General features: G+C 37.3%; 4 protein-coding genes and 1 long non-coding RNA gene across 13 annotated transcripts in view; 3 read left to right on the top strand and 2 right to left on the bottom strand.

Annotated features, from left to right (window-relative positions):
* Positions 1-29,312: 29,312 nt before the first annotated feature.
* On the top strand, positions 29,313-30,691 carry LOC127169986 (uncharacterized). Of its 4 annotated transcripts, XR_007828298.1 has the most exons (4): positions 29,313-29,798; positions 29,928-29,997; positions 30,132-30,230; positions 30,322-30,691. It is a non-coding gene; the product is annotated as an uncharacterized LOC127169986 (long non-coding RNA). The 4 variants fall into 4 exon arrangements; XR_007828296.1 differs by having other exon boundaries at positions 30,132-30,691; XR_007828297.1 differs by having other exon boundaries at positions 29,928-30,230.
* A 1,339-nt stretch (positions 30,692-32,030) lies between these two features.
* tmem51a (transmembrane protein 51a) lies at positions 32,031-39,278 on the bottom strand. Of its 2 annotated transcripts, none has more exons than XM_051116311.1 (3): positions 39,075-39,278; positions 36,783-37,253; positions 32,031-33,759 (listed from the first exon to the last, which is right to left on the bottom strand). In XM_051116311.1, exons 2-3 carry the CDS (start codon positions 37,139-37,141, stop codon positions 33,357-33,359), a joined length of 762 nt encoding a protein of 253 aa, XP_050972268.1. In that variant the 5' UTR covers positions 37,142-37,253; positions 39,075-39,278; the 3' UTR covers positions 32,031-33,356. The 2 variants fall into 2 exon arrangements, with proteins under 2 accessions (XP_050972268.1, XP_050972269.1); XM_051116312.1 differs by lacking the exon at positions 39,075-39,278 and adding an exon at positions 38,865-39,006.
* Positions 39,279-40,466: 1,188 nt separating this feature from the next.
* On the bottom strand, positions 40,467-88,592 carry kazna (kazrin, periplakin interacting protein a). 4 transcript variants are annotated; one of them, XM_051117423.1, is made up of 16 exons: positions 88,098-88,592; positions 73,233-73,316; positions 59,030-59,221; positions 53,256-53,392; positions 52,961-53,131; positions 52,720-52,803; positions 50,144-50,318; positions 49,877-50,061; positions 48,023-48,146; positions 45,941-46,146; positions 45,649-45,767; positions 43,261-43,492; positions 42,967-43,068; positions 42,707-42,873; positions 42,448-42,568; positions 40,467-41,163 (listed from the first exon to the last, which is right to left on the bottom strand). In XM_051117423.1, exons 1-16 carry the CDS (start codon positions 88,279-88,281, stop codon positions 41,005-41,007), a joined length of 2,442 nt encoding a protein of 813 aa, XP_050973380.1. In that variant the 5' UTR covers positions 88,282-88,592; the 3' UTR covers positions 40,467-41,004. The 4 variants fall into 4 exon arrangements, with proteins under 4 accessions (XP_050973380.1, XP_050973383.1, XP_050973381.1 ...); XM_051117426.1 differs by lacking the exon at positions 88,098-88,592 and adding an exon at positions 73,391-73,485; XM_051117424.1 differs by lacking the exon at positions 52,720-52,803.
* A 17,791-nt stretch (positions 88,593-106,383) lies between these two features.
* Positions 106,384-119,028, top strand: si:ch211-156j16.1 (uncharacterized protein LOC564557 homolog). 2 transcript variants are annotated; one of them, XM_051117824.1, is made up of 4 exons: positions 106,384-106,646; positions 114,873-115,187; positions 115,553-115,658; positions 117,896-119,028. In XM_051117824.1, the coding sequence occupies exons 1-4, from the start codon at positions 106,580-106,582 to the stop codon at positions 117,900-117,902; spliced, it is 495 nt and encodes a 164-aa protein (XP_050973781.1). In that variant the 5' UTR covers positions 106,384-106,579; the 3' UTR covers positions 117,903-119,028. The 2 variants fall into 2 exon arrangements, with proteins under 2 accessions (XP_050973781.1, XP_050973780.1); XM_051117823.1 differs by having other exon boundaries at positions 114,873-115,238.
* Positions 119,029-130,507: 11,479 nt separating this feature from the next.
* prdm2a (PR domain containing 2, with ZNF domain a) overlaps positions 130,508-137,489 on the top strand; it is a 9,213-nt gene continuing 2,231 nt past the window's right edge. The window contains exons 1-3 of the mRNA XM_051117634.1: positions 130,508-130,584; positions 131,999-132,075; positions 132,513-137,489. The exon at positions 132,513-137,489 is cut by the window's right edge and continues 2,231 nt beyond it. Of these exons, the coding sequence (XP_050973591.1) occupies positions 132,057-132,075; positions 132,513-136,939 (4,446 nt within the window). The 5' untranslated portion in view covers positions 130,508-130,584; positions 131,999-132,056 and the 3' untranslated portion in view covers positions 136,940-137,489. The remainder of the gene's footprint in view (positions 130,585-131,998; positions 132,076-132,512) is intronic.

Here is a 137,489-nt window from a genome sequence, read left to right as displayed (position 1 = left end):
TTCTTCACCCGGTTTCGCTTCGAAATCAACTACCGCCCGGGTTCTCAAAATCAGAAGGCCGACGCCCTCTCACGCTTCACGAACCCGACCACGCCTCCCATCCTCCAGAAACCATCCTACCTGCCTCAGTTATCGTTGCACCCGTCACCTGGGATATTATGACCGAGATCACAGAGGCCCAGGTACAGGACCCTCCTCCCACTGAATGTCCCCAGAACCTCACCTATGTTCCAGTGATCCTCCGCCCACGAGTCCTCTCCGAGGTTCACTCCACCCCTAGCTCCGGTCACCCCGGGATTGAGGCCACCATTCACTTCCTCCGCAACCGTTTCTGGTGGCCCACTCTCCGCTCTGATACCACCGCCTATGTAAAGAACTGTGTCATCTGCAACACCTCCAAGACTCCCCGACAGCTGCCCGCCGGCCTACTCCAGCCACTACCTATTCCCAAGCGCCCCTGGTCGCACATAGCGGTGGACTTTGTCACGGACCTTCCCCCGTCCCAGGGCCACACTACCATCCTGACTGTGGTGGACAGGTTCTCCAAGGGCTGTCGCTTCATCCCCCTCCCGAAGCTTCCCTCCGCCATGGAAACAGCCGAAGCACTCTGTAGCTCTGTATTCAGGTTTTATGGTCTCCCGGAGGACATCGTATCAGACCGCGGCCCACAGTTTACCTCACGTTTGTGGTCCAGCTTCTTCCACCTTCTGGGCGTAAACATCAGCCTCACGTCAGGATACCACCCGGAGGCCAATGGACAAGTGGAAAGGTTGAACCAGGAGTTGACCCGCTTCCTGCGCTCTTATTGTCAAGAACATCAGAAGGACTGGAGCCGGTTCCTCCTCTGGGCTGAATACGCCCAAAACTCCATCCTTAAACCCTCTACTAACCTGACTCCCTTTCAGTGCATTCTAGGCTTCCAACCCCCGCTGTTCCCTTGGTCGGGGGAGCCTTCTGATCTACCGGCGGTCAACTCCTGGTTTCAGCAGAGCGAGGCAACCTGGAATCGGGCCCATGTGCATCTTCAGAGGGCGGTTCGCCGCACCCAGACCCAGGCCGATCGCCACCGCCGTCCCAATCCCCCCTACGAGCCCGGACAATGGGTTTGGCTCTCGACCCGGAATCTGCGCCTTCATCTGCCCTGCATGAAACTAAGCCCCAGGTACGTGGGTCCATTTAAGATAATTCGTCAGATTACTCCTGTATCATTCAGATTAGAGTTGCCTTCAGAATACCGTATCTCACCCACTTTCCATGTCTCCCTGTTGAAGCCCGCTGGTCGCCCAGGAGGGGCGGAGATCCTAGACGAGACCGTCGCACAGAGACCTGCCCCCCTGATCATCGATGGCGAGGAGGCCTACCGAGTCAATACCATCCTGGACTCCCGACGCCGGAACGGACGCCTACAATACCTGGTCGACTGGGAGGACTATGGCCCCGAGGAGCGGTCCTGGGTGCCCGCTGAGGACATCCTGGATCCTTCCCTCACCACAGAGTTCCACTCTACTCACCCAGATCGGCCAGCCCCCCGTGGAAGGGGAAGGCCCCGGCGTCGGTTGCCTCCTCGCGCCAGGAGACGCTCGCAGGGGGGGGGCTCTGTCACGAGCGCGGTCTCTGTGGCTCCCCCTGTCCCGCACCAGCGGGAACCTTCACCGGAGTTTTAACTCCATTACCCATAATCCCGTGCCTGGGGCTCGCCACTTCCGGTTCCGGGTCTCTCAGTTCACTTCCCTTCCGGCGGCCATTTTAGCGTGCCGCGCCGGCACGTCCGTTGCGAAGTTTTGTTCGGTTATGCCTGCAATCCTGAGCGTTTTCTTATCGGACTGCCTTTCTGTTATCGACTGGACTGTTAACGTTGTGTGTGAACCTCTGCTGCCTGCCTTTTGTCGACCCTCGCTATTCCCCCGGATTATTGTGTTTGCTCGCTGCCGGCCCTGACCTCTTGCACGGACTTTGACTACCCCTCTGCTCTTGCCTTCACCACAACTGTCTGCCGTTGATAATTTACGCCTGTTTACTCTGCTGGATTTAATAAAACTGTTGCAAATGGATCCAACGTCTCCCGATTCATCCGTAACCGCGTCACAATATCTCACAATTCTGAGAAAAATATAGAATCACGAGTTTGAATCACGTAATTCTGAGAAAAAAAGTCACAACTGCGAGAAAAAATTCTGTATTGCGAACTTTTATTGTGACTTTTGTCAGAATTGTGAGTTTTTATCTCAATTCTGAATTACGAGTTTGTATCACACAATTCTGAGAAACAAAAGTCAGAATTGAGAAATGTAAAGTCGCAATTGAATGAAAAAAAAGCCAGAATTGCAAGATACAAACTCGCAATTGCAAGAAATTGTGACTTTATTTCTAAGAATTAAGAATTATATATATATATATATATATATATATATATATATATTGTATATATATATATATAAGGAATTACATCTCACAATTCTGAGGAAAAAACTCAGAATTGCAAGTTTGTATCATGCAGTTCTGAGAAATTCAGAACTGCAAGATGTAAACCTTTTTTTAAAAAAGACCTTTTTAAATTTTTTATTCAGTGGAAACGGGCTTCCATAGGAAATTTTAGAAACTGTTCTTGCTCATAAACTCTAAAAATATATCCTGCATTATTAACCATAAAACATACAATGATCACACAACTTATAATTACTGTACTCAAATTTTTAAATATACAAAATAACACCAAAGATCAGTCAAGGGATTGTTCACCCAAAAAATTACAATTCTGGCATTATCTACTCCCCCTCTCATGGTTCCAAAAACATATCATTTTCTTCTGTGGAACACCAAGAAGATATTTTAGGGAATGTTTGTAACCAAACAGTTTTAGTGCCCACTGTATGGAAAAAAAGACCTAATACTTTCTTTTGTGTTCCACAGAAGGATGTCAGCCAAAAGGATTTTTAATAACCTGAGGTCGCTAAACATAGAACAGTCACTAAACATTTTTTGTTTTTTTACAATGCAGATATCAAAATGGCTTTATCCAGAAGTCACTTCGCACACCTGACCCCAGTTCCCATCTGTCCTTATAGAACATGCTGAGGAAAACCAGAACGAGCGTCAGCTTCCAGGAGAGAAGCAGCGCTCGCAGGGACGCAGGAGGATGGCTACGAGACGCGGCGTCTCGTTCCCTTCGGGGAACCAGGGTTACATACGTAACCTTAGACGTTCCCCTTCAGGAACTCGAGCCGCGTCGAAACGCTTTGGGAACGAGATGCCCACGCCGCCAGACCCCTAGTCCCTGCCTAGGATGTGCTAGGACAAAGGACAGAGGTACCAGGCGAGACCCGCAGGTCCAATTCATAAAACCTAACAAAGGTCAAAGGTGAGGACCATCCCGCAGCGTTGCAAATATCTTGCATGGGAACCCCAGCAAGAAAAGCTTTGGAGGCAGCCATGCTCCGGGTAGAATGGGCTCTGACCCCTAAAGGAGGAGGGAGGTCAGAAGCCTCATAAGCAGAAAGGATAGCGTCCACTACCCAGCGACTTAAAGTTTGCTTAGAAGCAGGGAGGCCCCTTTTTGGGGGGCCATAACAGACAAATAACTGGTCTGACTTTCTCCACCTGGCAGCCCTGTGGACGTATGCATCCAGCGCTCGCACTGGACACATACAATTAAGCTTCTGCTGGTCAGCATCCCGAAAGGGGGGAGGACAAAAGGCCTGGAGTACGACAGGCCGTGGTGTCGAGGTGGGGACCTTAGGGACATAACCCGCTTTTGGAAACAGGAAAGCTTTAGAAAGGCCTGGCGCGAAGTCCAGGAAAGAAGGGGCCACAGAGAGGGCCTGAAGATCCCCAATTCTCTTAAGGGAGGAAAGAGCTAAGAGAAGGACAGTTTTTAAAGTAAGGAATCTGTCCGAGATTTCCTCAACAGGCTCGAAGGGAGGCCTGCAGAGAGCCTCTAACACCACAGACAGGTCCCAAGAGGGGACACGAGGTCGTACAGGAGGCCTGAGCCTCAAAGCACCGCGGAGGAAACGTGTAACGAGAGGGTCCTTTCCCACGGAAAGACCACCAAGGGGCGTGGTAGGCCGCAATGGCCGCCACGTAGACCTTCAAGGTGGAGTGGGATAACCCTGCAGACAACCGGCTTTGCAGGAACTCCAGCACTGAGCCAACTGGGCAGTTAACTGGGTCTTGCTGGCGGTGTCCGCACCAAGAAGTGAAAAGTTTCCACTTCAAGGCGTACAGTTTCCTCGTGGAGGGAGCTCTAGATTGGAGGATGGTCTCAACAACCTCAGTTGAGAGACCGGAAGCTAAGAGGTGCGCCCCCTCAGAGGCCACACCCAAAGCTTCCACAGCTCCGGCCGGGGGTGAAGAATGGTACCCCCTGCCTGTGAGAGGAGATCTCCCCTGACGGGAATCTCCCAGGGAGAGCCGTCGAGGAGAGAAATCAGGTCCGAGAACCATACTCGGCCCGGCCAGTACGGGGCTACTAGAAGAAGGGACACCCCGTCCCGGCGCACTCTCTCTAGAACTCCCGGGAGCAGAGCGATCGGGGAAAGGCGTACAGACGTAGCCTCGGCCACGTCTGCACCATGGCATCCAGCCCCAGGGGAGCTGGATGAACTAGAGAGTACCAGAGGGGACATTGCGTGTTCTCCCTCGTGGCAAACAGGTCCACCTGGGCTGGACCAAACACTCTCCAGATCTGCTTCACCACCTCGGGGTGAAGCATCCATTCCCGGGCCTCGGCCCCTGTCTCGACAGGATGTCTGCTCCCAAGTTGAGATGCCCAGGAACATAAACTGCTCTCAGCGAGAGGAGTTTGTCCTGGGACCACACAAGGATCTGGTGCGCCAGCTTGTACAAGGGGCGCGAACGCAGACCTCCCTGGTGGTTGATGTAAGAGACCACCGAGGTGTTGTCGGTGCGGACCAACACATGGCGGTCTCTTAGGTCCGGGAGAAAGTGTTTCAGAGCCCGAAACACGGCCAGCATCTCCAGGCAATTTATGTGCCACGTGAGTTGCCGACCGCTCCACAGACCGCGGGCAGGGTGGCCACTCATGACCGCTCCCCCCAACCGGTGAGGGACGCGTCCGTCGCTAGCGTTACGCGGCGACAAGGAGCTCCCAACACCGGGCCCTGAGACAAGAACCAAGGCTTCCTCCACATGTCCAGGGCACGTAGGCAACGCCGCGTGACCCTGATCATGCGAAGTGGGTTTCCCCTCGGGGAAAACTCCTTGGTCTTGAGCCACCACTGTAGGGGTCTCATGTACAGCAGGCCAAAAGGTATCACGTTGGACGCTGCTGCCATCAGACCCAGCAGTTGCTGGAACTGCTTGACAGTGAGTGACAGGCCTTCCTTCACTCTCTTGACTGCAGTGAGGATCGACTCGATCCGAGCAGGAGACAGACGTGCCTGCATCGTGGTCGAATCCCACACCACGCCCAGATAAGTGGTCCTCTGTAATGGAGAAAGCACACTTTTCTTGGCGTTCAGTCTTAACCCCAGCGCTTTCATGTGAGCGAGAACGACATCTCGATGCCGAACTGCCTCCATCTCCGACTGAGCTAGGATCAGCCAGTCGTCGATGTAATTGAGTATGCGGATGCCCTGGAGTCGCAGAGGAGCCAGAGCTGCATCCACACACTTCGTAAAAGTGCGGGGGGAGAGTGCTAGGCCGAACGGAAGAACCCGATATTGGTAAGCTTCGCCCCTGAAAGCAAACCTCAGGAACTTCCTGTGATGAGGAAGGATGGAGACGTGAAAATATGCGTCTTTTAGATCTATCGTGACAAACCAGTCCTCGGACCTGATCTGAGACACGACTTGCTTGATGGTGAGCATCTTGAACTTCAGTCTCTTGACTGAGCGGTTCAGCAGACGCAGATCTAAAATGGGACGCAGGCCCCCATCCTTCTTCGGAACAATGAAGTACCGGCTGTAGAACCCGGACTCTCTTTCGTGAGGAGGGACCACCTCGATGGCCTCCTTCCTCAGGAGAGTGGCTACTTCCTGTTCCATTACCAGACCCTGCTCGGGGCCCACCAGAGTGGGAGAGACCCCGTTGAACGGCGGAGGTGGTGCGCCGAACTGAATGCGATAACCTCGCTCTACAGTATGCAGGACCCAAGCAGACACATTGGGCAGTAGTTTCCACGCTGCCAAATGATCTACTAAGGGAACCAGCCTCTCGAGGCTGGCCTCTGGTGTTAAGGGGGCCGCTGGAACGGTGTCCTGAAACGGTTGCCCGGCAGGAAGCACCTGAACCAGCGGTCCCAGAGACCCCGCGGGGGGTGGCGAGCTCCCCAGCCCCGCTACGTTGCCGGGCGGGAAAAACTGGGGTGGATGCTCGCTGGAGACCGCTGCGCCCTGAAACACTGGCAGGGTTGGCAGGGCGATCTCCCCCGGGGGCACGGGGGGGACCCGGACACCGAATACTGCGGTGCTACCCGTTTCCCCCCAGATGGGGCTGCCCCCGGCGGTCCCGACCCGTCAGGACCGCTTGGTCGAGGACCTCTTCGACTGAAGCACGACCCTCAGATCGGGCTTAGCCTGGGAGGTCCTCGACCTAGAGCGTTTGACCACTCGCTCTCGATGGGGAGGAGTGCGAGTGGCCACGCTCTGTTTCTGAGCTTCCCGGTACGAGGAGCTGGTAGACGGCTGGGGCTGCTCCGTCGCAGCAGCCCCGCGAGCCGGATGACGGCGAGGGAGGAACCGCTGGAACGCCGCCGCTTGCTTACGCGCCTCCTGGTATCTGTCGACGACGGAATTGACGGCGTCGCCGAACAGACCAGCAGGCGAAAGCGGGGCGTCCAGAAGGAAGACCCTGTCCTTCTCTTTCATGTCGGACAGGGTCAACCAGAGATGTCTCTCCGCGGCCACAAGGGCTGCCATAGACCGCCCAATGGCACGGGCGGTCTCCTTAGTGGCGCGGAGAGACAAATCAGCGGTCCTCCTGAGCTCAGAGATATCGCTATCTTTGATCTCCTCACCCTCATCCAGCTCTTTAAGCAGGTCAGCCTGGTACGCCTGTAACACCGACATGGTGTGCAGACACGCACCAGCCTGACCCGCAGCCGTGTACCCCTTGCCCACCAGCGCTGAGGTGACTCGCAGCGGCTTGGAGGGCAAGACCGGAGCCTTCAGAGACGATGCAGACTCGGGGGACAGATAGCTCGCGAGCGTCTGTTCCACCCGAGGCATCGCTCTGTACCCTCGCTCATCCAACCCCGCCACATAACCGTAATTATAGGAAGCGGGGATGAACAAGCGGGACGAGAAGGGTGCATTCCATGATCTCGACACCTCAGTGTGGAGATCAGGAAAGAAAGGAAGGCTCCGGCGTGCTGGAGGTGGTCGAGACCGCAGAAATCTCTCGTCCAACTTACTTTTCTGCGGTTCGACTAATGGCTCGGCGGGCCAATCGATGCTGAGCTTGGCCACCGCCCGAGTCACCACCTCCAGTAGCTCCTCGTACTGGGGAAACTGAGGTGCTGCAGCCTCATCCACACTCACCACATCAACCTCCTCGGAGGAAGATATGGCGAGCGTGGAGGCCGACCCCCGGGGGGAAGAAACCGCAGCGCGGGCTTCCGATCCCGAAGGCCGGGCAGCGGATCTGGTGGGTGAGGCAGAAGATAGGGGGTCACCCGTCTCCATACCCTCCACCAGATCCAGTTGCGAACCCCACGAGTGCAGCCGCCGCTCCGCCTCGGCGGAAGCGGGGACGGACCCGCGGGGAACGCTGATGAAGGACCCCTCCGCGGAGAAGAGGTCCTTCCGGGAGCGGAGCAGACGCATCGGCAATGCGTCGCAATGCGGGCAATCGGACCGCTCGAGGGCCGATGCCGCATGCTCCGCTCCCAAGCAAGCCACGCATAGAGCGTGTGTATCCCCGCTCGAGATGTAACGAGAGCAGGGAGGAACACACGCTCTAAAACCTGGCTTGCTAACGTTTTTGGTTTTCTGTGATTTTTTAGACATCTGTTCAAAAAATAAAAGTGGTGCAAACTAGCAACCAAAAAGGGAACAGCACAGACACAAACACAGAGCGCTGCTGAAAGACAGAAGCTGACGCTCGTTCTGGCGCACGTGCTTTTATGCTTCCTGGTCAGTGACGTCACCCGCCTGTGACGTTCATCTTCTGAACAAAAATTTATTTTCCATTGGTTTGATTGCACACGTGATTCAAGGTAGTAAGGACATCACGCTGACATCAGTGGTTCAACCTTAATTTCTGATCTATTTTTCTTGCCAAAAATCATTAGGATATTAAAATCCTGTTCCATGTTCCATGAAGATATTTTGTAAATTTCCTACCGTAAATATATCAAGACTTAATTTTTTTGATTAGTAAAATGCGTTGCTAAGAATTAGACATCTTTAAAGGCGATTTTCTCAATATTTATATTTTTGTGCATCCTCAGAAACCAGATTTTCAGTATAGTTGTATCTCGACCAAATAATGTCCTATCCTAACACACCATCAACGGATGATGTATACATCTCATTAAGGGATCACAACTGTAGATCGATTGATTTGTTCCGAAACAGGGATTGAAATTATTACAATGCTGCTTTTTATTCTTGGAGCGGTTTGCTTTCACGCACTGAAGTTTCTAATCGACCAAATGTGTTAATACAAGTCACGTGTGAGTAAACTGTCCTCTCATTGGTCAAACTTCCACGTTCCTAGTTTATTTTACAGGATTCCACTCAGCTGTCATCGATCAGGTTGGAACAACAACAGCTTTGTGGGCTTACTGTTGCATTTTTTGTAGCTGTTGTTATATTAATTTATAATTTTGAGCAGGAGTCCAGGATTCGTCAGGAAAATATTTTTAAAATACACCTACTACAAAGAGAGCAATTAACGGCATTATAAATTTAAAAGGCGCGCTTTAATTTTGAATGGCGAAGACGTGCCCACACACAGACATTCACAGGTTCATTTTAAGCAGTATTAGCAAAACAACGGAACTGTAATTACGCATTATACAATGTGATATAGCCTGGTTCTTGGATCGGATTGCCTTCTCACTACAGCTGAACCACTCCAGAGTTTGTTTTCTGTTGAGCCGAGACCACCTCGTTCAGGCGTTCTTAGACCGTTTGTTTTGGTGGGGATCCGAGCGCGATTGCTGTGTTCACATATGCCCAAACTAACCGAGCTAAGGGGGAAAACGCGCCAGGTTTTGAAACAAAGTGCCAGGTGTGAAAGCACCCTAAGACTGGTTTTGTGGTCCAGGGTCACATCTGTGTTCTGAAGATGAACAAAGGTCTTACGGGTTTGTAACGGCATAAGGGTGAGTAATAATGACAGAATTTTCATTTTTGGGTGAACTATCCCTTTAAGAATGTATATAGAACATTTTAATGGTTGTGAAAAAATTCTTCAAAGTAATTCAAAAGATGTACCTAAAGGTATCTGACTTTTGATACAACCAAAGTTTGTTTTGGCTAATATTTCTGTTATTTATGTGTATGCTTATTAGAACACTGAGCCATTAGCTTAGCAAAATGCTAACACCACACTCCAATGAAATCAGTTGTGAGTCTCATTTTTGTGATAAGTGAATTCACTTTTAAGGTTCCATGACATTTAAGATTTCTTAGAAATCAGCGACCTATGCAAGAAAAAAGCAGCTCACTAAGTTCTGGAAGAGAGTCAGAATGTTACATTAGAAGGTTACCCAAATAACTGAGGGAAAGGGGTGGCGTTAACATCAGCTGATCCAATAAGAGAAAGAGAGTGAGGTTTATATCACATAATGGGATAAGCGGCTTGTTTCGAGCAGTATTAGAGCATTAGGATGTATTAAATGTCTGGTGGTTTAGCCGTTGTTGGACAAATGTAACCGATTTTGCAGGCAAGTCTAGAGAGATTATCCTCAAGAATATTTTTGTGCATTTCACAACCATATTGTAGGTTAACATTCATTCACATTATATTTCTAATTACAATGTGCCTGAGCAAAATTCAGTTGCTGCTATGTGGTTGCTAAGGTGTTCCGAATAGTTGTTATGATGTTGCTAGGGTGTTAGATGTTTCCAAAAGTGTCCCCCAAGTTTCTAAGATATTTTGGTTCCTCTGTTTCCATCTCTCCTTCTCTCTATGTCACTTCTAAGGCAGAAGGACCCATTAAATCCATTTCTGAATTCACCCTGACATTATAATTTCCTCATAACTCGTGATTCACCCTTGGCATGTACCATGAGCACACGTATCCAAGTGTGCTCGTGGAGCGAGTGTGTGCTAAGCTGTGTTTGGTCTTGTCCCTCTCTCAGTGTTTGCGCTCACTCGGCCGATGACAAATGCAAAATGCCAAAGTGTGTGTGTAGATTTTGTTTATGTTGCATATTGATGTATTTATTTGTAAGTGTACTCATGTGTGGGTGCTCTTTGCAGGGTTCACACCTGCTGTGTGAACACCTGAAGGTTGTGCTCTTTGTCTGTATTATGTTCAGTACCTGTTGCATATCCTGCAAACAGTATTTACTCAGTGTGTGTGTGTGTGTTACTGTTTTTTCCTCTTGGGTGTCACAGAGAGGCCAAATCTAAAATTCCAAAATAATGAACAAAAAAAGAAAACGAAAGGGGGGAGCTTGTAAAACTGACCTTGAAACATTTTTTCCTGGAACAATTTTAAAAACAAAGTTTTTGTGCAAAGAGCTTGTGCACATCTGTTTGCTGCTTACAGTGATAATCCAACAACAAAAAAAAAAGAAGTATGTAATATCTGCATCATCAAAAATTCCAAAAATTCGGACCATTTACAAACATGTTTCCTGAAAGTCACCCTGTTCAAACAAACTTAGTCCTACTCCAAATTTGCATCAATGTTTCTGTCAGGGATAATCAAACAGATCACATATTTTGATACACGATTTTCCATAGAGGCAAAGTTCCTGACATTCCTGACATGAATGGCTAACTTACAGTTGTCTCTACAGGGGACATTGGATGCCCATTTTCCACCGGATGGTATGATTTTTTTAGGGTCTCAGTGTAATGTCTGCAGCATACTTTGGTTACAATTCCTCAATGGTCGTGTAAAACAACATTTACTTTGTCAAAAACAGCTCTGTTCACACACTGTTCAATAACTGTTTCTTCTTAGTTTTTTTCTTATCAGTTTTTTACATTAGGCTTTTATGTTATACCTAATATTATTAAATGAATGTTTATTGCATTATTTCTGCTTCATATGTGTTACCATGATGGTGTTTAGTGTTTGTGTGAATGACACTGTGCATCTTCTATATATGTTAATATTTAAGAGCTGCTTGTGATGTGCTTTGGTTCATCATGTGACTTTCTCATCGCCACCAGCTTTTGTTGGTTATCAGTGTATTACAAAGGTACAAAACAGACTTCAGTACTTTAGTATGTTGGAATATAAACATTATATCAGTTAATGAAATTACGGTATTTAAATGTAAAATTTAAGTTTAAACCGTAAAACCAAGAATGTTGCTACCATATTTTTATGCAGTGAAATTCTGGCAACCACAGCTGCCATTTTTTTAGCGTAAATTATACAGAATTTTTTTTAAGTGTACGGGATAGTCTGTCAGCGGACGTAGGTGGGGCTTAAGCAATAGGACATCACACTGCTCAGAAAATCGAAACAGCTTGATACTTGAGACTGTTTAGGTTTTTTGGGGATAAAAAATTTTTATTTTTGATTTTTATCATTGTAGGGTGTTTATGTGCACACCAGTGATGGGAATAACGGCATTATAAATAAACAGCATTACGAACAGCATTATTTTTTTCCTGTAAAGAGTAATCAAACAAATTACTGTTTCCCCCGTTACAACGCCGTTACCATGACTGCCAATAAAATGTGGCGTTACTGTAATTTATTATATTATGATAATTTTATTTTCAAGTTCATCTGAATGGATGCGCAATGTAACGTCACCTGTATTTGACGAACCGTAAACTCTAGTGTGAAGGCACACGACTAGCCGTCGCTTTGTCTCACACGCATGCAAAGAAAGAAACAGAATGAGAGAGTCTTTTATACCATGCAGAACTGACACACTACATGTAAACGATATTATTTGCTGTATTTTACTGTCAAAATAACAGAGCTCCTTTGGAATTATTCAGCTTTTAAGAACTGCTGGTTTCTCCGGTAGTAGGCGGAACTAATGCGCAAACGGCAATCTCATTGGCTAGGGCTCACCTATTATCATCCCTGTTTTGATTTTAGCAAATCAGTTCAAGCGAACTCAGACAACGTGATTAACATTTATGAACCCAGCAGCTCATTAATCCTTAGTTCATTTTATACTGTTATTAGTAGTAGAACTCGTAGTAGTTTTGTTATCTTAATAATCATAATGTCATATTATAATGCTTGACTGACTGATGCCAAGTGTACTTTCAGATATTTAAAAAACTGTGCCATTAAGCTTTATATATGTATAGTATTCAACATTTAAAGTGGATCAAAACCGTTCATCCAAGTCCTAAAACCAAAACAATACCCATTCTTGTCCTAGGACAACTTAGATTAACTTTTTTGATCTACTTAAAATGTTGACTACTATATAAAAGCATATCAGATATTTAATCTGGTGAGTAAACTAAAAATTTCATTCATTTAATTTAAATTTCATTCAACATATTTAATATTGGGGGCATCCAAGTTATTTGATATATTTGAACTTTTTTTTTTTTTTTTTTTTTTTTTTAAGTAACACAATAGTTACTTTCCCTGGTAATTAGTTGCTATTATAATGATGTAACTCAGTTACAAACTCAGTTACTATTTGTGAGAAGTAACTAGTAACTATAACCAATTACTTTTTTTTAAAGTAACATGCCCAACACTGGTGCACACACTCCTAAGACACATTTATATGCAAACATCATATAAAAGTGAATTTTGCATCCAATGTCCCCTTTAAGATGGGATAGGAGAAACTGCATTACATGAAAAGAATGACTTCAATGTGACAGAAAGGAAGAGAAAAAAGAAAAAAAAGCGAGAGGACAAAAGTGATGAGCTTAAGTGGGTCAAAGTCTTGACTTTCTTTCAGTTCAAGACAGTGGCCTCTGAGCTGTAATGAGTATATGTGTGTGTGAGAGAGAGAGTGAGAGAGAGAGCCAGCGTGGCGTATTACACTTGCAGGTAGACACGTGCAGGCTGTATCTGAGGCCCAGAGGACCTGCAGAACCTCTCTGAGATATAAATCAGTATGTGTGTGTGTGTGTGTGTGTGTGCGCGCATGTATGTACACACACTACAGACCAGATATATTCAATGGACAGCCTTTTTTCCACTTTCACACAAACATGGATATAGCCATTTTTCAAGCAAATTTCCCCAATACAAAATATGATTTTATAGTTGTTGTTTTTTTAATAGTTTGCATGTTTTAAGAATGTTTTGAGAGCTTGTCTGAAAGATTTTAGATTTTGTGATACTACAATCAAATATATATGCCAAAAAAAAACATTTATTTTTGAATACTTCAGATTCTTAAGACTCCAGAGTGAAACTAGACTGCTCCTTTTACGGTTTCTCACATCCTTTTTAGCTCAGGGTTAACCACACCTTGAGCAACCTATTGGCAAACCCAAGGCCTAGGTAACACGTTTTGACCTGCACACTGTGTGTATATGCGAGCACACAACAACACAAAAACACACACTAGTGGCAGTTGAGGCATTTTAGAAGGGTTTTAGAAGGGTTTTAGAAACATATATACACAAATTAATGGCATTATATGTTTTCTCACATAAAATAATACTATGCATTGCTTCTACTACTGCATATGCATATTTTATAGTAACTTATATCACAGGAAGTATAGCGCACAGTGTGTGTGTGCTAAAGTGTGTGTTTGTATAACCCTGACCTTTTTTGCTATGGGTCTTTACGCATACCCCGAGGATGACTGGGAGCTGTGATTGATGGATGAGCAGATAGATGGATGGTGGCATGGAGAAACAGGTAAGAGAGCAGCTGACTCTGACACCCAGGGAGTTCCTGAGGAAAGAATCCTGCACTGTAGGAAACGCTAGAAGACCTAATCTGTGCTGCTGATTAATCAAAATCATGAATCTGTTACGCTGATGACGGTGGCTGCGCTGATCTGATCTGACAGGATAAAAGTGATCCGAGGAATTCTTGTTTTGGAAATACTTACATAAGTTAGACCTGAGATATGTCAAAATGATGGTCACCAAAACATGTTTCTAAATTTATGGAACACACAGAATGCTAGTGCTCCAGATTGCTCACTTTGGTCATTTCGCTTAGAAAACTTTTTGAAATTTTAAGTCAAGAAGCTATTCTTAAACATAATGTGGAAATATACGGGCTACACAATGAACTAGGGCTGGGTGATAGGGGCAAAAAATTTTTTTTTTTTCATATCAGTCCATACTGATAATTATCACGATAAATGTCCATTTTTTTTTTTATTTCTTTCAAGTTTAAAGGCAGATTTTTGCCACAGTGTGAAAGTTGTAAAAACCAGATGGTTAATTGTGGCTTTAAACTATTCTTTATGTTCAGAACATGACAAACACCTCACATTTTTGGAATTCTTTACACTTTTTTGTCATTTTACCTTAACAAAATAAATATCTTAATAAAAAAAAATGATGTCTTAGTTCTGAATGTTTTAATGAGTAATATTGTTTCAAATCAAGAAACAGGTTTGTGTTGCCTGATAATATTAATAATACTATAAAAAAGGTAGGATGTAGATTTATGTTCATTATCAAAATCAGTAATATCTGTAAAAAATGTAGCAACCTCATTTTTAAATGATGAAGTGTAATTATTCTGACTGTTTGAGTTTTTTTTTTTTTTTTTTTAATTAACCATTGCTCTTCCATAGTATTATCCATAGATTGTGATAAAAGTTGTTAAAACCTCAAATATAGCACCTCAATACCATGGCAAAAAATTAATATGGTTCCCAGGTATTTGTATAAATAACAGTAGTCTAAATACATTTAGTATAAATGCATAAACGCTATAGCTTAATCACAAAAAATACTGTAATTATATTCCATTCCATAATAATTAAATTTGACACAAATATACCCACATTTCTGACACAATACCACTGTGCAGTTAGTGCTACTACAGTAAATCTGTGGTAAATGATGGCAATTTGTAGAATAAAAAGCCTTCTGTCTGTATCGTTGCACACAGTGTTTCTCCTGTTTGTCAGCGCTGTTTCATCTAGCTTTAAACTGAGTCTTTTGTGTTCTTAACTGAATTCAAGCACTTCACACTGGATCTCAAAGCGCTGTTTAGTGATCGAGACTCATTAGCGAGTGAACGCATCTGCCCTAGTAAGTTCGCGTCGAGTGGCACGCTTTAAATGACTAGTGCTTTTTTGTTCTGCCTTTGCCGCATAAACATTATATCGAACATTAATCAAACTCTTACTATCGTTTATCGAGGACATTTATATTGTGCACTAATTATCGTTATCAATTTATCACCCATCCCTACAATGAACTTTACTCAATACTGGCCTACAACGGTATCTCCTACACCATGTCATCATATGACATCTATTGCATCTTTTAAATCTGAGTTTTTAGTCCTAAGAAGCCACAGCAAGCAACAGGCCATACTGTAGCGTTGCCTCACCCTCTAAGAAATCTCATTGGTCAAAACTGCATATTAAAGGAAATTACTCAGGAAGTTACTCACTGCACTGCATCTTGCTGGCACATGACAACAGTAGCTGACAGGAGATGAATCATGGAACCTTCGTCTTTACTCCAGTTGGTAGGTGCAAATGTGAAGCAATGTAATGTAGCATTAAGTTAAACTTTTTAATGCCAAATCTGTCAATGTTGCTCATGTCACTGAAAGTCAGAAACAGATCTAGCTCTACCTTTATTGGCATCTATGGTTCTGTGAAGAATCTTTAACGTGCATGGAACCTTTCCATTCCACAAAGGTTCTTTATAGTAGAAAAGATTTAGATTATTAGAAAAAAGAAGGTTCTTCGGGAAACCAAAAATGGTTCTTGTATGGCACTGCTGCAAAAACCCCGTTTTAAACCCTTTATTTATTACATGTTTGAGTCACTTTCAGTGTGAACACTGATAAGTGCTGTAAATCTGAGTATTTCACCTTTTATGCACACACATACTCTTGTACATCAGCCTTTTCAGGCTGGTCCTGTTTTAAAATCCTTACAAAAACCTCAGCAGCTTTGAGTACATACCAGATTTCACCTAGGAAGTTAAATTATAGTCTTTCTCTGTGGCAGTGAAAGTCGATCTTCAGTAACAGTACAAATCAGATAATAACCGCTTATACTACATTCAGAAAGAAAGAGAGAGACAGAATGAGGGAGACTGTAAGCTGTAGCAAAAAGTAAAATAAGCAAACTTGTGTTTTTTTCCCTAAACTTCTAAAAAAAAAAAAAAACGTAATGAAACTGGAGACAGGCAGTTAGATCTTTGGTCTAAGCACAAGCCTTTCACAAACAGTGCCCTCCAATAATATTGGGACCCATGGTAAATATGAGTAAAGGCAGCTATGAAACTCAATCAGCTTTGTTTATCTTTTTGATTTAAAAAATAATATAAATCAATCAATCAATTATAAACGTTCATTGTAGCAAAACAAATGAAAGTGGGGGAAAACTCACATTATGAAACAAATGTTTTTCTCCAATGCATGTTGCCCACAATTTTTTGGCATCCCTATAAATTTGTATGTGTAAGATACCTCTTAGGTATATTCCCACTTATATTTCCTTTTTTTGCACACCATGTTGACTAGCAGCATGAAATTCCTATGAGGAACACAAAGGCCAGATTCCCCTAATCATCCATCACAAGGAGTAAAACCAAAGAATTTACAGTTGAGGTCAAATGTTTACATACACTTTGCAGAATCTGCAAAATGTGAATTATTTTACCAAAATAAGAGAGATCATACAAAATGCATGTTATTTTTTTATTTACTGACCTGAATAAGATATTTCACATAAAAGATGTTTACATATAGTCTGCAAAAGAAAATAACAGTTGAATTTATAAAAATGACCCCGTTCAAAAGTTTACATACATGTGATTCTTAATACTGTGTTGTTACCTGAATGATCCAAAGTTTTTTTGTTTTGTTTTTGTTTAATGATAGTTGTTCAGTCCCTTGTTTGTCCTTAACAGTTACACTGCCCATTGTTCAGGTCCCTCAAATTCAAAATATTTGAACCCTTTCCAACAGTGACTGTATGATTTTAAGATCTATCTTTTCACACTGAGGACAACTGAGGGACCCATATGCAACTATTACAGAAGGTTCAAACCCTCATTGAGAAGGAAAATTATGCATTAAGAGCCAGGGGTGAAAACTTTTGAACAGATGTGTACATTTTTCTTATACTTATTATGTGCTATGATCTTCAAATTCAAAAAGTTTTTACCCCTTAATGCAGCTCTTAATGCATTGTGTTCCTCTTGGAGCATCAGTGAGCGTTTGAACCTTCTGTAATAGTTGCATATGAGTCCCTCAGTTGTCCTCAGTGTGAAAAGATGAATCTCAAAATCTTACAGTCACTGCTGGAAAGGGTTTAAATACACAAAAATTAAGATATCAAGCACATATAAACTTTTGAACGGGGTAATTTTTATAAATTCAACTATTATTTTCTATATGTAAACATCTTTTATGTGAAATATCTTAAGCAGGTCAGTACTAAATAAAAAAAAAAAACATGTATTTTGTATGATCCTTCTTGTTTTGGTAAAATAACATTTTGCAGATTCTGCAAGGTGTATGTAAACTTTTGAACTCAACTGTAGTTTTGATGTGTAGAACAAGATTATTGAGTTTCACAAAATAGAAAACGGCTCTAAGAAAATTGCATTGAAAATCTCAATTTCCACCATAAGAGCAATAATTAAGAAGTTTAAATCTATTTCTGCCGAAGGTCCTGGAAATGCTGTTCCGATACATGGCATCAAGGGTTCTATCAAAAACCAACAGATAAAAATCTGACTCTGTTAAAAATCTTGTAATGGACCATGGTTGGATCTTCCATCAGGACAATGATGCAAAACAAACATCAAAATTAACACAAAAATGTGTCACTGAGAACAAAATGAACCTTTTAGAAAATAGGTGGGCTGAACTGAAGAGAAGAAGCACCAACATGGAGCTGGGAATCTGAAGGATCCGGAGAGATTTTGTATGAAGGAATGGACCCTGATAAGCATCTCTACATAAGCATATTGTAGTTACTAGTACAGCTATCAGTGGTGTAAATAGAAGCTACTGGAAGCATCTTGGAAGCTGATGGGATGATGTCCAGAGAATGAATCTGATAGGTTAAACACAGTACTTAAGTCTTAAGTGAAGGGCTTAAATGGACTAAGGTCATTCTAAGTTTCAGTTCTTTGGATTTTATAGCATGGCTCATTCTTCGTCACAGACTAGGAAATACAGCCAAAAAGATAATGTCACACCACTGAGTTCAGCTTGTGGACCTTTGCCATTCCAGCAGCCAAAATAGACACAAAGGCAGATGGTGCATAGCAAATTATCAAATGTGCCTTCACTCTTAAACACAACGTGGACACACCAAATACCTGTACCCACACCCACCTACACAAATACCAAGCATTGTAGACACTGGCAAACTCAACGTGGCATGAAGTGCGAGTGTGATTTTGCATGATCTATGATCTATGGGACAATCTTCATGATGATGGGATAGCGAAGTAATCTGACCTATCCAAAACACTGGAAAAATGACTGGAAATATTTGATAAAATTATCTGTCAGTTTCTCTCACAATTCTTCCCGTATCTATCTGTATTCAAAACAAACACGCACAGCACTCAAAGCTGTTGTCAGCGACATACCAAAACACCACCCATCCTGCCACCTGCTACTCAGTCATCTCACACTTTATTATGGGCAGTAAGTAACTATGGCGACTCGCCAGGTTAGCAGGTGAATGCTGAGGTCGCTGAGATGGGCGGGGTAAAGTTGCATGCCCCAGACATCACCCCACACTTACACATTAACGTTTCCACGGAAATGACCTCTGGCCGTAAAGCAAAACACAGCTCTAAAAATCTACAACTAAGATGATGCCATAGTGTGACACACCCAATTATACAAGACAAATTCTTTGAACAACAATTTTATCATGCTGTGGTGTGTTACCCACATTTATAGGCCTACTTATTAGAATAAAAAATACATTTTTTTCATTATTGTTGTTTTAATATATACTACAATCCAAAGTTTGGGGTTGGCAAGACTAATTTAGCTGAATTTTCAGCAGCCATTACTCCAGTCTTCAGAGTCATATGATCCTTCAGACTTCATTCTAATATGTGGTCTTACCCAATAGATTATTATTATCAATGTCGAAGTCTGTTATGCCGCTTGATATATATATATTTTTTTTTAAATCGTAATACATTTATTTAGGATTCTCTGATAAATAGGTTAAAAGAACCTCATTTGAAATAGAATGTTTTTGTAACAATGTAAAAGTCCTTACTAGGAGATTAGAAGCCATATTTAATCATTGGTTAAGTTTAATTTATTTGTATTTATTTCAAACATGATTTAAGTATTTGAGGAAATTGTATTTTTAATGTTTGATCACTGGGCTAATCCGTCACATGAATTTAGTTTGTCCTTCTCCTCTACATGGTGATACAATGCGAAAGTGCAGATCATAATAATTTATTAGCATTTTTTGGGAGGATAGGGTTAGAGGGTGGAGGGCAACAGTTTTTTTTTTTTTTTCAACCACATTGTACCGCATTTTCACCTTCTTGGAAGTTGTAATTTTTGCGTTTGTTTTTGTATTTTTTTGGAAATTAAACAGAAAATTGCGATTAATAAACCATGTATTTGCATGTTTAATGGACAGGTGTATCAGAAGACTCCCCTGCTAACCTCAACATTATCACATACATGGCAAAAACCAAACAAAAACACACCCAGAGACTGCACACATAGACTACATGACATACATTAGACTACTGCTCATGCACATTTAGATTTCACACTTTTACTGCTTGACTTAGTCTATTAAAATACATTTATAATTCCCCCAAAATGCATGATAAGGGGGCAAAAAGTTACTATTAAGTGACTTACAGTTTAGACACAACAGTTCTTGTTTTTGCTGTAATGGACAACAGAAGTAGTTCCAAACAAAGCCACAGTAGAACTGCTTTGCATCTCCGAGCAACACACTACGGTGTTTTGTTACTGAATCGATCAGCAGTTTGAATGAATCTGTTAAATGAATGAATCAATGACTCACTCATCTAGTAATTTTCCGGCACCTACTGGCGATTTTAGGTTTATATTTAAAGTATATTTTCCCTTTTTTCTCCCACCAAATCATTTCAAATATTCAGTATTCTATTCAGAGTTATTTTTTAACCATAAGTATTAATTATGCATTTTTGTGACTGCAGATTAAATGCCTACATTAAACAGTGTAAATGCCACTTCAGATGCAGATTCTGTGCAACCTCTGCATTGCAACCACAAATTCTGTTAATAATTATTTAATTTGATTGGTAATCACCCCATAGTGTATTTCTATTTGAATTTATTGGTTAAATTTAAGAATTTGACACAAAAGATGGTGTATACATTTAATTAGGTTGGCTTTAAAAGTAACAATACCTATAAACGATAAAGATGAGTTTAACCTTTTTGGAAGAAGATAATATCAGTTAACACACTCCGTAAAATATCATCTAATTATCGCTATCGACAAAATTCCAGAAAATATCAAAATGTTTCTGTCATTATCGCAAACCTCTAGTCCTTACTGTCACTTTTGATTAATTTAATGGTTCCTCACTGAATTGTTAATTTTCATATCACAATTGCTGAAACATTTATTATGATAAGGTATACAATAATACTGTAGTACTGAATTATATTACAAACACAGGTCAAAATTAACTCAAAAAGAGTAACAATGTGTTTGCTCTGTCTGAAAGGTATGAACTTCACATTTGTTTGTCGTGAATTGAAAGGAGAGCTCACAGGAAGCGAATGGCAAGAACTGTTTATTGGTTGAAGCACAATAAAGGACACTGTTAGCATTTTAACATCGGAGCACATGGATTTATTTTGCATACGTCAGTTACTTGCTCACTTCTACCACCAACTTCGGTGGCTTCGTGGAAGGACGTAATAATATTATTAGTCGCTTAGCCGCAGAAAAAAAATTCCAAAAGAAGTGGTGAAGTCACGCAGTCCGTGACGGACAGATTTTTAATGGCTGGTCTATGTGGTAATACAGTACTTCGGGCAGGACATTCAAACACTCACCTATCATTCATTAACCTCAAATATGGCTTTTCATCTGAAATAAGTATGTAGAAGCAACTTTACATGGCCGCTCAATCTAATGTTGACCTGAAGCTGAATAGTAGCATGCTCACTGCATTACAAATGAAGGCGCCGGTGCGGTCACTTGGTATTAAAATACTCCATTTTTGGTCATACAGATAAAAGTTTCAAATCTGTAAAGACTCTACGTTTATTTGTGTGCACTCACAATAACAACGAAACGTTGGGCTTTTGTAAAATAATGAAATATAATGAAAGTTCTTGCACTTGAGCGTTAAACTTCAAAACTCTGTGTATACTTGCCTTACAGACATGAAAAATAATCTATAGAGAGTGAAATGTCTACTTTAAATGAACCAATTCAAATAGAAAACAAATATTCTCAGATTATGTAATCCATATGAAACATGCATACAGTCAGTATCGCCAACTTAATCCCCTAAACTGAAAACAAAAAAAGTGCTAGTTTATCAATAAATTAATAAAACGTTAATATAGTCACCTTGCTGTTTTTCCCTGACACATTCATAATTATTATATCTGCTGGTGCACTGTGGCAAGCTTTTTTTGCTTGCGCATGAGCACTTTTTAGGCTACATAGACAATTAAAGGCTCATTACTTTGTAATTTATATGGTTTATTAATACACGTGCAACTAATAGCCGACTAATGCTTAAAATGAACGACTATTAGTCAACCAGAAAATTTTTTACTCAAGAGCAGCCCTAAAACAACTGAAAATAAGTCTTTAAAAAACATCACCATTACACAACTCTGAATGGCCATTTAAAAACATAAATACTGTTTGACCTCCTTTCTTCTCCGTGACAAGCATGTGTCAGAAACACACAGTTGTACAGCGCTGCCTTCTCTAGATGGGTAACCAGGGTAACTTCTGTATTTCTGCCGTTCTATAAGCACCACCTACTGTCAGAGGGTTAATTAGCATTTTTATTCAGCCTGTCTACCATTTTTTGTTCAGACAACATGTGATTTTCTATGCAAAATTTGGGCTTTGATAAACATACATGCATGTTGTAAATTTTAACCAGTTGATGGAAAAGAAGCTAATGCAGATTCTAAAAATCTAATTGAGATTAGATATATAGAATTATTCATGGTATTCAATTTTTTTACTGTAACTTTTCACTCAAATTGATATGCTAATATTAATTCATAATGAAAAACTGTACACTGTACACTGTTAAAACCACAACATATAATCATTTTGTCTTGTGGTCTCAATTAACTTTTCAGTTTTTATTAATATTGTTATTCATACGAAATATTATAAACTTAAATGGAATTAGGTCACGTTCTGAAAGGTCAATAAACCATAAACAGTATGAAAACAAAAACTGGTGTTGGTGCCAACCAGCACAATAACACAGCAGGCATGGTAACCAGAGGCACAATCAAGCATATCTTTGTTTACTGCCAAATACACACTCTGACACATATTCTCAGAGAGAAAGAGCGAGAGATGAGCATACGAAAGGAATAAAAACACCATATCGAATTGGCAGAATGTGGCAACCGTGAGAAAGAAGAGAAAGAAAATAAACAGGCGACACAGGACAAGGTTCACACGGTGATCAGGAGACAAACAGACAGACACCACACACACACAAGCTACAATAAATAGTTTTCTTGATCATCTTTTTTTGGGTGTGGTATGTATTTGTATGGTGTCATTCATATATATGTATATTTTTTCTTATTTACTTTATTTACTTATTACACCATTTTTCAGTAAATTGAACTTATTTTTTATTTTTGATGATACCTGGATATATTTTTATTAGAAAACAAGACAAAAATGCAGCTTAAAAATGATTTCTTGCAGTTCATGCAACATTCACACACCCAGCCCTCACAAAACCCCCTTTTTTCCTTATTTCTTCATGTTTCTCTTTCAGTCATTCTTTCATTATTCAGTGAAGGAACACAGGTGCACCTGTTTCAACTGACTCTTTTCAGAAGAGCTACAGTCAAACACATAATCCCTAACTTTACTGAAAAACACACACACACACACACACACACACACACACACACACCTCAGTAACACCCACCAGCTCACTCGCTGCGCAACACACTGAATGTCTGGCCTTTAACAGAGGGAGGAAGAGAGAGGAGGTGGCAGTCAAAAGTCATCCGTCTTTCTTCCTCTTCAGCTGTATTGTGTTTGCAGTGCGTCACCTGGTGGAAAAAAGAAAGGATAAAGAGCCTGTGGATGGAGAGAAGAAAGGCAGAACAAAATCAAAGGATGAAAAGGGATGGAGGGAACGGGAGAGGTGGAGTGCACACAAAATGAGCAAAATAAAGCAGAGGATGTTGTCCAAACTGAAAGAGCTTTTTAAAGCTGCCCTCCCCTTTAAACTGCTCTTCAGGCCTGTGTGAATGTTCGGTCTTTCTGTTCTCAAGCTCAAAAGACAAAGAGAGAGGACAGAGAGCAGCAGCTCATAGACGAGCGAAATGAAGGCTGAATCGGGACAGTCAAAACTGAGTTTACTGACTGCGTGTTCGAGCAGTGTTACTTGTAGAGTTGTTCCAAAGGTTACAATGAACAGAACGACACACAATAAATATGCAGATGGACTGAGATGGACCAATGGGAAATATCAACCGATTAAACCCAATAAAAAATAAAGATTTTAAAAGAGTTTTTTCAAAATGTTGCCACAGAAGAACTGTTTTGAGTTCCTTAAAGAATCTTTCAGTTAGGGGTCGACTGACATGTCTTTTGTTTTGGAGCGGATAACTGATATTTTAAACCCATATATATGTCTTGATAAGGATAAAAACTTCATGTCAAAATGTAGAAAAACAAGGGCTCTGACAAAAACGCTTTTAAAAAATTTTAATCGGCAAATCGGTTGTGAAAATGACCGATACCGATACCCATAAAATGCTCACTATGTGCACCGATAATCAGTCCACCCCTACTTTTAGTGATCAGCTCTTAAATGCTCTTTTAAGAAAAAAAAAATTGAAAAATCTAAAGAACCTTTTTCCACAAAAAGAACAAATGGAAAGGCTTCATGGATTTTAAAGACTTTTAATGGAATCATCCATAAAGAACCTTTATTTTTAAGAATGAATATGTTTTTAATATGCATTTTCTGGGCTTATTGCTTATGTTATATATCTACACTACCAGTTAAAAGTTTTTGATCACTAAGATTTTGAATGTTTTTAAAGAAGTCTCTTCTGCGCACCAAGCCTGCATTTTATTTAAGTACAGCAAATATTTTTATTATTTAAAAAAATTGTTTTCTATTTGAATATATTTTAAAATTAAATGTTTTCCTGTCATTTCAAAGCTGTTTTTAGCATCATTACTCCAGTCACATGATCCTTCAGAAATCATTCTAATATTCTGATTTCCTGCTCAAAAACATTTATTATTATTAAAATTATTAAAATCTTTTGTAACATTATAAATGTCTTTATAAACACTCTTGATCAATTAAAAAAATAAAAGTATTCAGATAAATGTTGATCTTTTGATCTTTCTATTCATCTTTAACAGAAAATCAGCATATTAGAATGATTTCTGAAGGATAATCTGACACAGAACACTAATATAATGACGCTGAAAATTTAGCTTTGATCACAGGAATAATTTACTTTTTAAAATATATTCAAATAGAAACCTGTTATTTTAAATAGTAAAAATATTTCACAATATTACTGCTTGGATCAAATAAATGCAGGCTTGGTAGGCAGAAGAGACTTCTTTTAAAAACATTAAAAATCATACTGTTCAAAAACTTTTGACTGGTAGTGTATATATATCATGCTATCTCATGCTTCCCAAGGCTTCATTTACATAATCAAAGATACAGTAGAAGCACTAATATTGTGAAATATTATTACAATTTAACTAAACTTTTCTATTTTAATATTTTAAAATCTGATTTATTCCTGTGATGGCAAAGCTGAATTTTAAGCAGTCTTTACGCCACATGATCCTTCAGAAATCATTCTAATGATGCTGATTTGGTGCTCAAAAAACAATTCATCTTAGCAATGTTGAAAACAGTTGTGCTGCTTAATATTTTTGTGTAAATAGTGATGCACTTTTTCAGTATTCTTTGAATAAAAGCAAAAGAATTTGTTTTTAAATGCTGATTATATTTAGCTTTAAATATGTGCTGTACACTGTAAAAAACAATTTGTTGAGTCAACTTAAAATAATTTGTAACCTGTAACCTTTTAAGTTCACTCAACTCAAAAAAGTTTATTCAACTTGAAATGTTGAATTATACTAAATGACAACTTAGATATTAAGGCAGTTGGGTTACTTACTCATGTTAAGTTTAGCAAACACAAATATCTAAGTTGTTACATTGTCCAACTTAACATTTCAAGTTGACTAAACGTATTTTAGTTGACTGAACTTAAAATTTTAAGGCAGCAAGGTAACAAATTATTTTAATCTGACTCAACAAATTGTGTTTTTTATTTTTTACAGTGTATGTACCTGCTTTTATAATGCACAAATTACTCATGTACTATTTTCTATATGTAGGCACGAATGCAGTAATTACTAAACATTAAATGTGAACATTTACTTTTATATCCAGCATCTTGCAATTTCCTCTGATTAAATCAAAGCTGTAACTTACTCTTTGAGCATGTGTGTGGTTTTCCTCACTAGCAATCATGCTGAGCACATTAAAGTCCTTACAACAGCTCTTTATGCTCTTCTGAGACTTACAGAAAGAGAGAGAAAGGCAGAGAGAGAGAGAGACTGTGTCTTCCACTGCCCACAGTGTTGGTCAGCGTGTCTGAATTCCCCACAACGGCTCATATCTCACACAGCATGACCTCACACCATCCTACACACATACACAGACACTTAAACAAGTGAACTAACGCTAAAGAATGGAACACAGTACGTAAAGGGGACAAAACATTCTGCCCACAGTGTTGAATATGCCACAATGCAGTACTGTCTTCCATTTCCTCCCCCGTTCTTTTCTGCTCCTTTTTCATTTAATGGGGATTTTGCTGGGGCTGGCAGACAGAGATACACAATGCCATTTGTTTCTCACAGGAAAACGGATTAAAAGTGACCATGGTGTCACAGCACACTGAGATACATTTGAGTGCATTGCGCTGGTGTGAATGTACTGCCACCTAATGGATGAATGACATATTACAGATGGCAGCGGCTTTCTTGAATGGACTTCAAGAAAGTCCACCAGGTGCATCACCAGATCTTTTTTCACTAGGCATGAACCACAGTGAAATATCGTTTGGACCCAGTGAAATATTACCGACATGCCGATACCGATTACTAATAATTCTGAAGAAAAAAATCTCAATTGAATGATAATGTATGACTTTTTTTTCTTGTTTCTGACACAGAATAAAAAAATATAAAAAAGTACTTTCTCCCAATTGTGAGTTTATATCTCACAGTTCAGACTTTCAGAACTGAGTGTAATTCTGAGAAAATGTCTTAACTCTAAGATCACGTAAACAGACAACTGCAAGGAAAAAAATCCTCACAATTGTGATGAGAGATGATTCCATAGAACGCAAATACTGATGAAATTCAACTCCTGAAGGGATCTCTGCATGCCCCATGGACATATCACTTTAATCTTGACAAGACTTGGCTCCTCTTCCTTCCTCTCCACACAATCTCTCTCGTTACCCCAGTCAAAGGTCAAGCAGTCAATGCTTCCAGGTGTGATCAAATTGACAAGCTCTTATTTGAGTGACATTATGACTGACAGATCCTATTGCTAAATTCCTAAAACATACAAAAAACATGGAAAAAGGGTCCTTTCTTAACAACTACAATAGTTGTTTCATGTCTAGGGTAAAGTAACTCCTCCCTTACTACACTACCAGCATCAGAGAGAGAAATTTTATCATAAAATCTGCATTAAACAGTACGGGTGAGAGTCACTGTTGAATTACTCTGTTTTCTCACATCTATTAACAGAAGCATGTGTGTTTGGCATTTAAACCCTTTACAGCCTGAGTCTATGTATAAAATCAGATTATGACTTTCCATTACTGTGGCTTACAAAACAGTTGTAGTGGCCACAGGCTTAGATCATGTGATCCCTGTACTATTAAATACAAGGTTGTTATTGAATATCTGCTGCGCAAGACGCTGTAAAATAAAAGCCTCTCAGAGAAAACCAGTCAAGGCCTACAGTGTTTTCACAACACATTATCAATCAACCATATTGGCAGCACTGAATGTAAACAATGCCAGTGAACCAAACGAACCCTGCATATTTAGTTGATTATTGCTTCTGAAAATAGTCATTTATTGTCATGTTTTGTGCTGTACTAACCTGTCAGAATGGGAAAAACATTCGAAGTACAATAGACTGCCAAAAGTTAAAACAAATCAAGGAGAAGAGTGCAAACAAACTGTCTGAGAAACAAAGGGCATTTGTGGCTGGCCAGACTGAACCAGGATTTCCAGGGCAAGAATCTCGACAACATTCGTGTTTGTACTTCCGAGCAGGTAACGTTAGGGGAAATATTCGGCTAATATCTTAATACTTATACGTATGTTTACCACGTTAACTTAAGTTTTAAAATATTACGCCGTTTCCTGCTTACTAAGTCCTTCTCTATATGATTTAGCAGCTTCTACACGTTTTTCTGTGGTTTAGACCGTATAAATTAGCAGAACAACGTATTCAGTAGTACATTAACCACACTATCCATGCTGTTGTTTACATTCGAGTGTGGCCAATATGGCCGCGCAATCGTGACGTAAGCAAATGCTCTATTTAGATGTCAATTAATGCTACTCAAATTAAGCACTCTCAGCTATTTAGTATGGCAGTAAGTTTAAGCTGTTATTAAAATACATAAATAACAACATTGTAAATGTGTGTCATTATCGGCAGGTAGTTTACTCAGTTCAGAAAGTCCGTAACTCGCTTACTTATCAGACATTAAACAATAGCAGCAGGTTTTATGGTTAAACACTTGCTCTACCTCCAAAAGGAACATATGAGTAATTAAATCCAAAATCAAACATACTTATATAAGATCACTTTGGTCTTCCACTTCCAAAGCGCGTGAATGCATTCGTTGCTGCTTTCCTGCCTAGGTAACAGCACGACCAATAGCATTCGAGTAAGTTTCTGAAGGAGCGTTTGATTGGTTGGACGTAATGTAGGGATACACCCTTCACTAACTGAATCGGTTGAGTTATTGATTCAATGGCTGCGTTCGAAACCGCATACTTCCCTACTATATAGTAGGCAAAAAACAGTAGGCGAGCGAATGAGTATGTTTGAATCTTCAGTATTCATAAAAGAGTAGGTGAGAATTAGTAGGCGAGTGCACTCATTCTCGCGAGATTTGGACGTACGTATACTTAATTTGCGTTCTAATATGCCTACTTACCTACTATATAGTAGGAAAAAAGAGTACGTGAAGAAAGAAGTACGTTCGGAACCTAAAAGAGTAGGCGAGAAATCCCCGGATGTCCTACTGCTTCAGCCCAGATTCTGGGGCCAGTTGCATAAAAGGTTTAGACTAGTCTTAAAAGTTAGTCATCTAATTTCTTTCTATAAGACTGGTCAAAATTTGTAAAATTCGGTTACACAAAAACTTAGATGAGTCTAAGTTGAATCCAAAATATATGATTGATTACCCCTTAGTTAACTGCTAGTTGGTCAAAATAGTTCTTAAGACACTGTCTTAACATAGAGGCTAAGTTTATGCAACTGGCCCAGATTCTGGAGTGTGCATCCAAAGGACACTTTTCTATCCCAGGAGTCCACGGGAGAGCAATACGTCATTACCGAACGTGATTGAGAACCGTGACAAGGGTGTTTACAAATGTGAGTATTGCAAACCAAAACACGGTTCCTTGTGTTAAAATCGTATTTGCTGACTTACTAAACTGTATATATAGGTGCAAAGACTAGACAGTAACGTTATAGTATATTGTGATTTTGCTGTAAAAACACCTTTAATTGTGTATAGCAAACAGTAGAGCTCCAGTAAGCACATGTACGTCAACAAAGTGGATTTACATAAGCCATATACATCTTCGATTACTAAATGTTTATTAACAACTGACAGTAAAGTGTTGTAAGAGAATTGCAGATGAGCACATCACAACATGAAACAGACATCTGTGCGAGTGGTGTACGTTATGTGTGCTTATTATGTAGAATTCACTGCTGTCAACACTGCTTTAGTTGAATGTAAATAGTGTAAATAAACACATGTACATAACTAAACATGAGTTCATCTGTTTCATTTGTCCATTACTGTTGATAAATTGAGGAGCATTTGTGTTGGATAAAAAGCCAGTTAACACATCAGCAACTACCTCAACATGTAAATGCAGAATTGAATCACAGAGTTAACTGAATCATGTCTGGATGTTACAGGGACTGATGAGACACACGTGTGTTTATCCGGTGAAGAGTGACTGATGAAGGAATGCTGCCATCAAAGGCTTTCAGTGAGTATACATTACATAAATGAATAAAACATCTTTTAAATCTTAAGTTGTACTTTATTTTATTTATTGTAACATCAAACAGTGTTATTACAGCATTTTTGATTTGTGATTTCTGTGTATTTTCTGCAGATCTTTTGTGGTGGAGCAGGTGACGGCAGCATTTGTGGGAAGCAAGAAAGACCTGAAACAAAAATATAAAGTAAGATCATTTTGTTACTTTAATACAGAAATAAAAAAAATAAATCAAATTATTGTAAAAAAAAAAAAAAAAAGTTAAAATGAATGCTTTTGTATTATATTTGTGCTTCTTTGTATGATCTGAAATGTCTGCAGACTGGTGTGAGCAGTGAGAAAGGAGAAATCCACAGCAGCATCCTGGAAATGCGGTTTAGCCCACTACAAAAGTAATAGAGCTACAACAAAAATTAGCATGTGAGTGTAAACATGAAATGAAATTTGTCAAGAAATGGAATGCTGACAACATGAATTGTAAAATGTTTTACTCTGTTTAAATGTTTCACAGGTAGTCGAGCAGACACAGCGATAGCCAGATTGTGCCGCACATGTTCTCCTGCTCTTGCCTCAAGGTTGTGGGGTTCAGTGGTGTGTCTTCATGGTCTTTCTCATCCTCTGGCTCAACAACATCCCCATTGAGAAGAGTGAGATTGTGAAGCACAGCACAGCAGAAGAATTGGCACAGCTGCATTGAGATGGTAATAGAATGTGGGGTTTACCGTCTGAAAATACATGATTGTTAGACCAATAAGTTTGAATAAAGCTCTGTTTCATCTGTTGTTGACTTGTATATTTATGTATTTATTATGATGCTTTTATTCCTTCTTTTACTCATTTATTCATGTTTTCTATTGTTGTCAATAAATAAAATATACATATTTTGTTAACTAATACATTAATTCATTGCTTAACTGAAAACTGATGGATTCAAATCACCTGCATTTGTCGAGTGTATATTCATGCATAGCTATGTCAAAAAAAAGTTATATAATTAGTTAGCATGTATCTTTATTATTCTGTGTAAATGTTGGAGTGGGCTAGCAATGCAGTTCATTATGGTGTTATCTTAATTTTTAAGTAGTAATACTTACATTTTTCAAATGTAAAATCAACAGTCTGTAAATGCGAGATGTTCCAGCAGCTGCCTGATGTCTCCTGTGTGCAGACACTGCAAACGTGGAGGTGTGTTTTAACTGTACTTGGTAGGTCGGGTTGTTGAGTTACTGATGCTATGAGGTGTTAGTGCACCTGTCACTCTTTTCATTATTATTATTATTATTATTATTGCATATAATTACATATAAGATCTGGAAATATGGTTGTACCTAACAATGGACAACTGTAATGACAAAAAAAAAAAAAAAACAGAAAACAAACATCATGCATTCATCATGGTATGACATTATATGCACAGAAAAAAAACAACAACATAATAACAAGGTTAAATATCTAAATAATTCACCACGGTGCCTTTTTAGAAGCCTGGTGGATGAAACGAAAGTTAAATTCAACAAGAAAAAAAGAAAAGAAAACAGTGGAGATTTAAACCACTTAAGCCAATTTTACACATAAAATGAAGAAATTAACTACATATTAAAGAGAACGATTTCATCTTCAAGTTTTCTTACACAATTTAAAAAAATTGGTTATACTACAATCACAATAAAATGTAAAATTGTTTATTTAACAAGACCACAAAATTAGCAAATTATCAACATCAAAATATTCACGGACAGATCAATCCTGCCTCTTGTATCTCTTAAATTGTTGCGCTTGTTATGAGCTTGTAGATCACATGATCACGTAAACATGGCGGATGACGTCCGAATTACATTCATACTCAACGAGATTTGGCTGTAAAGTACGTACTCTTTCAGCGCTCGTTAAGTAAGTACTTATTGAAATTAAGTACCTACTCATTGAGTATGCGGTTTCGAACGCAGCCAATGACTCACTCATTCTATAGCAAGGATCACTGAACAAATCAGTGAACAAATATTAACGAATCTTTTCAGTGAACTGACTCAGTTACTGGATGAATCACAGTTCACTACACTGACGTTAGGGTGTGAATTGAACATCAATTCTGGATGGAAATTTAAGAGCATTTATAACCCAAAATGAAATCCTTTCTTGTGTCAAATCTTTATTTTTTCCTTTTGTGGTAACAAACTTCATGTTTAGAGATTCAAAAAGTATCCAGTTTCATTTCTTAAATAATTCATACCAACATTTTTATTCCTTTCGATCTTTCTAAAATACAGGAATTTCTCTGAAGGACAAAATTTATTCCGTTTCGCTATCACTCACTCACACACTTTATTTTTAGCATCCCTCATGACACAAATATATATTTTTAATATTCTAGATTAAATACATCCACATGTCAAACTGTTTTTATTTCTAATTACATACTAGCTTACAATTATAAACAGAATATAACAAAATAGAAAAAGAATCAACAGTAGAAACGTACAACATATTAAATAACACATGAGATTTAGCAACATTTTTCCAGCCATATCCATCTTAAACTGCAGTGGCATCAGCAAAACTTCCAAAAAAACAAACACTGATTTCAGTAATAACCAGCAGCTGGTATGTCTTAATGTGAAAATCCTGGAGTGTTTAGAGCAGTAACGCAAGTGCAGACAGATGATTGGGAGCTTGAACCTCACAGCAAGGAGATGCCACAGCTGCCCTCTGAAAAAACAAAGTTGTCTTCACACAAATCAACATTAAAAGTTAAAAATAAAGGGATGAAAAGACTAAGTGTTTGTGTATCCAAGTTAGTGGAAAAGAGAGACAAGAAATTCTCTGTGGCTGGTGGTGTGTTGGTGAGAGAGTGATATAAGGCAGCTGCAGGGTCAATGAACCTCTCTGTGTCGTAAACCATGAGGACAGACACATACTGATGACCTCACGGTTTGTCACTCCGGCAACAAAGTCACGAAGAACAAGTATAGTTACACACAAACACAGAAAGTTGAAACCAATACAAAAACTAAAGCAAAGTTAATGGAAAATGTACAACAAAACATCACATGCACTCACACCCGACACACACACACACACACACACACACACACACACACACACACACAAATAAGTGCAAAAAAACACAACAGTGCTGCTGTGACTCACAGTTTACACAGTTTCACATCTCTTCGGAAATTCTTGTTGACATCCTATGCAATAAAGCTTTGGACAGCTTGGATGCTGAATTTCAAGTTTGACAGTAATAACAAGACCAGCCTGATATGTATCAAGACCAGCAGTTTTTCAGTAAACATTTTTCAGAAATCCAGTTTTAATCCAACTTTTTTTTGTTTTTGTTTTTTTTTGCTAAACAGGAAATAGACAGCCATCACAGGAAGACATAATGAAGGCTCTCCACCATTACACAGTACTGCCTCCTCTATGCTGCTGATAGTGGCACGTCCTATCCAGAGGAGTAATATGGAGTTCAGCGCAGTAGTAATTTGTGAAAAAGGCATGCACACTTCATCACACTGCAGTTTTAGCGTAAACCTCCAGCATGTTTCACTGTTGTGTGTCTGTAGGAAGCGGAGGGAGCTTATCGTCATACTGCGGAGGCGGCGTGAGGGGCTCGATGGTGAACACGTTAGCCTGCTGGATATCGCTTAAGCTTTTCCTTCTTAGATTGTCAGATTTGATGCGCCTAATTTTAAGAGGAATCAGCTTGCGTCCGGGGCGGCTGTTTCTCCGGCCACCCGCTCCAGCGCTGGGGTCGATTTGAGAAGAAGGTCTACGTGCTTGGTTGACTTCATCTTCAACAGTGTGTTGATCTTCATCTAGCTCCTCATAAGCTGGTAGCTGGGTGATGCTGTTGTGTCGGTCAGAGGTCTGACTGATGGGATACTGGCCACTCATTACAACCTCCTCGTAAGTGGGGACCATGTAGTTTTGAGCTAGTTGGTCCATCCTAGAAGCAAAAATAAATGCACATTTACAATCATCCACAGCTCACTGTTGTTCAAATTATCATTCATAATGTTTGGTAAGATTTAATCAATGCTTAATACTTTTATTAAAGGGATAGTTCACCCAAAAAAACAATTTCTTCTCTTCCGTGTCATGAATCAAGAGAGACAGACGTTCTACATCAGAACGCCAGCTCCTGTGTCATGGTAATCGAAGACTAACACAGGTGAGAAGAAATTGTTGAATAAAGTCATTATTTTTGTCTTCTTTGCGCACAAAAAGTATACTTGTAGCTTCATAAAACACTTAAAACGCTAATATCACATGGACTATTTTATAGATGTCCTTACAACCTTTCTGGGCCTTGAACGTGGTAGCACCGTTGCTGTCTATGCAGGGTCAGTTCTTGGATTTCATAAAAAAATATCTTAATTTGTGTTCTGAAGATGAATGAAAGTCTTACAGGTTTGGACTGACATGAGGGTAAGTAATTATTGACAGAATTTTTGTTTTTGGGTGAACTTTCCCTTTAAGCAAGGATGCATTAAATTGATTAAAAGTGACAAAGACATCTACATCCTACTTCTAATCCTGAAAAAACATATCATTGTATATGTATCATTGTAAATGTTTTTGGAGCAAAACAAATCATTGGATTAGAATGATTTCTGAAGTGACACTGAAGACTGGAGTAATGGCTGCTTGAAAATTCAGCGTCGCATTACAGGAATAAATTGCATTTAAAATTATTAAATTGAAAGCAGTTACTTTAAATTGTAGACATAATACACGATATTACTCTTTACCGTGGCTGTGATCAAATAAATGCAGCCTTGGGGAGCATAGGAGACTTCTTTTGAAAAATAAAATGTGATGTGGTGTAAGAGTATTTTGTTTATACCTTGAATATATGCACACATCTTAATTTTTAACATTTTTTGACAAATATCATGAATTATTCATTCACAAAATGCTATTAATTTTTTATATTTGATGAGACTTTTTCCCCTTGACACACAATCTGTGTCTCATTACAATACAAGATTATGCCAAACTACTTAATAATGTTTAATAAAGAATTTCAATATTTTCATGAGGCTTTTTTCATTATACTTTCACTTCTGTTCATAAGTTTGGGATCAATGTTTTTTAAAGAAGTACCTTATGCTCTTCAAGTCTGCATTTATTTGATCAAAAATCCAGAAAAAACAACAGTAATACAGGAATAAATGACATTATAAAATTCTTTAAATTGTTACTTTAAATTGTAGCCATAATATACAATATTACTCTTTACTGTGGCTGTGATCAAATAAATGCAGCCTTGGGGAGCATAGAAGAATTCTTCCAAAAACTAAAATGTCATGCGGTGTAAGAGTATTTTGTTTATACCTTAAATATATACACACACACACACACATCTTAATAATATACATATATATATATATATATATATATATATATATATATAATTTTTTTTTTTTTGAGTCACCACAACACAATCTGAACCAACCATGCTTAATCCTAAATTTAAAACTAGACTTCTTCCCCTTCACACACAATCTGTCTCATTACAAAAGTCAGCTGGTTACGTCATCGAGGCTGCCTTATTTTAGAAAAGTAACCATTACATTCCAATGTCACAAAGTCAGAAAGAAATTACAATAGTTTAAGCTTCAAGAGGACTAACGGATAACTTCAGAATAGTTACTTTTCTAAATAAAGATACATCCTTGATGACTAATGTGGCCGACAAACGCAACATCAGGAGGGTGTAGCTTCCAAAATGAGACACAGATACAGTCACACTTCCTGTCTTTTTTCCTGCATGCTGGTTGGACCACACTGATTTGGCTGACAAAGTTTGAATGTTAATAATCAGCAAAGCATTTATTTTTTTCTAAGACATATTAACACAAGATTATGCAAAACTACTTAATAATGTTTAATTAAGAATTTCATTATTTTCATCAGGCTTCTTTTCATTATGATATCAGAGGAGTTGCATCAACCTGATATATACTGGCATTCAAAAGTCTGGGATCTGTAAGATTTTGAATGTTTTTTAAAGCCGTCACTTATGCTCATAAGCTTAGGCTGCATTTATTTGATCAAAAATCCAGAAAAAAAAAAACAGTAATAATGTGAAATATTATTTGAATGTAAAATAACTATTTTCTATGTGAATATACTTTAAAATATCATTTATTCCCGTGATGCAAAGCTGAATTTTCAGCATTATTACTCCAGTCTTTAGTGTCACAAAATCCTTCAGAAATCATTCTAATATGCCGATTTATAAATGTTAAAAACAGTTGTGCTGTTTAATATTTTACTGGAAACTGTGATACTTTTTTCAGGATTCTTTAATAAATAAAAAGTTAAAAAGAACAGCATTTATTAAAACAGAAATATTGTATAACAATATAAACTACAACTTAAGTTTGTTGTCAGTAAATCTTTTTTTTTAAACATTTATTAAGAGAGGATATTAAATTGATAAAAAGTGATAGCAAAGACTTATACTGTTAGAAAAGATTTCTATTTTGAATAAATGCTGCTCTTATTCATCAAAGAATCCTAATGGCTGATGAAAATTCAGCTTTGCATCACAGGAATAAATTATATTTTAAAGTATATTCACACAGAACACCATTATTTTAAAATGAAAATATATTTTACAATGAAACTGTTTTTTCTGTATTTTGGTCAAGTAAATGCAGCCTTGATGAGCATAAAAGAATTCTTAAAAAAAACAACAACATTAAAAACCTTAATGATTTCAGACTTTTGAACATCTGTATATATGACATCTTAAAATAATAAAATAAAAAAAGGAAGTCAGAAACTTAAAGGAAATTTTGAAATGTATTCAAGTCACGGTGCGTGTGAATTATATTTTTATATCTTTTTAAATACATTAATAGGCCAATAAATAAATCAGTCGCGTCATTGGCCTATTTATCTTCATAAAGTGTAAGAATGTGGCTGCACCTGGGTGTGTATTTAACAGTATGTACTCACGTAGCTCCCTCCTCCTGTGTGTTAGCGGGTGTACTGCTGGCTTCCTGTCCCCTGGCTGCCCGCTGTTTGTTCCGTATGCTCAGACACACAGACAGCAGCAGAAGCAACACTCCTCCCCCCACTAGGACGAACGCCACAGATGAGGTATCCCGAACTTGACCCTGATCCATGCCGGGGCTGGAGCTGTTCCCTCCGGACCCTGCCGGCACCACGGTCCAAACAATCATGACTATCCCCAGAGCAATAAGGCCCACGCCCAGTGCGGCAGTAGCATACTGCGCCCCAGAACTACTGCTGTTGGTCCTGCTGTGGCTGGGTGGCGTCTGGTCACTGTAGGACATGTTTCCAAGCCTTACCATGGACTCGATTCTCCTCCGGACACGTTGCTTTTCGTCCTCTGGCTGTCGAACGCCTGCAAACCTTGGCTTATCTCATTTTTTCCAGTCTTTTCTGGAACTTTCTGGACCCGCTCTGTGAATAGAAAATGGAGTACAGGTGAATCAGCAGGAAAGTGATTGAATAATCGGAAGGCGTATCATAAAAGTGTCTTATATCAATAAACATCAACGTCAAAGATCCAGGCCTGAAGTACCTCAATAAAGCCTATGTGAAAAGCACAGTAGTGACCCAGTCTGTGCTTCAGCAGTGATAAGGTTTTTATCAAAGAATGTTTATTGTCTGCACACACATCGGTAGGCATGTTAGGCTTGCCTAACTTCCTTCCATGAGATTAAGCAGGTGTCCCTTCAACTGAGCTTTAGTTACAGGTGCATGAAAATGGAAGAAAGAGTTTGATTCAAGAGTGAAGTGACAGAGTTCACTGCTTTCGCAAACACAGACTTCGGTGAAATTTCATCTCTGCTCTGGAAGGTGTACATTAGAGTGAAACCCAGGCAGATCCAAACTCCAAAAATGTCTGTACTATCAACGTGTTATTGTTTAATAGAGACACACGCGCTAAAGAAAGCACATCATAACTTTGCTGCTTCATGCCTCCTGGTATTGGTTATCTGTACAGACAGGTCTTGGATAAGCGTGCAAACCGCACCCTTAATCATTTCTCTGCATGGTAGCAACATTAAATCATGTTCTCAGATCAGCGTAACTCTCGTACATGCAAAGCCAGGCGGTTTATAATGGAATCTATTTCCCTCAACTGTGACTCATAAGTTGTGATGTGTGTGTGGAAAAATGAGGGCAGTTGTCCATGAGCTGTGTGTCTGTATTCGTGCAGGGTTATTAAAGTCTCCATGGACAGACGTAATTTCATCCCGGGACATCTGACTTCGTAAATGTAATTTTCTTTACGCATAAGCAAGGTTTAGTAAGCATACATGCCTGAAATAGATACATAACAGAATTTACCTTGCACGTCTAAGCATGCAGACAGATGACAAAATTATGATAGTGAATCCACATGGGAATGGTAGGAATTTCCTCCTCTCACAAAAGCCACTGCACCCAGATTAGACAAGAAAAAAGAGTGCCACATAAAACCACATTAACCAGGGGCACCGTAACAGGGAGAAAGGGTGTACCAGAGGCCCAGAAAGTCTGCAACAGCCAATTTAAAGACAGCATTGACAGACAGTACCTGTATCTTAGAGAGAAAGGTACACTCACATTACAGCATCAGTGAACTTAAAGGAATACAATTATGTCATCACTTACATTAATCTACTCAAAACGACACCCAAGGGGCATTTGATTAAAAATTTAAGTGGAATGGACAAAATTTGTCTTTAGATGTGTTTTAAACTTAATTTAACTTGAGCACCTAGTTTTTTTTTATGCAAAATGCAAAAACGTTTAATATTTGTAAATGGCCTTAAGTGTGTCAGTCCATAACATTGTATCAAACATCTCATTTTGTTCAAGAAAGTACGTCATTTAAGTTTGGAAAATATGTGGGCAAATAATATTTTCTTTCTTGGTGTCCCTTGAAGCATCAAGTTCTGAAAATCTTCTAGGTAGTAGATTCTGAACGTATCAGTGGAAACATAAAACACTTGTGCTTTATCTCGATCTTTATAAGGAAGAGTTAAATATCTTTAAACATTAAATACATTAATTCAACTTTACCCGACCAGACGTCCTGTCAAACACTGAGATAGCAAAAGCAAAAAATCTATGATTAAATATATAAATATAGGCTACGTTTAAAACAAACTACGCTGCGCACAACGTGCTCCTTAAACACCGAACGCGATATGTAAATTCATGTAAACAGTAACAAACGTTCCAGGAAAACTAGTCAAACTTTACGTTCTCTGGGAATGTAGTCAGTCTTACCGAGAAGAAATCCCTTCCTTGTGTTTAGAAGACCGAACCCGTTCAAATATTGAATGAAATCACGTTTAATCCAATGATGCAAACGTACACCGGAGCATTTGTTACATTCCTTAAGAAACTGAGCTTGAATTTCTTAAAGCGTGTTGGCCTTGAGTTTCACAAACGTGAACATCTTCCTGTCCCTGCAGTCCAGAATTAACCCTTTAACAGACCTGTTCGGGCTCCTGCCCCGCCCATGTGTTATGAGGGACAAAACTTCCCTGTCCTCTGACACTGATGGTCTATAAAACTTTACCACATATTGAGACTTTCAGGAAACCAATGGTGATGAATATGAGCACTCCATATATAATACAGAATAATTCAAACTTTATTTTAAAAATAAAATCATAAAATAAAAAGCTTTCCAGTCTTGTTCCAATCTTATTATCATTCATCTTTTCGTATTTCAGTCTCCAGTCAGATCTGTGGGGCTGACATGGAGTTTATTTATGACATGGAGTTTATGTATACATTTTTTAAATATAGGAGCATTATTTATCACACCGGTCAGCAGCTGGGGGTGGTCCACATCAAATCACCAGCATCACCCACATAAATATGTCAAACAGGGTTCACCCAAGCACAGATTCTTAGAGCGGAACAAATGCTCAACAATATTTAACTATTTTACGGGCAGTTGTGATTCTGGCAGTGTTAATAATATTGGACAAAGGTTGAATAAATAAGCACGGTGCTTCCTCATCTGCTTAAGTGAAGGAACGTCATTAACTTTTACAGTAAACGGAACAAGGAGTGCTCCGTACTACACATTTTTCTCAGTATAATTTAGTATATTATTAATCCTGAGATACTAGAAATGTGAGGAACAAAACAAGAAGAAAACAACAAAGAAGGGAAAAAAAATAGCTGATAATTTAAAAAAAAATATTAAAATTGTTTCTTGTCTTAATGTCCCAGGACAAGTAGAGAAGACGTACCAGAAGATTTAAATAAATTTTAAGACATGGGGAACATGTCCTACATGTCCTGTATTTCCCTATAAAAATGTTCACTTTCTTTTACGCTGCTTTAGAAAGTCACTTAATAAACATACAAATGTACAAGTCATATCTTTGATCTTTGCACATTTACCATGATCATTAGCCTAACCCCTGTTACAGCTTAGCAGTGTGCATGACCTTGGAATTGGAAGCATACTACCTATGTTTGGATGGTATTGAGATTAGTGATTTACAGTTGGGAAATTAAATATCATACAAAATTGTGCACTTTGAGTGGGTGTGCATGACTGGTGATTATGGACCTGCTATTCACCTGCTGTAACGTCAGCATTTTAACCACATGACTAAGTGAAACCCAGTGGATATAAAGTTCATTCACGTAAATTCATGAAATTCAAATAATCATTTATTTTAAATATTGATGTACTGTATAACATGACATTTTACATTATTTTGTACAATATTTTGTGATACTAAAACTAATGTCATCGGAGTCCGTTTTCTAAAATGTACCCATTAAATGTCAAAATATTCATTTTATTGAGGAAAGAATCCAACTTCAACACAATTTTAACTGTGGAATTATATTTGTCAAGGTTCACTCTGCAACTGTCATGACCCATTCCTTAAACGCACCTATAATTTCATCAAACATCTAAACAGATAAATAAATGTTTAGTGTATGTGCCCTTTCCAATGGATTCTTAACGTTGTCTCACTTTGAGACAAATGAGTCCACAGTCATACACAACAACATAGGTCTACAAAGCAATGTCAAGACCCCTACTGGCAAACTAAGAGTCTAATGTCTGAAAATGTGAACTTTCATTGAAATTTCATTTTGAAAATGAAAAGAAAATCCCCCCCATTTGGGAGCTTTGAGAAAGTGTCATGTTTTTCAACAGTGCTCTTGACAGGAGAACGATTCAGACATTGGTGAGCTCAGCAGCAGAAAAGTGTCGGACTGGGCAACGTTCACGCTGTAGTGAGACCTCCTGAAGACCATTCCTTGGAAACGACCCGGACCTGTTCTGGTGACTGATCTTCCGTCCAGTGAAATTCTTTGGGCTGAGACCAAGCTGCTGCTGTGGAAACGAAAATGGATCTGTCAGATTTCTGATTCACTGGTGCAACAAACATTTGCCTTTTAAGAATTATTCAAGCAATAATACAAATCTTCACTCTCTGAGGGTGCATTGTTACTGAAAACTACACTCAAAGAAACTTTGAAAAAAAAAAGAGCACACTGTGGTGGCACAATGTGACATCATTTACCTTGTGTCATTGCAATTGCATGTCTTGCATTGCATGTCTTGCAAATGTAAATGCAAACGTCAAATAGACGTCTCTGTGATGTACGTGTGCTATCAGGGACACCCCAGATAGCACATGTACATCTGCAAGATGTCTGTTAAAGATCTTTTGATCTGGAAAGTATCTTCTGTGTACAAACATCTGACAGACGTCTTTCAGATGTCAGTTTTACATACATTCTAAATCATAAACATCTTAAAGACATCTAATACTAATAATAGCAAAAAATACGTCTTGCAGGTGTAAATGCAGACATCAACAAATGAGTCAATGTTTCAACGATCCATTCATAAAGGCAGCCACTTGCTTTGTTTCTAAATAAATCAGCCCTCTTGAATGAATCATTTCATTCAATGATTCAATTAATCACTCATTAAGACAGGGACTTGCCGCCACCTACTGGCTGTTTTAGTGTAATTTATATCCATAACAGGCCTGAACCAGCCAAGGTACCAGCACAAAAAAACATTCAGCAAATATTGTTTAATTATCATTATCAATTAAAATCCCAATAAATATCGAGATATAATTTTTTGTCCATATTGCACACCCCTAATCAACACATGTTCTTGACAGGTTTCAAAAGATTTGCCCTTAAAGGGATAGTTCACCCAAAAATGAAAATTCTGTCATTAATTACTCACTCGTACCAAACCCATAAGACCTTTGTTCATCTTCGGAACACAAATAAAGATTTTTTATGAAATCCGAGAGCTTTCTGACCCCGCATAAGCAGCAATGGCCCAAAAATGTAGTTAGGACATCGTTAACAGTCCATGTAAAATCAGTGGTTCAACGGTAATTTTATGAAGCTACAAGAAATACTTTTTGTATGCAATAAAAAGAAAAATAATAACTTCATTCAACAATTTCCTCTCTTGCAGGGTCAAAAAGCTCTCGGATTTTTTTAATCAAAAATATCTGTGCCTTACGGATTTCGGAATGACATGAGGGTAAGTGATTAATGAAAGAATTTTCATTTTTGGGTGAAAATCCCTTTAAATGTGGCATTAGTATGAGTTTTAAGAATTTATAATTCAGCTTTAGTGCTCTACCTTCACCCTTCTTAAAGACTGCTGATCTTCATGACAACTGGGTGATGAGCTGCTTAGAGAACTTTGCCGGTGAAGTGTGGGCGGAGTCCCCAAAGGTTCAACTTCCTGATCAAACCCTGCCCTGCAGACACAGACATCAGAGAAATCTTCATGACTCCACTGTCTCTTGATCTTGACAAAGAGACATTTATTCATAGAGACGTATACATTTGTAAGGTTAGACACAGACACATGCAGTACAACTAATACTAACTCTTACCTGGCTGCACTGACAAGTGCCTTCACCTCTTCACTCAGGTGATGACGGACCATGTGCTTGTTGCTTGGAATACATAAAGCCGCTGCCATGGTGTCAGAGCTGAAGGAGGGATCCAGCACCATGACAGCACCATGAACCCCGCTGTTCTGAAGATTGTCAGCAAACTCCTAAATGAAAAGATATGTTTTTCTTCTGTGTTTTTTCACATACCAACACCTACACCATCTCTGTTACCACTGCTGTTTTTTCCTCATTGGTACCTTCAGATCAATCTCTTTGATCCATTTGATGATGCGATGACAGGTCCACACTACAGGGTCTGTGTTGTGATTCTCACACTCTGATCGCCTGGACTGCAAAATCTGCATTAAAACAGTATTTACAGGTTATTTCTTGTTTAGCTTCATTAATGTACTAGACTTATCAGGGTTTGTTTTTCCAAACTGGGCTATTCTGATGTGTGTCTGTGATGGTTGTTGTTCCTTTTTGGTAATGTTTAGTGCCTGTACGAATTTCCATCATGCTGTTCTTTTGGTTTGTGTGTGTGTTTGTACCTCTTTGTCAAAGTTGAGCGTGTGCAGCAGCTGTATTCCCAGCAGCAGGCTGTTCTGGTGGGCTTTTTTAGACACGTGCAGATGCTTCTCAAGGTCGGTTCGTGCGAGCGTACTTAGGAGACGTCCGTCCACAAGGTGAGTGTGGAAGAACTGGGAATATTGTGGGAGACCCACATCAGTCAGCCAGGCCTGAGCCACCCAGTGGTGATCCAGATCAGCTGCTTTAGAAAGGCTGAAATAACAAAAATTAAAGAAAAGGAGAAATATTTTATAAATCTAGAAATAAAAATTCTTAGAAAAGCACTTTGTGTGTTGATGTTTTTGGGGAGTCACATCACTTGACCACTCGAAAGGAAAAGGGAACTTCTGTCATCATTTACTCAGTTTCAAATCTGTTCATCATAAAAAGTGACCACCTCTCTTCCCAAAACTTGAATTAAACTATTTGATTCATATGGATTCATTTTACAATGCTTTACCTAGACTTTCATTGGAGAAACAGAACGCCCTTAGGTTTTACTGAAAATACAGCAAGTACAATAAGTATTGGACACATCACAGTTTTTCTCAGTAAATATATTTCCAAAAGTGCTGTTGACTTGAAATCTCCACCAGATGTTGGTAACGACCCAAGTAATCCATACAATCCAAAACAAAACAAATATGTTCATAAATTATGTGTAATAAAATGGAATGACACTGAGAAAAAGTATTGAACACAAGAAAGGGAAGTGCAAAAAGGCAAGGAAAGCCAAGACACCAGCTGAAATCTGTCAGTAATTAGAAAGCAATCCTGCCCCTTGTCAGCGGAAATTAATATTAGCTGGCCCAGTCCCAACACCTACAGTACCAGGATGATGAAGATAAAACAAGGGTGGACATTTAAGCAAGACTACAATCCCAAACACAGCCAAGGAAACTATCAACTGGTTTCAGGAAATGAAAATAAAGCTGCTAGAATAGTCCAGCCAATCACCTGACTTGAATCCGAAAGAAAATAAGAACTAACAATCAGATTTCATAAAAGAGGCCCATAGAACCTTCAAGATTTGAAGACTTTGTGGAAGAATGGGCCAAAATCACACCTGAGCAATGTATACGACTAGTTTCTCCATACAGGAGGTGTCTTGAAGCTGTCAGTACCGACAAAGGTTTTTGTACAAAGTATTAAATAAATTTCAGTAGTTCAATACTTTTTCCCTGTGTCATTCCATTTTATTACACAACTTAATTTCTGCAATTATTTGTATGTATGGATTGCTTGGGTTGTTATCCACATCTAGTCTAGTTAGTAGTATATCTAGTTAGTATACCCAAAAATGAAAAATTAATTATACGTCCTCATGTCATTCCAAACCATAAGACCTTCGTTAATCTTCAAAACACATATTTTTGATAAAATTCGAGAGCTTTTTGACCCTGCATAGACAGCAACTACCATGTCCAAGGCCCAGAAAGGAAGTAAGAACATTGTTAAAATAGACCATGTAACATCAGTGGTTCAACCTTAATTTTATGAAGCTATGAAAATACTTTTTGTGCCAAAGAAAAAAAAATAGCTTTATTCAACAATTTCTTCTCTTTCTCCTTCCTTTCTGGGCCTTGAATGTGTCAGTTGCGTTGCTGTCTATGCAGGGTCAGAAAGCTCTCGGATTTCATTAAAAAGTATGTTAATTTGTGTTCTGAAGATGAATGAAGGTCTTACGAGTTGGGAACAGCATGAGGGTGAGTAATTATGACAGAATTAGCATTTTCTGTTAGAACTAAGCCTTTAATCAATGTCTTATGGGTTTGGAACAACATGAAAGTAAGTAAATGATAACAGAATTTTGGGGTGAACTATCCTGTAACCCACAACAATTTAACAACTAACCTTTATTTTTTTCATTAAAAATGTCAAAATATCTTATGTTTTTAAGAGAATTATTGACCTTAACACACAGTCATAAAAATCTGCAGTAATCCACTCTATGAAAATATTTTTTCTGATGCTTTTTTTCTTCATATATATATCTATATCTATATATATATATATATAGATAGATAGATAGATAGATAGATATGAAGAGTTCAGATGCAAAACTAGCTAAAAGCCATCTCAGTCAAAAATGAGATAATGATACTGAGTGAATGCTCCTGACACATATTATACGTCCATCAAATACTTTTACTTCAGACTCGCTAAATTCCAGCCTCAGCCCATTCAGAAGAAATAGAAAGTAGCCAGAAAGAAAAGCTAATTTTAAAGAAATACGTCAGATGGATTTAGAGGCTTTTGCATCTGAACTCTTCATATATATATATATATATACACACACACATAAGAGTATATATATGTATATTTACATATATATATATATATATATACTCTTATGATGTGTTTCTCACCCATGTCCTGATTCTGCATCTCTGTAGTCTTCAATGGCCAGACGGAGTTTCCTGCGGTGCATTGAATTACTGATACCTAAAACAGCCTCCAGGTCCTCATCCGTAAGAACTAACAAGACCTAACAAAACACACACAGAGATTAATGTTTAATTGTAACATTCACAAGCTCTGCTTGTTTACATAGCCCAAAGCATTTAGAGCTAATAGGATCAGCTGTGTATTTAAGGGTATAATTTTATAGACTGTTGTAGACAAGTGTTTATGCATCATATGGACAAGGTCACGTCTAACCTTCCCACTTTTAACATTGTCTGCACAGGCCCGTATGTACATCGGCATGGCCATGATCACCTCCAGCCACGCCTGCACGGTTCCAGCACGCCAGCGAGACATGGGGGCCGTCCGGGCAAGCTCCACCTGCTGAAGCCGATCCAGATGCTCCTCGCATTCTGATAGGCTCACACTGAGGCGGGCGGGGCTTGACAAACTGTCGGAGTCTAGATCGGTGGACGACGGGAGATGAGTTTGTTTACTATAATTTATGAGCTACATCACCGTGTTTTCTCAGGTGAAGATAAGTATGTGTACAGTACCTTTAACACACACACTATATTAATACAGAGATAACAAGTCAGATAAATGTCCTGGAACACACATTTTTTCCATTTACATCATAACACCAGCCACTAAAGCGTCACTAAACCAATAATTTCACCAGTAGACGGCAGCACTAAACCGCTAAAATCAACCTCAAGCGTCTATAAGTGTTTGATAACAGAGTTGTTTGCGTCCAGATGTTGTATATTAATGACTGACGAAACAGATGGCTACTGCTAAGTGCTCGTAAAGAGTAAATGTTGTTGGAAAAGATATAAACAGCTTGTATGGTCTGGTTTTTCCTGTTGTACAGGCAAGCTATTCATATATTAAACCATTTTCCCCCTTCATTATCAGGATTGTGGAGTCTGCACATCACCAGGAGCTAATGAGCCACTGCAGAGAAAAACAATGTACACAGAATTCAAAATGAAATTTGAGAGCCCTTTAAAAACTTTAAAGTAAGATAAAAGGAAGAATGGGTTAAACAACCACGCACACACATACACATAAATGTCCCGTGTGGTTAAGAGTATTTAGTAATGAGTTAGTTAATTATGATCACACACTTACTGCTACCTGAAGACAAGCTCAGGGAGGCGAAGTGCCACAACACAATTACAAAAGAGCGAAGAACTCAGCCACACACTGTTCAGTGTTTCTGATTTTATTTCAAAATAGTCTGTAGTTATATAACTTATTACCATTTCCATTTCCATGCCATTTAGAGTTCCATGCTATTCAGCATCAGCCTGAGCCAAACGCAGCAGGGAAAACAAGAGCCGTCTCTCCATCTCCAGCTGATGAAGACACACTACATGCTCTGGAAAACTCATTTACTTCTTCATTTAATGTCAGTGCAATATTGAAATGTACACAATGGTAAGAATCTGCCACTGAATGATAGCTAGCATTGATTTCAGAAAAATAAAAATAATAGACTATAAATACAAAGTTTAATGGTTGAAAGGCCCTGTAGAGTAAAGGTAATCCAGTCCCCACTTGCTAAGCAACATGGGAAACTACTGTGGAGCTCTATGTCATACCCTGCTTTCTTAAAGGTACAGTAATCATTTTCAATGACAACTACCCTAAGTTTTTATAACCAGCGATCTGGGTTTGTATTTCCACAGTTCTCAGATCAGTTTTTGTCTTCTGGTTAGTGTTGTTGTGAAGGCAGTTGTCAGAGTTAGCGTGTGTAATAAACTCTCCTGTGGGAAAGGCAGGACAAGCCACTGCTTACTAAAAATCACAGACTACATCAAATGTCCAAATGTCAGAATGTGCTGTGGATGAGTGGATATCGTTTGGATCACAGTGTGAAAGAGCAAATGTCCTTTTTGGGTTTTCACACACACTGACGGTCCTGCTGGCTTCCGACAGGAGAGCTCCATCAATATGTTTAACACACAGGTTTAAAAACAGCTGAGACAATGAGCGTTAAATGATATAAAAGGCATCTGGAAACATTTACAAGCACTGAGTGCACAATGACTATTATTTACACATTCAGCAGTCCTTCAAGTTTCCAGTGAGATGCTAGGGTGGGTATAAAATGAACACTCACACACACACACGCACGCACATGCACCGGGCAGGTTTGGGTCTACTGCGGCACAGTTTGGAATCATTGTACAGTCAGCTTGTGCTCATAAAGATGGCAGCGATAAAGAAATGCACACACACATACACACACACAGAGAAACGAGTAGAGGGGCTCTCAGCAGCGTCACCAGTCAGCATCTTCCTCTATGTAGTAGTCAGGTGTGTTAGTACCATCAAACAGAGTAGGGTCCAGAGACTTTCTTTGCTTTCCTCGACCGAACACCCTAGACAGAGAGCCCAGGCCCATCCTCTCTTTCTTCTTTCTGCGCCTCTGCTCCTCTAGATCCTCTAGAGACTGGAGACGGGGACAAAGAAAGAAATAATAAGCAATGGAAGCAAAGGTGATGCATCAAAAATGAGCAGCGAAACTATTCTGTGTCATGGCACAATGCACATGAAGGTTGCCACACTTAATCTCACAGTACAATAACAGCTAAAGAATCAGAATCACAATCTTTACAGTTACTAATATGATTATTGCTTTACTATTATTGCTACAACACTGCATTTCTAATAATAGTACTAGAACATCGTATTACACTACCAGTCAAAAGTTTTTGAACAGTTTTTGAAGAAGTGTCTTCTGCTCACCAACCTGCATTTATGTGATCCAAAATACAGCAAAAGCAATATTTTTCTGAAATATTTTTACTATTTAAAATAACTGCTTTCTATTTGAATATATTTTAAAATGTAATTTATTCCTGTGATCAAAGCTACATTTTCAGCATCATTACTCTAGCGTCACATGATCCTTTAGAAATCATTCTAATATGCTGATTTGCTGTTTAAGAAACATTTTTATTATTATTATTAATATTTAAACCAATTGAGTAAATTATTTTCAGGATTTTTTGCTTCAAAGATCAGCATTTATTTGAAATAAAAAAGCTTTTGTAACATTATACACTGGTATAGAAATTAATACTTTTATTTAGCAAGGATGCTTTAAATTGTTTAAAATTGATGACATTTATAATCATCAAAGATTTCTATTTCAGATAAATGCTGTTCTTCTGAACTTTCGATTCATCAAAGAAACCTGAAAAAAATCTACTCAACTGTTTTCAACATAATAATAATAATAATAATAATAATAATAATAATAACAATGATAATACATGTTTTTTAAACAGCAAATCAGAATATTATAATGATTTCTGAAGGATCATGTGACTGGAATAATGACGCTAAAAACGCTGTACATTATAAATAATAGTAGCAATAATGATATTGCTAAATTTTAGATTCATATTAGTTACAATATTAAATTAATAAAAAATTACTACTACAATCTGAATACTACCACTACTATTAATAATGATAATAATAGTCCCTATATAAATCAATTTTTAATTTATATTTTATTTATATTTATACATTTTTATATAAATATATAAATAGTTTTTGTTATTTCGGTCATTACAGACATTTTTTTTACTTACATTTTTGTTATTGCAGACAAAATTCTTTACTTAAATTTTACTATGGAAATAATTATTTAACTAGTTAGAAACCACATATATAACGGAATACATTTTTATTAATAGTATATATATATATATAAATTTTGACTTAAATTTTGACCAGGTAAATAATTTTAGTACAATGCATGCAACAATAGTTATCGTAACACCATATTTACAATAACTGATTGAAAATACTGTACAAATATGTACATATTTTATGTATGCACCTCTGCTGCAAAGCGCTTCACAACTCTCTTCACAACCTCTGCTCTAGCTTGTTTCTAATTTAGCCATCTAATTATCTCATGAACATTGTTTTATTACAGTATACTATGAATACTGTTGACTCTGTGACAAATTGTTAGACCCGTTTCTCATTTGTAAGTCACTTTGGATAAAAGAGTCTGCTAAATGAGTACATGTAAATGAGTATGTAAATGTATTGAGGTTTAGGTGCGACGTAAACAGTTCATGCCACACTACTATACTGCATTTGTGTATGTTTTGCAATGCAAAGGGTGGTGTCACAGTGAATGGAATGCTGTGTATGTCTTACATTGCAGAGGGAGTGTGTTCTGTGCCGTGGTGAATCTGATGGCGTTGAGGATCTCTCGCCCTCCATCACTGAGGCGTCTGAGATGACTGACGGCTGTTTAGAGTGACATGGGCTGATCCTGGCTGCAGCTGATGACATCATGCTGATGCCATCAGCGTCGCACACGCACGGTGATCCCTTCAGTACTAACAGACACAAACATCAGGAGAATTAGGAGGCTGATTTTAACAGGTCATTGCTCTAAGTGTAATGTGTGTATGTGTGTACCCTGTCTGTCCATTGAGTGGTAAAGGTTTTGTTGACTCTGGCGTATCGCTGCAGTCAGAGGAAGCTCTGCATGCATCGCCCACTCTTGGTTGCCGTTGACGACAGTCTCTGTGGGCATGGCCAGCGAGTGTCGCTTAGGAACATCCTTAGTGAGAGTAGCCAAAGACTGTTTAGCCTGGAACACACAAACAGATTTAATTCAATACGGTCCACTGCCTTGTCCAAAGAGAGTGTTGTCAACAAATGTAAACGTGTGAAAACCAATGTGTAGTACTGCCCAGAATAACCACTCCAAATGCTTCACAGCAGAGCCGGTCTGGAGCTAAAGTAAAGTTATTAATAGGCCCACACAGAATCTGAACAGAATTCTGAGAAAAATATTATTTGTGTCTAAACTGAACCATCAAAATTCTAAATGCCTTCCGTTCTTCCCCCACTATGTGTTCATTTATTTTTCCTACATGTGTTTTCCTACAGTGTTCCTACATTTTTGACCAGTGAGTTTTCTAGTTGTTTGTGTCTGCTGAATAAGGATTTTTGAAAGACAAAAACATATTTAGCATGTATTTACATACATACACTGCCGTTCAAAAGTTTGGGATCAGTAAGATTTTTCATGTTTTTTTAAAGAAGTCTTTTCTGCTCATCAAAGCTGCATTTATTTGATTAAAAATACAGGAAAAACAATAATATTGTGAAATATTATGGCAATTTAAAATAGTGGTTTATTATTTTAATAAATTTAAATTGAATTTATTTCTGTGATGCAAAGCTGAATTTTCAGCATCATTACTCCAGTCTTCAGTGTCACATGATCCTTCAGAAATTATTCTAATATGCTGATTTATCATCAATGTTGGAAACATGTTGTGCTGCTTATTTTTTTATTTTTTTATTTTTAAAACTTTTAAAAACTAAAACTAAAAACTAAAAATTAAAAATTCTGCTGGACTTTTTGATGAATAAACGTTAAACAGTACTTATTTAAAAATTTTTGTAACAATATATACTTCTGTTCAAAATTTGGGGTCAGTAATTTTTTTTCTTGCTTGCTTTGTTTAAAAGAAATTAATACTTTTATTCAGCAAGGATGCGTTAAAACTGCTAAAAAGTTATAGTAAAACTTATGTTAGAAATTATTTCTATTTTAAATAAATGCAGTTCTTTTTAACTTCGTGTTCATCAAAGAATCCTGAAAAAAGCATCACAGGTTCCAAAATAAAATATTAAGCACGACAACTTTTTCCAACGTTGATAATCAATCAGCACATTGCAATGATTTCTGAAGGAGTAATGGCTGATGAAAATTCAGCTTTGCATCACAGAAATAAATTACATTTTAAAGTATGTTAAAACAGAAAACTGTTATTTTAAATTGTAATAATATTTCACTATAATATTTTTTTCTGTGTTGTAGATCAAATAAATGGAACTTTGAGGAGCATAAGAGATTTTAAAAATAAAACATTAAAAATCTTACTGATCCCAAACTTTTGAAAGGCAGTATAATATAATATATATATATATATATAATTATAATATAATTTATAATAATTAAAAAAAAAGTATTAAATAAAAATGCAGTTTTTTTTATAGTATACTTAAAAATACAATGCTACTCCAGAAAGCACATCCTGTTTGCTTTCATTATTTTACAAAAGCACAACATTTTGTTGTTACTGTTAGTGCACACAAATAAAACGTAGAGTCTTTACAGATTCAAAAGATGTATTACTTTTATCTGCATGACCAAAAATGAGGGAGTATTTTAAAGGGATCATCGGATGCCAAGTTCACTTTCACATGTTGTTTGAACATTAATGTGTGTTGGCAGTGTATGTACAAATCTACCCTATAATGATAAAAATCCATGCAGTGATTTTTAATTAATCTGTAAAAGTAATATCCCCTTTTTTAAATCGAGCCGTTCTCAGATGCCTGTCGTTGTGGCGTCACACCAACAGAGGCTGCTCCCACGAAGAAGTGAGTATAAGGGTTTTTTATGAATCTTTGCGATCGCCTTTCCTAATAATGTGCTAGTTAGCAAGTTTAGCGGCTAAATGCAGCTAAATGTGGCACTTCCTGTGGATTTTTTTTTCTGTGACTAAACGGCTAATAAAATTTTGGATTACAATTCGACCAAGCCTTTTCTCGTCGACTAACTGTTAGTCAACTATTCGGGGGCAGCCCTTGTGTATATATAAAATTGGTGAAGAAAATGCTGAAAAACTGGGCAGATTCTATGTTGGGCCTAGTTCAAAATGCCAGGGAAAAAAAAATAAATAAAAAAAATAAAAGAACACCACCACCACCACATCTTCATTATCATTAGTTTAGAATGCTTCCCAAGCTCCTAAGCATTCTACTAAACTAGCATGCAGAGAAGATCACATTCACGCTCACAGTGAAGGAACAGAACTGCACATGCTTTTTCCATTCCATAAGCACAATGAGTTTGTTCTCAAAACAAAATACACGTGCAACCAATTAAGCTGGCCATATCGGATAAGGAGTCAACACTGCAGACCAATCAAAGAGGGACTTGGGGTTGGAGTGACAGGCCTGGCTGATCTTACCGACACTGTTTTAGGTGAGGCTGGTCTTTCTGGAGATCGAACAAACACGCGACTCTCTAGCTTTTGAGCCATAAAGTTACTCATCTGTTAAAGAAACACACACATAAACAAAAGCACGCACGCACGCACACAACTCAGCACTGACATTTTTGAGCTACTCCGTTCACAGATCATTTGAAGACACATGAAAACATTCAAATATCTCTAAATTCACTCAACCACTAAGATAAAAGTATCTCACCATAGTTAGTTCAGCCTCCAGCTCCTTGATCCTGTTCTCTCTCAGGTCCAATGCAGATCGGAGTGCACTTGCATGTTCGGTGGCCTCTTTGGTTTGTCGCCGTAGGTCCCACTTCTCCCGCTCTAACAGATCTTTTTCCCTTGCCAAGACTCTCACAGCATCCTCACTCTCCTGGAACACACAAACAAGCAGTGTGTGTTTGAAAACTGATGCATGTGTAAAGGTGGGAATTTATGCATGTTAAAGTTGTTGTGCTAGTATGAATGCATGAGATATGCATGTATGCGAGAAATACTTTTCGGTGTTGCTCATAGTTGCGTATGAAGTCTCGTAGCTGCTCCTCACGGCTCTCCAGTGTTGTGTAGAGCTGCTGCATCTGATTCACCAGATCAGTTCTCTCCAACCTCAAACGCTTTCTGTCTGCCTTCATTGCTAGGAAAAAGAAAAACAACGAAACATAAAATGTAATATATATTATTTTATGTATGTATGTATTTATTTATACACTACCAGTCAAAAGTTTTTGAACAGTAAGATTTTTAATGTTTTTTTTTTTTTTTTAAAGAAGTCTCTTCTGCTTACCAAGCCTGCATTTATTTGATCCAAAACAGTACAATTTTGAAATGTTTTTACTATTCACAATAACTGTTTTCTATTTTAATACATTTTCAAATTTAATTTATTTCTGATCAAAATTAAATTTTCAGCATCATTACTCCAGTCTTCAGTGTCATATGATCCTTCAGAAATCATTCTAATATGCTGATTTGCTGTGCAAGAAACATTTTTTTATTATTATAGTCAGTGTTTAAAACATTTGAGTACATTTTTTCAGGATTCTTTGATGAATAGAAAGATCCAATGATCAGCATTTATCTGAAATAAAAAGCTTTTGTAACATTATACACTATACCATTCAAAAGCCTGGAGTCAGTATTTTTTGGAAGAAAAATAAATGATAGAAATTAATACTTTTATTTGGCAAGGATGCTTTAAATTGATTTCAGATAAATCCTGTTCAAACAAATGCTATTTCATTTAAATGCTGTTCTTCTGAACTTTGTATTCATCAGAGAAACCTGAATTTTTTTTTACTCAGCTGTTTTCAACATAATATTAATAATAAATGTTTTCTGAGCAGCAAATCAGAATATAAGAATGATTTCTAAAAGATCATGTGATGCTAATAATGATGCTAAAATTCAGCTTTGAAACCACAGAAATAAATTACATTTTAAAATATATTCAAATAGAAAACAGTTATTGCTTGGTGAGCAGAAGAGACTTAAAAACATTGACTGGTATAAATATATATATATATATATATATATATATTTATACCAGTCAATGTTTTTAAGTACATGTTTTTAATGTTTTTTATATACACATACATATATATACACAGTACTGTGCAAAAGTCTTAGGCCACTAGTATTTTCACCAGCTGAAAAATGGTTTAAAGTAAGTTATTTCTATCTTTTGCTGTAGTGTGTCAGTAAAAATATCGGTTTACATTTCCAAACATTCTGTTTGCCATTAATTGTAATAATCTAGTGAGATTTTTGTTTGCACAAGGAGTCTGACAACAGCCAGTGCTCCACACACTGATCTAATCTCATCATCATCCAGTCTGTCTCTGGAATGACATGAAGACACAGAACAAACTGAGACAGATTAAATCCAGAAGAACTGTGGCAACATCTCCAAGATGTTTCAAGTAACCTACCTGCAAAGCTACCTGAAAAACTATGCACAAGTGCACATAGGGCAAAAGCTGCTTTAAAAGCAAAGGATGGTCACATCAAATGCTTATTTATTTAGTTAATAGAAGTTCATTGATAAAGAAAATCTATTTATGACATTGTTTTTGACAGCATCCTCATTTTATGTGCCTAACTGCCTAAAAATTTTAAGAGTAGCTTTGTAGGTGTAGGTCTCTTAAAGCATCTTGGAGATGTTGCCACAGTTCTTCTGGATTTAGTCTGTCTCCGTTTTTTCTGTTTCTTAAGACAGACTGGATTGAATGATGGAGAGATTAGATCTCTGTTTGCACAAGGAGTCTGACAACAGCCTGTGCTCCACACAAAAATCTCACTGGATTATTACAATTAATGGCAAAATGAATGTTTAGAAATGTAAACTAAAATTTCTTACTGACACACTACAGCAACAGACTGATTTTAACTGACTTTAAACCATTTTTTAGCTGATGAAAATACTAGTGGCCTAAGACTTTTGCACAGTACTGTATATATGTATGTATACCGTCACTCATTTCAGTTTATCACAATCTCAGAAAATTCTGCTATAATCCATGAATCTTGCTACACAGCACAATAAATTTCTTATTTACATTGCACCTACGCTTTGTCATAATGAGAGTATTTGCGAGCTTCCACAACTCAGGACTGAACAAAAACTTGGCTAATGGATTCTGACTAACTGAAACGTCTCAGATTGGCCACAGATATGTCTGTGATTGGCTACAATGTTCAACACTGCAAAAACAGAGCACAAACACAAATACACATTGGATTCTGTGTGAGGCGGCAGCCGCTTAGTTTCGTTTTATTGTTTATGTTTATTTAGTTATAAAAATTAAGTTTCCCAGTTCCCGCTTCCTTCCTCCCCGAATCTTAAACTTTGTTATACATATATACAATTTCTTCAAATCATCATAGCGACCCATTTTTTAAGTCTCACGGTTTGAAAACCACTGCTCTAGGGTCCTTCAAATACTCTGTTATGTATTCAAAGAACTTCAGTGTATTTTTTAAGTGCAAGCCCCCCTTTCCTATATAATAGGTTTTTCTTGATAATTATGGTACTTGTAAAATTGCAGTACAACTGATTTAACATTAATAATAATAATAAGAAATGCTACTTAAGCAAAAATCAAAAATCAGCATATTGGAATGATTTCTGAAAGTTCGTGTGACAATGAAGACTGCAGTAATGAAAATTCACCCCAAACAATTGAAAGGTAGTGTACTTCCTCAAGCCACATGATTATAGGTATCATTTATGTCCATAACACAAACTCAAAAGTTTAATACACAGAGTTACGGGTTTATAACAAATCATAACCTTAAGTATAAGCAACACGAATCCTTAGTTTATACTTAGCAAGCACCAATAATTAAAGAAAACAAACCAAAAACAAAATAAGCAATAATTATTCTCTCTACTGAAAATGAAAATACTTATTGTAACGTTGCAATGTGTTTTCTAGTCTAAAATGCTGTTTTATAAAGTTTCAGTGCTCCTCTGCTAATCTTGCCCTGACAAATCAAGTGCTGCACAACCTTGACAATCAACCTTCTGCTGATTTAAATAGTACAAATTAAAATCATATTCATATAGACCTTACAGAGAGGCAGAGCGAAAACATGAACGATATCTCATGAATAAGAAAAAGAAATTCATCTGCACATTATAATGGACAAACATCTTTTGATAAAATATTGGATGTATATTGATGAAACACTGCTATGAATTCACCTGTCACTGCAGACGTATATAGTCACATTACTTTTTATAATCATTTTCACATGCTATTCAGATTGCGGTCTCCATCTATTTAAATACCTAATATGGTGTAATTTGCATGTAACCATTTCCATTTACACATTACTGTTTTCTCTTGATGTCCAAGATGTCCATTTTCACACACCAATCCCTCTCTCTCCCTCTTTTTCCTTAATCCGGGTGTCTCTCTCCCCAGCTGGCTGTGGTTAATACTGTGTGATAACAGAGGCAGTAATTGACTGTTTTAGGTTGTTTGTAGCCTCTGCTCTGACTTGCAAATTGCAGCTCGTCTTTTCCAAGGACATTGAGTCCATTCACCCACCACTTAAAGACTCATTATACAGGAGCCAAACGGCACACACAAAAAGCCTTTTACACACTCGTGCGCACACACACACGCACACAGGAACACCTGGTAGGAGGTGGAGAGAGATTGTGAATAACAGTGAACATTCAGATCACTAAATCCTGGAAGATCAAGAGCTCTTCAATTCCCTCCCAAACTGTGTGTTTAATTAAATATTGGATGTTCCTTTTCGTTATCCTACCATCTCTTCCTTAAATAGACTTCTATAGAAGAAATGTACGATTTTCATTAGTGCTTTCAGTAGGCCTTTGCTGAGAGTGCAGAGGGTGATATGAGCAGGCTTTTTTGCTAGCACTGGGATAAAGTTACAGCTCAAATGAGCATGGAAGACAGCACCCACAATGCAAAGCTGTTTTGGTGGAACTAACGTTCAGGATTACCGTTAAATCTCCCTGATCTAGCAAGTGAAACTCAAGAACATCTAGTCCAGAATTACTCTCACACTGGGTTTTGAGGGTCACTGGAGAAAGTAGATTTCAAGACAAAGTCAGACCAAGGAGAGCAGAATCCCTCGACACCTAAACATGGAGAATATTATGCCACTTTTGTGGTCAGTGCTGTTCTGATTACTTTTGCATTTCACAGCTCCAGAGCTGAAAAATGAGCCACAGGACAAAATAATGGAGGGAGAGAGATGAGATCCAAATCGCTCTGAGGCAGTCAAAACACCTTCTTCTGCTCCTTAAGAGTGTTCATGATCCTAGATCAAATCACTTATAGACTCATATAAACAAATGATGTATATGAGACATTCTACAGAATTGGTTCAAGGTCAGAGTTTGAAAGAAATATGCAAATTGTATAATATCTAAGGAACACATTTCTAGTAATTGTGCAGTTAATTCTCATATTGTATTTCTAGAAAGTTTTGGAATATTTGTCCTCTCCCTAAATTTTTCACTACTGAAACGCAGTAAGACATAATTTAGTAAATAGGTTTACACTGACCTGTTATGATTTTGTAAATCGTCCTTGTAAATATAGATTTTTTCTATTTTATGAAAGCGTTCAGAGGTAAATCAATAACAATTACAATTTTAACAATCAAGTGTGATTTATGAGATTTGTTGTATTTTGAATATCATTTTTATTTGTAAAAGGCAAAAAGTTGATCATACTGATTTCAAACGTCAGGATTCCTTAGTTTGAATATACACTGAACCAAACACTATCATAACATCTTAGTTGATAATTCAATATTTTTTATTTTTGACAAAACATCCTATGTTTCAATCATGACTAATGTTTTGGTAGCGGCCACATCACATTACAGAAGTTTAACTCACTAAAACACTACTAAAAGATACTAAAATACAATAAATGTGCATAACTGTACTAAAATTTTGTTTATTTCCCCTAAATAAAGGATTATGTGTTCCCTTTTGTCACTGCCGATGGTGTTCGGTAGTGACGTTCTTTAAAGTTACACACAGATTTTTCATACTTTTGAACATGTTTATCTCGAAATGATTGGGCCTATCTACTCACCATGTAGCTATGAAAGACAGAGACACATAAATATTTCCTAAATATAAATGTAGGGGTGTAGTTAAAATCAGTTTCAGCCAATGGACTAAAACATACACTTGGTTTCGGTAGTGACGTGAAAATGTTTTTTACATAAAGTTTCATAATTTACAAATAAAATAATTATATATATTTTTAAACTTTACTTAAAAAAAAAAATTAAAAACATTTTTAAAAACAACAATGGAATAACATGCAAAAATTATTTTAATATCATTTTCCTAAGTTGAAATTTCAGGACAGCCACCTCCCAAATGCAAGTTTCCACTAAATGATGATTTTATAGACATTAAGCTTACTGATATTTTAAATATTATTGTGCGTTTCAACAGATAATACAAGGGCCTAAGAAACATCTAAGATTTTAATGAATTAAATGCTTTTTAAATGTGTTTTTTTTTTTTTTTTTTTTTTTTGATTGTGGGACAGCAGTTTGCACCAATTCTGTAGAACGGCTCATAAAATATAGATATATAATAAGTCAATTACTGTAAACAACTCTCTCCATAATATTTATTAGCACAGTATTTGTTTTCACTGAGAAAGGGGTTTGGGCATATATGTCTGTTGTTTATTTCAAAATGACAGGTCTGGCTTTGGGTGAGAGCTGAGGGTGAAAAGTCAGGCTCATGGTTTTCATTTCTTACCTTGTAATGCCTCCTTTGCTCTGTCCAGATCCTGCTCTTTCTGTGTCAGCTGCACACGGAGCTGTGAGACAGACAGCAGCTCCACGGAGCAGCCTCCTCCTGTCTCCTCCAGCTCACGATTCAACATCTCCCTGACCTGCTTAAGCACTGACACCTCCTCCTGCAGACGCACCACCTCCTCATGCAACAGCACTACAGAGAAAGAAAAAAAAGAGAGAGAATAACTTAATATTATAATCACATCACTGTGACGTTTTCCTGATTTATTTTGCTACTAAACAGTTGAATATTTCTTATTAAATTGATTTATTTATTATTGTTATCAGAAGTGGCATGAGCCGAGTAGGATTTTAAATGTAACTTCAAAATAAATATATAAATAAATAAATAAACCATAAAGTATAAGAAATTAATACTTTTACAGAGAAAGAATGAATTAAATTGATAAAATGTGACAAAGACATTTAATGTTACTTGCAGATATAAAACTTGCAATTTATATGACGCACCAAACAGGAAATAATTGTAAATAAAAGTCTGAATACATAAATGCAAATTGTGACTATATATTCATAAATCAGAATATATAAATGTAAATCTGAATATATAGATAAATCTGAATATGTAGTTATAAGTCTGAATATATAAATGTAAATTGTGAATATGTAGTAAAAATTGTGAATATATACATATAAATGTTTTTTTATTTTTATATTCAGACTTACAATTAAATATTCTGATTTACATTTATATATTTACAGTTTGCATTTATATATTCAGACTTCATATAATTATTTCCTGTTTAGTGCTTCATAGCTGTATTATTATTACTATATATTTATACTAGGGTTGTCAGTTTAACACGTTAACTTAATTAGTTATGAAAAATAGCAGGATTAAAATATTTTAATGCAGTTAACGCACTGGCTGCACCCCAGACCTGTCTGTAATCTTATATTTCATATAGTTGACTGCTGACAAATATGATGCAGAGCAACAACTCCAGAAATGCAGTTATGCCCTAAAATTCAAGATATTGGTGAAAAATGTCTTGTACGTGTTTTGTCTCATATTTATATACACATCACATATGACACGATATCACACAGGCAGCAAGAGCAATATGACACAAGTGCTGATTTTGTCCCAATCAATCGCAAGCTTAAATGCGATTTTATACAACAGTTCAGTAAAAAAAAAATTGATATTGTGTTACATTTGAAACACTATATTGTGTTTTTGCTCAATTTTGCAGTAACTGATATTACTTTGAAGCCATAGTAGAATTGTTGCACATCTCAGAGCAACACAGCAGTGTTTAGTTTCTGAATGAATCCGTGTTTTGAATGAATCGTGTGAATCAATGATTCAAAGGTCCATTCATAAAGAGAGCCATTTACTTCATTCCTGAATGAATCAGCCATTTGAACGAATTGAATCGAATGAGTGAATGACTCAAAGACATTTACCGCCACTTGCTGGCAGATTTAGTTTCTTATTTAGAGTGTCATTTCATTAAAAAATAAGAAGAATAAAAATAAAAACATTAAAGGAATAGTTCACAAAAAAAAAAAAAAAATCTATCATCATTTACTCACCCTCATGTTGTTTCAAACCTTTCTTTTGTGGAACATGAAAGAAGATATTTTGAAGACTGTTGGAAAGCTGTTTTGGTTAACAATGACTTTCATCGCATAAACTAAATATACTGAGATGTTTCTCAAATTATCTTCTTTTATGTTCCATATTTTACTTTAGGCCTTTGCAGCCTAAATGTAATAAATTATGTGTAATAAATTCTATGTTGAACCAAATAAAATATTTCTTTCTAAAGCTACAATTTGTAACGTCTACTTGTCTAATCAAAACATCATGTAGTTAATTAGATTAAAATTTTTAATCGACTGACAGCCCTAATTTATGCATTTACATCCATATTTATGCATATGGCTAAAGTGACTTACTGGAATGCCAGGCATCCAGGCCCAGAACTGTTATATAATTTAAAGTATGTAAAGAACACTCTTTGAAGTTCCATCAATTCAACATGCAATGCACAATATGCAAATATACCTCCCACATGCAAACCAATAAGATCATCTCAACAGGTGTTGGGACACAAGCATGAAAGCATTCCTGTCATTTATGCAGAGTGAAGTTACAGAAACTCAGTGTAGGTAAAGGGTGAGATGAAATGTCAAGTGAATTGTTTAGAAAGTTTCAGTGATGACAAAACCCACACCGAATGTACAAAGCTAAAAATCACACACACAAACACACACATGATTCTGCACAATTGTAGCTGAATCACACAAACATGAACTGACCTTACTCTAATCTTTTTATACTCTGATTCATTCTGTATTCTCTCAGCAACGTGATGATTGCATGAGTCCAAAAAGTACAATAATCTAATAAATATTCACATCACAGTTAGCTCTGAATGTGGGATTCGAAACAGGTGAGGAATCCTGAACACCTGGTGTTCCTCCCTGTCAGAACAGGCTGAAGTCTTGACACCGGCATCTAATGCAGTTCTAGAATCTGCTTTAGTTTACTTTCAGACAACAGATACGAGACAGCACTGCAGATCTGGCAGGCTGTATTATACGGATTAGAGCTCTAAGACCTCTGCATCCACTAAGCCAAAAATGAGCCTCTAGAATGCAGATGCGACTCTAGATTAGCTGGGTTCAGTGAAGGGTTACAGCTGGCTCTCGCCTGAAGTTTCTTGTCCAGACAGGAAATTTTTATTGTTTAATATCATATAAGCGCATGGTATGAGTTTCATCTGGACTCTTTGTGCTTGCTATTTTTGTGGCTTTAAAAACAGGATATCAGGGCTAATTTAAACAAGCGGAAATCAGGCCTGATCATGCATGCTTAGCATGTATGTATAGTGATGCAAAAACACTTAAACAATGTTCATTGCATTAGAAAAAAAAAAAAAAAAAATTTTTTTTTCAACAGCCATTCTCTGCCATTGTAAAGTTTGGAAAAGCCAGGACATATTTTTTATATAACTTTTATATGACATTATTCATTTGAAAGAAAAAGGTCATATACACCTAGGACGGCTTGAGGTTGAGTAATCATATGGTCATTTTTGGGGGAATTATCCCTTTAAGTTCTTTAAAATAATTGCCACGTGGTGGGATGATTTGTTAAAGGAGAAGTCCACTTCCAGAACAAAAAATTACAGATAATGTACTCACCCCCTTGTCATCCAAGATGTTCATGTCTTAATTTCTTATCGACTGAAGAAAGAATGTTTTTTAAGGGAAACATTTCAGGATTTTTCTCCATGTAATGGACTGCTAAGGTGCCCCGATTTTGAACTTGCAAAATGCAGTTTAAATGCAGCAACTATCCCAAATGCGGTTGTAAACGATCCCAATCGAGGAAGAAGGGTCTTATCTAGCGAAACAATCAGTTGTTTTCATAAAAATAATACAATTTAAATACTTTTTAATCTTAAACGCTCGCCTTGTCTTGCTCTCCCTGAACTCTGTGTATTGTCTCAAGACAGTTAGGGTATTTCGAAAAACTCCAATCATATTTTCTCCCTCAAATTCAAAAATCATTTCAAAATCAGTCCTGACCCAGTCTTTGCAAAGTGAACATGCGAATAAGATCAAACACCCTTAACAAAAAAGGTAAAACAGCAATATAGGATGATTTTGAAGTTAAGGGAGAACATAAGATGGGAATTTTTAGACATACCCTAACTGTCATGAACCGGAACAAAAACAGTTCAGGCAGAGTGAGACAAGACGAGCGTTTGACATTAGAAAATATATAAATTGTATTATTTTTATGAAAATAACCAATCGTTTCACAAGATAAGACCTTTCTTCCTCAGCTGGGATCGTTTACAACCACGTAAGTCCACTATATGGAAATAAAATCCTGAAATGTTTTCCTCAAAAACTTCTTTATGACTGAAGAAAGAAAGACATGAACATCTTGGATGACAAGGGGTGAGTACATTATCTGTCCATTTTTGTTCTGGAAGTGGACTTCTTCTTTAAAGGCAATGACATCATGGCATTTTGTGACAGAAAAAAAAAGGAGGCATGTGAGGGCTTCTCATCCAGTGTTTTCCAATTTAAAGAGTCTTGAGTGTTTTGGCCTTTGAGGACATTACAGAAAAGGGCAGCGATCTTGATAGCCACGTTCTGAAGAGTTTAATTCTATTAGTGTAGTCAACCACAAAATGACTCTGTGAGCCCTAGGGAGAACCCTAGAGGAGGACTGATCATTGACTTAAAATACAGCAGAACATCTCACAGCACCATAAATAGCTTTTTTTAAAAAATAACAGTGACTGTCTGCAGTAAAAGTTGCCTGTTATCAGATGAATGTTTGCATCATACAGATGAAGTTTGGACTTGATAATAAAGAGACTGCTGGTTTGCGATGCATGTGTGTCTGTATGCGTTTCTGTCCTGAAAGCTTGTGCTTCAGTTTACGCCAGGCCTGTCCAGTGTGATAAATACAGCTCCCACAGATCCACCACCATTCTCTGTGTTCTCCAGCTTCTGATGGTGGGGTATTGTGATGCAAACAACTCTGATGCAAGACACTGCATCACTGGATATTTTGTCAGCTTTTACATAATCATTTTACATTAAACAGAATGACGCTGACAAGTAAATAAAGCCATTTCTCTTATATTTTCATCATTTAACTAGACAAGAAAAAAAAGATTTCACAATTTTGTCAATCCAATCCTGTGGCGTATGCCGCATAAATCATTTCAGGAAATAAATAAGACATTTTCAAGCTCACCTCCTACTATTACTTAAGAATTGTTTATGTGGGAGTGCTTCTGTGTTCATTTACTTAGTCCTGCAGCATGACGCCTCCACATAATAAAAAGAGAGATTTTTTTAGTATTTAGCATAAAATGAGCAAGCAACTTGCACATTATTTTGTTACTGTATAATATAAATATTACTATCAAATATAATAACATTTAAAATGTTATATGATATTATTTTAAATTAGGGCTGGGCGATATGGCACAAAATTAACATATCGATTTTTTCTCAACACTTGACCGATTCTTGATTTTTAACTAGTCAGCTTCAAGTACTTTTTAACCCTCTAGAAAAGAAAATTCAATTCCAAATGCACCACACATGAAGTTGTCAACATGTGTAAATGTTAAACAAATTACTTGTTAAATATCTTTGCAGAAAAGATGCATCTACAACTACATCTTGTACAAACTTGTCTTTTATATATATATATATATATATATATATATATATATTATATGTTAAGAAATAATACAAGGAAAATGCTTTTAAAAAATATCAAAAGTCAAGGTTATTTAAATTCAAAATGACTGATGGTATAACACTAGCAGACTATTATTAACTATAAGTGCTCTGTAAAAACAATGAACAGCAGCTTTCGGCCTGTCATCATGACGCAAACATAAAATATCAGACATACAGTAGCAGTTCTTCACAGGTTTTTTATTCAATTGTGCAGCTTTTTTATTGTTTTTTCTATGTAAACACAGACGCATTTGACTGTCGCGCTCTCTTACAGCGTCTCATGCATGAAACAGCATTATAAAAATGCACTGCTCAAATTAAAAGAAGTTCACTCCCATCTTCTTGCACGTTTTTCCTATTCCACTGCCTGCGACAAATCTTTGTCAACACAAAAGCGCATTCTGTGATATATGAGCGTGTCACACGTGAGCAGTTAATCACGTGCGTTGACATGCACTTGGATTGTTCTTTTTTCTTTACTGTTATCATTGGCATTTTGTCAAAGTGGCTAATTATATTATTTTGGTAATATTCAAAATCGTGATTTCTCGATTTCTAAAAACAAAATCGTGGCAAACACTAAATTGGAATTAATCGATAAAAATCTGAAAAAACAAAACAAAACAAAAAAAAAATAAAAAAAATCACCCAGCCCTATTTTAAATACATTTTTTTACATTACATTTTTTAGACAAAATAGTAGTAGTAGTAGTAGTATTATGTGCAAACCGCTTTACCTTTAGAAATCGTCTTCTGCAACAGCACCTAAAAATAGATTTTATGCAAATATTTACTTTAACCTGGCCTGACATTTATGTCCATTTGTTAAGTACTCATGTGTGTGTGTGTGTGTACTTGTTTTTGCTACATTGTGGGGACCAAATGTCCCCACAAGGATAGTAAAACCTGAAATTTTTGACATTGTGGGGACCGGCCTGCGGTCCCCACAATGTTAAAAAATGATTAAAAATAGTACATAATGTTTATCTTAAAGTGTAACGATGCAAACATGTTTTCTGTGAGGGCTAGGTTTAGGGTTAGGGGATAGACAATATCGTTCGGTCAGTATAAAATCTATAGAAGTCTATGGAAAGTCCCCACAATTCACAAAAACAAACGTGTGTGTGTGTGTATGTGTATACCATATTATAACCATATTTTGGAGACAAATTTAAGCATAACCTGACAAAATCTACAAAAACCTCCCCTTTGGAACGTCCTCATTTGCAAAACTGGTATAAAATTAAGCTATTTTGAAATTGTAAAAATGCAGAAAGTTTTCTGTGAGAGGTAGGGTTAAGCTTAGGTTCAAGTAAATGTATATTTATATGATGTATATGTATAACTATAAAAACAATACAAGTCTGCAGTAAAAACCTACATTTATTCACCTTCAACATTTCTCATATTATCACAGTTTATTCGCTAGTTTATAAAATGGTAATAAAATATGACAAGAAGTCGAGTTAAACTGTGTCAGACTAGGAACAAATTCATCTTGATAATCACAAATGTATTAGTCAAACCAAAATTTATTCAGACACGTTCCACTTTTCTCACATTATCACAGCTAATTCGCTATAGTTTAGAAAATGGTAATAAAATATGACAAGAACTCAAGAGTTAAACTGTGTCAAAACAAATTCAGCTTGATAATGTCAAATAACTTTGATAGAAGTTATCTCTCACTTACATAAATGAACTATAGTGTCCTGTACCCACTATCAAAAAATATATCTGGTGTCTGAATAATTTTGGTTTGACTGTATGTAATGTCCGTATTTAGATAGCTAAGTAAACGTGCGTGTGTGCGCGTCTGTTTGAATATAAACACGCTTGATGATGTAACAGTCCATTCTTGATGCCTCGCTGCATTTACAACAACAAACTTTGAAAACCACTTGAATCACATCAGCCTATACATCTTCTGAACACACACATAACCCCTCTCCCAGTCAAACCAGTCATGCGGCTACAAAGAAACTTTTGCTGCTCTCCGTTTCTCTCTAGCCTGAGGGGAAACGCTCACGATCAGTCATTTACTCACCCGCATTCAACGCTCATCCCTCACTGTCGTCAAATGCTCCAGACTAAAAGAACTTCAGCTATCATCTCCTGTACGGAATCCAACCGCAAACGTAAAGCTTACAAAAGCTTACAACTCCCTCTTCACCTGCCAGGAGTGACTCCCACTGGTTTACAGATATTAACTGCCCTCAGCCCTCCCTCTTTTAAATGCTTAAATAGGAGGAGCTACAACTGACACCACTGTTCAGTTCAACACACACACACACACACACACTGGGCTAAAGGAAAGGAAGGATCTAGGGTCAAGGTGCAGAATTTCAAGCAGGTAATGACTCTCCTTTCAAACACATCCATACACACACACACACACAGCACTCTCACTTGCCAGATTCCGGTAAGAGGAAACCACACACACACACACACTGAAGTTAACAATCAACAACTAACACAATCCTCAGAATAATCTACAGGAAACGCCTGGTGTTGGCATTTATCTTCATTCACTTGTTTTTCTCAATCAGTTTTGATCCAAGTATCTCCATTTCTGTGTGTGTGTTTCAATTTATTGTAACAGACTAAATTGAAAGATGACACTTCCACAGCACATGCTGTCAAGTGGCACTTCTGCAAGCGTTATTTGCCTATTAGTTAAAGCTAGTTAATGCATGAAAAAACAATGAGCAATACACACTCCTACTCCTATTAATACACACTCCTACAGTACTTACTAAGATTAGTTTAGCATTGTTTATAGTTTATTTCATCAAGAGTCCATTAAAGGAGAAGTTCACTTCCAGAACAAACATTTATAGGTAATTTACTTACCCTCTTGTCATTCAAGATGTTAATGTGTTTCTGTCTTCAGTTGATAAGAAATTATGTTTTCTGAGGAAAACATTTCAGGAATTATCTCCATTTAGTGGACTTTTATGGTGCCCTGAAGTTTGAATGTCCAAAATGCAGTTTTAATACAGCTTCAAATGGCTCTACATGATCCCAGTGAAGAAAGAAGGGGTTTTATCTAGTGAAACAATCAATCATTTTCGAAACAAATTGACAATTTATAACTTTTTAACATCAAATGCTCGTCTTGTCAATGTCTGTGTGAACTGTTTTTTCCAGGTCAATACAGGGTATGTCGAAAAACTCTCATTTCATTTTCTTCCCCGACTGTGAACATGCAAAGGAGATCAAACGCTCTTTACAGAAAAAAAGGTAAAACAGTGAAGCAGGACAATTTTGAAGTTGAGGAAGAAAACAAGGAAGTTGAGGAAGAAAACCCTAACTGTATTGACCCGGATTACACAGACTACGCATGCGCACCGCAGAGACGAGACGAGATGATTTTGAGGTTAAAAAGTATATAAATTGTCAATTTGCTTTGAAAATGACTGATCGTTTCACGAGATAAGACCTTGGCTGCGATCGTTTAGTCCACTATATGGAGATAGTTCCTGAAATATTTTCCCCAAGAAACAATTTCTTTACCACTGAAGAAAGAAAGACATGAACATCTTGGATGACAAAGGGGTAAGTAAATTATCTGTAAATTTTTGTTCTGGAAGTAAACTTCTCCTTTAAATAACATTATTAGGACTTTTGATTTTGATAATGTGTAAGATTAATTAATGATTTAGAAGTATTTTATTGTTAGTTCATGTTAACTAATTTAGTTAATGTAACCTTACTGTAAAGTGTTACAGCATTTCTCTTCTGCAGTCTAAAGCTTTACATTCAAAATAATAAAATAATAATAATAATAATAATAATAATAATAATAATAATAATAATATAATATAGAGCCAATAATAAAGACTCAAGTTTTCCATCTGAATCTTTAGTTAAACTACTACAGTAAAAAGCATTTATCATACATCATATAATTATAATATAGGTCCCACTTAGACTTTGCTTTAAACACATATATTCCCAACAGCTAAAACAACTAATATAATTTAAAAATTAAACCTCTTGAGTAATGTTAAAGGGGTCATGACATGGATTTTTTAAAAATATGTTACTTGAGGTTTACTTACAATGTTGAAGTTTTTTTGCACAAAAATAAATAAATAAATAAATAAATATGTGGGAAACTTATTATTTTCAACCCTCATTCTGACCCTCTGTTTAAAACGAGCTGTTTGTCCTTTAAGGCTTGTTAGTAATCAGCCACTGTTATGATTGGCTAACGTTATTGCATAGGAAACAGCATCAATGCCCCCCCCACCATTGCATGTGAGTGTTTTGAGAACATGATATATATATAAAAAAAAAACAAAAAAACAGCCATTTCCAGACAAAGCATTATGAAACCATTTAGAGACCATTTAGTGGGCGGGGCCTATGGTCAGAAGATGAATGTTGCCTTGCTCTGGAAGCGGTATTTATGCAAACGACAGCACCCAAGTGACATCACCCTGGCACCTTGGATGCAAACGAGACGTTTTTGGAGCTTGATTAAATAAATGCTGTTTATAATAAGGAGGAGGTTGTAAGCTATGAAACTTTTGGATGTTTTAATGGTACAAAGACTTTATATACTAAAAGATCAAGGCAAATCTGATTTCTAATGCCATGACCTCTTTAAATGATCAAAGTATATATATATATATATATATATATATATATATATATATATATATATATATATATATATATATATATACACATACAGCTATATTTATTTGATTAACAATACAGTAAAAACTGTATTATTATGAAATATTATTACAAGACACATTTCTTAGCAATGTTAAAATGGTAATATTATATTAATATTAAAGTTTTTATGGAAAATGTGATACATTTTTCCAGGATTCTTTGAAAGGGTTCAAAGAACAGTATTTGTTTGAAACAGAAATCTTTTGTAACATTACAAATGTCTTTACTTTCATTTTAATTCATTTATTGCATCCTTTCTGAATAAAATAATTAATTTCTTTTTTTTTTTTTTTTTTTTTAAAAACACCTTTAAAATTAACACCTTCTTTAAAAAATAACTTCTACAAAATTTCTTTAAAAGCCACCATTTGCCAGCCAATTTAAAAAAATTTATTTATTTATTTATTTATTTATTTATTTATTTATCTATCAGTTTGTACCTCCAATGGAAATCCGAACCCCTGACCTTGGTGCTGGTAGCATCATGCTGTATCAGTTGAGTTGCTTGCACAAATGAGTCTCAAGAGTATACAAAGAACCCAGTCCAAAACAGCAGTTTTGGGCATGAAATACCCTAAATGCTGTAAAGCTCACATGTACACACAGATTTACTCACATTCACTCAGGTATTCACAAAGCAAAACTTTTACACACACAAAATGTGTTTGCCTGATTGCAGCTGTGCTGCTTTTCAACACTCGGCTAAATTTTACAGATCCCTCAGGATGGTTTGTCAACACACACGCATTACACCTGTCAACAGAGTTCACACACATACAAACATACAATCCCACTTGCACAAAAGAATGTAAAGTGTGGCTAACTGCTGTGCCAAGCACACCATAGGCAAAAGCAAACAAATGCAGCAAAACAAATCACCTTCTGACAGATGATTATTCTAGTCTTTGAGTCACAGAAACAGAAGCATTTACACTATAAGAAGTATAATAAACAAACTCACAAGTGCCAGCATAAGTTGATGACAACTTAACTCTTGGATGACATGATCCAAATGAAAAACGAAGAGAATAAATGAGTGATAAAAGAGGGGAGGTTTAAGAACTGCAGCAACAGTCATTCCCTCTGTGAAGATCATGAATCATCTGATTCATAATTTATAACTGTTGATTCATAAAAGCCAGTGATCAGAGAACCTGAATCAAATGAGTCTCCAAGAGTCAACCTAGAGTCAGGGCCAAGAAAACACTGTAAGATAATATGGCAGTGTCTCTCGTTCTTCTCCCTGTTTGATAGGATAGGAAAAAATGCAAACAGGATGAAGGGCTGCTGACATGTTCAGTAGAGAGTGAACGTGTGCACTCTTGCGTAGCCAGACTGGACCACTAGCATAAAGCCTGGTCCACATTGCAATTATTCTGGCCAAGAACCATTTAAATAGGTAAAGGTTGTCTGACTGATCCATATAGCAGCCATTCACACCTTTTAGATGATTTTACGTGCCGTAAAGCTGAAAAACCACAATAACAAGGCATCAGAACTGTGCCATACTCGGTTGTGCACACGCTCAGGATATATAAAGGTTGTCAGCTCACAGGGAATCAGGTTCAATCTGGGTCATGTCATGTAGCTTCCACTGTCATGTAAAAATAAAGGCATAAACATCTCCCCAACCCCTTCCTAAAAACAAACAAGCTCCCAAGAAAACAAAGTGTCAGCTCGTTCAAATGCACAGCAGTTCTCATAATAGTTGTATAGACAATGATGAAATTACTAGAAAATCTCACAGCTCACAATTCCAGTAAGCAGTTCTTCCACAGAAGCACTCATTGCTATGAAGAGGGAAGTAGTAAAGAAGAGTTTTAGTAAACATAAACAACCATTCAAAGGTTTTTGCCCCCTTTGCGTGGGATTGAATGACATAAGGCCTTGAAAATGAAGATTCCAAAAGAAAAGTTTATTAAAAACTAGAATCTAAAATCATATTGTGATATCTTTAATGCTTTAATGCTTAATGCAGTTGTTTTGACAGAAGGAAACAAAATACACTTCAAATTTCAGCATTTTTTGTTCTTCAGACATTCTTCTTTAAAAGAAAAAAAGGATCATCTGTATGCAAAGTGACCCATATTTGGTTTTTGACCACTGAACGTGTGTACAATTGATCAGTTATACAAATTATATTAATTTCTGGAACTGAACCGCAGAGGGCATTTAAAATCAAGATGCCATTAAGGCATTAAGATATCTCTAATACTTCTTCCAGACTTGCAAACTTTGGAATAAAAACTTTAAAAGTGTTTCTTTCCCATATTTTAATGTTCCCCATGGGAAACATAATGTAGCGAAGATTGCTAAAATCAACAGATTTTACTAATAGACCTATCTATTTTTGTGTAAATCTAACATGATGCTGCTGCCATCTTTCTAAAGTGATTTTTACCCACTGTAACTTGACTCTGAATCTCAGGTGAAAATTGCCATTTTAAACCCCCTCTACAAAATAGTGGATTACTCTATAAATATACATCTGTGACATTTAATATTTTGGCTTTCATGGCTTTATCTTTCATCAAAAAAATAAATACTGGCAAAATCAAAAAATTGAGCTGGGGAGGTTTCTGAAATGTGATTGATTTGACACAGAATGACCCATAAGAGGCTTGTTTCAAAAAATATATAAAATCTTACTAGTGTTACTTTCGTTAACAAAATCTATGATGAAAAACGTTTGTTGAAGAACTTTTCTCCTAAGACTAAGAGGCAATAAGGTCACAATAAGGTCAATAGACTATATCAACATGCAATTTCATTGCTGAATAAAGACAAGACTAAAATTTATTTAAAAAAATAGAAAACTTTACCAAAAACCTCTTTAATTTTCAACAAAAAAAGGAGACAAAATGTTCTTATGTGACAAAATGTGACTTAAACTTGACTAAACAAAAACAGGACAAGGTTGACTAAATATGATAACTAAAATGTACATTTGACTAAGACTAGGTTGCCAAAATTAATACTGCTGTATGGTTTAATTATTAATATTCTTATTTGCTAAAATGTTCAGTTTTCTTTAGACTAAAATACTTTAGATTTTCTATGACTAAAACTAGACTAAAATATTGAGACTTTTAGTCGACTAAAACTTGACTAAAACTAAATAGGATAAGCTTGACTAAATATGATAAAAACTAACATGGACATTCAACACGGGACTAAGACTAAGACTAAAATTGAAAATACCTGACAAAATTAAAGGAGAAGTCCACTTCCAGAACAACAGTTTACAAAGAATTTACTCACCCTCCTGTCATCCAAGATGTTCATGTCTTTCTGTCTTCAGTCGTGAAGACATTATGGTTTTTGAGGAAAACATTCCAGGATTTTTCTCCATATAATGGACTTCATTGGTGCCCACGATTTTGAACTTCCAAAATGTAGTTTAAATGCAGAAGGGTCTTATCTAGCGAAACGATTGTGTTATCTAGCGTACCGCTGTGAACGCGCATCCCAGAGCCTGTGCTACACAAGCTTTTTAGAGAAATTTTTATTTTCCGGAAAAAAAAAAAAAAAAAAAAAAAAACAGATCGTTTTGTTAGATAAGACCCTTCTTCCTCAGCTGGGATCGTTTAGAGCCCTTTGAAGCTGCATGTAAACTACATTTTGAACGTTCAAAATCGGGGCACCAATGAAGTGCATTATATGGAGAAAAATCCTGAAATGTTTTCCTCAAAAACCATAATTTCTCCACGACTGAAGACACAAAGACATGAACAGATCCTTTAACACTAAATCCTACTGACCCAAAACTTTTGAACAGTAGTCCTACTGAAAAAATGTGTATCCCAATTCCCAGACAAAGCCAAGCAATGAGGGGCACATTTCCCAAAAGCATCATTAGCTAACAATGGTTGTTAATTCCATAGAGCTCTATTGGTAACAACGGAACTTGTGACCATAGTTGCGTTTGGAAAACATACTCCAGATTGGAGCTTATAATTTTGCAAAAAACTCTATTCCTTTAAATGTGCAGCCTCATGTTGAGACTAATACGTGTGTGTGCGTGTGTGTGTTCGTTCATCCTCCGGCTCGGAAAAATTCTCCACTCTCTATCTCTCATGCGAAACCTCATAGATCACTCTGAGTTTCAATCTGACACACACACTCATTTTCATTCCACTAGTCAGTGGAGCATTTTAGTGGTGCGAAGAGTGTTTGTGCTTATCTGGACTTCCTTACATGCTTTTCAGCATGTACACTATTCTTACCTTTATCTAATGACGTCTCCTGAAGAACAGCGTCACCTTTTTGACCAAGCTCTGTCAAAGCTTTCTGTCTTTGGACCGGTGCATCTGAAAGAGATAACATTAGACTTATGAACATTGTGTGTTTGAGCAGGATTCACTCCACATGGTTGGAAACTCACTTTTTAGCCAAATAAATGTCTATAGTTCAGCTTGAATGACCTCTGGTATCAGCAGCAGTACATCTCACCTCTGATCCGGCTGAAATATCACACCACTCACTGCAGAAGGAACTGGAAGCATTTAACGCACGAATCAATGACAGAATAGAGGCTCAGCCACTGGACGCTTGTTATAACGCCTTGAGGATAGATTTCAGTGCTTAGAAAGCTTCTTTACACAATTAAAGTGAGCATAATCTTATAAAACCAAATCACCAGAGTTATTCTGAAGAGGAAATGTGTTCGCTCAAATGTGTTTTCGCTTATGTCCTCTGATCACCCATCATTCAATTTTAATTTCAGCACCGAAGGAGAACCTGTTCGGCAGGTGGCACAGTGTTAAAGATCAACATCCTTCAGATGAGCATGATAAGATCCTTCAGTTGTCAGCGACTTCAAACACTTACACATACACACATGTACACATGCACTTGAAAAATATTGATTTTGTGAGTGAGAGTGACATAAAATCACTTAAGTGCTGAGTGCTAAGATGTCTACTTTCCTTTTTTATCATTACCTCTTCAGGTTTTCTCAAACCTTTTAGCTGTAAAAGCATTGTAGCATTATATAAAGACCGTTTCTCTACTTAAAGCAGGGTCAAAGTCAGAGACCACTAGGAAAATTTGTAAACATTTTTCTAATATAAGGCATTGTTTTTGGTACAATGTTCTCAGCATAGCACTTCGAGTAAGAAATGTGCCCAGTCTCTTTTGCATGCTTAGTTTAACAGATCGATGTTGAATGGATGAGATGTGTTGTTTCCCAGACAGAGAGACAAAAACAAGATAAAAGAGTGAGGGGGAGGAATGACATTTCTAACTAAGAGCAAAATGCAGCAGAAGGAAGATGTCTTTGTCAAAACTTCAAACACTTTAAATACAGAATATGCACAGTTTTGTTCCTTGTGTTCTTGTAAATCCTTGAAAAGATATCCTCTAAAGTATATGAATGGTAAATCACAAGCATCCCGTCACCATGGGAACCATTTGGGATGACTAGATAGAGGTTAAATACAATTGGTTCACCAACCAGATTTGACATTGCTTTTGTGTGAGGATATGAAGTTTGAAATGTCTCATTCAGGGGTCAAAACTCCTCTGTTTCTCTGACAGAATGTCTGGAGCTGAGTCAGGACATGAGCAGGGGTTGCTAAGCAACTGATGCCAAGGTAACAGCGCCCAAAACTCATGTACCCGATTCAGCCAGAAGGTCATCAGAGTGGCCTAAATTTGGAAACAGGAGACACTATTAGAGCAAAATACTTTTCTAGGTTACGTCAACAGCAACTCATACTGTATTTAAAAAAAATGCCCTGTCACATTTATGGTTTAAAAAAAACAGCAGTTGTGGTTTCCAGAAATTCACCATAATAAATACGATGACAATGTTTCTGGCATTTTGAAATATCAAAATGTGCTTTTTACTTTAAAATGCACCAATAACCACCAAATACAGGTGGTAAAATAAAAAGCCATATAATGAATTAAAAAGTCACTGTAATTGGCCTAAAACACACAAAAAGACAAAACCAAAACATGGCACTACAATAATGCAATAAATATTAACTAAATAAAATCAAATGTTACACAAAACACCCTAATGTACATTACTGAAAACAAAAATTACTTACATTTTTTATGTAAAATAACAAATGTTATGTGTCACGTTTTATGCCTGATTTTTATTTTATAAAGCAATGTTTACTTAAAATTGAACTTTTTAAACAGTTAATTAAAATAGTTAAGTCAAGTGTTTGTAATGGAAAATTAGTTTTTGTTGTGGTATTTTAAAAAAAGTTCCTAACAAGCAAAATGTATATAGTAATGCACATTTGACAGACTATGGAAGATTTAGAAATTACTTTTTTTTTTTTTTTTTTTTTTTAAAAAAAAAGGTAATTTTGAAATTTTCTCTCACAATTCTGAGTTTTTTTCTCATAATTGTGAATTTACATCTCGGAATTCTGACTTTTTTCTCAGAATTGAGTGCTATACCTACAATGGCGTTTTAGTGCCATGTTAAAAAAACAAACAAACAAACAAACAAACAAAAAAAATTCTCAAAGACTATGACATTAAAGTCATAATATTTCAAGAATAAAGTCGAAATATTACGAGAATAAAGTCGAAATACTACAAAAAATAAGTTGAAATACTAAGACAATTAAGTTGAAATATTACGAGAATAAAGTCAAATATTACGAGAATAAAGTCGAAATACTACGAGAATAAAGTCTAAATATTATGAGAATAAAGTCAAAATACTACGAGAATAAAGTCAAAATATTACCAGAATAAAGTCAAAATATTTAGAGAATAAAGTCAAAATACTACGAGAATAAAGCCGAAATATTATGAAAATAAAGTCAAAATAGTAGGAGAATAAAGTCGAAATATTACGAGAATAAATATTACGAGAATAAAGTCAAAATATTACCAGAATAAAGTCAAAATATTTAGAGAATAAAGTCAAAATACTACGAGAATAAAGCCGAAATATTATGAAAATAAAGTCAAAATAGTAGAGAATAAAGTCAAAATATTGAGAATAAAGTCAAAATGTTTTAAAAATTTAAATCGTAGAAATTAAAGTTAGAATATTTTGAGAGTATATTACGCGAGTTTGTATCACACAATTCTGAGAAAAAAGTCTGAATCATGAGATAAAAAGCCACAATTACCTTTTTTATTTTTTATTCCACAATGGACTGTATCTGGTTATCATAGAAACAAATGTAGAAACATGAAGCTCATCCTTATTCTTTTTTTTTTTTTTCCCAAGCAAATGCATGAATTCTTAAATGTTAAAAAAAAATCTTGCTTGCTGCATTTGCTTGTACAGAACAACAACAAAGACTGAAAGCTAAGCGGCACTTGAATGAAATAAGTTTGGCCTGAAAATGGAGCTTAACAGAAATGGAGTACCTACAACAAACGACAAACCATGATGCCATTCCTTTCATTATAAGAAAAAAGAAAAGCTTGGAAGTGGCAAATTAAACCCACTGAATGAGATGTTCATGGGATACAAGTTATTAACACTGAAAGAGAGATCAGTTTAAAGCGATCAGCTGAAGCTGTGCTGATGGCCTTGTACATTCCCTGAATGACAAGCGACCAATGTTGCTCTCACATGCATCTCTTCAGGCCTTCATCAAGCTGCTATGTGCTGAATTTGAATGCGCTGCTGATTTTAAAGAGTAGAGAGACCACCGTGAAATCTGACAGTGGTTTTAATGAAGCCTTTAGCCTTTTTAACCTTCCAGCTTTAATGCCACAACTCTGCCAGCTCAAATCTTCTCCTTGATCAGTCCGCACAAATGTGCAGTGCTTTTCCCATCATGAATCCCAGTTAATAACATCCAGATGGCACAGCAATGATAAACACCTCTGGTTTAACAGCCTAAATATTGGAAAATTGATTTTGGTCCAGCACATCAAAGAAGAACTTGGGTTTGAGTAGAGAATAATGTCTGATCCAAAATGCATATAAAACCCTTACCATTACCAAAAAATTCCAGTCTGTCCAAACAGAGTTTGACATCTAGCCGTAACCTCCTAAACCTCATTGGTAGGCAGGGTACAGGGTTTATTTCAGAAGCATATCATCTTTGACTGCTGCAAATAGCAAATACGCACACACACTTTCTCTCTCTCTTTCTGGCTGGTAACCCCATCCAGTCGTTCTGATGCCAAACGGTAAACAGATATAAGCTTGCTCTCGACATCTGTGTTTAACATTATAGTGAACACTGGCAAACACACACAAACTGCACCCGTGCAACTCAAATATTAGCACAAAATGTTTACGATTTCTCTACTTTTTAACATTCTGTGGTAATTTTTTTAAAAATAATGCACACATTTAAATTCCAAAACTACATATAATCACACATAAATGCTCCAAACTGTAACCCAAAGTACTATGCTACATACTAGAAAACAAGCACTTTTTCTTTTACAACTAAAAAAATGAACTGAAACCCTGTCACAGCTCACATAAACGTTTAAATATGGCTGCACATTTAAATTTGGCTGATCATATTACACGACGAAGAGCAAAACTCACATGCTCCATGGGTTAGTGACTGTCACGGTGTGAATGACAACAAATGCATTTGCTCTTTCACACCGACAAAGAAGCTACTCATTTTTTTCCTCTGTTTTGTAGCCCTACAGAAGTGAAAGAGAGAGAGAGCGAGAGGCAAAACTGTCCTGTCAGCTCCTCTAGATCTTCCATACTAACAGGGCAGGTGGAATATGACACTCTCTGAAGTGTGTGTGTGTGTGGGCAAAAGAGTGAAGTGAGTTCATTGAGAAGTTTAAAACTACGCTGTGCAAAGGTTCTGCAGCCTGCCCCTTTACACCCTCTCCCACACACACACTTTCACAGAGATTCAACCCAATGTGTTATACTGTAACTGTGATAAATGAGAAGTCAGCTTATGGATGTGCTGCATAAGGGATTCGAAATTATCATTTGACAAGCAATGAATCCAAGTGGAAAAGAAAAACACTTTAGGGCCAGCAGAACAGTACATTTATTAGGAGTTGCAAATTAAGTATTAGACTGATAGTCTGTCTTTCTTGGATATATTCTCTTAATTAAATCAAAAGACAAACAGTTTTGACCAGCACTGGCTTATTGGTAAAATACACCTCTACCTACCGTACATTCTTGGTAAACTCCAAAAACGTACCTATACACACAATTCACTGCAGTTTCCAGTTGAAATCAACACTAGTGGCAGTTAAACACCAACAACTTATTTCTTTTATGATTATAGGTTCAGATTATCGATTAATAAAGACTTATTTTTACATGGTTCTTTGCAGAGAATTAAGTTATGGTGTTAAAACACTTGTACAGTAGTGCATGATATGCAAACTAATACATTTTGATGTTTGCATCACATAACCAGCATAGGTATGGCTTTTCTGACATAGTAAACTTACTCTGCAGCGCACCTGGTATAGTGTTGCACTTGTGATGTGGGGCACAAGTAATGATAAAAGAGTTGTTGCAATAAAAGAGGTCAAACTAACAATGGCATGCTTTTTCCCTCATGCTTAGGGATAAGTGTACAGTTGAGGTCAAAAGTTTACATACACCTTGCAGAATCTTATTTTGTACCAAAATAAGAGGGATCATACAAAATGCATGTTATTTTTTATTTAGTACTGACATGAATAATATATTTTACATAAAATACATTTACATATAGTCCACAGGAGAAAATAATAGTTGAATTTATAAAAATGACCCCGTTTAACAGTTGACATACACTTGATACTTGATACTTTTTTTTTTTTTGTTTAGTGGTAGTTGTTCATGAGTTCCTGCTGTTCTTCAGAAAAATCCTTCAGGTCTTACAAATTCTTTGGTTTTTCAGCATTTTTGTGTATTTGAACCCTTTCCAGTAATGACTGTATGATTTTGAAATCCATCTTTTTACACTGAGGACAACTGAGGAACTCAAATTATTACAAAAGGTTCAAACGCTCACTGATGTTTCAGAAGGAAAAAATGATGCATTTAGAGCCAGGGGTGTAAACTTTTGAACAGAATGTGTAAGATGTGTACATTTTTTTTTTTTTTTTTTGCCTAAATATTATATTTTTTTCATTTAGTACTGCCCTACAGAAGCTACAGAAGATACTTACATGTTCCCCAGAAAACAAAATAAGAATAATATAACCTGAACTTAATATTCAAAAAGTTTTCACTCCCCGGCTCTTAATGCATGGTTTTTCTTTCTGGAGCATCAGTGAGCATTTGAACCTCAGTTGTCCACAGTGTGAAAAGATGGATCTCAAAATCATACCGTCATTGTTTTTTCCAACCCTTTCCAACAAAGTATTTGTGGGACCTGAAGGATTTGTTCAGGAACTTTGTTTGCAACTGTTCAGGACTCATGAACAACTATCAATGAACAAAAAAAACACAGCTGTGGTAATTCAGGTACCAACACAGTATTAGGAATCATCAATTGAACAGGGTCATTTTTATAAATTCAACTACTATTTTCACTTGTGGACTATACATAAGCATCTTTTATGTGAAATATCTTATTCAGGTCAGTACTAAATAAAAAATAACATGCATTTTGTATGATCCGTCTTATTTTGGTCAAATAATTAACATTTTGCAGATTCTGCAAGGTGTATAAACTTTTGACCTTGACTGTAGGTGATAGGTACATGCACAACAACCTATCCATATTTTTTCTATAAATGTAATGCCTCATACAAATTCGTGGCACATTAAAAAACACTTATGAACGGTAAATTCTTAATTCACCCTTGGCAGGTGTGAAAAAAGTTATTTTCGGATTATGACTACATTCATGATTTATTATGTGTATACAGCCACACACACATTCATGCAAAGTGACTCATACAGAGATCAGATGAACTGTAATGCTCTTGAGGAGTAAATAGCCTCAATCAAGGGCATTGGAGCAGCAGCAGGACGTGCAGCTGTCAGGTGACCTGAACACCTTCAGAATGGTGATAGCCAAACATATCACCAACACAGCAGTAAAGATTTATGACTACAGCGTTCATCAGTTCAACACACACGTGAGTACCTGTGGAAAAAAAGGTGGGGAAAGGGAGAGAGAAAACGGAGGGACAGCGAGAGAAAAAGAATGATGGAGGATAAAAATGTGGTACTCGACCCGCACATCTGAGATTCTCATTGCTCAATTGATGCCTACGGCAAAGTGTGTTGGAGCAAAAGATAAAATTTTCTCAATTTCTGGTCTCATGACAGACTGTAGCTTTCACAAAACTCACCTTTAAAAACAACAGATTCGAAGCATTCTGTAGTGCAGTGTGGATGCCTTTAAAATTCTTCACATCAAACAAGCAACACGCAACTGCTTACCGATATGATGCTGATATCTAGAAAGCAGTGTTTCATTCACAAACATTTCTCATTATTATCAATGTTGAATAAAGTTGTGCTACGTAATATTTTTGTGGAAACCACACAGGATAGTTATGGACCTTTGTGACGTTTCAGTCTGATTCATGATTTCAAAGGGCAGAATTTTATCATCACATGCTAGTGATGATGATAATTGGCCAGACAGGTGAATCAACTGATATTTGGCCATTTGGAAATGACTGATCAAAAGTGACAGTAAAGACATCATTTGGATGACTTTTGATCAGTCATTTCCAAATGGCCTGGCCATTTTTTCATGAATTATGACATCACTAGCATGTGACGACAAAATTCTGCCCTTTGAAATCATAAATCAGCCTAAAAGGTCACAAAGGTCCATAACTATCCTGTGTCTCATCAGCAACACATCAGCAAAATAATTACCTATAGCAAAAAGCAATACAAAACACTCACCGGTCTGGTCAATAGAGGGAGGGCAACACCAAATTTTTGGCTGATTATTTTATAATGACTGTATAAAGAGCAATGAAAGCAAAGAATTTTCAAACAATGAAAGAGCGAGTCAGTCATATTTGTCATAAGCATACTTATAATCAGACTGCGTGCTTTGTTGTTCTACAGCATGAATATAAGTGAGTCACAATGATTGGTGAGGTAACAGGGAGTGAACATCAACAAGATTGACTCCACATCATCAGAAAATAGATTAAGGCACCATTATCATAAATAAAAAAATGAGTCTGCATTATTCAAGAGAATAAAGGTTAAAGGGATAGTTCGCCCAAAAATGAAAATTCTGTCATTAATTACTAGGGGTGTGACGAGACACTTATCCCACGAGACGAGACACGAGGCTGGGTTCACGAGAACGAGACGAGACAAGATTTTTAAACTTTTCTTAAGAAATCCTCAATGATGAAATATATAGGAAAAATAGTCTTTTACTCAACTGAAAAAGACAAAATGTAGGTGCATTTTGAACGTTATGAAATTAAACTTGCATTTTAATGAATTATATGCAGTACTAAACAACATTTAAACACAAGCTTCACGATTCTGGATCGAGAATCCCAGTTGTTTTTAATAAATTGGAGACCATGATTCTCTCACGATTCTGGAGAAAAAAAGATTAGAAAACTAAACAAAATAACGTAATTTACTAGTGGTTCTCACAAACTGTTCATTGCGTAAGTCTTTTAAAAACAAATATTCATTTGAACAAATGAATTAAAAAAAAAATTAAATGAAGGAGTCAGTGTCTCACTTCATTAAGACTTGTTTGACTATTGAAATCTCCTGAATGAATGATTCAATTACATACTTTTTTTTTTAAACGGGCAGTTGTCGCTACTTCCTGGCGGAAGAGGATAAGCGTTACAATACATACAAGTGTTAAGATACTTTTGTTTTGATCGCTACTGTAGGCAATAAGTGTTTATGCACAAACTATAAACTTTTATCCCAGTACTTCTATTATTTAAATGTCTGTAACACAGAAATAATGACTATAATGTGGTTGAAAAGACTGTTTGTGTTGCTCTTTCTGCATTCACATTTACCCCAACCCTCTAATTCATTAACGTGGGCAGCGACAAAACGTGCTTCACACGCTTCACTGACACTTGCGATGTGAACAGTCCTAATAGACATAGCTAAATCGTTGTCTTTGTCATTTGTAAGATCGTGTGGGTGTTTGAATCGAGATCTTGATATTTTAAGGATTAATAGTGCAGCTCTAATGTAAACACTGCAAAATGTTTTGCGAGGATATCATCACGAGATCTCGCGATATTCATCTGGTCTCGCTAGACACATCAGATCTCGTCACATCCCTATTACTTACTCACCCTCGTGTCGTTCCAAACCCGTAAGACCTTCATTTATCTTTAGAACACAAATTAAGGTATTTTTGATGAAATCCGAGAGCTTTCTGACTCTGTATAGACAGCAATGCAACGGACACGTTCAAGGTCCAGAAAGGTAGTAATGTCATCGATAAAATAGTCCATGCGACATCAGTGGTTGGGCAAAAAATTGCAAGTCATCCTCTCTGTTGAAATCTTCAAATACGTTAACAATGAATGTTTTATCTATAGTGTGTGCCTTTTTCTGCCTGCAAACAAGGCACAGGGTCTCCAGGTTCTATGTCAGAACACCGGCTCCTGCGTCAGCAGCACCACAGCATACGTCGTAATACTCTTCTGAATGCATGGCGAAAACAGATGAGAAGAAATTGTTGAATAAATTATGTATGTTTTCTTTGCATACAAAACATATTCTTGTAGCTTCATGAGATCACAGTTGAACCACTGATGTTACATGAACTATTTGAACGATGTCCTTATTACCTTTCTGGGCCTTAAACATGTTGCGTTGCTGTCTATGCAGGGATTTCATTAAAATTAAATTAAATTTCTTTATTGTTATTGTATGCATACAACTTTCTTTGTGCCCACCAACAAAATTTCACATGCAATCTCCACACTAAATGCAATTAAAACTAAATAATAAAAATAAATAAATAAAATAACAATCCAAGGAATAATTAGACATAACAGACTTAATAAGCAATACTATAAAACAATTTCCCCCCTAATCTATTAAATCACTATTACTCCACTAAAACAATTTGTTAGCATGATTCAGAGCGTCAACGGCTCTGGGAATAAAACTGTTCCTCAAATGTGAAGTACGAGCAGAAAATGTTTTATAACGCCTACAAGACGGCAGAGGTTCAAACACGTGGTGGCAGGCATGGATGTGTCCTTACAGATGCTGATAGCCTTTGCTAAACAGCGTGACCTATAGATATGCAAAATATACAACACAAAACATCTTCGCTTGTGTTCTGAAGATGAACGAAGGTCTTACGTGTTTGGAACGACATGAGGGTGAGCAAGTCAGCATGAAATAAAAAGCCATTTCTTCATACGTTTAAGTTTTCTAATTAACCAGACCACTTAAAACCCACATCTGCAAGCTTGTTTTCATCTGCCTACAATTCTGAGTGCAACACCCACATATCAAAACACAATCAGCACCAATGCATAGAACCAGTTTTCGTGCTACATTTTCTCTTTTCCGATAATCCATTTACATTCAGATGTACCTCACTACACAGAAGAAAAGGTTTGTTGTTACTTCCGTTTCACCTTGACTTTAAATCGCCATCATTTCCAAGAAAGGAGTCGGAATCACAGGCCAGGTGAAACATCCGTCAGCGCCATCAGGAATTTGAGTAGGATCAAATAAAGTGAGAGAATTAGGTATCATGGATTAGCTGAGAGCACATCCTACTCATATGTCTAATAATATTAGATTAAAACCGAGCCCGGAACTGTCTCTAACTTGATGCTGGTGATTTAGCCTGACCTTTAATGCTGCTTTAGTGCCATTTAAAGCCTTACATCTTAAATTATGGTGATTCCTTTTGATCCAAGCGTGGAAATGGTCTTTATGAGCGAGTTGAGCTCTTGACTTCTTCAATCCAGAGGCTTGATGTGGATATATGTCGAGATGTTTCATCTTTTGCCTTGCATTTAAATCAGCCAGTTCACACGTCTGAGGGATCAGGATCAGGACAGCTTTCAGACAGCTCCCGTCGCACGGCGCTCACGCACACGTATATATAACACCAGTCTATAAACACACTCTTGCTCAAATACAAACAACTACATTTATTTGCCATTTTAATAATAGATAGGCAAGCACATGGACAAACACCCTTATGAAAATATAATCACTTTTATACAACGCAGTATAATCGAAATCTGAAGAGCTAATGACCCACTTAATAGCTCATTAATGTCAGTAGGATGAACTAAAAGCATTGATCAGCTGGAGTGTGTCTGAGCGTATATAGAGAGAATGGAGAAAAGCTTTTAGCTGCATTATCAGTCCACCCCTTTGTGATGTCATAATGAGAGAAGATTGCCTAGCAACCCACACTGCTGCCTAGAGACAGATAGATAGGGAATTCGAACTTAACAGCCCCTATGACATAATCTAAGATGAACACAAGCTCACCTGTATGGAGCCAATCTTCTGTTGGTATTGTCTCTCAAGACTTACGAAAGAAGAGCAATTACTTTGCTAGTGATTTATCATAACTAATTAGCTCATTCTCAAAGTGTAATTCCCATAAACAGAAATAACCAGCCTTTTTATGTGCATGGCAGTCGACAGCTGTTACATCAAAACAATTACGCAGCGAGGCCATTAAGGCAATTTAGAAACATCAATATCACATAAGTCAGATATATGGCCAAATGCACTTAAACCCTTTCTTTCTTGGCTATAGTGTGGAAATGCTCTATAAACATCATCTTTAAGCAAATAAAATAACTCAGAATCCCATAAAACAATACTATGCCAAATTGAAAAAAATGTACTACAAGCAGACAAGCAGACAGTGTGCGTGTTTATTTGTATGCGTTTAGTGTCTCATTCATTAGCAGCAGGTCTTTGTAGGGCCATCTGCACTGCTACTCTCCCTTCCAAGAGATAAATAAGCACTGTTCTCATCTACACCGACAAGCCCCATGTCTGGGCGCATGTGTCCATGCGATTTTACATCTTGATAAGTCATTATTTTGTCAATACACGCATCCTGCATTCTGACATGTGGCAAAATGCAACAACAAAGTCCTTGATTAGCTGACAACAGCTTGGCCAGACTAAAATACTGTAGGTTAACCGGTGCTAGCAGCGTCAAGGTCATCGGTTTGATTCCAAGGGAATACATGTAATGATAAAATATATAGCCTAAATGCTTTCTAAATTGCTTTGGATAGAAGTGCCTGACAAATGCAAAAATGAACACATAAATAAATAGCGTCAAGTGACTTGGCAAGCCAAACTCAAGGCCAAAAAGTGCCTTTCCTGTGGAGTGGATGTGGGACATTAGACACAAGATCGCAATCTGCTGAGCTCTCAATGAAGTGCTGAATGAAATCAGAGAGAGTTGCGGGCAAGAGCCTCACAGTGATCCTCTGAGTGCCAGAATTCATCTGCGGTTATGAAACGAATTTCTACTAAGAAATGATGAGGAAAAGAAAGTTGCCTGTCTTTTTATGTGCTTTTATAAGTAATTATATAGCGGAAATGTATGAAATGATTTCATCATTGATTAGACACCACATCAAAAAAAATGGAGAACACAGTGTGCAGTGCATGTAGTTATGAAAAAGAATGTTTACTATATATAGTAATGTTTTATCAAAAAAAAAATGATACATAAACACATAAACATACACACTCAAGAAACATACACACACTCAAAAGAAATCACACCTTTTGGTGAATACACCAAAAAAATAAAAGGGAAAAATACACACACAAATGTGTACATGTATATCTATATATATATATATCTGTCTATCTATCTATCTATCTATCATACATACATACATACATATATATATATATATATATATATATATATATATACACACACACACACATACGGATCTGCAGATGTAATGTCCTATAACACTTCAGGAAGCCATTATATAATGGGCTTAATGGTCAAAAGTTGATGGTTTGTAATGTTTAATGCTTAATGCTATTTGTAGTGGAAATCATTAGAATTTCCGTGACAGCTTATATTGTTTTTGTCAGCAGGGTCATGGGTTTTGTGATGTTATTTGCCATAAAAGCGACAGGATTGCTGTAATATTGTGAGATAGAGCGACTGTTTGTAGTTGTGGTGTGTCTATTTGGGAGACAATCCAGGGCCGTTTTTTTACTCCCAGTCCATCCCTGGTCAGACCGGGAAAACATTTGGAGTACTATAGACTACCAAAAGTTATAACTTTATCAAGCAGAAGAGTGCAAAAAACATAAATTAGCAGAACAACATATTCAGTACATTAACTGTGCAATCCATGCTGTTTATACCGCCAATGTGGCCAGGTAACTGATCAAATCGTGACGCAAGTGCAAACCCTTTATAAGTGCACTGTAAAAATATCCTGTTAAATTTAAGCAAAAATACAGCAGCTGTGGTTGCCAGATATTTAACATTAAAAATACAGTAAAAATGTTTCTGGTATTACATTATGGCATATTGGTGCCTGTATATTTTACTCATAACTAATAACCATTTAAATAAAATATAATCATATGTGATGTGCCATGTACTTTGTATTGTAAATTATATGGTAGTTTATCGTTTTTACTTCCAAAAACCTTAAATTTAACAGCATTTCACAGTAAAATTACATGCAATTTTAAACCATTAAAGATACTTTATCCAAAAATGAAAAATTTAGAAAATTCTGTCATTAATTACTCACACTCATGTTGTTCCAAACCTGTAAGACCTTTGTTCATCTTTGGAACTCAAATTAAGATATTTTTGATAAACTCAGAGAGTTCTCTGACCCTCCAAAGACAGCAAGGGTACTACCACGGTCAAGACACAGAAACATAGTAAGGTCGTTGTTAAAATAGTCTGTCACATCAGTGATATTCAACCTTAATTTTATTAAGCTATGAGAATACTTTTTGTTCTCATAGCTTCGTAAAATTACAGTTGAACCACTGATATCACATGGACTGTTTTTACAATGTCCTTAACTTACAGTTAATGAATTAGCAGGTTTTTAGACTTTTTGTGCAAAAATCAAACATTTTTGGATTCATGCTGATCAAAAGCACACACAGACTACCCTTGCATGATTATCTAAGAATAGAAGTGTAAATTAATGTCAGCGTGTTTGTACGGTGAAGCAAAGCTTCACTGTCACTTCAGGGCACATCTGGCTCATCAGTAATTATCTGAGATTGTTCAGTAATTATGGAAATCACAGTCCTGATTCATCATCGTGGCCTCAAGCAAGGCATACAACCCCAGGGCGGCTTTGGCATACAGTAGGTTGCTTTAGATAAAAAGCATCTGTTAAATGTTATGACCCAAACCAGCCCAGGGTGTCCACTCCACCCAGTGAGCGCAGGTGGATCAGAAACGGAGATTCACTCTGATCACCCAAGAGACTCAAACCGAAGCCATCCCAAGCTGCACCACACAGCTTAGAGACAATCACAAGAGACTGACCAATCAATCAATGGCGGCTACAACAACACACAGAACAGCAGGAGAGCCGTACAGGCTCTCTCTTCTATAGCGTGATACACTTAGTCTGACAGCATTAATGGAAAATGAAATGAAGGGCCATTTCCTGAAACACGAGCTATGCTCGATTACATTACTTGGGTTGTCAGTAAAATGTTTCTCTTGTGGATATAGTCTTGTTTAAGCAAGGCAAAGAGCTAAAAGTAACAAAAATAGATGTCCATATGTTCAAAAATAGATTTGCACTGCAGTGAATTTTTTGTATTGGTTATGTAACATTTCATAACATCATGAGTTTTGGCACTGCACCATTTCAATTAATTGAATTAATTGCTGTTAGAAAAAAAAAATGCCAGCAAAAAAATTAAAACAAAAATTTCACTAAACACCAATTACAGTGGGGGAGATTTCTTACAATAACAAAAAGTTGACTTCTGATCAAAAACATTATGAATATAAACACTCTTTTTCTAAATGAAACACACACGCAATCATTCTGTCAGTTTGACACAAAAACTGTCCTGAAACACCCCAGCTGTCAGTGAGGAAACCGAAAACAAAGTCACCTTAGAATGAACCGGAGGAAGAGTGAGAGTTTGTATCTATTCTGCCATTCACTCGAAGGTCACACAGGTAAGTGATATGAGCGGTCACAGACTCACAGGTGCGGTTCCTTACCGTGATGGTTCTGTTGTTGTTGCTGCTGATGTTCCTGCGGTTCGCCCGGTTCTTCCAGCTCGCCGAGTTCCGCCAGTCTGTGGCCGGTGGCTGTCAACTCCGCTCGCAGGTTCGCCACCTCCTGCTTCGCGCACTGGATCGCGCCATCGATCCGCTGTGCGAGCTGCTTATTCTCGTCCATCATTCTCCGGATCTTCGCCTGCGGGGAGAATCCACGGAACCCACGGAGCAAGTCATATCGCCTGCTGCATCATAAGCACACTAAAATCCCATTCTATGTCTTCTATTTTATAAGCGCAGAAATCCCCCAATATCCACAAGGTGAGAAAATATATTTAGAGTCCCATACTGTCTAATGTTTGGATGTGGCTGTCAGAGAAAAAGATAGACAGTGAGAAACAGAAACTGTAAAGAGAAAATAAAACAGCGTGCTTCACTAAACGATTGTTTCCGCGGCGCGCTCTCGTGGAGAGAGTTCAACGCACCGGAGACTCCAAGCTGCTCTTTAAACGGACTGTACCAACTGAGGAGGAAAAGAGGAGGGCATCTATCGAAAGGAACGTGCCATTTGTATCTTAAACGTATTTATTTAAGGGAATGAATGAATGAATATTTTAATTAGTTTATTTTTAATAAATAAAAGTAAAAATAAAAAAACACTCTCTTAATAGTAAATTACACATTATTTTTATTTAATTTTATATATCATATTTATTTTAATATATAAGTCTGTTTGACTGGGTAAATACATATAGTATGTGCATGTTTTCTGTGTGTGTGCATGGATTTATCTACACTTCTGAAGGCCACAATTTTTAAAAATTTAGAAACCTATCCACCTTATTTTTCACGTGGGTTCGGCCATTTGTAAATTTTTTATGGGTTTGGTTTTTTCTTTCTCATCTGCCTCCAGCTATTTTTAGCTGTACAAACAGTTCATTTTGCTTCTTAATATTGCAAATTAGTGTGTCTTACCGTATTATTTTAATGTATAATCTCAATTCTAAACACACTGGTTTGCAGTGCAAACAGTTTTACTGTTTACTGCACATTGTTATTCTTCTCGTTATTTCCCTTCATGATTTGGTCAGTTACCCGGATGCGTGGCCATATTAGCAATACTCAGATGTAAACAACAGCATGGATTATGTTAATGTACTACTGAATACGTTGCTCTGTTAATTTATGCTGTCTAACCCACAGAAAAAGCATGTGGAAACTGCCACATAGCAGAAATCGGTCCAATATTTTGACAAACTAACGTTAGTAGGTGGTAAAGATATGTATGAGGAGAATTAATGATAATGAAATGATAAGAACAAACACGAATGTTGTCAAGATTCCTGCCCTGAAAATCCTGGTTCGGTTTGGCCAACCACAAACGCCTTTTGTTCCTTAGTTTTTTGCACTCTTCTCCTTGATTTGTTACAACTTTTGACAGTCTATAGTACTCCAAATGTTTTTCCTGGTCTGTCCAATTAGTACAGCCCAAAACACGACAATAATGGACTATTTTCAGCAGCAATAATCAGCTAAATATGCAAGTTTCGTTCAGTTCAGTGGCATTGTTTATGCTCAGTGCCGCCAATATGGCCGACTGATGACGTGTCATAAAAACACTCTATTTTTAGCTAGTTTTGCTGCTTGATATTGCAAATTGGTGTGTCTTACCATATTATTTTAATGTATTATTTTAATTATGAACACACTGGTTTGCAGTGCAAACTGTTTTACAGTTTACAGCATGTTGTTATTCTTCTCCTTATTTCCAATAGCGGATAATGAACCGGAAGTCTCGCCGTATGAATTACTTCCGCTTTGAAGAATAAGGTGAATAGTTGTAAGGACATTTAAAGTGTTCTTCGCTGTTTGAAAGGTTCATAAATCTGCCAAATGTTGCTGTGCTTTAAAGGTGAGCAAGTCTCTGTGAGGGTTAAAGGGTAAGATATGGTAAATATCATTATTGTAATATGAAAAATATTGTGTCTTTGACAGACAGACAAGACCGTATAGCTTCTAAGGTCTTCATGTGAAACTTGTGTGACACTCATCCTCACTCATTCAATTCTTACTTCATACTTCTCCCGCACATTTATTTATTTTTTATTTTAATGTCAAGCCAGTTATGAATCAATAGATTGTATCTATGAGGGAAAAGAGTTTTTGAGAATTAGGCTACAGTATGTGTGTGACAGGAAGAGAAAAAGCATATGTGTTGTTTCAGTGTACCCACTCAAATTCTTCACTTCAGTCATCTCTGAGATGACAGAATAGTGTGGTTTTGGGAGAATGGTATGAATGTGTGTGTGTGTGTGTGTGTGTGTGTGAAAGAAAGGGGACGTTCAAGAGCTTGTATTGTGAGCCAGGGCCAAAGCAAAATAAAGAACTCATTTCAAAAATCCCCTTTACACTACTTTCTGCTAAACAGAAAAATCTTCTTCTTCATTCCACTGTATAAACAAAATGACTCCACTTTAATGTGAGTTTCCAGACTGCGGTCAAGCCTGTCATATCTGGGTGGAATCAAAATAGATCATCTGCTTGTTCTTGCTTTAATGTTAATCATGTATGTTGTAATGTTAAACTCTGTGAGACTCGGCTTAAAAGATTATTGACCACACCCAAAGACAGAAACAATGAGACAACATTCTCTCAACATACATCACCCTCTTAACGCCATTCCAGTGGGATGCCTGTTCAGTATCACCTGCTTTTAGTGAAAGGCTGAATTTCAAACACGGCTTCCACTGAATTGGTTTTGTTCTTGTGACCTTGACTATTGACATGTATAACAGGTCTGCATATTATTCTTACTATTTAACCATATGGATACTGTGCACAGTATGCAAAGAAATACCTGGATGACCTCCTGCATTTAATCGTGTGTTTAAGTGTGGAATCACTGTGATGGATACTGTATCCAATCATTTTTATTTCTTAATCAAACAAGCAAAATGATGAGGTCATGTGACAACAACATAGCATGCTACTTTTTTTATTTGCTGTTACATATACCATTGTTCAGTAAAATTTCATGGACTAAAATCTGTCAGTTCAATAGGAATCTTCAAATCTGGGAGTTTCTCAGAGGGTGACAGTTATCCCTATGCAGGTTCAAGTTGGTTCTGTGAAACTGCCACACTGACCAACAGCTTTGATTTGAAAATGACTTCTGTGTGAGTGGTGCTTTATACATCACTACTCTATTGACAGTGGACAATGAAGCTTTTTTGCATGCCTAATTTAGCATAAATGTAGCTAATGTGGCTGCATCTTAATGTGTTCCATTTATCAAAAAATAGTAGCTACTGTATATACTGTGTAGTATTCAGTACAAGCAATGAGACAGTATTTAATTCTAAGTCCATTTTTTCTGGGTTAATTTAGTCCCACTTTAGGATGCACGATGCTGACCACCAACTGCTGCTTTCATAAATCAAGCAGAAACCTGCAGGTGAGCAACCTACTGTGTGAAATATAGCACATGCATTCAGCTTGTATTCTGGAATGGATGATAACACCTCCCTCAATTTATGACATCACTTCCTCCAGGCTGCTGTCAGAGCGGTGTGTGAGGGTGACATTCAGCTGTCTCCCTCAATGTGTTTATTGTCAGTCACAAACAGCACCGAAAATCCCTTGTGGAGGGACTGTTTCCACTGACCTCTTCAGTACTTCAACGCCTGCAACATTTAAAGGGACCGTCTACCCAGTAATGAATATTCTGTCAGTTTTTCTTAATTCTAAGGAACACAGAAGAAGATATTTTGAAGAATGTTTTAGGTTACCATTGATTTGCATGTTATAAAAAAAAAAAAAAAAAAATCCTGACATTTTTTTAAAGGGGTCATCGGATGCCCATTTTCCACAAGTTGATATAACTCTTTAGGGTGAATAAAGCTGAATTTTTAGCATCGTTACTCCAGTCACATGATTCTTCAGAAATCATTCTAATACGCTGATTTGCTGCTCAAAAACATTTATTTTATTATTATGTTGAAAACAGCTAGTAGAATGTTTTCAGGTTTCTTTAATGAATAGAAAGTTCAGAAGAACAGCATTTATCTGAAATAGAAATATTTTGTATCATGTGACACTGAAGACTGGAGTAATGATGCTGAAAATTTAGTTTTGATCACAGGAATAAATGACATTTAAAAATATATTCAAACAGAAAGCAGTTATTTTAAATAGTAAAAATATTTCACAATATTACTGCTTTTGCTGTATTTTGGAACAAATCACTGCATGCTTGGTGAGCAGAAGATAATTCTTAAAAAAAAAAAAAACACACATTAAAAATCTTTTGACAGTGTTTCACAGAAAGACAAGGTTTGGAACTACATGAGGGTGAGTAAACAATGACAAAAATGTTAATTTGTAAGGAAAATATCCCTTTAAATAGTTTCAAATCCCAAAGCCAGACTTTCCGAATCTCTCATCCAGCAGCTATTATATGAAGGATCCTCGCTATTTGAGAAACTGAGTTTTTCATCATGCTAATTTTAATTACTACTTTCCGGCTTTGCTGTAATGAGATTTAAGAGAAAGAATGAGATTCCATTTTTCTTATTTACACTTTTTGTCTAATCTCCTCTGGTTTTCTTTGTCTTTCTCCCTTTATGCCCCTCTGAATCTTCCTCTCCCTTGTCCTTTGCCCTCTCCCTTTCTCTCCGTCTCTCTCTCTCCGCTCTGCTGAGCAGGAAAATGAGGAGAGGAGAGACAATTAATGTAGCTCCTGCACATCCAGACACAATAGCCCAGCCAGACCCTCACACACACACCTATCGAGACACTTACTAAGCACCTTGTCCGATCCCAAACTGACTCTTAAACACAAAGCTCACACGTAAGCTTGCAACCGCTAAAACAATTTGTTGTGGAGTTTGAAACGCTCATCCGAGCTGGGCTCATCACCATGGTAACAGCCGTCCCTCTAATGTCAGTCAGGTGTTTCTTTGGTGACCATGTGTTTTTGATTGGTTGGAAGCCTTCTGGGATATCGGAAGCAGATGGCATTATGGGATACGTTAGTCATTTGTGACATGTGTCCTCTGAGAACCAGCTGGGCCTTTGCAAACTGACCACAGTGTGTTTGTGTGTGTGTGGTGAGTTAGGCTTGATGAGGAATAGCAAATTGACTCTTGCAGACCTTCTCAGTCCCCCAGGGACTCACCGGCGAGATTAGTCTGGACCCTGCTAGGTCCCGTCTAGCCCTGATTCATACTGAGGGTCATTAATGTGTAGCGCGAGGCTTGAATCGGCAAGGTTTTTAATCATCAAGTTAGGATAAACCTTGTAACCCTATTAAAAGCTCACTCAAAATAAATGTGTTTATGTGTGAGGGAACGGCGTGAGATGTGAGCGTGTGCTTCGGGTTATTAAAAATTACAGGAAGAAGACAGGAAGATGGCAGCAACATTATCATTTGCAGCCCCCCCTAGGCCTTGAGTGGCAGGTTGGCTGATGGATCTCTGGTCTGGGAAAGGGGGGGAGGTTTCGGCTCATCAGAGTTTGATTCGGCCAGGAGGAGCAGATGGGATAGGGAAATTGTCTGTCCAACCACACACACAACAAACACAAACACATACTCACACCTATACTGGAACACTTTTACACTGACCAACACAACATTCTCCTGCACATGTTTTGAGAATTTTACAGATTATGAGGGAAAACTATACTATTTTGAAAAATGCACATTCATTCTGAGATTTGCTTAAGATTTAATATTAAAGAAAGTAAGCTGCACTATAATATACTATAGTTGTACTATATATATAGTGTCTCCCCAAAAACATACTGGATGACAAAAAAAAACGTAGTACAAAAATAAAATAATGGCAATATATAACATTAGAAAGGGTATAAACCACTCACTTTTCTAAAGAAACATTGTCCAATAGCGACACCAGCAGGTAAAGTTACAGCGGGAGTCTGCATCTCTCTTGCCTCCCCTGAGCCCACTGAGTTTAAACAAAATGAATGAGGGAAAGACACGTCAGAGGAGGCAACGCCTCCATCACGATATGATTGGATATGACTGGTTATGTTTGGCTGTGATTGGTTCATGTGATAAATCCTGCCTCGTGTTTATGCAAGTTCTGCTTTAAAGGAGAAGTCCACTTCCAGAACAACAATTTACAAATAATTTACTCACCTCCTTGTCATCCAAGATGTTCATGTCTTTCTGTCTTCAGTCGTGAAGAAATTATGGTTTTTGAGGAAAGTATTTTAGGATTTTTCTCCATATAATGGACTTCACTGGTGCCCTGATTTTGAACTTCCAAAATGCAGTTTAAATGCAGCTTCAAAGGACTCTAAACGATCCCAGCCGAAGTAGAAGGGTCTTATCTAGCGAAATGATCAGTCATTTTCGAAAAAAAAAAAATTGTAAAGTTTTTAAGCACAAAAGCTTGTGTAGCACAGGCTCTGGGATGTGCGTCCACGATGCAATGAATTAGTGATGGGTCGTTCTTGAACGATTCATTAATTTTGAACAAATCTTCAATGTGACTCAGGAAGAACAAGTTGTCTCTGTGAGTGATTCATTCAGTCGAGCATGCACAACATCCTAATAGGTTCTGGACTGGAATTGGTTCACCTGTTTCGAGTCTTCAGGTTTTTTGAGTCGTTCGTTCATCTTATGGGGCTGTCACATAACCACTTTGTTATGTTAAAATAAGACTTAAATGGCAATAAAACATGATGTGTGGGAGTTTTAGTAAGTAATCAGCTTGGTGAAATTTAAAGTAGATCTTTGTGTCTGTGACCAATTTACTGAGCTTTGATGACTGATGATCCGAGAAATTCATTGAAAGTAAAAAGTGAAGTATTAAAAAAAAATAGCTGAACATAAGTTCACAATTAAAATATATTGTTTAAAGAGGTGCTTGATTGTGATTTCACTTTTTTAACTTCAGCAAGTGTGTAACGTTGCTGTTTGAGCATAAACAATGTCTGCAAAGTTACTACACTGAAAGTTCAATGCAAACGGAGATACTGTCTTTTAAAATGATGGCAGTTTAATGCCTACCCAAACGGCTGGTAGGGACTACAACGAGCTACTTCCTGGGTTGGTGACATCACAAACCCACATAAACCCCACCCCCGGGAACATGCAACAAAAGGGCCGAGGCTATGGTGCACTGCTTTAGATGAGAGGAAGAGTTGTTGCCATGTCGTCAAAACTAGGGGTGCATGAAAAAAGTAGGCACGTTTCCATTAAAGCTTTGTGCGATATTTTATAAATGTCGATAAAAAAGTATTGCGTTTCCATTAACCAATGTTATGCGACTAAAACTTAATTTGTTCCTCTCGCAATAAGTCATGGCAACAGATTTTGGTGGGATTTTGATGGATTTTACAACATCACAACATTTACAAGAGCCACTTCAGAAACGTGTGCGGCAATTGGTATAAACATAAGCATTGATTAGCATGGCCGCGATCAGCTCCGGTGGCCGTGACAGAACAGTTATGCGTTGCAGATGTGTGCAGTGTACATAGTCACAAGCATTAATGACAGGCAAAGCCCCTTTATAGTTGACAGCAGCTATGTTTCCATTGTCGTTTTGCTAAATATTACTTTTTCGAATTGCCTGAAAAACCACCTCATGCGAGCGTAAAAACTTTTCTGCAATATATAGGAGTTTTTGCGGCATTGCATTTCCATTAGACGTATTTTCAATTCGCAATTTGAAGGGTAATGGAAACGCAGCTACTGTTTACAATACAACCAGAAGTGCATGCCACTAAGCAAATTAACAAATTACAACACACTGGGCCAGCTAACCAATCTGAGCTCATTGTGTATTTCTGAGGAAGAGGCTTCATAGAACCAGGAAATCATCAGAGCGTTAATAGGAAAAGGGACAGAGCGGTGTAGAATAAAGGTAAATTATGTAAAAAAAAAAAAAAATATCTGTGGGTGTATGTGTGTGTGTGTGTGTGTTTTTTTTTTTTTTAATGAAGCATTACCATATAAACACAATGAAACCTATAAAAAAAAGTCAACCACCCTTTAAATTGTTACTGCCTTGAGTATTATGGAATAAACGTAAAATGCTTAAAAACGCAAACCTAATGAGATTCATACCTGGTTTTAATAAACAGTATATTGACTACATTGTTAATGTAAAAATATAAAATAGTTTTTTTTCTTTTTCTGATAGTGTAAGAAATGTTTATTTGCACACCACTGATATATATATGAAATCTACATAAAGGAACATGATTGGCTGTACCTGTGCATTGAGTTGAAGGTGTGTCATGAGTGTCATGGCTCTCTGAAGTGCTTCTCTTTTGATAAGCAGTGATGCCTGCTCTTGTCTTCCAGATCCTTCCTCCACCCATAGAATGAAACCTGACCCTCTGTAAAAGCACAAACATACATGTACATTTACACAACGTTAAAGCACTATAGCATATACTGTAGCTGATAAAGAGAAGCCATAATATAATGAATGGCAGCATTAACACTGACAGTCCCTGAGTGATCGCTGTTTTCCATTTAGACTCAGATGAAGTTAATTAGGATTTAATTTCTGTTTAATTTAATGAGTTTTAAATTAAGTTATGCTTTAATGAGCAGAACATCTAGGCCAGTAGCGAAATCTCCTTGTCACAAGGAGATTGTGAATTCTTAAAGGAACAGTTCAGCCCAAAAATAAAATTCTGTCATTATTTACTGCCCCTCACTTTGTTACAAAAGCTTTATGCGGAAAACAAATTGTGAATTTCTAAATATAATAAAAGTTTCTAATTCTGGATACTTTTTCAACATATTATGCATTGAATTTGGGGGAAAAAAAATCTGAAAGGATTTAGTAAAACTACCACTACTACTAATAATAATTTATACTTACTAAATTATTATTATTATTTTAAATAATATAACTATAAAATTGCTTCAGTTAATGGTATATCAACTCCTTTCATTTTTTTTTTTATATTTTACATTTATTTTCAGTTCATAATATGTAAATCCTTTACGGATTATTCAGATAAGTCAGATGACAATGTTTCAGAAATGAGCATAATCACTAAAACAGAGGTGTGTACACATGTGTGAAGGCGTTGATATATTACTAAAAATATTTTGGACCTGCTGATATTAATACCACTGAACCCAAGAACAAATCCACACACAATGACAGGCAGTAATATTTCCCAGAATATAAATTCAAAGACTAAACATCTAAATCTAAATTGTACAACTGTAGGAGCAGCTCGCAGGTCAGGATTTATCACACCCTAAAACATTTTCTGAATCCCTCACAGATCAGTTCATAAATATTCAGACAGACACTACTGCCTTTGGAGGCATCTTTCTCTACCACAACCCTCCACTGTTATCCTCTCACTGTCTTTTATGGTCTCAAAGTGGATCTGCTCTTTACTCTCAGATATAAACACTGAAACAAACCTGAACACACACACGACACACGTTTAAGAAAAGACAGAGAGAAAATTGGTCTCTTTCAAGAACAATCTAAATTTTCTCTCATGTCTGTATGAGGGTTACAAACCACTACAGCTCTAGGCATTTCATTAGCTGATGACAGATGCTTGAGTGAAATTATACCACTTATCATTTAGAGTATTTTAATAGATGCATAGTAATTAATCTAAACAACGCTGACAGGGAGGACGACGACATTAAAGTCACTGAATGCTAGCATCAGCTACCTCTGTCAGAGAGACTATAAACCAGAATAAGCTTGTTTTAGAGAATAGGTTTCTTAGTATTTCTAACATCAGATGTGTGGCTCTGCAGAAACAGGCATGTTTGACAGCCAAGACTGACTTTCGCTGTCAGTTCTAATCTTGAAGCACATCTCTCATTTTCAGCTGCAACAACATGAATGTGTGCGTACTTCACCGTCACTGAAAAACAGATCTGCTACTGAGTTATGATACATCTTTTGTGTAATATGAGAAAAGCATACAATTAGCTGATGAAGGAAAGTAAATCTTGGCTAACACAGAAATAACTACTCCAGTTTATCTGTGTGACTATAGGCTTTATTAGTATTATTAATGAAATGACGTATGCATTTTTCAAATGGAAATATGTTTGAGATCTTCTTCAGTTGTAAATAATTGGCGTCTGTGTGTCTGTAAAGGTTACACTGAGGATCTATGTCGCCCTCTAATGGTCATATGTCACAAAACAAGAGCAAAGAGCAAAAAACTAGCCTTTATGATAACCATGAGGCAGTCAGGAAAAGATAAATATGGTAGCTAAATACACAGCCATACAGAAAAGATAGTTTGGAAGAAAAGATACTATACGTCAACATCTTTTCATACTGGCATCTTGAAACCTTTACTTAATTTACTTACATTTTAAAAAATGGCAATGTTTTCTCACTTCTCACTTCATTTAACACTCATCTCAGGTGTCAAAAGAGATTTCTGTATCATGGGATTCCAAACAGCAGTGACGATACATATTTTAAAATACACATTTTCTAACACATTTTGAACAAATAGAAAGAGTGAGAAAGTGATAGACTTCTCACACATGCTTAAAGTCTAATAATATTTCTCTGTTTGAAAAAAACCTTAACCTTACTGGTTTGCTAGTTTTAGCTGGTTTAAGGTTTAAAGATGATTAAATTAATAGTTTACCCAAAAATAAAAATTTGCTGAAAACATTTTTTTTTTTTAACTTTTATTTTGACAGCACCCACTTACTGCAGAGGATCCTTTGGTGAGCAAGTGATGTAATGCTAAATTTCTCCAGTTTTGTTCTGAAGAAATACATTCCGGTACATTCGATTTTTTATTAGATTATTTTTTTAGGAGGTTTAAGGGGAGACACTGCAGGCAAAAATACAGGGTTTTTTTACAGATTTTGTGTTTTTTTTTTGTTTTGTTTTTTCAGACTAGTGAAAAGAAAACATCCAAAGAGTGTTTCTTTTATAGCACTCCATCTATTTGTGTCAATAGATTTCAATTACAATACATATTTTTAAAGGCTGTTTTCCCAAAATTAGGGTTTTCTTCTACACTGAGCCATAAATCTCCACTTCAGTAGCACTGAAGGTTTTTACAGACGGATTTGTTCATATATAATTTTCTTGATTATATACAACACTTTATTCCCCCCCAAAACTGAGAAAAATATATTGTTTTCTGAATTATGGAGTGACAAAATGAGATACCCCAAATAAAACAGGAATTTTGAAACTGACTTCATCCAGTGTTAATTTTTTTTTTTACCCAAAGTCCCTTTAAGGCATTCTATAGTCTTTGTTTTACCCTATTCACCTGCAGTGTCTCGCCTTAAAATGGTACAGATTTTTTTAAATAAAATGTTAAAATATGAAAAATATTGCATATAATTTTTGCTGTAAATATTAAGTGATCTACACTAGGTTACACTAGCAGAAATAATTTAAAGGGATAGTTGACCCAAAAATGAAAATTCTGCTGTTAATTACTCACCCTCATGTCTTAAGTCCTTTGTTCATCTTCGGAAGCAAGAAATAATTGACAACGGGTCATTTAATTATTAGAAAATAATGCACACCTGAGGTGGTGATGTGGCCAGAATGTGAAGTGTGCATTATTTTTCAATAATTCAATCCCAGATAGCACACGCTGTTTGACGTCTGCATTTACATCTGGAAGATGTATTTTGAGTGTTTGCTCATCTGCAATACGTCTATAAGACGTTTTCTATCAGATGTCAAACAGACGTCTATTAGATGTCTTTAAGATGTTTATGATTTAGAATGTATGTAAAACTGACATCTTACAGACACCTGTCAGATGTTTGTACACAGCAGATGCTTTCCAGATCAACTGATCTTTAACAGACATCTTGCAGACGTACATGTGCGATTGATGTAATATGGTCAAACCTGCCTGGAACTACATTCGGTGTGCATTTCCCTGAAAATAATTGCACATTTTAGAACGTTTGTCAGCCAATCAGATTCAAGTATTCAATGGCCCCATAGTATAACACAAATTAAAATATTTTTGATGTACTCTCATAAGCGCACAGCAGAGATTGACACGAAAGAGAAGAAATTGTTGAATAAAGTTGATGTTTTTGTTTTCTTTGCACACAAAAAGTATTCTCGTAGCTTCATAAAATTACAGTTGAACCACTGAAGTCACATGGACTATTTTAATGATGTCCTTACTACCTTTCTGGGCCTTGAACGTGTCATTTGCGTTGCTGTCACGGTCAGAAAGCTCTTGAATTTTATCAAAAATATCTTAATTTGTGTTCCGAAGATCTTTGGAACAACACAAGGGTGAGTAATTAATAACAGAATTTTCATTTTTGGGTGAACTGTCTCTTTAAAGAGACAGATTAGGTAGAAATTGTGTTCTGCAGGATTTCATACCATCCTTTTCTTGGTAAAACTACAATAATTCTTTCTGTGCTTAAGTGTGTGAGTGTGTGTAACACAAAGGTGTCGGGCAGACTAAATAAAGCTTTTAATATAATGAGAGCTGACACCAAAGGTCAGAGAACTGAAGCATCTCTCTCCCTATCTCTCTGTTCTTTGGAGATTCACAAATAAACCACTGCAGTGATGTCAAAACGTCCTGTTGTGTTGCATTTAAATCATCTGAAGTGAAGTGAGGGTCCTTGCGATACGTCGTGTTTAACGGCTGCCCTTTGGTCACTGCGCTGCTGGGCACCCGAGTACATCTGGATAGAAGGCCCTGTCATTGCAGCAAAAAAATGTATCTGAGAGGCTTCTGCTAAAGTGTTCTACAGTGCTCAGGGGTAAAAGCCCACAGGGTAGACGAGCCGAGCGAGTGCAGCCAGGCGAATGAGTGTGCTGACATCTAACATCTACAGAAAGTACAGAAACCGCAGCCTCAGAAAGACAAAGTGTGTGTGTGTGGAATAATCCGCCTCATCATTTCTAATCACAAAAGTCGAAGAAGTATACAGAAAAGCTGAGAAAGGTGAAAAATTAACATTCTGCAGTTTTTCTTTTGCCTCACACACACACAAGCAATCAAATGAAACAGCCTGTCTCTCTCGCTCTATTTCTCATTCTGTTTCTATTTCTTTTTCACAGGCTAATTTGACAGTATCCTTGAAGGCTTAAGGTAGTGCTCTAAAGTAAAAATCAGCATATCTAAACAGCATCTCAATCTGTGAATAAATCCAGCACTTTGACAATAGTGAATTTCAAATAACAACAATAGTATATTTAAAATGTAATAATAAACAAAACTAATAAGCTCGTAATTATGTTCATGTCTAATTTTAATAACTAATGTAAAAACGAGTATAAAATGTTAAAGAAAGGTGCATTAACTAATGCCAAGCATAAAACCATATTGCTAAGTGTCAGCAGATTTGCTGTAGAGTTGAATTAGGAATTATTACATCAACTAATAATAAATAAACAATAGGAAATGGAATTTTTAGAAAAAAACAGAACAGAATTACAGTAAACAAGATCAACAGAACACAGGTTTCTGACCTCACCACTAAATAATGCTTTGACTTAAAGTAATAAAGATTATTATATAATAAGATTTATTACTGATTTATTTTATAAATTACTCAGGTAAGAAGTGCACTGCAATGCATGAAAGAAATTTGAGTTTGCAGAGGCAGAAGAAAACAGATACTCACTGTCTTCTGTCCGCTGTCTTGGGGTTCCCATTACCTGACATAGACTTGGAGGAGCATCTGCCATCATGAATATGGCTCTATGAGTCTGTATATTATTAGTAAATATTGTTATATACTCTTGATAGAACTGGCTTGTTTTCTGCTCTTATTTATACTCCCTCCTCCCTCATAACTCTCTCTTTTCTTTCCTGCTTTCTTGTTTCCTCTCTCTCTCTTACTGAATTTAAAGAGAAAGCAGGCAATACTGCTAGCATTCAAGATCACTGCCCCGGGAATGTGTGTGTGTACAGTGGAGATTGAAATTATAGAACAATCTGTAAATTCTTTTACTTTTTCTGAAATACTGTTAATCTTCATCTCTCAAAATTTGAAGGAATATTAGCTATAGGTATACCACAGTTCTACTAACATGTTTGACAAAATATCCAAGGCATTGTAACAAAAAAACTCATTTTGTGGAAAACAGCGATCAAAGCAAGAGAACAGTAACCACTGTAGCACGAAAGAAGATTAAAACTACATTTTTGGAGGGTTACAGCTGTCAAAAATTAGTAGGAAGTGTAGAGGCCCTTGCTTTTAATGACATCACTGCCCTTGCCAAAAAGAACTATACTTCAAGTTTATTTCATTAAGTTCAAGTATATTATTAAGTATACTTTATGTAGTAAGTATACAAATGTCAGTGTACTAGTAGTATACTTGTAAGTGTACTATTTCAATACTCCTTGGGACTAAATTGGCGCACTTTCTAGTATTTAAGTGTAAATTTAAGTATACTTTAAGTATAACAGTAGTACACTTTGAGTACACAACTAGTTTTTATCTGTTTTAGTTTGTACTGCAACTATACTAAAAGTGAACTTATAGGTATACTGATAGCTTACTAATTAAATACTTGTAGCATTTTTAGTTCACTTTAAAGTATAGTCTGAGTAAACTACTAGTTTAGTAGTTTTATACTGCAAGTTTACTCGTAAGTTTTCTTTAAGTTAACTTTACATCATACTTTAAGTATACTACTATGTTGCTATTAGGTATTCATTTGTATATATTTTGTTATATGAATATCTGAACATACAAAATATCAAAAGAACGAACAGCTTGTAAACAAAAACATTTTATTCTAGCTTTATGCGTTCTTTTTTATAAACACTTGAATTTGGGAAAGTTTTATAAGTAATAATAAAAAGAAACATTTTAAACAAAAAGCTGAAAAAAGACAATGAATTGGATTGATAGAGTGATAATCAAAACGTAGATGGAGCTGATCAACACCCTAAAGCTTGACAGTCTTCAGACCTCTTCATGGGTCACATTTTATTCCATAACATTGCTGTTTTATGACTGATGATTGTGTTAAAAAATGTGTGGAGGCATTTGTTGTTTCAGTTTCTTCTTCGCTTGTATTTTGGAAATTTTGTACAGAAGATGTGTAATAGCGCCCCCTACCATATAACAATGAAAACATGGATTCTCAGAGAACAATACTGCTCAAATATATTTAGACTTTTTATAGTCAAGTATGCTTAAATGTCATTTTAAGTTTATTTCTGAGAAGTACATAAAGCACATCACTGAGAAGTACATAAAAAGTAGACTAAAAGTATACTTGCCTATTTTAAATTTAAAAGAAGTATACTAATAGCACACTTAAATAAACTTAAGGGTTTCTCACAATGTGTGAATCTTGGCCCAATCTTCTTCCACTCTCTTCCATAGTTTCTTAGTCATAACTTTGTCGCCAAGGATTTTCCAGATATTTTCAGTCGAGTTTAGATCAGGACTCTGGCCTGGCCATTTTATTATTTAGGTGTTCTTAGCTTCAAGGAACTGCTTTATCTGTTTTGCAGTGTGTCAGGGGCATTGTCTTACATGAAAATTGCAGGCTGATGGGGAGATGTTTGCAGGGAAGGAACTGCATGTTGCTGAAGGAGGTTCTGATAAACATTCGCATTCACTCTGCCATGTATCTGTATAAGACGCCCAACTCCTGCTGCAGAAAACATCTCCCAAACCATAACACTTCCTCCTCTACCTTTCACTGACTTCTTATATGAACTTGGGCTTCAGTCTTTCCCCAGTCTGATGCAAAACAAAATGTTTCCCATCAGACCTAAATAAATTAAACTTGCTCTCATCACTGAAGTAAACTTTAGACCAATTGTCCTCTCTTCACACAACATGCTCCTCAGCAAAGGTGAGCTTAGCCTTTTCATTCTTTCTACTGATTAGAGGTTTGGTCACTGCAGAGTGCACTTTCGGTCCGACTTACCCTTATCCTTACACTGTTCAGCACTGAACTGGCAAGCAATTCCAGCTGCAGTGTTGAACCAATTCCCAATTGAGAGTCTCTGCATTATCCTGTCTTCTTGTGCATGTGTCTTACATGGACGGCCAGTCTTTCTGAGGGACTTGAATGAATTAGTGTCACTGTAAACCTGCAAAATTCGAGAAATCACAGATTTGGAATGACAAACTTCTCTTGTAGTGGCTGAAAGGGTCGTTCCTTTGGCCTTCATCTGGACAACGAGCGGCCCATCATCTTGCAATCTCAGTGACAATCAGAGAAATGCAACCAGTTAAATAGGGTTTGTCATATAATTAAAGAAATTAGCACCAGGTGCCAGATTAACACCAATAATTTGGAGGTACCTGTAAGTGTTCTCTAATTTTGATCTTTTGAGTTCTTTTTTAAATACCTCATTTAATGTTTTATACGTGCTTCAGAATACAATTAATTCATGAAACAAGCATAAAGAACTGCCCTTTTACTCCTGTTAAGACAGCTTTAAAAAGGACTAAGCAGAGACCTTGAAATTTAGGAAATTGTAGGTTGTTCTCTGATTTTGATCTCCACTGTATGTGTGAGTAGGAGTGACCCTTCCGGCTCTCATTCTAAGCTAAAGCTAAACTAACTTAACTTTCCTCATACTTAAGAGACCTCCTCCTGGGGTCTTTTGTGTGATGTGTAGAGCCTATTGTCTCTTTTCTTTGGTCTTTTAAATATTGATGAGGTGAAGCCATTTGAGTTAAAACAATGCCTTTAAACAATGTCTTTCAAACACTTCAGGGTCGTTCCTGTTATGCAGTACCTTTTGAACTTTCTAAAAGAGATTAATGCCGTATTTGAAACCGCATACTAATAGTTTAGCATAAGAGTTACTATATAATGTGGATATTATCATACCAGTTTCTGTAGTTTTATCTAAAATGATGGAATCCCTGCTGAAAAAACCTAGGCTGGTTGGCTGGTCTTAGCTGGTTTAAGATGGAAGTAGCTGGTTTTAGCTGGTCTCCCAGCCTGGCTGGTCAGGCTGATTTTAACTGGTTGTTAAAACTGGTCTCCCAGCCTGACCAGCAAAGGAAGTGTCCAAAACCCCTCTAAAATCAGCCTGCTGACCAGCTAAGACCAGCCTGGATTTTGGATTTTAGACAGTTTAGGCTGGTTTTAGCTGTTTTTTTTTCAGCAGGGATGCTTCACAATGACACAACAACTAATGTCATAAAGCATCAAAGAATACATCAAATCCATTGCTAATGCCTGTGCAGCTGTTTCCCCAGCAGAATCATGTCACTTCCTGCCACTTCCTGTCATTAAGGAAGAAGCTTTTGTTTGTTAGGGAAAATACAAATGATTCAAAAAAATAGAAGTGTGATGTTGAAGACGTGGGAAACCCTATTAAGTTAAATCGATTAAAAACGATGTTCCCAAGAAAACTTGTTTTGTTTAACACATTTTCACTAGAGAAAGGGAAAACATAAAGAAAGAAAACGTTTAAAATTCACTCTTATGTTCACCTAATTGTCTTCAAGACCTATAATTTGCTTTGTATCCAATATTTTCACTCATATATAGACAAGAAAATGTAACACGTGCTGTTATTAGAATCCATAACTACTCTCAGTCTTTAAGAAACGAACGTTTTCTGTGTGGTCTTGTTGATATGTGAGAGTGGATTTGGCCGCTGTCAGACAGAAGGAACATTGTGCTCCTGTAATTTCACTAATTGGCCACTAGATGACAGCATAAAATGGCAGCATTCACACCCAACAAATGCCTCAGAGACCGTTTCAAACTTTTTTAACGGTTGAAAATAATTCGGTGTCAAGTTTTTCCCTCTCCAACTCCTCAGAATCATAAACTAATATGCTGGAGGATTTTGTTTGGTACTCGTGGCAGAAAACAACTCTCATTTCAGGCGTAAAATAAGCAATCTGGCCTTAATTACATCCTAAATTCACAAATTCCTATAATCTAATAGTCCTTAGTCAGGATGTGCGCCATATCTAATTTTGCACAATTACTTTACACAACGTGGCTATGAAGGGCAGACATACAGTCTGTCCAATAGGCTGTACTTGCCTCACATCTAATTTTTTTTTAGAAAGTCATATTTTTAGGGTACACAACAATACAAACCATTCATTTGTATAAGATTAAATATGCTCTGTAAGCTTGATTACTGTGAATATTTAATGTAACAAAGGAACATTAAAGGTGATTTTAAAGCTGTTTTCAAGTTTATAGAGTTGTAAAAACTCTTTTGAGTAGAGAGACAGAGAGCAAGACAGACAGACAGAGACTTACTTTAAGGCATAAGGGGCAGGACCACCTAACACCAATGCCCAACCCCCTCGCCCTCTGAAGACACACTAACGCACATTAACTCTCTCTCACTCTGGCTCTCAGTGCCTCTGTCCAGACTGCTGCTTCAGACCTCACCGCCCCTTTCCATTCAAACCAACTTTAAGCCACACTTCTGAGTGTGTGAGCCAGCATTTCATCCACAGCTGTGCACCTTCAGGAGCCTCTTAATTTGTTAAAGTTTCAGTTGGAGAAAAGTGACCAACAGTGACCATGATGAGGATCCTACTACTGCTGCTGGTCACCCTGGCGGGGCCTTTCTGCACCTTTACCCAAGCGAGTAAGTAAACACATATACAGGGTGCTCTACGTTCTTTCAAACACTCTGGCCATTCTGATGATATACTTCATTTACTTAGTTCAGTTTGGTTTGATTACACTCACAACATGTCAACTTCTGAGGTGTGTTTTGGCTTTAAATTTAAGGAAAAAATGCATTATAATGTTAAGATGATTTGAAATTGTTATTTTTTAAATGTCACAAATAACAAAACAGCATGTAACACATTGAACTGAGTGTAAAACGCTTAAGTAGAAAGACTTCAGTTTACCTCAAAAAATATTTGTTACAGTATATACATCTATATATGATGTTTCTGTGCCTTCTGTTTATGATAAACATCGTCCAGACACCTAAGCATGTGCTGATACAGTGTGTTTCTCTCATGTGGATCTAGTGCTGGGAAAATGATGTAATGCTGCAGTGCTTGTTATGCCATTATATATCAGTTTTGAGTTAGTCAGCAATGTTCTATTTCTCTGTTTCTTCCTGTTTCTTTCACTCTGGGCAGGGTTACACGTGTATTAATAGAGTTGACTCTATATTTAAGGGAAGCATTTGAGCATTTAGTACACAGGCTGGTTACATGTGAGGGCAGAGGAGGCCTGAGAGAGAGAGAAAGAGAGACGCCCCACATGCGCTTATTTTGTAGGTCTTTCTGTCCCTCTCTTCACCCCCCTTCACTTGTAACCATCTTTGGCGGGGTATCAAGCTTTCACCCCTCTCAGAGGTAGGTTGGAGGGGCATGTGCGTTATTTTTAAACTGCAACGCCTCTGACTCACTGCTCAGGGTCGGTTACAGCCCTCTAAACATCACATTAAAATGCTCAGCAAGTTTCAAACTTTGGAAAACTTCACTCTCTGCAATCAGAAGAGAACATCAGCGCACACTTTTCCTCTCCAGACTTCCTTCTGTCTCTCTCATTCTTTGGCCATTTGTCTCCCTTTCTTCCCGTTCTCCCAGTCTGCTGGTGCCACTCCCTGTTCTAAAAGCGGGGCTTCATCAGATAGTTAAACGGTTCTACTCTGTGTTCTTTTTTTAGTATGCAGCATTGTATAGACAGTTATTTTGGGGGAATAGATTCATATTGGTGTTGCTCTGTTGAACTTTTTACCTTTTCAGATCTCCCAGTGAGTCTGTTATGTGTTGTGTGTGTTATGAATAGAGTAATGGTAAACTAACACGTGAGAGCACATCGAGGTATTGGGTGTACTGACCGTTAATTTAGCTACATGACCCTTGAAACTCTCTCAGGGTCTCTGACTGCTACCACAAACTTATTCACAGAGTTTAATCAACTTCATATGCGAGTGCAAATGATGGAAGCCCGTTTCTGCCACTGAATAAAAAATAAAAAAAACAAATAATAATTTCTACTTTATCTCACAATTCTGACTTATTTTTTCTCGGAATTGTGATATAAACTTGCAATTCTGCCTCATTTTCAGAATAATAAGAAACAAACTTGCAATTCTGGAAAATGAAATCAGAATTGCAGGATATAAACTAGTAGTTCTGACTTATTTTTTTCTCAGAAATAAAGTCACAATTTTGAAAAATAAAGTCAGAATTGCGAGATGTAAATTCACAGTTCGCACTTTTTTTCTCACAATTGCGAGTTTACATCTCAATTCTGCCTTTTACCTTTGAATACTAAGATATAAACTCGCAAATCTGAGAAACGAAATTAGAATTGCAAGATATAAAAGCAAGATATAAAAGTTCTGACTTTTTTCTCAGAATTGTGAGATATAAACTTGCAATTTTAAGAAATGAAATCAGAATTGCAAGATATAAAAGTTATATAAGCAAGATACAAAAGTTCTAACTTCTTTTCTCAGAATTGCAAGATACAAACTAACAACTTTGATTTTATTTGAAGATATAAACTCCCATATCTTACAATTCTGAGAAAAAAAGTCAGAATTGCGTGATACAAATTTGCATTTGCAAGAAAAAAGTCACAATTGTGAGATACAAACTTGCATTTTCGAGAAAAAAAGTCAGAATTGCAAGATACAAACTTGCGTTTGCGAGAGAAAAAGTCAGAATTGGGTACACAAATTTGTATTTGCTGGAAAAAAGTCAGAATTGCGTGATACAAACTTGAATTTACAAAAAAAAAAAAAAAGTAAGAATTGTGAGATACAAACTTGCATTTGCAAGAAAAAAGTCAGAACCGTGAGATACAAACTTGCATTTGCGAAAAAAAAAGTCAGAATTGCAAGATGCAAACTTGCATTTGCAAGAAAAAAGTCAGAATTGCGAGATACAAACTTGTATTTGCGGGAAAAAGTCAGAATTGCGAGATACAAACCCACATTTGCGAGAAAAAAGTCAGAATTGCGAGATACAAACTTGATTTGCGAGAAAAAAAAGTCAGAACTGCGAGATACAAACGCACATTTGCAAGAAAAAAGTCAGAATTCCGAGATACAAACTTGCATTTGTGAGAAAAAAAAGTCAGAACTGCGAGATACAAAAGCACATTTGCGAGAAAAAAGTCAGAATTCCGAGATACAAACTTGCATTTGCGTGAAAAAAAAGTCAGAATTGCAAGATACAAACTTGCATTTGCTAGAAAAAAGTCAGAATTGCGAAATACAAACTTGCATTTGCTAGAAAAAAGTCAGAATTGCAAGATACAAACTTACATTTGTGAGAAAAAAAAGTCAGAACTGCGAGATACAAACGCACATTTGCGAGAAAAAAGTCAGAATTGCAAGATACAAACTTACATTTGTGAGAAAAAAAAGTCAGAATTGCGAAATACAAACTTGCATTTGCTAGAAAAAAGTCAGAATTGCAAGATAGAAACTTGGATTTGTGAAAAAAAAACGTCAGAATTGCACATACAAATTTGCATTTGCGGGAAAAAAAGTCAGAATTGCGAGATACAAACTCACATTTGTGAGAAAAAAAGCTTGATACAGCTCAAAATAAATGAAATCCAGTCATTATTCTAAATCGAACCAACTCCTCAAAGTGTTATCTGATAGAGATGAACTTGAACTGACTTTATTGCTTATTGTATATAAATTAATTCCATAGAACAAGGTACGTACATTTCATAATTAAAATTTTCTGAGAAACGCTGTCGATATCTGAAATCACCAAAACAAACACACCCCTACCCAAAAGAATCACACCCCTTTCTTGCATCCACCCCCAAATTTACAAACATGTTATTTAACAAAGGCACCTCCCCTATCACTACTGGACACGCACCTTACTCGTGATTGCCTAAAAGTGTTTTACTGCTCGGTCCTATCCACTTTCAACAGCGTTTTTCAGAAATTGCTTACTGCACCTTTAATGGTATAATTAATAAATAAAGCTTAAATAAGAAATGAAAAAATTAAAATTAGAAATGTTGCATTGGAAACTACCGGAATACTAAATACTATTTTTGAATAGTACTATTATTTATATAAAATGAACAGCTGCTGACACCCTGGAGCAAATATTCAAATAGATGTTATCTTTATTAACAAATCGCATATTTGAAATCTAAACAAATACATTCTTGCCTAAAAAAAAACCTCTAAAACTACATTCCGTGACACAAAAACAGTATTAAATTATTGTGGATTTGTGTATCCACCATGGCACGTGCCGTCAGAAGGATTTCAGTCAGAATTTTATTGTTAACCTCTACACTTCAAGTAAATAAACTCCATAATCTGAAACACAGATCTGTCTAACGACTAGAATCCAAATAAACTAACTGAATCCACTCCTCTGTTAGAATGAATCCCTCATTCTGAATCTGAATTCTTCAGAACTCAAAATCAACTGCTTAATGGTAAATATAAGTCAACTTCACAAAAGTTTTTGAGTTTGATTTGTGATTTTAGATTTGTGAGGAATTGTAGAGCTCTAGTAGACACCAATACAGTTTTGTCTCCCTAAGGTCTGGACTCCTATGTGTTGTATTTAGATTAGGATGTGTGTGTTAGTCTGAGATATGTTGTTCCCAGGAGACTGTGAGCGTGAGAGCCTAAGCATGTGTATGTGTGCTGTTCTAGTGATAAGAGTGATTTTTCACTTGCCCTGTCCTCTGCTGCCCACTCATGACATGCCATGTGATGTGTGTGCATGTGTGAAGGAGTGAATTTGCCTTTACGAGATGTTCTTCACTTGTTCTTCCTGAACTAAAACATTCTGGCATCATACTCCCTCACAGGACGCACGGATCCTCCACACACAAACGCTGAAACAGCAAACTGAGATTAATCTGATAGATTGAGAGTAATTAATTAGGGTAAAGATAGATGTCTATCGTTCCTGTCTGTAACCTGGAAAAACAATTCTGTCTCCCTGTTTAACACACCCTATACTGGCCTCATCTGCTGTATTTCCCTTGTTCTCTGCTCTTTTCCTCTATATTTGTCTCTCCTTTTTCTCGTCTTTCCCTTTTATGGTTTTCATTTTGTCAGGAAACTGTTTCGGGCTCGCTCATACGTTTGAATTTGATCATCTAATGGGTGCATTTTCACTGCCACATGCACATACCTGCTCTATTTTAGTGGGTTTTGACTCACTGCAGTCTAGCAACTAGCAGTGGTCTGATATTTCTTATTTACCACTCCCGATATGCGCTCCTACATAGGACACGCGGTTTGGAGAATGGATGGACCGTCGCCAATGGCCATGTTGTATCCACATTATTTTTCAGTGCAGTAGGTAGGGATTTCCTGTCAATGTGTGAGACTCTTCTAATTCATTAGCAACAATAGGTAATCAACTACAGTTGTATCCAACTCATTTTTTAATGTAAAAGTATTTCCTGTAAATGTGTGAGACTTCTAATTCATTAGCCACAGTAACAGTAAACGGTAAAACTATTTGTGCTAGTCCATTTATGATTACGGTAATGCATTTTAATAATATGACAACAAATTCCAGTTTGGCAATATTAAGCAGCATAACCTGTTTTTGTACTTATAAAAAATAACTGGAAGCGACTGACACCAGAAGACTTGCCATGCTTAAGGTAAAAATTAGGGCCGCCCCTAATAGTCAACGAGAAGAGGCTTGGCCGACCAAAATATTGTCAAGTCAAGTCAAGTCACCTTTATTTATATACCGCCTTTAACAATACAGAATTGTGACAAGGCGGCTGTACAGTATTAAATAGGAAACAGTACATCAACAATGCCAAAGGCAACAGTAAACACTCACATTTTAGGTAAAGGTAGTTAATCAAAAACAATAAAATAAAATGCAATATTGTGTTAAGAGAAAGTGTTAGTTGCTTAGTTGCAGAAAAAAAATTCCACAGGAAGTGGCGAAGTCACGCAGTCCAGATCATCACTGGTCTATGTGGTAGTATAGCACATCAGGACATCCAAACACGCATTCATTGACCTCAAATATGGTTTTTCATCTGAAATATGTAAATAGTAGCAACTTTACAGAGACGCCCAATCTAATGTTAACCTAGAAAAAAACGTGTGCTATTGAAGTGTCTGTGCGGAGCTGAATAGTAGCGCGCTCACTGCATGACAGATGGAGGCGTCAGTGCGGTCACTTGCTCGTAAAATACTCCGCCATTTTTGGTCATACAGAAAAAAGTAATACATCTTTAGAATCTGTAAAGACTTTACGTTTATTTGTCAGAATAACAACGAAGCGTTGTGCTTTTGTAAAATAATGAAAGCAAACATGATGCGCTTTCTGCTGTCTTAGACTCTTTGAACAAATAAAAAAACAAATATTCTCCGATTATGTAATCCGTATGAAACATGTATACAGACGCATCACTACTACATTAAAACTTTATTAAAACGTTAATGCAGTCTCCTTGCTGTTTTTCCCTGACAGATTCATAATCATTATATCTGCCTTTGTGTTGTGGCAAACTTTTTTTGCGTGCACTTGAGTGCTTATCAGGCTATTAAAGGCTTGTTGTCATGATTTATATGGTTTATTAATAAAAGTGTGACTCTCTCTCTCCTTCGGCTCGCTCCCTTTATCAGGGGTCGCCGCAGCAGAGTGATCCGCACAGCTGATTTGGCACGTTTTACGCCGGATCATTAATAAACATGCGACTAGTCGACTAATGCTTAAAATGGACAACTACTAGTCGACCAGAAAAATCTTTATTTGAGGGCGGCCCTGGTAAAAATGGCTGCGCTTTCTCTTCTTACGTTAAAAATAATGTGGATATCAGTCCGTTCGTCCAGGTAACTGAGCCAGCACTACTGTCATGTCTCTCATTTTACACCACAGACTTGCTTTCGCTTTCATACAAACACAACTGGCAACATCTTTTAGTTGTTGATTGTAGTGAAAATGATCTCTATAGTATTAATAGTATTTGCCGATTATAGCGAATCATGCTGATTATAGCGGACTGTTTTTTCTTAGCAGAAGCTTAATGGGTTAGTTCAGCTAAAAATGAAAATTCCTTCATTAATTACTCACCCTCATGTCTGAAGATGAACGAAGGTCTTACAGGTTTGAAACAACATGAGGGTGAATAATTAATGACAGAATTTTCATTTTTGGGTGAGCTGTCCCTTTAAGATAATATACGGTAACCAAACAAGTGGCCATCATAGGTATCAATCGCCTTCCTGGAGTTTATTTCCCAATAATAAGTGACTGACTGTACATTTTTCATTTACATAAGTTGCTGGCCATGCTGATGTGTACAACTCGAAGAAAGAGAGGGAGAGAACAGCTGGCTCTTTCTCCATACTCCGCTCCTCCCATCACATTGTGTGTACTTATGTGAGTGTGTGTGGTAGTGGTTGGAGGGGAAGAGAGCCATACTTAGAACTAATTGTTGGGGTCTCAAACATAATGAGCTGATTGTTAGCAGGAGTCAACAAGAACATTAATATAAACACACAAACTGACACTTACACACATACACAAAGGACATTCTGATCTCCGACCGCACTCCACCCTTGAATATGTTTCTTAACAGGACTTTTTTTTTGTTGTTTGACAGATTTTTCTATCTTTCTTTATTTTATTTTTATTGTTTGACACCCACTTATAATTAAATAATTTTCTCCTCTCACGTAAAAGTTCTCGTTTTAATGCTTTATTTTGGGAGTCCAGTTAATTAGGTTATATAAATGTGAGTTTAAAATAGCAAACTGAGGAGAAACCTATTATTAAAGGGATAGCTCATCCAAAAATGAACATTCTGTCATTTACTCACCTCATGTCATTCCAAACCCATATAACTTTTTTCTTCTGTGGATTACATAAGGACAAATTATGCTGGATGTTCTTTTGATGCAGTCACAGTGAATGAGAAACTTCAAAAAGAACTTAAAAGTGTCCTTCAGAAATTCCCCTTCAGTGTTCTACAGAAGAAAAACAGGCATATGGGTTTTAAAGTACTCACCCTCATGAGTACATAATGACACATTTGCATTTGGGATTTAGGTGAAGAACTTTTTAAATTCCTAACTGCTGAAAGTATCTGGGTCACTTAATCATCAGTAAAAAATAAAATCTGCTTCATAAAACTATTACTAAAGAACCAAAACATTAATTTGCTATTCACCCGGAGTTTTTTAACCCGTGCTGAGTTTGATATTTTAAACTGTGTAGTTCAGCAGCTGAGGTGGTGTTATTGTAAAGGGAGGTTCCCCTCAGATCGCCAAGAGAAAGTCTTTCATATGGAGTCCATCTGGCTTAGACACCAGCACAGATCTGAGATCAGTTTTTGCTGTGTCTCTAATGGTTACTGAGGTCATTGTGAGTGATGCAGAAATATCTAAGATCAACCCCTGAGGAAACATGCCATTTTTGCCATGTGTTTTTTTTTTTCTCCAATGCTTCATTTCCTTTTGTGCGGTTTAGCCGGCTCCACCCAGGAAGTGAGACAATTAGTCTGGTTTGAAGGTATGACGTAAAAAGGAAGTGATCTCATTAGTGTGGAGCTGAATAGTCAGGGCTTGACTTTTACCGATTGGAGGAGTGGCAGAATTGTACGTAAATGTCTAAGTGAATGTGTAAGTGTGTGTTTACTGTGCTGATGGAGAAGGCCGGAATGTTCTCGCTATTAACGGCAGGCAATGAGAAAATTCTGGCTTACCCATCCAATACAACCACTGGAGAACCAAAACACACGGCAAACAGCGTCAGTGTCTCTGGAATTTCTCCATTTTCATCCAACTCTCTCCTCTCATGTTGAAATGTAACATCTAAGTGTTTCTAGTAAAAGATTTTCATGAACCTTTTTATTGTTCTTTCACCAGCTACTCTGATGGTGCCAACAGCTATTGGTATAACTCCAGAAACAAATGTTGTATCAACTCAACCTGTGGTCTCAGCTAAAACAGAGGTGGCTGCTCCTCAAGATTCGACCTCAACGGATGCACCTGCTCGTGAGGCTACAGAAGCAGCTGCCTCGACAAAAGAGGTGCCAGTGGTTTCCACAACAGCACCAGTGACACAGTCAGAGACCCCAGTAGAAAAAACAACCTTAACAGATACAACACAATCAACAGAAGCTGGAACTGAAGAGACGGCCACCCCTGAAGCCACTACTGACATTAAAAACCAAGGAGAAGGTAGTGTGAATGATGGAGAAACACAACCAAATGTAGAGGTGGAGGAACAAGGTTCGATATACAGTATACTCACAGACATACAGCGTAAATAATCTTAGAGTAAAGGCCCGTGCACACCAAGAACGATAACTGTTAATGTTTTTATCATGTATCCCCTGGAAAAAAAATTGTACAAGTGATTGCAATGATATTGTATAGGTATAGGATAGTATATAGTGTTGTATAGTTGAGGTGTGAACATTTTCTTACATTTAGAATGGTCTTTATTATCATAGTTATCATTAGTGGTGTGTGTGAACGGGCCCTAATTGAGAATGTGCGTGAGTGAGCATGAGCAGTCATTGACGTGATACATTTCATTCCAGATATGGGCACAGGACAGTTGGTGGGGATCGTAATCGGCGCATTGATCGCAGTGATTGTTTTCATTGCTATAATCGTCATGGTGGCCAGAAGAATGGGCCAATATTCGTAAGTACTAATTAAAAAACATTTTTAAGGTAAAAGTATTTTTCAGAAATATGATTTAAAGGATCCCCGGAGATTAAGACTCGTATGGCTTAATATAACATAAGTGATGTCTCTTGCTGAAATATGTAGTAGAAACCCATGAAAGATTTACGTTAGTTAAAAAAATCCACGCTGAGACATCTGCCAGGATGGCATCTTGTGTTTCTTGTCTCTGCCTTTTGTGAGCTCTATCAGTAGCTGTGGTCTGCTAAAAGCCTCAGAGATAAAGTGGAGAGAACAAAGATGCAGGTCTTTAGGAAGTTTTATTCGTCCACAGACATCCTCCCATTCTTTTCTCCTCTTCTTATCGCTAGGAAAGCAGTGAAGACTTACATTGCTTCTCTTGTTGCCGTCCGACTTAAAATTACAATCAAAAGCTGCACAATGTGGCATAGTATTTTATTTTCCAAGCTGCTTATTCTGAGTTGTGTTGCGGTAAAAAATGTGACCCTGGACCACAAAAGTAGCACGGGTATATTTATAGCAATAGCCAACAATACATTGTATGGCTCAGTATTATTATCGATTTTTCTTTGATGCCAAAAATCATTAGGATATTAAGTAAAGATCATGTTCCATGAAAATATTTTGTACATTTCCTACGATAAATATATCAAAACTTTTTGACTTTTTGATTAGTAATATGCATTGCCTAAAACTTCATTTGGACATCTAGATTTCAGATTTTAAAATAGTTGTATCTCGGCCAAATATTGTCCTAATAAATCTATTTAAAAAATTGACCCTTATGATGGTTTTGTGGTCCAGGGTGCTCACAGGGGCCTACGGAGTGCAAACATTTTACATCATCAAAATAATGGTGACACCCCATAGTCCAAATTATGTATAAAATGATGTGGATTTTAAAATAATGTAACTCTTTCATGGGTTTTCTGCTAAAAAGACAATTTATGTTATATTAAGCCATACAAGTCTTAACACACAGGGTTCCCTTTAAGGGACAGTTCTCACAAAAATTAAAAATTTGTCATTATTTACTTGCCCTTATGCCATTCCAAACCCATATGATTTTCATTCTTCTTTGGATTTTTAATAAGTGAAGATTGTGTGTGTTTTTTGCCCATACAATGAAATAGGGCTGTGCAAATAATCGCATGCGATTATGATGCGCATCTCTTCAGTAATGCCGGTTCCGTGATTAGTCGTAAATTTCCATCACGTGCAGTCAGACGCATTCATTATGGAGCGGCACTCACTACAAAGAGCCGAAAGAGCCGAAATTCACTGACAAGCCGCGCAATAACGCGTTCATTATCGCCTGCGATAATGAATGCGATATTGCGCGGCTTGTCAGTGAATTTCGGCTCTTTGTAGTGAGTGCCGCTCCATAATGAATGCGTCTGACTGCACGTGATGGAAATTTACGACTAATCACGGAACCGGCATTACTGAAGAGATGCGCATCATAATCGCATGCGATTATTTGCACAGCCCTACAATGAAAAGTCAATGGAGTCCAACTTTGTATGGATAATGTGTTTTGCATATATGACTGAGGTGAAATTTTGCATGCTAACAGTAAATGGTTTCTATGTTGTAGGACTGCAAAGAAACGAAAGCCTCAAAAACAAGCGAGCATCTTGATCTCTGTAACTTTCTTGCTGTTTCATTGATAACCCGGATTAATTAGCGTAACCCAGTTGCTCATAAAATGTTAAACGTTAGAGCTTGACAAAACTATGTTGCTACTCCAAGTAGTCCTCTACCAGTGTCCAACCTACTGGCAAATATCATAAAAAACACCACTGAACCGTATCAACAAGGAAGCGATGTCATAATGGAATCTTATGTACCAGCCAAAGAATGTTCAGCTGTAGAATCAACAGTGGTTACTATGGTTGACACTATTTGAGAAAATCACACTGCAGATATACGGTTTTAAAATGGAGGTGCAACACAGTGCTGTTCATGCTTTATTATTTGTGGTACTAACAAGTAACAGGGCGAAAATAACTAGTTGAATTTAAATGATCTAAAAACAAAACAAAACTTTACACATTTTGTGAGTGTGCCTGGATCATTACTGGTGTAATGTATTTTTTAATTTTAATGTATTTTGTCATGTACTATTAATAATTCTTTGTTTATCTTTGTCGGTTACATGGATACAAAACAAGTTTGTGTCTGCTGCTGGTGTATTTGTGCTTAACAGCTTTTCCTCTTTCCTTCTTTCACAGCCCATGAAAAGAAAGGCACGACAGGAAGAGAAGAAGAAGAAATTCTGGAAGTTCTGAACTATTGTTCTGATGTTAAAAACAATGCAAGCAGCACTCTCAACACCCATCCAGGACTATACAGGGAGCAGGAGAGTGTCCCATCCTCTTCCCCATTCAAAAAGATGCCCTCCCACAAAAACACCTCCTTAATGCCCACAAGTCCCCTTATTTAGCCTGAAAAGCCTCATTTATCTCCCAACAGTGGGAAGCCACAGGAAGTTACATGATCTTTTTTTAATGCAAATTAATAGGAGATGAATGAATGTGGTCTCAAACAAACAGTTGCCCATGCAAGGAAAAGCTTGTATGTTTTTTTATTCCACTGAGTGTAAATATCATACAAAAAAATGAATGTGCACAATTGCTTTCCCCCTCTACAGATGTGTCCGATAGGACTATGACGCATTATGTACAGTCTATGAACTGTCATAAGCAGATGCTGAGGACACTTTCTGTTCTCAAGATGTGTTAGCGGCATTAACTAATACATTTATTTCTATTATTAGTTAAGACACAAGAAGTGCTTGAGATTTACTTTTTTGAAGTGCTTTAATATGGAGTCACTTGACTGTGTTGTTCTTAACTGTCACCCATTCCAAAAGTGACATCACTTCCTCTGGAACGCATCTTTTATTGTGTGTTCCAATCAGCTTAGCTCCAGCGCACAGCTGCTATTGGCATGTATCTCAAAATTCTGATGTTCCTCAGCCTGGACGACGTCATTTTAACAGCATACTGACATTTTGCATGGTATAGTTTGCATTTTTTTTTTGTCGGTGTTGGGGTTTGTGTTTCTTACTGACATTGGAAAGTGTTGCAATATGGGGCTTTGCTTTAGGAGATCAGTATTAGGTGCACTGAATGAAGAATAAATGTTTAATGTTTAGAAGACTCTGCAACTGTTTGCAACGATATTTTGTGTTTTTTTTCCTTCCCAGATTCCTCTTTATATCCCGTTACTCCATGATCTCATTTTCACATTTGATGCCAGAATCCAGTTAAAGCCAAGTGTTTGTTTTTGTATTTTGGGCTTGGTGTTTTTTTTTTTGTTGTTCTTATTGTCAGTCGGTTTCAATAAAAAAAGTTCCAAACTATGTTGCACTGCCGTATTGTGTTGTGGTGGATGCCAGATAACATTGTCTGTGTTTGCTTTTCAGCCCGTTTTACTCAGCATTCCAGCTTCACACACATTTACGCCCATGCACTGTCTCTTTCTCACACAAACACGCACCCACACATTCCCTCTCTCTGTCTCTCTAATGCCTTAGGTTATAAAGATTGTAAAAGACGAGGGAGAGAGAGTGAGAGATAAGCAGAGTCAATGAATAAAGGCATCTTTGTAAATATGACTTAAGTGACCTAAAAATGTTCTTAAGTGCCCTCACTTGTTAAGTAGAGTAAATAACATGAAAGTCCCAAACAGCTGCCCCCAAAACGTATTTGGATATAACAAAGTAAAGTAACAAAGTGTTTTTTTTTTTTCATACATTTTTCTCTACTTTTTCTGATTTTTTTTTATTTTTGGCCTTCTTGTTAATTTTCCATTCTAGATTCCAAAGATATCTAACATTTTACTTCACTAATAATGCACATATGTTTTTATTAAAGTCAGCATGAAATGAAAATTCACCATCTACTTTGTAAACTAATGTTGTACTGTAGATCTTACAATGAACAATTCATCCATGTTTAATTGTATTTTTTTTAACTTCTAATGTCAGTGTTGGAAGTTACTTCAGAAATTGCTAGTTACCCTATTTAAAATGATTATGTAATGTAACTGATTATATTTGATTACTTTTTTCAAAACAGGCACACAACATCATAAGACATTGATATTTGGCTAAATTTAAGTTGCGACATCAGGTGCCCAAATTAATTGTCAACATCTAATGACAACGTTAATTTGACACCCAATACCGATGTCAGCTGATGTTGGTATTTAGTTGTTTTTAGGTTGTGTTGCAAAGTAACCAAAATACAACATCGGACGTGGACGTCAGTCTGAAGTCAACACGATTTTCATTTTTAACCAAAATGCAACATCTGGCCAATGTCGGAGACTGACGTCAATCTGACTTTGGGTTCTCATTTTCAACCAAAATGTAATGAAGGTTGACCTCAATCTGACGATGGGTTCTGACATTAATCCGATTTTCATTTTCAACCAAAATGCAACATCTGGCCGATGTTGGAGGTTGACGTCAATCTGGTGTTGGGTTCTGATGTCAATCCAATTTTCATTTTCAACCAAAATGCAACATCTGGCTGATGTCGGGTTCTGATGCCAATCGTATTTTTATTTTCAACCAAAATGCAATGTCTGGCCATAGTCGGAGGTTGACTTCAATTTGACGTTGGGTTCTAACATCAAGCCAATTTTAATTTTTCACCAAAATGCAACATCTGGCCAATGTTGGGGTCCGATGTCAATCTGACATTGAGTTTTGACATCAATTCGATTTTCATTTTCAAACAAAATGCAGCATCGGAGGTTGACGTCAATCTGACGATGGGTTCTGACAATAATCGGATTTACATTTTGAACCAAAATGCAACATCTGGCCGTTGTCGGAGGCTGACATCAATCTGACTTTGGTTTCTGACGTCAACCGGAATTTCATTTTTAACCAAAATGCAACGTCTGACCAACGTTGGAGGTTGACATCAATCCGATATTTATTTTCAGTCAAAATGCAGCATTTGGCTGACATCGGAGGTTGACGTCAATCTGAAATTGGTTTCTGATGTCAACTGGATTTTCATTTTCAACCAAAATGCAACATCTGGCTGATGTTGGGTTCTGATGCCAATCGGATTTTCATTTTCAACTAAAATGCAATGTCTGGCCATCGTCAGAGGTTGACTTCAATTTGACGTTGGGTTCTGACATCAATCCAATTTTCATTTTCAACCAAAATGCAACGTCTGGCCAACATCGGAGGTTGATGTCAATCTGACTTTGGGTACTGATGTTAATCAGTTTTTCATTTTTCACCAAAATGCAACATTTGGCCAATGTTGGGGTCCGATGTCAATCTGACATTGAGTTTTGACATTAATTTGATTTTCATTTTCAAACAAAATGCAACATCGGAGGTTGACGTCAATCTGACGGTGGGTTCTGACAATAATCTGATTTTCATTTTCAACCAAAATGCAACATCTAGCCGTCATCAGTGGTTGGCGTCAATCTGACTTTGATTTCTGATGTCAATCGGATTTTCATATTGAACCAAAATGCAACATCTGGCCGATGTCGAAGGTTGACGTAAATCTGACATTGGGTTCTGACGTCAACCGGATTTTCATTTTTAACCAAAATGCAACGTCTGGCCAACGTCGGAGGTTGACATCAATCCGATATTTATTTTCAGTCAAAATGCAGCATTTGGCTGACATCAGAGGTTGACGTCAATCTGACATTGGTTTCTGATGTCAATCCGACTTTCATTTTTAACCAAAATGCAACACCTGGCTGACGTCAGAGGTTGACGTCAATCTGACGATGGGTTCTAATATCAATCTGACTTTCATTTTTACCAAAATGCAACGTCGGAGGTTGACGTCAGTCTGACAGTGGGTTCTGACGTCAATCCAACTTTCATTTTCAACTGAAATGCAACATCTGGCCGGCGTCTCAGATTGACATCAATCTGACGTTGGGTTCTGACGTCAACCTGATTTTCATTTTCAACCAAAATGCAACGTCTGTCCAACAATGGGGTCCAACGTCAATCTGACATTATACTGATGTCCAGTGCCAGCTGGGGAAATTTTTCTAAAGTTTTTTCTAAATTTTCCAAAAAAATGTTCTATTTTTAACTGTTAGTCATTTTCAAACATTTAAAGCAGACAGGGTTCTCATTCTCTCCTTATTAACCTAAAAGCCAACTAATCATGTAAATTATGACAGTCACTTCTGCGTGTGTGTTTGTGTGGGTGAGCATGTATGCATGAGGCTGAATGTGGTTTTAGGCAGTAGCCCAGCCACTCTCTCTCTCTAGCTATGAACAATGGACTCTTTTAGTGGGAGACCCACTCTGACGTCCTGCACACAGTCTAAGCTCTATAACAGTTTGTTTGTGATACAATGATTTCTACATTCCTAATGAGAAGGGCACTTCCTGACCAGTAAAAGCCTTCATGTACACATAGGAAAGACCTAGAAGTGCCAAAACACACAAAACAATGTCTGGATATGCACACACACCGAAATGCAAAGATACACACAATTTCACAAAGTCTAAAAATATAATCTCAATGACAGACTGTAAGCAGCTTAGGCAGACTGAATAAATGCCTGCAGAAAATAAGCAACACAGACCCTCAGACAATCCTGTGATACACACGCATGCTAAACTATAAATTTAATAATAGAGTGAACCATATAATATGTGCATCAGAGGAATGTGAGTGTGTTAAAGGGAGGAGAGCTCATGCAGCAGGCTCATGTTTACTTCAGAGCCTAAATACACACATTTAAGTAAAGAATGCCAATGTTTCTGGTCACTCCCCAGGTCTTGAGAAACACTCATTCTAAGGGCTGTCCACTCGCTGTGATATATTTGTAGGGAGTACAGTACCAGTGAGAGACTGGACTCATCTGATATGCTAAGGGTTAAACACTCAACACCACAGTTATAAATTTATCATGTATATTTGATTCTGTAAAACATTCTCTTGTCTCATTCCTCTCTGTGACTTTGGAATATATATATATATATATATTCCATCTATCTATCTATCTATATATATAGATAGATAGATAGATAGATAGATATAGATAGAGAGAGGCTCCATCTTTACCGTCTTCACTGATGGTTCAATCTGGTGAACATCTATTTTACACTTGCCTGTTATTCACACACAAATAATCTACAGCTCGCACTTAAGTACAAGGGTCATAGGTCAGAGACTTTCCTCTCTCTCTCTAACATACGCAGATGTGATAATGCACTGATCTGTGTGTTCTTGTCTGAACAGCCTAGTGAAAGAGTGCAGATGAAGTTAGGAAGCAGCCCAGACATCAGGAACAATGATCATCAAGTATATGTGTAAACTTAACATAAGTGTTGTGTGTGTAAATGTAAAGTTCTACATTCATGTGTGTTTGTGTGTGGTGTTAAATGTCACCTAAAAGTACAGTACAAGAGAAGCTGATATCAAGAGCCAGGCTGACATTTGAATTTATTGGACAGCTGAATGTTGGGTGTGTGTAAATGTGTTAGCATGTTTGTGTGTGTGTTGGGTGGGCATCAGGATGGAGGCTGTTTAGGTCACATCTGGTGTTCTGTGATATGTAAGTCTCTCTCCCTCTCTTTTGTTAAGCAGTTCTTTGTGCCATGTGGACGGAACATGCATTGTGTATGTGTGACACTAATGGCAACTCAGAAGTGCCTATTGTTTAGTGTGTCTGTGTGTGTGGCAATAGTCAGTAGTTGGCACAAACATCCCAGATAGCAAGCTACCATTTAAACAATGTTAAGTCAATGTTTATGCAACAACACTAACTGCATTAATTAATGTTGCAAAATGATGTTGATTCAATATAACTTTTGCACATGCAATTAATGTTGAATCAAGGTTGTATGGAAGCCTGTTTCCACCACTGAATAAAAAAAAAAAAAAAAGGTTACTGTGACTTGTTATCTCACAATTTTGAGTTTTTTTCAGAATTGTGAGATATAAACTCGCAATTCTGTGAACTTATCAGTCTTTTTTTTTCCTCAGAACTAGACTTTATAACTCGCAATTGCGGGTTTGTATATCATAATTCAGAAAAAAAGGTCAGAATTGTGAGATACAAAAAAATTCTCTCAATTGTGAATTTATATCCCACATTTCTGACTTTATAACTCGCAATTGTGTTATCTCAGTTCTGTGAAAAAAAGTCAGAATTGCGAGTTTGTATGACAGTTCTGAGGAAAAAAGTCAGACTTGCGAGATGTTAACTCGAAATTGCTAGAAAAAAAGTCAGAATTGTGAGTTAAAAAGTTGCAATTACCTATTTTATTTTTTATTGAATGGTGGAAACAGGCTTCCATTCAATTGAGATTTCAACAACAACAAAAAAATCCATTGAATTAATATTACACTATGATTGATTCTACATCACCACTGTTGAAACGACATTGAAATTAACAAAAATAATCAAAGGTAAATTTTTGCATCAGCGTTACACTATGATTTATTCCACATCGCTGATGTTGAAGCACTACTGAAATTAACAAAAATAATCAATCGTAATGTCAGTGAATCACCGTTACACTATGATGTTGATTCTACATCACTGCGGTTGAATTGATATTAAAAATTTCCTAAAAGACTATGGCCCTATCCCATATGGAACACTTCATGTGCAGCTGTGGTGTTATGGACTTACAATGGCCGCCACGAGCACATTGCTTACGTTCATGTCCCTTACAAAAACACAAAATAAAAAAAATATACAAATCTGTCTTGGAACTTTAATCATTAAATTCCTAATAAATATTCCTAAAGCAAGATGCATGCACTTTTTAAGAATACAGAAAAACTAGATGGTTTTTCGAAACACTTTAATATCTTTCAATTAATGTTTCTTATTAGATTCAGTAAAAATAAATCAAACGCAATTAAGAACAAGCATGCAAAATAAGATGCAACACTGATGCACCCAGAGAAGTCATGCATGTGAGGTGGTTCAACAGACAAGCCTTCTGTATAGGATGCACCTGTGTTTTCTTTCTAATAAGGAAGCATAAATTAGACTACTAAGAAATGCTCATGCAGTTTACTACTTTCCATAAAAAGTAACTAAGTAACATAATTCGTTTTTTATGGAGTAACGCAATGTTGTAATGCATCACTTTTAAAAGTAACTTTTAGTAAGTAAAATTGGCATGCTAACTCCCAGCCTAAGTAGAGACAGGAGAGCAGTGGATTTATTGATTTATTTATTGCGTTGCTGCCACACAAATCTAATACAAACATGCAATTTCTTTCCCAGCTGTTTACCTTCACAGTCATAACCGACTGTTTTTGTAACTCCTGTGTTTTTAACATAAACTTGTGTGTATTTGGCAGTGTAAGCGCAGTAAGACATGAAAAAGAACTTAGTTTAGTACTCACATGCCTTGTGACAGACATTTTCTGTGGGTGTGCTTTGGATGTGTGCACTCAGAATCCCGTATATTAGAAGTTTAAACTAATATGGTTTAAAACCCATGATTTCAGCATGATAGACAAGATAATCAAAACCAAACAGATGTATTTTAGCAGAGTATCCAAGGGACAAGCTATAAAGGCACAGCCCTATTCTGGAAAAGGGGGCGGGGAGCAGCAGCTCATTTGAATTTAAAGAGACATGCACTCAAACAGCGTGTTTCTGCTTCCACTGAAAACAAGCATTTTCAAAATTATAGAAATAATGGGCAATGACATTTTTGTTCTTGCTGAGATTTGTTCGAGGCAGACCCTTTAGCCACATATGCACAAAAACCCATGCACCACAATGTGTATCCTGTGACAGCCTTTGGAAAAAAAAAAATAATTATGAAAAGTAAACATCATCTAATGGAGAACATTTATGTAAACTGTATTTATATATACTGTAAAATACCATGGAAAGTCATTATCTTGTTTTTCTGAAGATAATTTACTACAAATCCAAGATAACTCGTTTTGTAAAAAAAGTAAAAAAAAGAACAGTTGGAAGCAGTTGTTATTTTTGCAATTCCCTTTGGTGCCACAATGATCTTATAATCTCTGTTCTGATCTAGGATGCAGTCATAATCTTGTAAATTAATCAGCTGTGTATTTCCGCACACAAGATTTCTCACAGTTTCACTTCTGTGTTGGAAATCAATGGACATGTTGATGGAGTCTGGCTAAAACCTGCCTTTTCACAGATATTCAAGAAGATCTTGCTTTATTCCACACATTTTGAGTCCGGCTTTTCAAATAAATAAATAAATAAGGTCAGTAATAACGTAAACTCGGTATACAGAGTTTTTAAAAGGGTTGATGGGTAATTATGAGGTTTCATGAGAAAATTGTGGGCTTATGGGTAATTGCTAGTGCTCACAGGTAATAGTGAGAAAATGGTGAACGCTCAGTTCTCAGATTCTCATTCTTGTGAAATAGTTTTGAGCATTTTCCTGCTGATTGATGTTGAAAGAAATGTACTTTCATTGTGTTGCATGTTTGTGAGAGACACACAGAGAAAGGCTTCGAAGCAATTTGTGGACTGTGCAGTATCTATAATAGATTAATCATTCGGTTTAACTCTACGTAACTCAAACGTCTGCATAAAAAAAAATGTTTTTTTTTTTCTATGTGAAGAACTACTATCTTTCTTTCCTTTCCTAAGGTTTTATCATTATCTGAATCTGAGCAATGAAATAAAATTAAAGTGATAGAGGGCGGATACTGTGATTTGCTCAGAACACAGTATCCATAGCCAAATAATCTACTGATCCAGGGCGTTGAGGTCACACACGATCTCATTCATTAGCATGCGAGAGAATATGCATAAAACATGCTGTTGGCTCACTCTTTCACAAACACATTCTAATGTACAAGAATGTTCAGTATGATGGTGAAAGTGTGAGGGTGGAGAGTGGGACAACCCGCAGATGAAAGATGAGTAGGTGAAGATTAATGCAGAGTAATGTGACAGTTCTATAATGGGTGATTGTTAAACAAAACAGAAGCTCACTGACCACAGATACTAAAAGCAGACCTATACATTCCACAGATTGCCCATGTGCTCATATAAGACAAGTGGTTTCACAATATACACGGAATACTGATGTTTCCCACTCCTCTTTAGACAAAAATGTGACCCAGCGTCCTACTTGTTGACACAGAAACAATCACATGTGTAAACTTTCACCAACACACATATCAGGGGTGTATATTTCAGAAAGCAGGGTTAATTTACCGTCTGCTAAATCCTGAACTCTTGGTCGATTAAACCTTGCTTACTCTAGGTATGCTGGTTCCAAAAACACGTCCTGGAGTAAGTTAATTCAACACGGAGTATGTTCCTGGTTAACACGCAAGACATTCTCAACAAAGTGACGAAACAACGAGTCACTATGAAAACGGGCGCTAAGATAAAGCACGCCATACTGCTTCATTCTTCTTCTTCTGTAATTGGTGGGTGCGCAATTTTTTTCCTTTTTTTTTTTTGTTTAATCAAGGGGTCACCAAACTTGATCCTGGAGGCCCGGTGTCCTGCAGAGTTTAGCTCCAACTTGCCTCAACACACCTGCCTCGAAGTTTCAAGTATACCTATTAAGACCTTGATTAGCTGGTACAGGGGTGTTTGATTAAGGTTGGAGCAAAACTCTGTAGGACACTGGCCCTCCAGGACCAAGTGTGGTGACCCCTGGTTTAATCTTTAATCCTTGAGAATGAGAATTATATTGTTTGTTTCATGCTAATTATATAAATCATATTAGATATGAGTTTTAATATAAAAATACATTATAGAAAATTCAGATCTATCTATCTATCCATCCATCTATGCAGAACCTGATTTTACCAAGTATGACATGTTTTCTGGATTAACATCTTTGTTGACCCTGGAACAACGTTGTGATTAATCAGATTTGAAAAAAACTATGTCATCTATCATTTCCTCTGAATTTAGGGATTACTCATGGGTAAGTTTAGGTATAGGTGTAGGGATGTGGTCAAGATTAAAATTTTGGATTAAAATGTTGTTCCAGGGTCAACAAAATATGTCGACCCAGGAACACATCTAACTCAGCAAAATCAGGACGTGCCTATCTATCTATCTATCTATCTATCTATCTATCTATCTATTTATCTATCTCTATATATAATATTGCCTGTAATCTGCAATCTGTCATGCCCACTGGAGTCTCGTCAGTAAGTCTTGCACGCATGCACCGATAGCCCTAAAGCAGGGGTGCTCAACCTTGTTCCTGGAGATCTACCTTCCTGCAGAGTTCAGCTCCAACCCTGATCAAACACACCTGAACCAACTAATTAGGATCTGAAGGAGCACTTGATAATTAAAGACAGATGTGTTTGATCAGGGTTGGATCTAAGCTCTGCAGGAAGGTAGATCTCCAGGAACAGGGTTGGGCACCCCTGCTCTAAAGTAAGCTAACCCTGAAACATAACCTACTCTGGAGCAGGTTATCTTCAGAGAGGAAGTTGCTATGACTATTTACATACCCTGAAAGTTACCTCTGTTTTTGGATCCGAGAGTTGAGGTTTTAAGCTTACTTACTCTTAACATACCTGGGTATGTCACATAACCTGCTTTATGGAACACCCCCCAGAGCAGTCTGAGGAGTAATTCAGTGGCTTCTCTTATGTTTGTTTTAATGACTACTCCAACATATTATAGTGAGCATATCATTAGTTGTGAAGACACAATACAACCTCTCAATTAGCCAATGCTTTTTCAGCGTAGAATCTCACACCAGCACAAGTTGGGACACAGTGGGCTCTAGTGGACACTTGTAATAACTACAGGAAACCGGGTTTCTGGAACTGGACAGTTGGTTCAGTGTGCGGGGTAACACATTACAAGTAACTTGAGTTACGTAATTAGATTACTTTTTCAAGTAACTAGTAATGTAATGCATGAGTTACGTTGTCAACCAAGTAACGCTAGAAACGTTGTTTTCACATTACTTAATGACAGCTCTCCTGTCCCCATGTTGAGAGAAATCAGGAGTAAGTGCAGAGGCGTGCTCTGTATAAACATGCCACTTACTGTAGTTTTAGACTAAATGTCAACATGCATTTACTCATCTCACTTGCACAAAAACAGATTCAGGGTTCCTCAAAATGAATAAAAACAGTAAAAAGCTAACTTGGAATATGATGCAAACATGAAATAAATAAAAATGTTTATCGTTTAATTTACACTGCCTTCAACCTTAGGCTTATTCATTTCACTTTTGGTGTGAAAGGGTTTTACATATGCCAAAATATTACTTTTTTTATATTAAAAGCATACAAGCAAGCCCAGATGTGGAAAAAAACACAATTAGTCAGTTTTTGAGGGAGTTAACATTGTAATGCATTACTTTTAAAAGTAATTCTCCCCAACACTGCATCATTTTAATCCTGATATTTATCATTAAATAAGTTCAATTCCAGAATGAAAATTTCCTGGTAATTTACCTAATCACTGCAAAAGTACCATCCCAGTGTTTACAAAGTGAACATGCAAAGAAGGTCAAATGCTCTGCACAAAAAAGGGAAAACAGCGCTGTAAGATGATTTTAAAGTTGGAGGACAAAATAAGAGTTTTTCAACATAACCTAACTGTATTGACCCGGATTACACAGAGTTCGCATGCACATCGCAGAGCTGGACAAGATGAGCATTTGAGGTTAAAAAGTATAGAATATATATATATATATTTTTTTTGACTGATTGTTTCACTAGATAAGACCCTTATTCCTCAGCTGGGATGGTTTAGAGCACTTTGAAGCCGCACTGAAACAGCATTTTGTACGTTCAACTCACGGGCACCACAAAAGTCCACTATATGGAGATAATTCCTGTTTTCCTCAAAAAACACAATTTCTTTACAACTGCATAAAGAAAGGCATTAACATCTTGGATGACAACGGGGTGAGTACATTATCTGTAAATTTTTGTTCTGGACGTAAACTTTTCCTTAAAGGTCTTTTTTCCCCTCAGTATTTAATGTATTTATACATAAACATGAACACACATGTGGGTCATTCTATATAATTATAGAATGCCCCACATGTGTTTCCATGTTTATATGCTATTAGAATTTGACAATGTGAAGAAAAATGTTTTCCTTTTTCCCAAAAACCCAAACATTACCTTACATAGCTGCTTAGAAACAATCTATATTATATAAAGTGCTATATAAATAAAGGTGTAGGAATATCTGCATAAAATACCATCTATGTAAGCAGAAATACGTTTTTAAATAAATAATTAAACTGGACGTTTCGAGCAAAACGTTCTCAGAACATATTTTGTTGACTGGAAGTGTGCTTTGTTTCTGTAGTAATCTATTGTCTACTCTCTACTGTTAGGCTGTCATCTGACAGTAGATAATAAAAGCACTCCAGCAAATCGTGTGTGTTGCCTAATTTGGAATGCATTTGCACAATTTGCATAAACGTCTTCCTATTGTGTAGATGCCATTTTTACTGATCACAATAAATATATAAAAGAATAATGAAATAATATACATTTAAATACAAACATGTACAGCTAATATATAAAATATGTAATTACATAAACGATATTCTAGTGATTCAATACCTGGCTAATACTGATTTGCTGTTTCTCTTTTGAAGAAATATTGCTAACCTTAAAGTTTCGTTTTCATGCATTTACATTTATAAGTAAAATCGTTTACAAAATAGTTTACCTTATCATTCAACAGTATTCCAAACAACATATAGTTCCTAGATTTCTAACCAATAAAACATCCTTCTTGTAAATATTAAAGTGCATGCACTTAAAGAAGGCTGTAAACTGTTGTCCCTGCGCTTTACGTGTAACATGTCATGTAATTATACAGGTGCATGAGATCTCGCACATGCGCCTTGTCATCAGTGCAGTCTGCAGTAGCGAGCGTCCTGCGCGTGCCCACCAGACTCAAGCTGCGAGGCGTCACAACAAAGCTGGTAAGCAATACACAGGTACAGCCAATTTAATGCAGAGACCAAAGGGCATACCTAATAAAAACCGTGTGGCATAAAATGGCTCGCCGAAGCTTTGCGATGTCAGTCTTGTTTATGTTGTCTTACAGTTAGCACTGAGACTAACCATGTATGCATTTTTATACATTTTTTGCACGTAATTACGCCGTAAAAATCACAGCGATATACAGGCGCACTAACTAAATAGATGTCGAAGCACTTTACGTGAAGCGTGTGTCTCTGCCCGTGACCTTCTCGACTGCGCTTAGCGACAGTGCCAAACGGGGTTTGTCTTATTTAAAGGGCTGTCAGACACCCGCAACATGTGCGCCCTGACTGTTCAATAGACACGTTCGCACGATTATACCCGCTTTAAACCGTTCAATCGATTGTCTGGTACCATGTATTAATGTTGTGTCATTGTGTAATTATTTCCACACACGCAACCATCTAAATAGGCCTGTATGATATTATAAACAGCCGCTTCATGGTAAATCGATTCCCTGCATATGTACAGCGGGAATGCGGCAGTTATGGGTACATTATGTTATTTCTTGAGCTTGTAGACAATGGTCATGTTTCTATTGTGTTGATAAGTTGTCAGATTACTGCATTAGGACGCCCTGTGACCTTAAGAGGCATCTGTAAAATGAGATTATTTCATATTATTAGCTTAGGTAAATTTATCTGACCCCACCCACACCTTCACAGTCTTACAGGTGGATAACAAATGATTCCCAAGAGCTCACTTTCTTTGTGTTTAATCTTCAAATTGAAAACATTGCTGTTTTACCAAAAAATCCAGTCATTTTATATCCATTAATATGATCACAAATCAAATTAGACATCTGTTGTAACCTCATGATGACAGTGGACATTTACAATCATGATTTCACTCTAGCTCATTTTAAATTGGTTAAACTGATAGTGTTCAGCACAACCATCAGTTTCCCCAATAAAATGTAAATGTTTTTCTTTTACATAAATATGTTTGCATTTTTGATCATTTTTGTTGGTGGGAGTGTGCAGCTTAGTTTTTTTCGACAAAATGTTCAATAATAAGCTCAATACCTTGTTATCACAATCATTATTTTGTTATTTATTTCTCATTTCAGACATGAAAATAAGTAACTTGATTGCATTCATGTGTATGTGTTTGTCCTGGGTTAGTAAGATGTCTGACGAGAGTGACATTGCAGTATTCCATGAATCAGCAACTACACTCTGTCACACAATTCTTGCACACAGACATAGATTCTGATAAATAAACTGTGTAATTTTAATAGAGATATCCCTTATGCTTTGTTATTTTTAAGTTATTGTTGTCTTTGAGTGCTTAATTATAAAATTACACCATAGAAATGGTCAAGAAACATTACTGTATTTATTTTCCCCTCAGCCAACAGGGGGCCTCTTTTACATACCCCAGAAGAAACATTAGAGAGGGCAGTTAAGAGATGTGGAGATCAGATGACAGTAAGTTATTATTTTTTCTTTATTTTGTACATTTAGAAATGTATTTGACATATGTTGGACAAGATTGCACATAGTAGATATAATAAAAGGATAGTCCACCCAAAAATTAAAACGACCTGCCCTCAACCCATCCTAGGTGTATATGAATTTCTTTGTTCAGACAAATACAATTGGAGTTATATTAAAAAATGACCTGGCTCTTCCAAGCATTATAATGACAGTTGACATTCAATAGTTCGATAGAAGTCCAATAAAGTGCATCCCTCCATAATAAAAAAAGTACTCCACACGGCTATGGGGGGTTAATAAAGGCCTTCTGAAGCAAATCAATGTGTTTCTGTAGGAAAAATAAGAGGGTGAGTAAATCATGAGGTAATTTTTGGGTGAACTATCCCTTTAATAATTCATTGTGTCACAAGCATGTTCATATGTTTCAGTTGTGGAAGAGGAGAGACCTAGTATACCATCAGAGGTTTTTCTCCAGCAGCCTGAGGTTCAAGATGTCCACTCTGATGAAATTGCACTTCATAGCGTCTCAGAGCCAGAAGGGCGAGAGATAGAAAAAGGGACAGAACATGAGAAGATGGACTGCAAAGACAAACAGAATTCAAGCAAGTCTGTGTCCCAAAATCTAGCTAATCAAAATCAACCCTGTCAGACAAGCGAGATTGAGCATGTCGGAATGATCAAACAGGATTATGGGACTGAATTGCCTTTAAATGACACTAAGGGTGACCTTGACCCAGGTAGGAAACCCCAGGGTGAACTACCCTGTCCTCGCTGTGAGAGAAGGTTTGCGAGTAGTCAAGGCCTGCAGCGTCACATACAGACACATGCTCTTTCGACCTGCCACACACAGCGGTATAAATGCAGTCGCTGCAGAAGGACTTTCAGCACATTGTTTAGTCGTCGGAGGCATGAGAAAAGACATGAAACTAGAAATAGGAAGACGGATGATCTCACGGATGCCCCTTGCACTGCCAGCCAGAATGTGCCTGGCAGTGCTGAACCTCTAAAAACGGCATCAGAGCCAAACAAGTGCATTAATGGTGAACAAAAGGACGATAAAAACAGTGACGTCAAAGCCTCACATGTCTGCAAGTACTGCAAAAAAGCATTTAGGACTCATACTAGTCTAAGGAGGCATCAGCGCAGGATCCACGAGCGCCATCTTCTTCCTAGAGGAGTTTATAAGAAGGTCAAAATCATTCAAGAACCTGAAGGACAGCAGCTTGTTGAGACGGCGCAGGACAGCCATACTGCTAACGCAAAATGTGCAGAAGACATTGATCAGGAAAGGGAGTACATGGTTGACATCTCCAGTAACATTTCAGAGAATCTCAGCTTCTACATAGATGGGAAAATTGTCTCGACAAGTGCTGTAAGCAACTGTGAGGTAATTGAGATGAACTCCGGTGGCTCTGCCGTGATTGGATTAAATGCTGTTATAATCAGTCCAGCTCAAATTACACAAGCTCTTAAATTAGAAACTAATACCAGCGGTTTTACCTCTGACCTGTCTGGGCAGTCCTCAACCAGACGTAGGACATCAACCCCACCATTACTCCCACAAATAAAAACAGAATTAGAGTCTGAAACCATTTTGAGTACCTCCTCATCTTCCTTGTCATCCTTAACACTGTCCTCTACATCCGGAGCTCCGCTGGTTGCTACTCATTTACCTCAGTGCGTTGAGACAGTCGCCTTTCACAAGGAAAAAACTGTCTATCTGTCTCCGAAACTCAAACAGATCCTGCAGAATCAGGATGGGAGTAAACAGGCATTTGCGCTGATTGCTGATGGCCACAAATTGGGTCCTCCCTTATCCCTAACTGTTTTACCTGCAACAACATCTAGATTTAAGAGAAGGACAACCTCCCCTCCCAGCTCACCCCAGCAAACCCCTGATATGAATATAGAAGAGCAAGATCAGGATTCTACAAAAGCCAAGATACCAAAGTTGGAGAGCCGTGGGTTGAGCCCTTTGGGCAATGAAGAACCTGAGCCTTTGACTTCACCCATAAACAGCTCTGATGGAGCTCCAATGCAGCAACAGATCTTGCCGTTGGACTGCTCTGTATCAAGAACTGGTGGAAACTCCTGTAATCAACAACCATTGGACCTCTCAAATTCTGTGGTCAAGCAAGAGAGCAGTGATGCCTTAGCAGAGTCCATTCTGGACTTAAGTATTAGTGGAAAGAGTTTAGACTGTGACCCAGCTGGAGTCTACCTCACTCAGCCTGCTGTGAGGAAGAGTAAACCTAACTCTAGTATGCTTCAGAAGGTGCTTATGAATGAGTACGGTGGGGCAGACGTTCCTTCGGTTGAAGCTCCAGCTGCTGAAGGCGTCCTCAGTGTTTCTGGCATAGCAAACCTTGCAGTTGTGGCAGTGTCTGATGCAGGTCCACCAAAACCTGAAAAGTTCTTGTTCGAGTTGGCTCTTCCTTCTGCTTCAATCAATCCGACCCCTCCCCTGCTCGCTCCCATCAGTATCCATCCACCTACCCCAGTCCCTCCACCTCAGTGTTCATCTCCGACTTTTGTATCCTTCCTATCGACTCCCACAGTGGAACCCAGTCAGGACATTCAAACTCTTCATTCAGCCTTTGTGGTAACTGACAATGCACCACCCACAGGGTCTGGGGATGACTGCGCTGATAATCCTGTACATCTTTCACAGGGTGATTTGAAAGTGACAATCCCTGACTGGGGTTCCTCTGCTCCTGGAGGTCTGGAAACTCTTATACCTGCAGTCCCTTCACTAAGTTTACAAAGCCCTCACTGGGTTTCTGATCCTGCGGTATGTGAACTAGCTCAAAGAACATTGGTTGTAGACTCTGTGCTGGCTTCTGATCCACAGATATTTTCTCCACCTCTGCCTGTTAACCAGTCCAACGTCACGTCCTTGGCTTTTCCTCCAAACACTGTTGTTATTGAGTATACAGTTGCAGTGCAATCTACGGAAAATATTCTTCCAGCTCTCTCAGATAAAATTCCTGTTGATGCATTACAGCAAGAACCTTATGTCCCAACGGAGCCACAACCTCCCAGTCCTGACACCACCCTGCTAACTGAAACCTCCACAGAGTTGGCACCTACAGAGCAGTCAACAAGCCATACAGATACATTGTCCCTCACTGCTTCCACCAGTGTTGCTGAAGCAGAGAGCAATGAGAATGGACAGGAAAATATCCAGTCCTCTGATTGTTCTAAGCAGGAAAACAAATTTGAAGAAGAGTTACCTCCCTTGCATCCTTTTTGCAAGAACTTCATGTGCAATGTTTGTGAACAACCCTTCCAGTCCATGAAGATTCTTAGTCAACACATAGGTGAGCACTCAAAGGAGTGGCCCTACAAATGTGAATTTTGCGTGCAGTTGTTCGAGAGTGACACAGGTTTGCTGGAGCACCGTTCCAGTTATCACGGCATTGGTAAAATTTACGTTTGTAAAACATGTTCTAAGGAATTTGCTTTTCTCTGCAACTTGGAACAACATCAGCGAGATCTCCATCCTGGTCAAGAGTGCTCACACACTGAAGCAGTACATGGCAAGTTAAGACCTGAAAACCATAACAGTCCCAAAACCAACATGGCTGATCCAGTCCTTCCAATCACAGAAATTAAGCAAGAATTTGACAACACAACCTCAAAGGCAGAGAAGGATGTCTTGGAGAACACTTCTGAGGAGTTGTTCACGACAATAAAAATCATGGCATCTGGAGGGGTCAAATCAAAAGGACCAGATGTACGTTTAGGCATTAACCAACACTACCCAAGTTTCAAACCACCTCCTTTTCCATACCACAACCGGACACCAACTGGGACGACAGCAGCATCAGCCACCAACTTCACCACCCACAACATCCCTCAGACCTTCAGCACAGCTATTCGTTGCACCAAGTGTGGTAAGAGCTTTGACAACATGCCCGAACTGCACAAGCACATCTTAGCTTGTGCAAACGCTAGCGACAAGAAGCGGTACACTCCTAAAAAGAACCCTATACCACTTAAGCAGTTTGCAAAAGCGCAAAATGGGGTGTTGTCACCTGCAAGGATGGTTAATAGTAAGCAGAATTTCTCTCAAAAGCTCGGACAACCAAAAAAAATGAACTTTCACAATTCGCCAGTTAAGATGAGTATCCTGAATAAGAAGAAATCTCAGCTGGTGCAAAGGGGCAGACCTGCTGGGGGAAGAAAGGCCTTCGCTCAGGATGACCTGGGCGTTTTTGCATGTCCTCACTGTAGGAGAGAGTTTACATACAATGCTAGTTTAAAGAAACACGTAGCTTTCAGCTGCCCCATGAGACCTGCCAGTAGAATCTCCACTAAAAAAAGAACACTGAGCATTGTTTCAGCGCAGGAGAACAACGGGAGCCTTCGCAGACAAATTGCAAATATGAGCGCAAAGCCACAAGGGTCAGACCAAGGCCCAAAAACAATAACAAAGAATCAGATCATTAAGCAAAACACAGCAGTTGATTCCACTCAGGATTTTAGGCTTAAAAGATCTACCATTCTGTCAACATCTGTGGTTCAATCTAGCAAAAAAGCCAAGCCTATTTTAAAAAGTGGCTTTATGCCACAGCTGGCTTCAAAGCAGATAGTCTTCTCTTCTGTCACTCAGGTTAACTCTCAGGAGCCAGGTGTTCGGGTACATGTTTTAGGGAGAAAGATGGAGCAGAGAGTGGGTGACATAAAGATACAAACCAGAAGAGAGGACCGTTTGTCTCTGAGGTTGAGAGAGAGAGTAGGAGGACCTGTTACTCGTAGTGTGCAGCAGGCCAGCACCACAACAACAGTCCTTAAACAGCCAGACAGTCACAACATCATCATGCGTCCTGTTGTTCTCCAAGTCAAGAAATGAGACTTGTGAAACGAACAAAAAATGATTACTGATTTCAGTCATCTCTTTTCTTGAAAAGGGATAGTTCACCCAAAAATGAAATATCTGTCATTAATTACTCACCCTAATGTCGTTCCAAACCCGTAAGACCTTTGTTCAGACATTTTTGATAAAATCTGAGAGCTTTCTGACCCTCCATAGACAGCAAGGGTCCTACCATGTTCAAGGTCCAGAAAGGTTCAAAAAACATCGACAAAATACTCCAGTCTATTGTAGAGACTATCCTCCCTATATGCAAAATACACAAGCTGAAACACCAGGGGGCCCCCTTGCTCACAATAATGATTTAATTTTAGTTTTGTTTAAGTGTTTGGCTCCCGGTCAGTCAAATCAAATCCGTCAAATCCTGTAACTTGATTGTTGTATAGTCTCTGAGTTGAAAGCATACCAAGCTGTGGAAGAGACACTGTTTCTCAAACGCTTTCCGTGAACACGATTCGACAAATGACAAATGAGTTTTATTCATTTATTCATAACCACTCATCCCCCGCAAACCCCGGCGAAAACAGTT

This window comes from Labeo rohita, chromosome 8, assembly GCF_022985175.1.
Source record: "Labeo rohita strain BAU-BD-2019 chromosome 8, IGBB_LRoh.1.0, whole genome shotgun sequence".
Taxonomy (NCBI): Eukaryota; Metazoa; Chordata; class Actinopteri; order Cypriniformes; family Cyprinidae; genus Labeo; species Labeo rohita.
This window is presented reverse-complemented; position numbering and strand designations above follow the sequence as displayed.

Coding starts and splice junctions, on each gene's coding strand:
- tmem51a (XM_051116311.1), bottom strand. CDS start 37,141: ATGGTAAGGCTTGGAAACATGTCCTACAGTGACCAGACGCCACCCAGC. Junction 33,760..36,782: donor ACACAGGAGGAGGGAGCTAC/GTGAGTACATAC, acceptor TTTTGCTTCTAG/GATGGACCAACTAGCTCAAA.
- kazna (XM_051117423.1), bottom strand. CDS start 88,281: ATGATGGACGAGAATAAGCAGCTCGCACAGCGGATCGATGGCGCGATC. Junction 52,804..52,960: donor TGGAGGCTGAACTAACTATG/GTGAGATACTTT, acceptor TTTCTTTAACAG/ATGAGTAACTTTATGGCTCA. Junction 42,569..42,706: donor GCACTTGTCAGTGCAGCCAG/GTAAGAGTTAGT, acceptor CTGTGTCTGCAG/GGCAGGGTTTGATCAGGAAG.
- si:ch211-156j16.1 (XM_051117823.1), top strand. CDS start 106,580: ATGATGAGGATCCTACTACTGCTGCTGGTCACCCTGGCGGGGCCTTTC. Junction 106,647..114,872: donor CTGCACCTTTACCCAAGCGA/GTAAGTAAACAC, acceptor TTCTTTCACCAG/CTACTCTGATGGTGCCAACA. Junction 115,239..115,552: donor TGTAGAGGTGGAGGAACAAG/GTTCGATATACA, acceptor ATTTCATTCCAG/ATATGGGCACAGGACAGTTG.